General features: G+C 39.5%; 1 long non-coding RNA gene across 1 annotated transcript; it reads left to right on the top strand.

The window, feature by feature from the left end:
- Positions 1–56787: 56787 nt before the first annotated feature.
- On the top strand, positions 56788–108493 carry LOC128905574 (uncharacterized). Its single transcript, XR_008464906.1, has 4 exons — positions 56788–56871; positions 103510–103596; positions 106133–106296; positions 108390–108493. It is a non-coding gene; the product is annotated as an uncharacterized LOC128905574 (long non-coding RNA).
- Positions 108494–144179: the final 35686 nt, after the last annotated feature.

Here is a 144179-nt window from a genome sequence, read left to right as displayed (position 1 = left end):
AAGGATCAGAAAGACCCATTAATTACTGTGTCCTTAGCATTTTGAATCATTAACTGACAGGTCTTCTAGGCAAGCAGGAATAAACTACACATGGGCTAAGAAATTATACAGCAAAGTAGAATTCATCCTTGATATGAAGAAGCAGCCAAGTGTTATTATCTTCCATTTCTAACTCTTCCTTTATTTTTTCCCATTTGTTAACCTGTGTGTGTAGTTTAGAGGTTGTTCTCCTCCTTTCCCATCATCTGTCAGTTTAGGGGTTAGAACAGGGTCAAAGAGAGTCCTGTAAATCACACAGTTTTTATAACTTGAGTTTATAGTTTTCCCTTCTGTATTTGTTTTCTATGCAATTTCAGGACTGGCCAAGGATTAGTTAGTTTCTAGAGTGTGATGCATTTGGCACAGCATGGCTTAGGCTGGCTAGCTATTGCCTCTGCCTATTTCAGCTGCAATTTTTCGCAATGAACTACTGAGCTCTTACCAGGGTCCCTAAACTAGCAGAAATGCTCTGCAGAGAGAATAATAAAAGCATTGAATGCAGATTCTGAGCTAACTGAGAATCACAGGGTACAATCTGAAAGTAGTATTAAAAATGATAAATTGCCATGATCCCACAGCTAACAGACAGACAACAGTCCCTTCTATGAGCCAAGAAAAGCATAGGGATGGCCTAGTTACAGACACAGCATGAAGGCAGCAGACAAATTCTAATACTTTCTTATACTTTTTTTTCCTTGCAGGGCTTTAAGAAGATAAATATTTGTTTTAAGAAATTGCAAACAAGAAAAGTAATTGGAATTTGGCCAGTTTGGGCACTCATATCTAGCTATGGACCAAAATAGATGCATGGTTTCAGAACCTCAATTTGAAAGCAAAATGTCAAAATATCTCCGGAATCTCCATCCCAATCTAAAAGCAATGAACAAGGAGAGAAAACTGACAATAAAAAAATATGGGGCTCTGGTCCGGGTAAAACTATGCAAGGTCCACTCATTGAACTGTCAGAACTAGTGTGTCAGTGGCTGCGTGGTTATCATTATGTGCTCCGAGAATAATAAACACAATCTCCTAGTTCATCTTTTCTGTGACTCTCATCTCCCCTCAAAATGTTCTTGGAATCCACAATTCAAATGAAATCAGATTTCTTAAAGGGAGACAGGCTGCAAAGATATTAGCTCCTGGAAAAGATGTTTGAAATGTCCAATTAGGAAGAGCCTGGGAGCTCAACCTTTATTTGGCAGCAACGAGACAGACAGTTTGAATATCCCAAAGCATCTTCATAACTGCCAGTGAGCACAACCAGAGTACACAAAGCCATGGGAAACCAGAGCTCCGTTTGTTCCAGGGTTCCTGTGAAGGTTTGGGTGGCATAAAAAAGAGACAAATAGGCTGAAGCAAATATGTTTATTCCTCCTGGTCAGTCTGCTTTGGAAGTGGAAGGAAATGAGGTCTGTATGTCACACATCTGAGAGGACACAGTCATGCATTTTAATAATAGTTTTATTACAGAAACTTTAGAGGAGCTCAGAGGCCATTCCATTTGGCACTGTACAAATATATAGTCTAAGATATTCTCTGCTTGAAAGTGCTTGGAAAACAAATAAAATAGAGAGAAAGGGCAATATTAAATAGAGGGGAGAGGACGAGAGATGGAAAGGGGCAATGCTGCATTTAGTGCATTACTAAATGATGTTTGTTTTGTAGTGAAAATGGAGTAACTTAAAATATAGCCATTGTAACTAATTAACAGAGAGGAACTGAATCACATAGAGACTGTCAAAAATTGAAGAACAGAACCGCACAGAACTAGCAACTCACCCCCAAATACACAACTCTGGTTTTAAAAATAAATTTGCTAGCAAATGTGTATGTTTCAGTTAGGGATGTATGGTTTCTCTTAGTGCTCAGAGCCTGGATGAGTGTACAAGTTCATTAGAACTGCATGTGTATTCAGGTTAAGCTTTCAGAATTCATTACGTTCCTGCCACAATCACTAAATTCACTATAAAATTTTATTAAAATGGTTTGGAAGGATATGCCTACCTAACTGCAGAAGGCTGAAGAGTAAGGAAGACACACTTGTCTACACACCCAAAAACTGTATCATTCAACACACACCCTCACTGTTACCTTAAATATTACTATTCCATGCGCTAGCTTTAAAAAGAGAACATTTATGAAAGTGTGGCTTTTATTTTATGTCCTTCCACTCCAAAGCAATGCATAACCCACTAAAAAAAGAAAGGTATAAATTACCCTTTCAGGCAAAACTTCTACAAGGAAAAAATAAAGCAATAACACAGTGAGTTTTATTTTATTAGTCTGAAACCATAAGCACCAGCCAGGATATAGCATAGCAGCTGAACCAAAGATTTCAATTGCTTCTGCTGTTCGGTGATTCACTCAAAGTTTTTTCTCAGCAGCACAACTATGCTTCCCTGCAACGCCATCTTGATCATTTTACTTTATCCTCTTTCTAGCCCTTAATCAGGGTTGGCCTGACTAATCTAAGAAAATAACTTTAAAGATCAGTCTAAAAATGTTTCTATATTCTGGAGTATTGCATCCAGCTCTGGAGTCCTCATCACAAGAATGACATGGACCTGTGGGAACGGGTCCAGCAGAGGGCCACGAAGATGATCAGAGGGCTGGAGCACCTCTGCTGTGAGGACAGGCTGAGAGAGTTGGGGTTGTTCAGCCTGGAGAAGAGAAGGCTCCAGGGAGACCTTATAGCGGCCTCCCAGTACCTAAAGGGGGCTACAGGAAGGATGGGGAGGGACTCTGTATCAGGGAGTGTAATGATAGGACATGGGGCAACAGTTTCAAACTGAAAGAGGGGAGATTTAGATTGGATATTAGGAAGAAGGTCTTTACTGTGAGGGTGGTGAGACACTGGAACAGGTTGCCCAGGGAGGCTGTGGATACCCGATCCCTGGAGGTGTTCAAAGCCAGGCTGGAAGAGGCTTTGGGCAGCCTGGTCTAGTGGGAGGTGTCCCTGCCCATGGCAGGGGGTTGGAATGAGATGATCTGTAAGGTCCCTTCCAACTTGAACCATTCTATCATTCTATGATTCTGTTTTGGTTTTCACTCTGTAGCTTGCCAGAAGCCTGACCCTGCTTAAATGTAACTCCTCCTGAAAGAATGATACCCCCATACCTACAGCTGAGCTCTTTGCTTACTTGTTACCTGCAAAACATCTGGGTGGGTGGAGCAGAAAAGCTATAGTGACAAAAGTTTTTTGATTCCTTAAGTGTGGACAAAACAGTTCTCCTAAAAAGACTGAGTTTTCAGAAAGATTCAAGCCCTCACCTCACCTTAATCGCTTTGGCATCCTAGGTTGCACAGCCAAACACAGAAGTATCCAATCCTTTCTAGAAATCTGAAGAGACTTTGAGTTCTTTCCCTGGCAACCAGTTCTCTCCTCCTGCTTCAGTACATGCTGAAGGCACAGATGTAAGGCACAGTAGGACAGTGTTCTTCTTAACCCAAGCAAATTTTACCTGTATAATTCTGGATCAGTTAATATATTTGACTTTAAATTGCAGCAAGGCTAATTCACACATTCATTTCACTTCACAGCTCTCTCCTGAGACTCTAGTCATAGCTGTATATGATCTAGGGTCAGTCTTTTTTGCAGAAGTCTTAGTCTCAGGTGATTTTAAAAGGCGATGAGCAGATCTTAAAAAGCTGTCCAGCAAACATTTGGTAATTTTTTCCAAATTCTCAGCCGATGTAAACCGAGATGGTGCCATACATATGAAGGATTAAATTTACATCCACTGAGTGTCTAGCCCTTGTAATTTGCTCTTTGTTCCCTACTGTATAAAAGTTTCCCCGGGTGCACAATTCACAGGTTTATCTTTAGCTACAGATTGACCAACTAAAGGTCAGAAAAAGCCATCTCTGCAGCACCGCTCCAAAACATTAAGCACTTCCTGCTCATGCAGTCAACAGCTTACATACAGATATAAAAATATATGCATATATTTAATGAAACCTTAAAGACGGATATTCTAAAAATATGCCCTGTAACAGGTGAAAAATGTCTTTATGAAATTAATATCCTAAAGCTACGTTGCAGAGTGATTTAATTATAACTAATGTACTTTACACCTGGAAAAGTATGAATGATTTAAATGAGATAAGAATTGGATCTCTGAGAAACCGGAACCATCATCAGTTAATAGACTTCATTTCACTGAATTGAACTGAGCTTGAGTTAATTTGCAGTCCATTCACCGAAAACTATCATAGCTTGGCTGGATGGAAACACTTTTATCACAAGACATAATGCAGTGAAATTGTAGGATTAAGAGAAATAAGGTGAAGGAGAAAATTTGACATACACACTGGTATACATTCCAAGGAAAAAAAAAGGTTGCAACAGCAGCTTTACTGAATCAATATTTATAATGTCATAAAACACGAGGTCTCTATTAGGATTTCAGGCTTTACTGTGTTAGATACTATGCACAAATATTTCCAAAAGATGGTCAGTACCCTAGAAAGTTTACAAGTCTAATTTATGATAAAAACAACAGTTGGATAAAACAAACAAATCTAATGACTGCAATCTGTTTCATTTATCAAAAAAAAAAAAAAAGATAACTGAGAAGCAACTTGATTATGGTTCATAAATACCTCCAGAGGGAGGAAATAGAAGGTACTTAAGTAGTTCTCCATGTAGCAAAGAAAGGCATAACAAGGAGCAGTTGTTGTAAGTGAAATCCAAACAAATGCAAATGAGAAATCAGTCAGAAAATCATAGTAAAGATGATTAGCCAAAGAAACAAAGTATTGAGTGGAATGGTACGTTCTCCATCTTTTCAAGCTTCCCAGCTAAATCTGAAAGGCAATAACTAGACAAGGCTTCGCCATGCTTCACTTCGATCATTGCTACACAGATTTTTCCAGGTAGATGTGAGTTCATGGTATGCTCCAAGGCAGTTGGAAGCAGTGCCTCTGTATTGAAAGCCATTTTCCCAATTTAACATAGCACACCTCTCAAACTGTGACTGCAATGAGCTTGTATCTCTTTGCCAAAGACCATGTGGAGTCCTTGGTACAAGCGTAATGAGGTGGGATCTGACTATGTGCATTAAACAGGAGTCCAGACCAGGTGGTAGATGAAACAAAAAATCTACAAGGTAGCAATCAGATTAGCAGCAGTAACAAGGGTTATCAGCTACCCATTTGCAACCAACGTAAAACAAAGCCTAAAAGACGTGTTTTAGCTATTTCAGTCCTTGTGAACAGCTATATTTTTGTATTTTGAAGATAAACTTTCTGAAGGAAAGCTATGAGCTTGTAAACTCGCTTACATCTCAGTCTCTGATAAGTTTTAATTTTCTTCCAAATTCACAGGACTGAGCATCTTGCATGATTTCAAGAACACACCTTAACACAGCCATATCCTTACTCCCCTATTTTGACACTGGTGTAGTATAGTTGGCCTTAGTCTTGGTATATAGCATGAGACGTCCAAGCTGTCCATCAAAAGACCAGTGGTACCTTCTCTGTTCCATGAATTTTCTTCTCCTGTTGTTAGAAACACTTGTCCAGTTGTGCTGCTTAGAGGTACAGTGCATGGCAACATCACAGCATAACAATTTCTGGAAAAATGTGAAGATATTTCTTCCTTAAGGTTGTCCTTCTCTGACAACCTGGAAAATTCACACAGGCAGTTTTCAGTGCAGACTTTTCCTTTAGGGTTTACTTTTGTCCATTGTTTTCTTTGTGTTTCTAGACTATATTTGAGGTGGCTTACCAATTTTAAAACATCTGCACAAGGGTTTTAACTTTTGGAATTTACAGAGTGTATTTTCACCAAAAAAAAAAAAAACCAAACCCAAAAAAACCCAACAACACAAAAGCAAAACCAGAAAACCTCACAAAAACAAATCTGAAACAAAAAGGCAAATTCCTCCTGTAATTTAACAGGTTGAAGTTCTACAACTGATGTCACTGATGCCATATAGATAGGTAAAATACTTTCTCTATGCCTCACTTTATCTTTCGTTCCCCCTCTTTGGTCCTACCTTTCACATATCTTCCTTTCATATTCCATTCCACGTATTTGGGATTAACACTTGAAAGCTTATTCCTAAATGGTAATTGAAGATTATAACTTTTCTAAGAGATTCTTTCCTCCACTGTTAAGTTAAAATGTCACATTTTAGAACTTGAACTTTATTGGAAAAACGTGGGAAATTCACATAGAAAATTATTCCAAATCTGGCCAGATGTATGTCCCAAAATTTTTCATTTGGAAATTACAGAAAAAATAAATACCTGTATTTGAAAATGGTCATATTAAAAACAAACAAACAAACAAACAATGCTGTTACCATTTCTTACTTTGTATTAAGAAAGTGTAGTTATTAACAAAAAAAAATAAAACTAAACCTGAAAAAGTTTTTTCCCCTTTTTGAAAAAAAAAAAGATGGAAAAAATTGACTAAGTGGAATTTGGATTATTTTCCACACAGAATTACCTGATGCAGGCTTTTAGTATCAGCTGTGTCCAAAGATTTGTGGGTTTCAGCTGCATCATCCTGAAGGTACAATATTTTCTGTGGTGTGAAAGGGTCAGAGCTTTGAAAAAGGCAGAAATAAGGATAACTTGTGGGATGCAAATTTCAGGGCTATCTCTAAATCCCAATGCCTAGATTTCTTTCTCTTACTAGTGTAGTTTCATGGGAAGCTTTGTTGCTAAAGGCAAAAACTTTATCTCACACCCTTGAGAGTGAAGATGTAGAAGAGAATTACAGCTTTTAGTGCTGTCAGCAATTTTAACCTATGTCTATACTAGGAAATTAAATTGTGCCAATTTCCGTTCCCAGTAGGCAGTTTGCCAGAGGCCAACCTTTTTTACTCACATGGGCACAGGCCATGCACGTGCGGGTCCTGTGCATGCCTGAGTTACAGGTATAGCCTGCACTTAATTCCAGAAGGGAAAGGAAGTCTAAAGCCTGTAGTGGAGAGAGGAGGAGGAAGGATGCTTTTTAATTTAAATTGTTTCCTTTTCCCACTCTTTTCTCCCACCCCTTCCCATCTGTCCTCCAACAAAGACTTCCAGCAACTGTGTAGTTGACACTATTTCTAACACATTGGTTTCTGTGCAGAAAACAGTTTCATAAGTACCTTAACAGGTATCTCAAATAGCTCTGAGGGCTAATGTTTAATTTGCATCCATGATTTAATCTTAATCAATCAAAGAGAAGAGTACTGAACACAGATTTAGTGGGAGGATTGAAAGTCAATTGTAGTAAAACGTAGCGATAAACATCCCAGCCTAATCCTCTTCTCATTTGTCCAGGTGGAAGTCAGGAGCGACTCCACTCTAATGAACGTAGTCATACTGGAGTAAAACCGGTGTAAAGAAAAGTAGGCTCCTGCTGTATAAGCTGAAGCAATTTCAAACTTGGCAGTAAATTCTGATAAACATGCTACAGTGCAGCTGTATATTAAATAACCGATTTAGAACAAAAACAAGCTGCTAATGCCTACATTTTTCTTCAGACTAATAGGTGGCTGAAATACAGTATTTCTGAAATAAATGACAGGGAGTGTGAGGTTTTGAAACATGTTTTCTTCAGTTGCCTATAATAACGTAGAAAATGAAGGAAAAATTGCCTGAGATTCATAGAAAAGAATATGCTTTTATACAAAAGAGACATCAGACCCTGATATACATAGGGAATATATCTCTCTGCACTGAGATCCATAAAGGTGTTTAGATACCTATCACCAATTATACCACACCTAAAGCCCAAACTGGCGAAGAGGGGGAAGGAGGCTACAGGAGTGTGTGAGTAGGATACCAATGCCCTGAGCCGTAGCTTCATTTCACGAGGACACAAAGAAGCCAAGGAGCAGGGGAAAAGAGGTTTAGTCTATGCCTTTGGGTTAAAACCCCACAATAGCCAAAACACTGTGTGAAGAGGCCTTGATTGTGTTCCTAAGAAGCACATACCAAGAGCACAAACCAAGCTTTCAGTCTCTGAAGTTCTTTTTTATCTGAAAACAAAGGAAATCAAGATACATAAAAAATAAAGAACTTCACATTTCCCTTGTTAGACATGAAAAAGTGAAAGAATCACTCACAGAAAAAAATCTCTTTCCTCCCACATGTCTTTGGGGAATTGGTTCTTTTTTTTAAGTCTTGGTGTCAAGCTAAGACTTCCAAGGACCTATTGAACTACAATAAACTCTACACAGTCTTCTATGAAAACACTTTTCTGTTACCTCTGAGTTGTAGCCATGATTACACACTGGGAAGGTACAACATTCCTCCATGTGAAAATGTTCCACTTAGCCTCAAATGCAGCAGCCAGAACAAGACAAACACAAAACTTCCTTCTCTGCTCCTCCCCCATGGCCCATCAGTCAGAAGGGAGAACGAACATACCCTCCCAACAGAGCATTTTAATCATATTGTTAAAACAAGCTCCTCCAAGCTTCATCTCTTATCAGCATCTTAGCTCTGATGCTGGTAGTTTAATTTATGCAGAGGTTGACTTAAGACAGGTCCTACATCTCCCAGTGGCACATAAACTATTGATTAGAGTAGTCTTTTGAGACAAAGATCTTATATTACTTCCAATTAAGCCCCCAGGTCTTCCAGTTCCTGAAGAATACTGTAACTACTGGGCTGTTACGCAAAAGACAGCACAAATCTCAGGTTCTGGGTTTTAGGATTAACTTTCTAGAGACAATTAGTACCTCCAGAAGGTGATGGTTCATCTTAATTAAGAAGCAATCACTTATCTTCATTAAATATAAGAGGAGCCTTGGTTGTCTGAGTTTCTAACCTCAAGGAAACAATGCAGCAGTGCAAACTAAGTACTGTAGTAGGGCCTAATGGCCTTGATCAGCCTTGACTGGGCCCATCACCTACGCCATCTGCCTGTGGGACCAGGAATACTGTTTAAGCTTAGGCCTGGTCACCCAGTCTTTGTTTGGATTTTTCTATATTGTCGGTCCACCTCTTTGCAGCCTTCCCTCTTGCCCTGCCTTCTGCACGGACATTGGACCTACGCAGTAGGCAGCTCTGACTCCCGGGTAGGCCCCCGTGTGTGTTTCTTGTAACTCATTTCCAGTCCTGCCTTTGTCCCCATGTCTTGGATGTACCCTCGGACCTATGTTTTAGCCTTGTCTTCACTCCTGTTTCTGGCTCCATCTCCTTTCTCTCCTGACTGGGGTCCTTGGATGTATCCCAGACCTGGTGCACCACTTGCTGTGTCTGCTGCTGCTGCTGGACCCTGTTACCAGTTCCTGGCGAGATGCACCCCATGGGTGAGGGCATTCCATATTCTGGGGACAGCTTTGGCTCCCGGCTCCATGTCCTTGGGGGAGCAGCCAAACCTTCCTGCTCCCTGACCGGTGGATCTTCATCTAAGTGGTGTGCACACTCAGTACCCTGTGCTGAGTGTGGCAGGAACGTGAGCGCTGTGATCTGAGCAAGCTTAGAAAAATGGGCACTTAGGTGATTTGGGCATTTGAAGTTCCATATGGCCTTCGGTAGGTGCCTTGATCCTCATCTCCACCCAAAAGGTCGTGACTTAGTGTCAGATAACAGCTGGGTATTAGGCATCAAAAGAAAATAGCCCCTAAAAATAGAGGGGCTGGAGCAATCCAGTCTCAGCAATCTTTAGACCACGCTCTGACACACACGTTTTGTCTCTGTTGTATTTAGAGCACCTTTATTTTATTTTGCATTGTGTTTATGATGTTTATCTCCCTTCTGGATCATCATAGCATGACTTTCCACTCATTTTTCTGACAATCTCCTGTCAATTAGATTATAAACTCTTTTATGGAAGAATTCGTGTTATAGGTGTGTTGTCCAGCATTTACCATAATAAAGACTTGCTTTCACCCGGAGGTCTCTAAGCACTACTTTAAGAGGATATAATCATGCCAGCAGCAGTGATAATGTCTGTGTAAGTGTTGGTTTCAGTCTGACTAATGATTTTTGCAAGGACCTGGAGCACCTTTTCAGTTTTCTGTGCCTCATACTTCCACACTAGCAAGAGGGAAATCATATTTACAAGTGCCACAGGATAACACAAGATAATAAAGCTTTCTGAGCATCATCTATCACATACGCAATGTCTTCTAGAGAGAAAATATTCCTAGAAGTGTGATCCCTCAAATTACTTGTAGTTTTAGCATTTTGATGGAGAAATGCAGAGTTGCATTAGCTGTGTTTGTACAGATATTCATATTCACATATGAATCCACACCTATTTATGACTGGATTTTTCATTTTGAAGGGCAAGAGAAATCTGGTACAAGTGACAGAACCTGATCTTATCTCTTTTTCTCACAGCTGCTGGAGGAATTTGTAATGCAAAAGCCACAGGGTGAGGCAGGTTGGTATATTTGGGATTCAGCATTTCGTTTAAAGCCTTCTCCCGCAACTGCTGTAATGATATGGGTGAATGTTGATTTCTATTAAATACATCGCAAAAATGTACAGCATGTTCTGTCCCTGGGAAGATGCCACCGTGAAGAGATATTGCAGCTGAATTGCCAGAGAATTCAAGTGTGATGGGGAGGGGGAGGAGGAAGGAAGGAAGGCACAAAGAACAAAATGTCCCCACAGCCACCCACGAGGACAGGCTCCTAGTGAGATATGAATCAGCAACAGCCAAGGAAGCCCTGACGCCTAAAGGGGATTATGTAAGAATCTGAGATAAGTGGTGTCACTAGCACCTTTGGGTATCTCTCAGGCATTTAACTGTCATCTAACCTGGGAACAGACGCCCGGAGCTCTCCTCTAGTCTATGGAGAAAGCCAAGCAGCTGCTGAGGGTGATAACTTTAATATGGAGCCTAAGGCAGACGGGCTTGTAAATTAGGCATCTCAGGTAAATGCTCTTTGGGTGTGCTGAATGCAAGTCTTAAGCTTAAATCTGCTGTTTTAATGCCTTGCGGACCCTATTTACTACCCAGTCTCAGAGATCGTGGTCTTCTTGGGAAGGTACAATATCTTCCCGTTCCAGTATTCTGTTGCAAAGGATAGATGTCAGAAGAATAATGATAAGACATCATTACCATAATAAGACATTATAAGAATAATCATAAAACAACAAACTGTAAACTCTTCACTGAAAAGGTATGTCTCTGCGCTTTTACTGACCTTGACAAAATAGGGACTTCAGGTAGAACCTTGATACACAAGAATCAGCAATTTTGATTGCTGTCATCTACTCAGCAATGTCAGGAGGGATCAAACTGTGTTGTCACACATTGATATCTCTTAAGTCAGATGTTCAATGAGGTCTCCTTGGCTTATGAGTATGACCCTTTGTAGATCCTTTCTTCCTGCACTGGGGAGGTCTACAGTGATTTACCTGTGTTCAAGATTAAGTGCATGCAAAACTGATCACAACTAATAAATCACAATGGCTAGCACATATTTCTCAGAAGGGAATCATAATTTCTAAATTCAGCTGCTAATTTTGATGCTACATTAGGACTAAAGAGATCTAAGGTTACATGTGATTTGGGTGTCAGTACCATAGAAGCACAGCGAGAACAATTTTCAGTAGTACTTCAGTTGCAAAGTTACTTACGTTTTGTGATATTTAACATTCTCTTTGAGGGACATCAGGCAACAGCCCTGAGGATCTACAGATAGCCATACTGTGATTCCAGTTTGGTTCTAGGAACTACAGTCTTCTGAACTTTTCTCTGACCATGGACAGTATAGACTGGAATTGGAAGGAGAGGAACAGAAATTAAAAGCAAGAAGCGTCAGGTTAATATTATTGGAAGATCTGTGCTCAAATGTGGCACAACCATGTGACTTCACTAGGTGATTTCAAGCTATGTGGAGCTCAGCCACAAGTACAGCTTTAGTAATTTTGTAGAAAAAGAGAGAGTTAGAGGGTCTATCACCTCAGTGGTTAGTAGGTATAGGATCAAGGTCATAACCGTTGCACACTGAGGATTGCTGCCACTCACCATTTGAGGCAGCCAATATCTGCAATATTTTTGGTCCGTCTGTCAGTAGGCTCTTTAAGGAAATGAGCAAGATGATCCTTACAGAGAAGGTGAAAAAAAACAAAAGTTCTTATGCACATGGGAGAATTCGCTTATTTATCCAACAGATAAACATATGACAACAGTTGGTAAGGTACAGAAAAATTAGAGCAGCGAGAGGGAACAGGAAGACAATACACAGGTGGAAATGTCAGAGAAAGAAGTCTAAGAAAGTATCACTTCACACGGGCAATTCTATCTCATGTTGTACAAGGTGTGATATGAGCTTTTGCACAGGGCTCATTCATAAGCAATGCATGTTGCATCCTTATATCAGCTCAATGACCTGAAAATGGCTGATCTTTATACCCTTGAAATGATCTATCTCAAGGGCAGGGATTTCTCATTTATGATTGTCTATACTCACGCTCTTGTCAATGTGCAGAAAGGCTATACACAAATGAAGAGTGAGATGAAATCTTTAAACACAGTAGGGAAGACAGAATTTCTATTTTTTGATACTTTACTGTCAGAAAAAAAAATTATTATTATTATTTACTTTGACTCCAACACTTCAAAACTTTGAATGTATAATAAACTTCAATGCTTTATGTAGTTGTGTCCAAGACTCACAAAGGGATGGCAAGATGAAATGAGATTTTATTTTTTTTTAGTAAGCTTTCACTTTATCAGTGTGCATATTAGCATTTTAGTAGTCATCTTACTATGGATTTAAGAAGATATCTGGCATAAGTAAAAAAGTTATGTTTCCAGTTTTAATTTTATTCAACGTCTAATTGAAAATAGTATTAAGGCAATCAAAACCACCTGAAATGAGGAAAGATCTGTTGAAGTCATTAGGCTAAAAGTACCAAGATTTGTACAGACCCCTGGAAGCACTCATTTTCTGATCACTGCTCTAATTCCTAGCATATGACAGGTCAGACTGTAGCCTTTCTCAGTTTTCTGAAATCAGAGTGCTATCTATTTACAGAGAGCACTTTCCCCCCACTTCCCTTGTTATCTGTGTGCTCCTGGATCAACACCGAAGTTTCTTTGAAAGGGGAAGTTCAAAGCTACTTAGAAGATTGGACACCCATTCTATTTTAATTTTTAAATATATCACAACTATTCACTATGATTTCAGAAATCCACTGTAAATGTCCCCCCCACACACACCCTCCACCCTCCATTTCTTGCAGTTTGCTGTAAGCTGGTGTGTAAAGCTTCCAAAAGTTGTGGAACAGCCTATTTTGAGAGAACGTGTAAGCAGGAACACATTAATGGGTATCAGGTGCAGCTATGAATTTAATGAATGGTTTGTTGGAAATCACATTAAATAGCAACATCCGTCTGCAGATGAGCTCTGCAATGTCCTTATTTCAAGCCCAGGCAGATGGAGGATTTGCAACGCGCTTACTGTTTTCTGGTTCACGCAGCATTGCTTGCTTGTAAATACATTCACAATCATGCTTGAAAAGATTTGGAGCTTGACTCTCCAGCCTTTTATTTTTGCAGTTTCCTCTTCAAAGTAATGAGTGTAGGAAGAATGTAACAAGGTTCATCATGAGAATTAAACTGGTTTAGGATTTTGTCCTGCTCACAAAATCTCACAACTTTTTTTTTTTTTCCCCTCAAACAACTTTAGAGTGGAGAATAAGGGTGAAAGGGACACTGTAACGTTCTTTTTTAAATCGTCATTACTTTGTGATGTTAAAGTAAATTAAGAAGTTTCATATTTAGGAACCAAAAAGGGGAAATGACACATCAGATATCAAGACCAGTGACTTCCTAACATATGAAATCACATCATACAGCTCTTTCAGAATATCGCTCAAAATTAAATTTTAATGTTGATATTCAAAAATATCCCAATTTATTTCTATTTTCAGCCATTTCCAATCCAAATACGTCCTATAATATTTATATATGGCTGTCTGCAGGGGAAAGAAGAGGTGAAAACACTTTCCCAGGAAATTAGTTGTGTGGTATATGAGTAGATAGACCGGACTAGCAGGTACTACATTCTTCCCTTAGCCCTTCCCAAGCACATGAAAGGAGTTAATCCCTTGAGTTAATCCCTCATATACTGTGTGAACTCCAAGATATTTTTTTTCCTATAGTTCAAATAAAAAGGATAACATAAGAAATGGAAGAACATATTAAATATTGATTTTTGTCTCAAACATAAGGAAGTCCATTTTGGGAATGGGAACAAAAAGGACTGTTTATTAATGGTATCCTGATATTAAGTGATTTCTGGAAGTTTTCGGTCAGTAACTGGACCAAGTTTAACCTCCTGCATATACCTGTCCTGTCTCTTGCTCTAGACAGCATATAATTTAGGCCAAGTTTTTGAAGGACCATGTTACTGAGTTGGTGAGACAAGATTTCTCAGAGACATACAAAAGCAGTAGAAAGGTGAAAATGTTCATTGATAAGATTATACTGGTATAAACATCGAATGTAAAATACCTTTCATTAAAATTAAGTTTCAGGTATAAAAAATAGTCTTATTCTCAATCGCACTTCTACCATGTTAACATAGCTTCATAGACCTCAGAAGTACACCCAGTAGACAAATAACACAAATATATAACACTATGGAAGTCAATGGGTCTCTGATGACTCACATCAGTTGGAGCTGCAGTTCAGCTTGTTGTTTGCAGAAATTTCCAAACTTGGAAACTCTTTCTCACATTTCTAGCAAAGTCAAAATAAGTCTTTGTGAAATAACTGCAGCAAACAGTAAATGATGTATGAAATGAAATATCTCATCCATCCCATAGATGAAGAATGTGCAGAGGAAGCTTTGCTGCTTTCACCACGCAGTTTCAAACGAGTCCCTGATGCAGAACCATCATTTGCGCAGACTAATGGGAGGAAGGCGGTGATGTTGTCATTCTTATCTGCTGTCAGGTATGGCACTTCCATATAGAGAGATTCAGATTTTATCCTGTCCTTATTTTTCTAATAAATACTGTCCCATATTCCCTCAGTCAACTTCTGTTGAGTTCAACGAGAGCTGAGCCTGCAGTGTTGGGGATCTATTCATGTCTATCTAAATATTTTACATTATGTTAATTTTTTATCTGTAACAGATCTGATCTCTTAGCACACGTCTACACTACATAGTGAAGTGATACGTTAAAGATCCCTAAGCTTTTCATCAATAGACTGGCACATCTAGTGTGTTGACATACAAGTGCATTGGCTCAGGTCACAAAAGCAGTACTGATGTACCAACTTGGTGATGTGTCTGAGCTAATATCACTTGCAAGATATTGCTCATTCAGCATGAGCTCTGCACCACATTGTATTCACATCCTTCAGAAGGTCTGAAGTTCACCTAAATTCCTCCATTTTGAAGCTAGATAACTGGTTTATTCAGCTTACCTATGTTTTTTTCACGAGACAGGTCCAAATGGTTGTTCATCCCACTGAATATAAACATCCCTCTGAATAGCTTTTATGAGCTTAATCGGAGTAGAAAGAGCCTAGAGGACTGGTTTAAATCATCTCAGTCCAGTGAAGTCAGGTGTGGTGAACCCCACCTGAACAAATAATTCAATGGTCGTTGTAAAATTTCTGCTGTGTACAACCAGAAATGCTGCAAAAGTAAAATATGTTCACTTTGATTCTGAACCAGGGAAAAATGAGTTCCAATAAGTTCTGAAACTTAAAAAAAAAGCCACAGTGAGGCTGGGGAAGCTTCTGAAAAGGAGCATTTGTTTCCTGTCCCATTGGATTTCCAAAACTTTGCTAATTTTTAGTGGCCTGAAGATTTCATGCCCTAATGTGATGGGAAAATGAGCTTTGCAGTATGATTATGAGTTTGAAAACTTGAATCTGCAGTTTGACTTTTTCGTTAGCATCTCTGCTATGAAAACCATGTCTGACCCACACAGGATAGAAGTTTAACCAGGATCGTGTAACCTTATTCTGCCTATCTCAGTAAGCTTTTCTCACCATAATGTTATGGATGGGCAAGAATTAGACTCTCTGTGGTGACTGTGTGGGGACTGATTTCCAGTAACAGTCAAGCAGTCAGAAAAGCAGCTCATATTCAGAGTATTTGTATTTAAGCATCTCTAAAATTCACGCTGTTTTGATACATCACAACTCTAATTTCTTAGCCTCCTCTATTATTCATTTGATTGTGAAGGTCTGCTTGGCAGAGACATGGTAGGAAATTTAGCCATCAGGCTCGGGGTTCTTCTGAGTTCCAGTATGCTCTTCCTGAAGCTTTGTCAGAAACAGTTTGCTTGTCTCTGAAAGCAGGGTGATTTGATCACTCTTGGCAGTCACAGTTTCCCCCCCGTATTTTGTTTTGTTCCAAGAATGCCAAGAAAATGTTCTTTCTTTTAGAAAATAGTCTTCTCCCTGCTGAATTCACATTAAGATATCCTCAGAGGGCTTTACTGTCACCTTCTGTAGGTTAAAACAACGGGATGTCCCCCTTCCTCCCCCTAACTTTGAAGAACATCACACTGGGTTGCCTTTTAAAGCTTTTCAGCTACAGTCTGTTATCTACATGCAGTCAGCACCATGCCAAAGAGCAGCATCTAAGAACCTGAAAACTGCATTTGCTTTTTAGTAGAAGAGAATCAACATGTAGAGTTATTAGACATGCTCATACTCTACCAGTCTGTAGGGTATGTGAACGTGGCAGCTGCTGCTGTGATTTCTGTGCAGTGTAGACACATGCAAGCTAATGAGAAACTGCCTTGCTAAGGCAGAAGCAAGCATTTAGCCTGTCCATTCTCAAGTGTCACATGATTTTCTGTGCTGTTTGGTCCAGTCTGCTTGGGTCACAAGCCAGCTAATTCCAAAACCGTTCATACATATTTTACTAGATGACAGGTACAGCAGCACAGCTAAGATTCATGACACTGGGTAAGAAACAGAAGATTTCCATATCTCTCACGAATTAACTACCTCAAGAATATGTATCTATCTACTTCCACAAGGGATGGAGGTGTTGACAAGCTGATGCTGACATGAGCAGCATGTCATCTGGCCAGAGCCAGAGCTCCACAGAGGAGGCAGCATGAAGTTGAAGAGTTCAGATTAGCATGAGGGAAAAGTAGTGACACAGCATGAGCAAGAGAAGCATGTAGTTCTCCATCCTCAGGGCAGGCCTTTGCAAAAAGGAAACTTTTTTCCCACTCCCTGCCTGCCTTTAGGAGTTGTCAGGGGCTTTGACACACAACAAAGTTATTATATGTTGATCATTTACCAACTGCTCATGGTAAACAGGATGTGCTTTGACTTCACTTAAGCCTCTTTTACTGTGTGCTAAAAAGATATGAAATTGCCTTTGCCACCTTTGTGGAGTGAAGATCCATCTTATGGTATTTGGAGAGAAGTTTCTCTTTGGAATCCCTCATCTACTTTAGTAACTAAAACCAGACAATGAGATAGGTCACTATGAGCAGAGAACAGATGACCCTTGTCCTCCCATTCCTTGTCATAATCGTTTCCTGACCCAGCGGCCAGAGCATCGTTTTCCCAAACTTGTGTGCACTGGAAGACGTACTCATGGACACTGCTGTCAGCTCAAAGATGTCCTTGGAGCTCTAACTCTGGGTCAACATTTAATACCACCTGAAATACCTCCTCGAAAAGATAAGACAATAAAAGCAAGATTACTTCTAATGCTAAATACACCACAATAATGCACGATATTATCTATGTCATCCAGACACAGAAAGAGCACCTCTAAGACATGTGCTTTCTTATAACTCATGACAAAGGAGGGGAGAGGGGGAGTGAAGAAAGACAGAGGGAGGTTTTGTTTTGAATTGCCATTTTCAGATAAATTGTCGCTACAGTCAAAGCATTGATCCAGTTTGTCAGTGTTTAGATGCTACAGTAGAAGTCAGAGCAATCAAAAGTTTAAAAAAAAAAAGCAGGAGGTGGGGAAGAAGAAGAAAGTTAGAGCAATCAAAAGTTTAAAAAAAAAAAGCAGGAGGTGGGGAAGAAGAAGAAAGTTAGACTGAGTATTAATAAAAACAGAAGAAAACATTTAAAAAGGAGAGCTACAGTGAATGCCTAAGAGAAATGGTGGAAATCCCAAAGAATTCACTGTACAATTTTTTTTCTGGACAGAGAAGAAATTTTGGAGAGCAATTCTTCATTGTCAGGGAAATTAAATATATTTCCTACTATATCTTTCCTAACTCAACGTTTCTATGAATATGTGAGATAAGCGAATGGGGGAAAGCCGTTAGCTTCAGTGTTCTGTGGCAGAAAAGTAATGTTAATGCAATTCTGTTACTAAAGACTGAAGATTTTATTTAATTGTTTTTTCCTCCAGGTGACAAAAGCATTCTAGGTGACAACAGCCTGTGATAAAAACTGAGGAATTTGTAGAGAAATATAGCTATTCCGCTTTTGTTAACAGGTGTTCCCACTCCCAGCTTGAAGCATTAGGCTTCTGTGACTATAGCTAGGGGAATATCTGTGCAATTACTTTAGGAAATGTGCCTGCTTTTGCTAAGCAGCAGAGCAGGTTCATGTTTCTTTGCAACTTCACTGTGAACTTTAAGCTTCATGTTCATGTATGTCTGATTAAATACCTTCAAGGCTTTCCCCTTCTCCACTTAAGACTACATTCCTATTAAATCTGACATTTCACTGTTGTTTCAAAGAGGTTGAATATAGATGCTTTTATACATAACTTGAACCTTTGATATTTGCATCCAAGAATATTCAAGGAATATCACTGTAGAGTTACAGAAATATCCTATATAACAAACACCATATAAGAAAGAAATAAAGGCTTTTATTCTTTGAATAGGTCTTTGGCTTTTAATGCTACCTTTTTCTTGTTTACTTAGAAGATTTGCAAACATACCTCATTTCAGCAGAGATGGTAATTCAAAGGAACTGGTCACTCTTGACAGTAAAAGGATATTTTATGTAGTCCTCCATAGATCTCTTCTATCTCTACTCTGTCCCAAAGAGAAATAAACAAAATCATACAGGTCCAGCCACATGAATTTCAGTTCATCAGAAATGTTGGAAGGAAACTAATAGCTTATCAACTGGAAATGGCATAAAAACAGACAGAAAAAAAATAATACAATGTATTATCCAGTCAGCCACACTGAGAGCATAAATGAAAGATTAACAGTTCATATGTTTTTCATTGTGGTACATTGACACCTTTGACCAAAGGGAAGAAAAATATCCTTCTGCTAAAATTGAATAGCGATTTCTCAGTCAGGCAGCTGCACTAGATTCTTATGGGGGTTAGCAATCAGGGAGAGATCAAGACCTACATTTTCCTAGACTCTGCTATGCAATCACTTCCATAGTGCAAAATAAGTCTAAGGAAGCAATTACATGTCTAAATTCTTTTATGCACATGATCATAGGCTTTCTTTTTTAAAACAGTACTTCTGTGGAGCTATTGGTGTGGTTTTTCTAGGGAAAAAAAAAACTGTTGCATTTGAGATTTTGCACTAGATAATCATAGAATACATTTTGTGTTGCCTGTTTATAAATTTTATTTTAATTTAATAGATCTGGCTATTGATGTGGAGTATGCAGTTGAGTAGCATACCTTTTAAATGGCTTGGTGCCCAGATTCATTGCGGGCACTTCAGATGTTTTCTTCTTGTGGTTTTACAAGGGCAGGTATTGATATTGTAAAAGCAGAGTGTAAACAGGCTATATTGCGCTTGTCTAAACAGCAGGGTATGCTCCCGTGCATATAGGAGTAATTGTGCCCTCTTCCCTTTGCCAGCAATGATGCGTCAAACCTCTGCTGTGCACCCCCAGGGCTGCAGCACCAATGAACATTGCTCTAGAGAGGGGGACGCCCTGCGGGGACACTTTTGGGTCAGAGCTGATGGTACACTTTGCAACTGAGGTGGTCTAGAGACAATATGGGTGTAACAGACCCTTCACAATCATGAGGTACCAGACACAAGCCTGTTTTGGAGAACACCTGGATTCCTGTCCCTGCACTGCAACAGTGTCACTGTGTGCTTGCAATTATCAATTCATAGAATCACAGAATGTGTTGGGTTGGAAGGGACCTTAAAAATCATCTAGTTCCAACCCCGTTGCCATTTCTGTATTGCCCAGTAAATGTAGCACCAGGTTCTCCATTGAAGGTGGGAGGGAAGAATGGGCCAAAATTGTACAAAAGCCATTTTGTGATTCCAGATTCAGTCCACGAGCCTCTGCTTGAAAAGTCCTGCTGATTCTCACAGGCTATATCTAGGCAAGGATCTGGGAGCCCCTCCAGACTCTGGTGCCTCTACCTCTGCCCTGATGTCGTTATGACTCTGTGACAGACTGGAGCAATCACCCACACACCTTGTTTTAAACTAACAGGTGCCAAGTTTGGACACATGGAAGACAAGGACCCTGGACCATCCATGTTCCATCACATCCCAGAAACAAGGTTTTAACACGAGCAAAATCTTCCTTTATGAAAATCATCTAAGCCTAATAGAGTATTAATATATTTGCATCTAAGCATGAAATATCATATACTTTTCAAGTATACAGGTGTAACTATCTGTCAGTCACGACTATCCATAACTAATATTGATTTTGGGTACAGAAAAAAACTCTCTACAGCAATGTATAAGGTCACTTTATAAAAAAAAAAATCTCTGTGACCCTAACATCTCTGGCTGTATCTGCAGATTTGGGATTTTTGCATTTTCTACATAGTGATTCATTCCTCTGTAACGATATTCCTTTTGTGGAGTGTCAATATATAATTAGAGGTGTGTGTTGTATGCCACTGTGTCAGTTTTACTGCAAAACATGAAGGTTCAGAACCACTTCTGTAAACCAGTAAAGCTCCATCAAAATCAATAGAGCTGCAGTGATCTGATCTTCTTGTGCATCTTAATTTCATTATTTCTTCCTTTCATTTAAACCAAAGTACTATTTTCTGAACTCAGATAACTTGTTTTTCTTAAATTCACCCACCAAAATGCTAGTTTTTTATAGACATAAATAATTACAGAGACTAGCTATAGTTAACAATAGGAAGATTAAATATAGATTTTTATGCCATAATGCAAAAAAAGCAACTGATATGATATCCTGCTCTAATTAAAGTATGTTAATTATGGGAACAGATTTATTCAAATTACACTTTCTATGTGTAAGTGCAATACATACCAGATTTTAAAATATTTTTGCAAGCATGAAAGTAAGATAATTGAAATCCCTCACCTTATGTTTCAGCTACAGTTAGCAAATTCCCATTTTTTCATACCATACATGAAACACTATGTTACAAATAAAAAGGTAAGTGAAAAAGCTGAGCTACTGATTTTAATCTAGAAGGATGGTCTTAACGCTATGAAACCAATAGGAACAATGGGGGCTTGGTATCCCTGGCTGTTTTCCAATTTGGGAGATTTCCAAAGAAACTCTGAACTGAAAGAAAGCTTTAGCCATTTGCACTCCCTTGGTCACCATCTCTGCTTAAAGGCACTCTGCTGTGTGCATGTGCTAGATGATGTCATAAGGAAGTTGGGTAGTGAAAGTATCAAGACAGATAATTTTAGAGCCACGTCCCATTGCCATAGTTTGCCTGAAGTCATCCTTCCACAGATATCAATGGACTTAGAAACGTTCAGGTCTCAATTCAATTGCTTAAACACAGGCAGCTAGTGTCGTTTGAAATATGCTCGGGTGTCTGAGACATCCAAATAGTACTAGTCAATATGAACCCATGACTTTCAGGAGCGACAGCTGAATCTAGACTTGTGGGACTGCCTCAGGCATAGCAAATGGCACTAAGCGCCTCTGTGTGGACAACTGAATAGAGCCCCCAGGGCTGAATTCATTTTCCATAACTAGACTTACACAATGTTAAGATTCTACATCTGAGTTGGTCTCCTGTTGGACCTTTACAGACAGGAATAGGAACAGTACATTTGACTTATTTCAGAGGTCTACATAGGGATGAGGTGTTTTGTCCCCAGTCCCCTTCACTAGCTCTAAAAAGATCTCAGAAAACTCAGTTATTGTCACAGAATCACAGAATGGCAGGGGTTGGAAGGGACCTCTGGAGATCATCTAGTCCAACCCCCTGCCAGAGCAGGGTCACCTACAGCAGGTTGCACAGGAACACGTCCAGGCAGGTTTTGAATGTCTCCAGAGATGGAGACTCCACCACCTCTCTGGGCAGCCTGTGACAGTGCTCTGCCACCCTCAAAGGAAAGAAGTGCCTCCTCATGTTTAGGTGGATCTTCCTATGCTCAAGTTTGTGCCCACTACCTCTTGTCCTGTCGCTGGGCACCACTGAAAAGAGCCTGGCCCCATCCTCCTGACACCCACCCTTTAAGTATTTATAAGCGTTGATAAGATCACCCTTGTTGTCTTTTTTTCAGAGTGAAAAGACCCAAATCCCTCAGCCTTTCTTCATAAGAGAGGTGTTCCAGTCCCCTCATCATCTTGGTAGCTCTCTGCTGCACCCTCTCCAGCAGTTCCCTGTCCCTCTTGGACCGGGGAGCCCAGAACTGGACACAGTACTCCAGGTGCGGCCTCACCAGGGCAGAGTAGAGGGGGAGGATGACCTCCCTCGACCTGCTGGCCACACTCTTCACCGTAGATACCTTGGCTTGATGCAATGCTCTAAATGCAAACATTAAGGGTCATCTGCTATCCTGCTTGTATCTGAGTTGCCTAGTAGCTCATATTAGTGCTCACTTCATAACACTTCAACTGATTACCTTGCAGAATACCTTTGTGTGCTGCAGGTCTGCATGCTTGCATGATTAGCATCCAATAAGCCAATCCAATTACAAATCTAATTAAACCAAAGAGGAAGTTTATGGCAAATTCAGACCTTTGACTCCATCATTTTGACCACTATCTAGCCTGCCTACATGCTTTTCCTCTGATAATTAGTCACAGGCCACCTCAGTAGGAAGGTCCTTGTGGTTCCATTATTTCACACCTTCCTGTGTCTGGCTGAGAAGAAGAAAGGGCTATTGGTACTGTAAGATATTAATTTCAGGCAACAAGATGGTAACTGGAAGCTTTCCACTAACTTTAATGAAGTTTGGACTGGAATTATAAATAAATTCTCACCAAACACCTTCACTGAGAAAGTGACTTGCTGCAGTAAGTCACACAAGGCTGATCAATGGTTTCACGCTGCTGACGTGACCCTGTACGCCTTCACGTTTCTCAGTATGATGTAATCTCTTCACACTATCCCATGGCTATGGGGAATTTGACTGTGTTTTGATTTCCATTTGAGCTGAGTGTCTACACTTCTCTGAAGTATAAGTCCACTGTGGGTTGGCCTTGGCCAGCAGCCACACACCCACACAGCCACTTGTTCACTCTCCTCTCCCTCCTGCCTCCCCACAGGGTGGGGGAGAGATCAAGAACAGACGTGAGAAAAATTGTGGGTCGAGATAATGACAGTTTAGTAAGTGAAGGAAAGATTAAAAAAAAAAAAAAAAAAAGAAAAGAAAGAGAAAGTAAAGGAGAAAAAAAAAGTGATGCAAAAGCAATCATTCACCACCTCCCACCAGCAGACCCATGGCCAGCCACTCTCTGAGCAGCATCCACCTTGGAATCAAGTGCCCACCTCACACCCCTTCTTCCTCTACCCCAGTTTTTATTGCAGAGCATGATGTTATGTGGTATGGAATAGACCTTTGACCAGTTCAGGTCAGCTGCCCAAGCTGTGTCCCCTTCCCAACCTCTTGCATACCCCCAGCCTACTCACTGAGCGGGCAGAGTGGGAAAAAGAGAGAACCTTGCCATTATGCAAGCACTATTCTGCAATAGCCACACACTTGTGTACTATCAACATTGTTTTAGCCACAAATACAAAATGCAGCACCACACGAGCTGCTATAAAGAAAATTAGGTCCATCCTAGCCAGACCCAGTACAAGGTCTAATGTCATTGCCTTCTTGGGGGAAAGGCAAAATCAGGAGTACTGGAAAACAGCACGGTTTATCTTTGTGCTACCACCTACTGAGGGTTGGACAGAGTAAAGGGCTGAAGGGATGAGAGAAGTGGAGCAGTTCCAGAATCAGAGTGAACATCTCATGTATCTGTAGCTCCCAAAGTAATTCAGCTGTTGTTATTAAGAGCTAATTGTTGATTTGCTGCATGAATGGTATAAAATGGAAAAGCAGTCAGATATTATTCTTTGTCACTGCAGCTCAGAATCCCAAGGGCAGAATCAAGATTGCATTGGATTATTTTCATATTGTCAGTTTTTTTGGCCCTACCTAAGCAACAGCATGAGTTTCGCTTTAAAGGGAATACAGAAATAAACATATAGGGTTTACATATTAAAATGCACAAGCCTTTCACTGCGCAGTCTAAGCCTTTTATCAGGACACCAGAATTTTTCTGCTTGTTTTTTATCAGTTAAATCACTCCCCACTTTGATTACACATCCTTTCCCTCCTGCTCTAAATATACAGAGATCATCACTGCATTTTACTGAACATTTGCCAAGAGAACGTGCTGGGTTTTATGGGAGGTGTTGGAAATATCTCAAAATATAGGTTGTACAGAAGAACGCTCAGCTTTTAAATGGGTTTAGGATTTTTTTCTGCCTGAAAAGTGTCATATTGGTACACAAAATATCTTTCTGTGGCTGTTTGTGTGGAACAGACACCCAATTAGTAACAAGCTGGTGCTCAGTCCATCAGTTCTGTTTGGAAGATCCAACCTTGCTTTTTGGTTGGTTTTTTTTTTCAGTTGAAGAAGCTATTGTTATCACACCACACAAGCAATGATGGTGCCAACTGTCCCAAAAACTGTTTTGCTCGCAGCCTCACTGGCACTTATTTAATTATTGTTACATTTCATTTAAACTACATACCGTTAGAACATTTTAGTACTCTAAGCCAAAGAGAACACTTGAGAACAATTTTATCATTTATGAATAGAGGCTCGGAGAAGGAAGGGGCACCTGGATGCATTTCTCATTTATTATATAGTTAAGTTAATTATATTACTTAATAAGAAAGATTGTACATGGAAACATTGGATGCAGCCAGGAGGTTTTTATATAATAACCAGTTTTTCAAAATACATTGGCTGCATACTGATGCTCCTGCTTTTTCTTTTTTGGGCTGAGGAAATAACTGGAACTGTACATTGCTTTTCACAAGATTTAACTTCATCTTTGCTTGCATGATGACAGTAAGTCAGAGGCTGTAACCGGAATCTGGTGTGAGTGAGTTTGCCCAGTGTTTCTCGTTGTTATACAGACTGAAACAAAAATGCTGGATCCAGACATTTTTGTATTTTAGTGCATTTGAAATCCCCATCGCTGTGCGTGTTTCAACATGTGCTCATCTTTAGGGAATTTTGTGAGCTCAGTGGAGAAAATAAACCACAATTGTGTTTGTGGACAAGTAGCTGTTCATCTCAGCTGATTAAAAGCAATTCTCAGTGACAGCAGATGTTTGGTGGCAACTTTAAGACAACGCCAGCTCCTCCTGCCTGTCCCCAGACAGTATACATCATGCGGGAAGAACTCAAGGCTGACTTTGAGTGGGTCATCATGCCCACATAGCACTGTGCAATACTGGGAGGAGGTGTTAACTTGTTCCTTTAAAATGCTATGGGTGCATAAACAGGAGACGGTGGCTGAACCAATAAATCCCTCCTCTCAGGGTATCGTCAACGTGAGTACCACACTGACATGACAAGGTTTCACTGCATTTTGCACAAGCAAAGTCCCTATCAGGCTTCACTGAGTTCTTAGAACATGTCCCTTTTTCAAGCACCTCTCTATGATTGGGAGAAAGTTTCTATTTTGTCCTTTTTTTTAATTCCAAGTCACTCATGCATTTGTCACAAGACACATAGGCTGAAGCGCAATTACAGAGCAGAAAGAATGCCAACACATAGACCTGAAATATGGAAAGTGCTCCTTCTCTCCCTGATGAAGAAACAGCAGATGAGAAATAAACATATAAATGGAAAAAAAAATAAATTCTACCCAACTTAGTAATAAGAAAATAAAAGATTCATACATGAAAATTCAGTCCTCAGAAAATGTTAAAGTTTCACCAGGGATACACTTGGCCCAGGAGGAGTAACAAATTGTAATCCTTAGCGTGAAAAAATTATTCTTACCTTCATCTGAGGTATTGATGAAGTACAACTGAGAAAATAAGAACCAAAAGCAAAATATAAATCAATATTTAACAAATAAGACTACATTTGGTGACACCATTTATTACACTGTATTCCTACTATCCTTTAGTTTTTGTATGTATTTGTCTGCTTCTCTTCTAGATCTTTTATTGTCTACATTAAGGACACAAAGGAAGGAATGCTTACCTGTGTAAGGTTTTCTTTTGTGCTTCCCAAGCTGAATTCAGACTAGTGTTTTTCTGTAGTGTGCCTTGTTTTCCTTTCTGGTTTATTTTATGTGTGGGTCTTGTCTTAGTAAACGGAGCTCAGTGGTCACTTGAATTTTCATACTTCAGTTTATTAGAATGTGATCAAAAAGTTTGACATCATTTAGACAAGAAAGGTCATTCCCATGCCTTATATCTATTAATGAAGTATTGCAGAGCTCGAGAGAGATATAATTATGCTGTTCTGTGAGAGGTTTATGAAATTTCATTAGTGAAGACTTTTACCAGTTTTCAGGGCACTCAAAAAAAAAAAAAAGGTCAACTGATAACTTGTTTAAGACTAAAAAAAATTATACAGGCTTTTTAGGAGGAATGACAACTACAAGTTATAAAGCACATCAGCAACTCTAGAAAGAATTTACCATGAGCCTGGAAAAACAGAGACTGAAATGTGCACAGAGAAGATGTGCCATGCAAAATAGAATTAATCTGACCTCACAGTTTAAGTTATTTGAACATGTGAATAGCACAGGTTTTGTCATATGTCTTTGTGCCAGCCATCAGTATAACTAATGTGTGTCTCCACATCATGCTGCGCTGCCTCTCCCCACAGGACCGTGCTCCTGAATGGCGTTTAAAATAAAGCTAATGGTACGCCATGTTGATCCTGAGAGGAGCCTGAATTCAGGGGTGAGATTACCCCTTCTTGGCTGACAGAGATAAAATGCATGCAAGAAAGGATTCCTGAGATGTTTCGAAGTTAGTGACAGAGTCAAAAAGAATTGTGCCCAGCTTTTTCCCAGAAGAGTTGTCTTCTCCTATAATGTGACATTTAGTCTTTATGTGAATGCTAATGTGTCAGACTGCAGGAGATTGTACGAGCATTTTGTCCTCAAGGCAGAAATGACCCCCAATATTTCCCTAAGGTGATGTAATTAATTAAGGTATTGCTCTTCATCGGAAGAATCTCTCTGCGTTGTTTTGTATAATTATAGCTGGGTTCATATTTATCAGAAACCCCTTTAGAACAGCCACAAACAAGATCTGTTTTCCTAACCCCACTGTATCTCATTATGACAGTGGAGAGATCATACCTTGGCGGAAATCATGATCTTGAGGGATATAGGCCAGGCAAAAAGTAGACATGACCCTGAGCCTTAGAAAAGTGAACTTTCAGTTGTTTAATGAACTGATGGATGCATCCCCCTGGGAAACTGCCCTCAGGGATAAAGGAGAAGAGAGCTGGCACCTATTTAAAGACATTTTCCTTAAAGCGCAAGAACTCTTGATTCCATGTTCAAGAAATAGGGTAAGGAAGCAGGAAACCAGCCTAGCCAAGTAAGGAACTCCTGGTCAAACTGAAACACAAGAGGGAAATGCATAGGCAGTGGAAGCAGGGACATCCATTCTGGAAAGAATATGGGATGCTGCCTGCGAGTGTAAGGGTGGGATCAGGATAGATAAGGCTGGAGCTACATTTGGTAAGGGATCTGCAGAATAATAAGAAGGAATTCTACAGGTATGTTGATCAGAAAAGGAAGACAAAAGAAATTATACCCTTGGGATAAATGGGACAGGGGATCTGGTGACAACTAACAGGGAGAAGGATGAGGTACTCAACAAATTTTTTTCTTCAGTCTTCACTGGCAATTGCTCTTCCCACACCTCTCAAGTGCATGGACTTCAAGGCAGAGACTGGAAGAATGAAGTCCCACCCATCATAGGAGAAGATCAGGTTTGAGACCACCTGAGAAACCTGAAAATACATGTATCCATGAGATCCAATGAAATGCATCCCAGGGTCCTGAAGGAACTGGCATATGCAGTTGCCAAGCCACACTCCATCATATCTCAAAAGTCATGGCAATCAGGCGAAGTGACTGGAAAAAGGGAAATATCATGCCCATTTTTAAAAAGGGTCAAAAGGAGGACCTAAATGACCAGTCAGCCTTCACTCTGTGCCTGGTAAGATCATGGGACATATCCTCCTGGAAGTCATTTCAAGGCATATGGATAACAGGGAGGGGTTTAGGGACAGCCAATTTGGCTTCATCAAGGGTAAATCATGCTTGACTAATTTGATGGTCTTCCATGATGGAGTGACTGCTCTGGTGAGAATCAGAAAAGCTACAGATGTCATCTATCTGGACTTCTGTAAGGCCTTTGATATGATCCCCCACAACATTCTTGCTGCTAAAATAGACAGATATGGATTTGATGGATGTACTGTTAGGTGGATAAGGAATTGGGTGGATGGTCACAGTCAAAGAGTTACAGTCAGCAGTTCAATGTCCAGATGGATATCAGTGACGAGTGGTGTACCCCAAGGGTCCATAATGGGACTGGTACTGTTTAAAAACTTCATCAGTGACACAGACAGTGGGATTGAGTGGACTCTCAGCAGCTTTGCTGATAACACTAACCTGAGTGGTGCAGTTGACCTGCTTGGAAAGGGATGTCATCCAGAGGCACCTTGACAGGCTTGAGGAGGGTGCCCATGTGAACATCATGAAGTTCAGCAAGGCCAAGTGCAGGGTCCTGCAGCTGGTTTGGTGCAATCTCCAGTATCAGTTCAGGCTGAGTGATGAACTGATTGAAAACAACCCTGAAAAGAAGGATTTGGGGATATTGGTAGATATAAAGTTGGGCGTGAACTGGCACTGAGCCCAGAAGGGCCAACATTATCCTGAGCTGCATCAAAAGAAGCATGGCCAGCAGGTATAGGGAAGTTATTCTCTCCCTCCACTTTGCTCTGGTGCCACCCAACCTGCAGTACTGCATCCAGCCCTGGGGTCCCCCGCACAAGAATGACATGGTCCTGTTAGACCAGGTCCAGAAGAGGCCACAAAAATTATCAGAGGGCTGGAGCACCTCTCCTATGAAGACAGGCTGAGAGAGCTGGGGTTGTTCAGCCTGGAGAAGAGAAGGCTATATGGAAAACTTACTGAGGCCTCTCAATACTTAAACGAGTCTTACGAGAGAGAGACTTTTTCCAAGGTCTGTAGTGACAGATCAAGGAGCAAAAGTTTAAAATGAAAGAGGGTGGATTTAGATTAAATATAAGGAAGAAATTTTTTATGATGTGGGTGGTGAGACACTGCAACTCGTTGCCCAGAGAAGTTGTGCGTACTCTATCATTGAAATTGTTCAAGATCAAGTTGGATGGGGCTTTGAGCAACCTCCTATTGTGAAAGATATCCTTGTCCATGGCAGGAGAGTTAGGCTTGATGATCTTTGAAATCCCCTTCTAACCCAAACCATTCTATGATTCTATGACCATGCAGTTAACCATGCACTTTTTGTGCCTATCTTCCTTAGAGCTCTCATTCATAGATTTTGAGTTGTATATGAAACATTTCTTAGGGCACAATCTCTATGTTTTAGTATTTACACTTAATGCTGTGTCTGGAGGGCTGTCTCTGAATGAGGTTGGCAAATGACTCATTAACCCTTCTGGAGGATGTTGTATTTGGCCAACTTTGAATCACTGAGCTTACAAAGAAGAGTAAAATATTACAGCACTGAGTTAAGTCATCTTTAGGGCATCTCTTCAATACAAACAGATCCTCAGCTGACACAGCTGTTCCTGCTTTCTGACTGTTCTTACTAGGAAGGTTGGTCCTATTTATGAAGCAGTAACTTGGCATTTATGAGTCCTAGATTAAATTTCTCGTATCTCTGCAAGCTTTCTTTATGACCTTGGACAAACCTTTTAGGAAAAGATGTTTAAAGGTATTGAACACCTACAGCTGTAAAGATGTGTCTAGTGATTTGAATGGGACAGGGACATCTGAAAATGTCACAGAATATCAAGTATCTTATTTTCAAATCTTTTGTCTTTTCTTTTCTCAGTTGCTCATGAGTAGACAGGAGATAAGAACATTCTCCTGATTCATGGGATAAAAATCCATCAGGACTGTGATATGTTTTCTATATCTAGATAAGAAATATTAGATTGGAAAGTTTTAATACAGGTGTTAGATGGACAGAGGTGCACGTCATTCTTAGTATCAGATGAAAAATCACAGTATATATAGTAGTACTTATTTAATCGTAGTAGGACAACTTTGAAATCTCAAAGCTATGTATTTATCAAATAATATATAAAAAGAACGCTTCTGCTACTCTAAAAACACTATTTATGGCAGAAGTTCTCAAAAGCAGATGTATTCATATAGGTAAACATATATACTAAATAGCACATCATAAAATCATGGATACAGAAAATTGCAGCTAAAATTACACCAGGAAGGGGTAGTGGCATCTAGTAGCATAGGTCTAAGAACAAAACAACCAAATATAGATACAATATTCTGTTGCTACAAAAAGGTTATTTGCCTGATCAGATATTTCTGTCTGTAGTTCTTGCCTTGTCTTGGAGCATGCTGAAGCGACAGATCAATATTTTCTTCTACCAAAGACTACAAATCCTTGTGACAGTGAAATCCTTATTCAAGAGACAATCACAAATATGTTTTTGCTTAATTGGCTCTTATGCTGCTTGTGCAACTGCAGTGTGCCTTTGTAATCATTATCTTTCCATGAGCAGAACTGAGCAACACGTGTAAAGTTTAGTGAAAAAGGCTGTTTTGAAGAATAATAACGTATCAGAGCATCTGAACTTGAAAGTAATGCCCTTTGATGCAGAAAGAGTCATCTGTCTAAGTCTGTCTTAATCATAACTATCTCCATCCTTTCCATTTGTGCTAAGTGCCCAGCAGAAAGCATCTCTTCCACACACTGCAATTCTTTATGCAATTGTTGGTTTTGCTCTGTGATCAGTTGTTTTGCTGCTTAAGTGGCAGCTTAATACGTATGTTTTGACTACCCTTTGTGTATGTTTGTGCCTATGTGTTGTGTCTTTTAGTGAAAGTAAAATGAACCTCTCCTACAGACTGATGGGTCATCCTGCAAGGCGGTTCCTCACGAAAACAAGACTTGATGTTGGTCATTGATGGAGAATACAAGATAAGCAGGCAGGAAATTCAGAGGACAGTTCAATTATTAGCTTCTGCCTGTCTCAGAATATTGACTAAGTTGGACAAATTTGCTGATCTGATTGAAGCTACCCCAGAAAAAGACCCAACAAAAAAATTAGTTTTCTTTTGGATCAGTTAGTCAGTTAGTGATCTCACAAGAGTATTATCACCAGAGCTATATAAAATACAGGGCTGGTATGCTTGTGTCAGGAAGAGAGAGACCATGAATAGCCCTTTTGCAGTTATATATTGATTCTGCTGGCTGTAAAACCACAGAATTAGAGCAGACTTCACTTAATAAGCACAATTCTGTGCTGTCATTTAGTAAGCAGCAAAAGGACTAGGATGTTTTTTATTACAATGTACTCAAACATACATTTCTTGCATACAGGCATTTTAATCAGATTTCTCTTTAGAACTTGTTGGTATTCCAGCTATTATTATCATGCTTCATAAGCTATTCCCCATGGTTGCATTCTTGAATGGGGGCCACTGTAGATTAAAGGAAAAGCTCCCAAAAGGCAAGACATCCTACGTGATGGGTAGACTCACCTGATATTAGAACACATGGTTTGTCCTGGGCAGACACTGTTGCATTGTGATTTTACAAATTGCTTTCCCTTTCTTATATCTTAGGTTTGACAGCTGTAAAGCAGAAATAATTATATAGGCCTCTTCAGAAAGAGTATTCAGATTTGTGAGAAGAAATGTGCTCTTGGAGAAATGTGTATTACCAACAGTAACCCTTGCTGTGGGTTAATGGAAGCAAGACGACCTAGGGATAAGCTAGAGCTGAATCTCTTTTTTTCTGTACACCACTTCATTGTGCTTATCATTGATGAAATCTTGAAGAAAAGCATCATTTAGGTAACTAAAGTGCTTAATCCCATGCCCAACTTTAGGGATGTAAGAGATTCTACTGCCATTATTGACATTGTCTGCATGGTAGGGCTTGTCACATGTGTCAGCAAGGACTGATGATGAGTTGATAATAAAAAACTGTCTTTGAAATGGGTGGGAAATTTGTTTTGCATGGTTAGAAGTTAGTCGACAACAGTCTGCCCTGTATTGTGTTCCTTAAAAGAAATGTCAGTCTTAAAATTCCTTCTTGTATCTTCCAAGCTCCTATCACTGTTCACCACTGGACAAGTTGCCAATTCAGCTGAACACACAGGAAAGTTGAGCAACAAACAATAAAGCTAGCAGTATGTAAAGCAATTTGAGACAGTAATAAAGTTGCTGGGATTTGATGTAAATGGCACCAAGTTTGTAGCAGATGTTATGAAAGTCTGCTTACATCAGATGCATTAAATGCACAAGACCCTTGTCAGACAGCTATGTCAGTGTCAGAACAAAAGAACAATAAGGCAGTGGATTCTTCAAAAGTTTAAGATTATGAGATGAAATTACAGTGGATTTGATCTATTGAGCGTTCTATTGTGTATTTTTTAAGGTTAAATGCAGACTTTCTGATGAGTCCTGACATGTTTATTTCTTCCTCCTCCAGCACAACTAAAATAACCAATAAACAGAAAAGACTCTCCTGCAAAGATTGTGTTATTATTTTTCAACCAGGTTTTGAGTGCCTGGCTTTTTGATGGACAATTCATTATTTATTTTATGTGTGGTAATAAAAATAAGTAACCAACTAACTAACTAGATATTTGTCCCCTCACCCCCAATATCAACAGAGCTATAAGCACTGGTTTATTTGGAAAAATGTTCATGGCTTTTATCGGACACTTTTGGGTAAACTTTACAATGGTCACTGAAAGGATCCTGAAAAAAAGTTACATTGCTACAACATTATTTTGATGTTCCTACATTGCAATGACTGGAATTTCAGGTGAATCCTTATTTGGCTTTGTCAGCAGAGCATTTTATCTAGAATACCATCCTTCTATGGAATTAAAAACATATATATATATAATGGCTAATTCACTTTTCTTACTGCAATGATGGTATTTATATGATGACAACATGTGCAAGCTCTAAGGAGAACAGCCCTAGAAGGAAAAATCAAGCATTTGCCTCCACTTTACACACATAATGCCACATTTGCTGGAGTACTTCAAGATCTCCTGTATTATGTTTGTAGTATGCTTCATAAACTGCAGTAAAGACTAATGGTAAGCAGACTAGATTGCTATGGTCCAAAATTATTTTACATAATGGCATAAGGGGGATGATGACTCACAAAGAAGTGAGGTAGGGGTGGACTGGGTTGGCAAGCAAACCATGCAGTGTGACGTGGAATAGAGAGACCTTGAAAACAATAACAAGGTTATTGTTTCCAATAACTTTGAATATTCTCTTCAATAACAAAGAGACCTCACCCCAAGAACATGCACACCAATAATAAAGTGTCTACAGGACATTAATGTGGGAGAAACCCTCATACCTTTTGTACTGATTTGAAGTAAAACAGAACCAATTTTCTGTTTTGTGATTTTACTTTTTTAGCTGGGCCTCTTCTAACTGACTAAACTCTGAAATTAACAGCATATTGTTCAGAAACTGGTCACTTTCAGAGTGATAAGACCTTATTATACCAAGGAATGGTATGCAGAGAGGCTCTTGCTTATACTTATTGCTATAACCAAGGTCAGCTAACTTTGTTATTTGCCCCATTAAAGGGTTGGAAGCGGGAAAGCATAGAGGGGTGACACTTGTAGGGAGGAGCAGACAGGACAGGTGACCCAAAACTGACCAACAGGGTATTCCATCCCATCTGCATCACACTCAGTGGTGGCAGCATTGGGATATATACTGATATAAAAGCTAAAGGATCAAAAGGTCAAGTCCCTTTCTTCAATGGCCAACATCCGAGGAGAACTCTGTCTGTTTGTCTGCCTTTGATCCTGACCCGAGCATTCCTGGCTCCAGATCCAGAATTCAGCTTCTGTTCATCTCTGACTCCAGTCTGGGACTTTCCCTGTATCTGCTGGTGATGTGATTGTCATCCTGGGAGCTGGATACAGTTTTGTATGTATTGTATACTTTTTTTAATTATTATTTATTATTTCCTTTTTTATAATATTTTCATTAAAGTACTTTAGTTCTTTTTCTAAATTCGTAAATCTCCTTATCTCTTCCTCTCCTCTCTTTGGAGAGGTGGGGGGAGGGCCATCTGTCATTCTGATTGGCCAATCCAGCCAAAACCACAACACCTTTTCAAGGAAATCTCCACAACTCCCCATTGAAGTGCCTGTACACTATTTCACACAGTAAGGGAGATGGTCCATGTCATGGCATGGTCACTCTTGATTATCTTTACCGGTCATTATGATTAGGGAAGGTTCCTGAGGATTGGAAGAAAAATATCACTCCTGTCCTGAAGCAAGAGAGAGGATCTGGAGGGCACAAAAGGTTGTAATCAGCTGCAAAAAATTGAGCTGGAGGCCAGTTACTAGTGAGGTACCCCAGGGATTTGTACTGAAGCCAGTACTGTTTAAGACATTCATTAGAATGCATCCTCACCAAGTCTGCAGGTGATATAAAACTGGAAGGAGTGGCTGATGCACCAGAGGGTTGTGCTGCCATCCAGAGGAACCTGAACAGGCTGGAGAAATGGACTGACAGAAACCTCATGAAGCGCAACAAAGGTAAATGCAAAGTCCTGCCCCTGGGGAGGAATAACCCTCTGCACCAATACAAGTTGAGGACTAACCAGCTTGAAAGTAGCTTTGCAGAAAAGGACCTGGGGGTCCTGGTGAATACCAAGTTGCATGTAATTCAGCAGTGTGCCCTTGCAGCAATGAAGCCCATCCGCCTCGTGGACTGCATTTGGAAGAGCATTGCCAGTAAGTCATAGAATCGTAGAATGGTTTGGTTTGGAAGGAATCTCTAAAGATCATCTTGTCCAACCCCCCTGCCATGGACAGGGACTTCTTTCACTAGGTGAAGTTGCTCAAAGCCCAGTCCAACCTGACCTTGAACACTTCCAGTGATGGGGCATCCACTTCTTTGGGCAACATGTTCTAGTGTCTCACCACCCTCCTTCTTCCTTATAGCTAATCTGAATTTACCCTCTTTCAGTTTACAACTGCACTCAATCCAACTGTCTATGTTTAACATTAATATAATAAATAGTTTTGGTCCCAGTACAGACCAAAATCTGTGTATAGGGACACAACTCGTTACTGGTTTGCACTTGGACATTGAGCCATTGACTGTAATTCTTTGGATGCAGGCATCCAGTCAATTCATTATCCACCTAAGAGTCCATCCATCAAACCCTTATCTCTCTAATTTAGCTGCAAGAATGTTGTGTGGGACCGTACCAAAGGCTTTACAGGAGTCCAAGTAGATGACATCGGTACCTCTTCCCTTGACCACTGATGCAGTCACTCCTTTATGGAAGGCCACTAGATTAGTCAGGCACAGTTTGCCCTTGGTGAAGGTCAAGGGAGATGTTATTTTCCCCCTGCTTTAGTGAGACAGAGCTAGTGTGCTGTGTCCAGTGCTGGTGGCTGGACCAGACAATATCTAAAAGTCCCTTCCAACTTCAACTATTCTGTAAAGCCATGATTCTTTAATGGGATCTTTTATTGAAAATCAGCTTATATAAACATAATTTTATGTGGAAAACTATCCAAAGAATCCATGAAAACTGCATAATGATCAATTTCAACATAACAAGAACATGATTAGAAGACTGCTGATATGCTAGAGTTCTTTTGTAGAAACTCAAGTGATTAAGCAAAGATGATGTTGCAGGAACTTATGAAAAATGCAACACAAAGAGATCTTGGATACATCAGCAAGGCAAGAAAATAATATAAAAACTCACCAAGAAGAAGCAAGAAGGCAAAGGAAATAATACTGCTTTTACCTCAGGAAAATGCAAGTTAATAAACTTAAGGAAAAAGTGTTTAAAAAAAGGAGAGAAAACTTGATGAAATAATGATGTTTAAAAATCTGGAGTTGATAATAGATAAAAAATTAAATCATAATCATTGGCATGGGAAGTAATGTTGCAACTAAATAGAGAATAATGTGATTTTCTGTTGCTTACTCTGAGACCTTGCATTACAAAAGAAAGACAGCTGGTGAGATAATATCTGGTATGCTCATAGATACATGGATTTTGAGGTAATTTTTATCATTTAGTCTGATATCACTCAGTAAGAAACTTCTGAGTTCTGACATCCAATGTCTTGTGGTTCAGGTTTCTTCTTGAAAACTTCTTGGAAGTTCAAGTTTTAATATTATCCCAAACTTGTTGAGACATGAGAAAGAACCACCAGTTAGGAGGCTGTTCACGTGTTGTGTTTCTTCTCTTAGACTCTTTAGACTAAGAAAACAATGGCGTTAGCATCTGGAAAGAAGAGGTGGTGCCAAAAAGATGTGTTCCTGAAAAGAGGTGGGCGGAAAGAGAGACAGATCCAGAAAGTGAATGTCCTGGTTGGAGGAAACATCCTGAAAGTGGGAGGAGGTCTGGGAGATGGAGGAGATGTGTGTAGGTAAGTCCCTGAGGATGCCCAGGGACCTCTCCTAGTAGCATCTGTGACTGGTGACTCTGAGCAGAGGCACAGCTTGGACCAACACCTGGTCTGCCTGAGCATCATGGACCATCAGTGACCTTCTTGCAGGGGAGGGGAGTTAAGGCCTGGTGAGCACAGAGCTGCAGGGGAGAGTGCGTTACTATTTAAGTAGGGAAAGACTACTACATCCTTGCTACCAGTATCCAGAGACATTACAGGTTGTCGTTTACTCACTCTTGTCCATGACATGATACAGAGAAAAGGAGAAACTGGGCCCTCACATATGTTGAAGTGTTTGCAGGACAGATCTGAAAAAAACATCTTTGTCGACGGCAAGAAAATCTCAGAGTCCCTGTTAGATAGTGTAACATGTGGAGAACACCTCCCTAGTTTAAAATATTAATTATTACTATTATTACTATTAATATTATTATTATTACTGTTATTATTATATTTATCTAAAGATAAATGAAGAAGTCAAACATTTGAAGGAAATTTTCTGACTTATTATAGGATACATGACCACTCTAGTGTTAGGAAAAAACAAAACTAACTAAAAAAACCCAAGCCAACCCAAACCCCAAACAAATTTAATATAATTTATTTTGCATAAAAAGGATTTTTATGATAGGATACCCCTATTATTCCGTGATTCTGTGATTTCTTCTTGACTTCCATCAGTTACCAATGGAAACCCAAAACATGCTAATGGTCATTGTTTTAAACAAAAATTTTAAGAGATATGGATATATTAACAAAATTTAAAACCTCTGTAAGGATCAATAAAGGAAGGAGAAGATGCAGAGAAGATGCAGAGACTCCACGTATCTGCCAGGGACATTGACTTTGATTCCTGAGTACAAAAGTAATAGGTATTTTGTTTTTCAGAAGTGAGGTGTTTACTACATCAAATGTATAGAAAAATATCTGTCCTTCTTCAAAAGGCTATAGACTTCAAATATTAAGAACTAGCCTAAGCTTTTACTCAGTGAAAACATATACTGTAATGCTCCACTTAGCTCCCAACAGCAATTCAGTCTAATTTTGGAAGCTGCTTTTAACTGCTGGCTGTAAGATTGACCTCACATATTCTAAATTCCTGCAGAACTCCTGGAATTTATTTTTGCATGGCTTAAATCCACAAAGTTCTCCAACTGCAATCCCACAAGAGTTGTGTTTTTGTCCTCTGTATGTAGATGTAGACCTAGAAAGAAAGATTAATTCCCTAGGACTAGGATTCATCTTAATCATCTTTAGACATAGACTGTACAAGTACCTACATTTGAGTTAATTGTCTGGGCTCCCAGAGAAGAAAACCAGAAACTGTAGGCTTGCAGTTAATTTGATTTATGTTAGAGGTTTCCTTTAGTAATGAATCACAAACTATTTATTTATAGTCATTAAAATAAAGGGAACCTAGAAAAGCAAGTTGAAATATTGAATGTATGAAATATTTCTTGGTAACATATCAATACGAGCTTTATATTGTAGTGAGATGAGATTCATAAGCAAATGGGACAATATGGATCATTTTGATTGGAGAGTACAAGGAGTGACTTCAGTGTGCACCAAGGGGCTCGGAGCTCCAGTTAACTGAGGGCAACCTGGAGATAAAACCTTGTATCAATGTACACAGCTGAGCAATATACACCAGTGTACTCAAATCTCTCCTAGATCTAGTCCTTCTGACTTCGTTGTCCTTCTTTGCAAATTATTACAGTGCTTCTTGATTACTCATTGCTTGGAAACTGAGCTTCATAATTTCTGTTTTTTCATCTCAGGGATGTACAAACCTAAACTGGTCTCACTGTTCACTGAATCCTGTTATAAATTTTTCTCTCCACTCACCTCATTATCAGATGCAGTGCCAAACCCAATTTCCTTAATAAGCTGAATAGACTGAGCTCCTAAAGCTTTTCAACATAAAATATGATCCGTAGAGCATTTTGGTTGTCTTCCTGCCCTCTTCCTTCTTGCAAAAGTATTTTTCTGCATCCTTTACAAGTTAGAAGCACAGAACTGTTGGGGATCTCGACAGCATTGTATACAGAGACAAGGCAATTTTCTTATTTTTGTTTGACAGTCCTGCATTTTACACTTCTGATGATCATTTTAATATTTTCTGTTACAGAACTTCTCTGCTAGCATGTTGAGATGATATTCTATTGTTGAACAAAAGCGTTTTTTTTCTCTGACTTACTACTTTCCGCTGTAAGGTCCTTTATTAAGTAAGTTCAGCATGAATTTCCTGCTCTTCCACATGTTACTGAGCAGTTGATTATAGGGAAACAATTTTAAGATACTTTAGAATATCCTGTTGAAGAAGCACGTCATCTTCATTGTTTATCCCACATTTTTTTCTTGTCTTCAATATTTGCCTGTAAATATTTGGTACAATTATTGAGATTTTTACTATAAGCATTGTCAATTGGTGAGTTCATGGATGACTCCCCTTTAACAGCTGCTACAATAAGTGACTTCAATCCATTTGATGTTTTATTTGTTCTATAGAAAGTAAAATATTGTGTAGCATTTTCTCAAATGCCCTGCAGAAATTCAAGTGTGCTGCATCAGTATGTTTATCTTGATCAGATGGATGAATAATATCAGCACAGAATGGGAAGAGACATTCCATGTCATTGAAAACAGTTTTATTTTATCACAAATAATGTTATTCAATATATTTTATAGACTGCTCTAAAGAAAAACAAGTATGTTTGCCTGACAACTACAATTAACCTGGTGTATCACAACTTCATTATTGTTATGATTAAAAGCCTCCTCTTAAATTCTAGTCTGAGTTTATTAATTATAATAACACTTTCCTGTCCCACAATTGCCCTTTATCTTAAATAGTTCTGTCATGTTGATATTCAGACCCAGATATATTGCTATTCAGTTCCAGACATATTTCTAAACAGAATACTCTTTTTTTTTTCCTTTTTTTCTCTTGCCAGGTTAAACTAATCCAGTTGTCTTACTCTTTGCTAGTAAAACAGTCTCATTGTTCTTGGATTTTCATATAAATTATTTTCAGCAGTTATACTATTATCAGGAAAATGACAGGTTTATTTGATGGGCCACATGGAGTGCCATTAATCATGGGGTTTGCTCCTTTGAGTATTGGATAACCATTTTATCGTTACACTGTTTTCTATGGGATTGAAGTCAGGCTGAGCAGTCTTCAGTTTTAGCAAGATCTATCTGTCCTACTTAAAAACATAAACTAGACTGGTGGTCCTTACAGTCAAGAAGTCTCACGACCTCAAGTATTTTTATTTATTTATTTATTTATTTTAATACTGTTTCTTGTTCAGGAAGCTCCTCAAAATAGATCTTATAAGAAATAAATTTCTTGATTTGAAAATGTTGAGTTTTAGCAAACCCTACTTATAAGCACCTTTATTACAAATGCTATGTTTTCTGTTTTATTCACAGCATCATGCAAAGTAAAAATATGTACTAAACATTTTTGCTTGTTGTGCATTCTTATCTCTTACATTTCCATTCAAATGTAACAGTGGATGCACGCATTACTTAGGAGCTCACCTTCATTGTAATATGCCTACTTACTGGGCCATGACCTATGATTTTTACTGGGCCATTTAAACTTCAGTGATTGTTTTGCTTTTTTTATCAGCTGCCTGCATTAAATTTTCTATTTGAATTCATTATGTTGAAGTGGTTCTTTTTCCGTGTCGTACTGCATATTAAACTGGAATAGTCATTTTCACCTCTTTTAATGAAGACTTTTTTCATGTAATGAAAGATTCTCTGTGTTTATGAAATCATGGTTTCTTGTGAATCCAATAAAATGTCCTTGAAGAATTTACAATATCCATTAACACTTTCTTCTTCAAATTTATCACTTCATATAAAATATCATTAATTATAGGGGTGAAATTTATCACTTAACATAAAATATCAATAGTATTAGGATGTTAATATTAATACAATCTCTTGAATTCAGAGAAAAACTTGCCAGTGCCTGTTGTAAGGGATTATAATTGATGAGCAAATCCTAAGTGTTCCATAAGCTTAATGATGTCTAAAAGTCCAGATTGTTTTTGTGGATGCAGAAGCCTTTTCTTCTTCCCCAATGTAGCCATAGCTGATATAGATGACTAATCTCACTAGTTTCCCCCAGCGGCTGAAGCCTCTCCGGTTCCTCTTGTAATTTCAGAGTCAGCTCTCTAATTTGTCTGTGTTCCCAGTGGTTATCATTTCTTCTTAAAAAGGGCTTCGTGGATTTGCTGCTAAGACCTGTAACTATTTACTTTAAACTCACTGCTTTCTTGAATGTGCAATTTTATCCGTATTGCAAAACCCTTTCTGACAAGATACTTCCTTTTGAAAAGCCATATCTCTGCAAGAGAAGGACTTCATAATAGTAAGGCAGGATGTTGCTGCAGAATGTAGTTAGTATACGATCATGGTTCAGTGAAGTCTAAGAGATTGTCAACACAGTAAGAGGGGAACAGAAAGGAAACAGCCTTTTCTGCAGGAACAGCCCGGTTCATATGTTTTAGGAAAAAACACCAGGTGCTAAAACATTTCTATGATGTGAATCAAAATATATGTTGAATGTACAAAATGACACCTAGAAGGTATGCTTTTTCCTTACCAACCTGTTACAAGAAAAATACTTTCTTGTTATATGAAAATGCTTAAGATGATGAATGGGGGAAAAAATCACTGTTCTTTACAGTGATGAAATTGCATGGTATCACTAGTGTTGGAAGGGACTCTGGAGGTCAACGGATCCAACCCCCTGCTCAAGCAGGGCCAACTACAACCAGTTGCCCTGGGCTGTGTCCAGACAGTTTTTTAATTTCTCCAAGGATGGAGATGCCACAGCCTCCCTGGACAACCTGTGCCAGTGCTCAGTCATCTTCACAGTAAAAAAGTGTTTCCTGATGTTCAAAGGGATGCTCCCATGTTTCGTTTGTGCCCATTGCCTCTTGTGCTGTCAGTGGGCACCACTAAAAAGAGCCTGGCTCTTTGCATCCTCCCTTTATATTTATACACATTAGTAAGATTCCCCCTGTGCCTTCTCTTCTTTAGGCTCAATGGTACCAACTCTCTCAGCATCTCCTCAAAGGAGAGATGCTCCAGTTCCTTCATCACCTTTGTGCCTTCATTTAATTGTCTCCAGTACGTCTATGTCTGTCTTGTACCGTGGAGTCCTCAACTGGACTCAGGGCTTCTGACGGGTCTTAACAGTTCCTTGACTTGCTGGCTACGCTTTTCCTAATGCAGCCCAGGAGGCTGTTGGGTGCTTTTGTTGCAAGGGCACATTGCTGGATCATGTGAAACTTGCTGTCCAGCAGGACCTCCTGTACCTTTTCTGCAAAGTAGCTTTCCAGCTGGGTCAGCCCTCAGCCGGTGTTGCTGTACAGGGTTATTCCTCCCCAGGTGCAGGACTTGGGTTTTCCATTTGTTGGAGGAGGAATACAGAGATCTTGTTAGGTTATACAGAGAGAAAATTAGGAAGGCAAAAGCCCAGCTGGAGCTCAACTCGGCCACTAACATTAAGGACAACAAAAAAAGCTTTTATAAATACATCAACAACAAGAAAGCCAGGGAGAATCTCCATCCCTTACCGGATGCAGGGGGAAAGTTGCAACCAAGGACGAGGAGAAGGCTGAGATACTTAACGCCTTCTTTGCCTCCATCTTCAATAGTCACACCAGCTGTCCTCAGGGTGCTCAGCCTCCTGAGCTGGAAGATAAGGATGGAGAGCAGAACAACCCACCCATAATCCAGGAGGAAGTAGTCAATGATCTGCTTCTGCACCTAGACGCACATGAGTCTATGGGGCCGGATGGGATTCACCCAAGAGTACTCAGGGAGCTGGTGGGAGAGCTCACCAAGCCTCTCTCCATCATTTATCAACAATCTTGGTCAACAGGGCAGGTGCCAGATGACTGGAGGGTGGCTAATGTGACGCCCATCTACAAGAAGGGTCGGAAGGAGGATCCGGGGAACTACAGGCCTGTCAGCCTGACCTCGGTAGCGGGAAAGATCATGGGGAGGATCATCTTGAGTGAGCTCTCACGGCAAGTGCAGGGCAGCCAAGGGATCAGGGCCAGCCAGCAGGGGTTTAGGAAGGGGAGGTCCTGCTTAACCAACCTGATCTCTTTCTATGACCATGTGACCCGCCTTCTGGATGTGGGGAGGGCTGTGGATGTTGTCTATCTGGACTTTGGGAAGGCCTTTGACACCGTCCCCCACAGCATTCTCCTGGAGAAGCTGGCGAATCATGGCATAGACAAGTGTACTCTTCACTGGGTTAAAAACTGGCTGGATGGCCGTGCCCAGAGAGTTGTGATTAATGGGGTGAAATCCTCTTGGTGGCCAGTCACCAGTGGTGTCCCTCAGGCCTCAGTTTTGGGGCCAGATTGGTTTCATATCCTTATCAATGGTCTGGATGAGGGGATTGAGTGCACCCTCAGTAAGTTTGCAGACGACACCAAACTAGGTGGGAGTGTTGATCTGCTTGAGGGTAGGAAGGCTCTACAGAGGGATGTGGACAGGCTGGATCGATGGGCCAAGGCCAACTGTATGAGGTTTAATAAGGCCAAGTGCCGGATCCTGCATTTTAGTCACAATAACCCCAAGCAGCGCTAAAGGCTTGGGGAAGAGTGGCTGGAAAGCTGCCCGGCAGAAAAGGACCTGGGGGTGCTGGGGGACGGCCAGCTTAACATGAGCCAGCAGTGTGCCCAGGTGGCCAAGAAGGCCAACAGCATTCTGGCTTGTATCAGGAATAGCGTGGCCAGCAGGAGTAGGGAAGTGATCGTGCCTCTGTACTCGGCACTGGTGAGGCCTCACCTCGAGTACTGTGTTCAGTTCTGGGCCCCTCTGTACAAGAGGGACATTGGAGTGCTGGAGCGTGTCCAGAGGAGAGCTACCAGGCTGGTGAGGGGTCTGGAGACCAGGTCATATGAGGAGAGGCTGAGGGAGCTGGGCATGTTTAGCTTGGAGAAGAGGAGGCTGAGGGGAGACCTCATTGCCCTCTACAACTACCTGAAAGCAGGTTGGAGAGAGGTGGGTGTTGGCCTCTTCTCCCAAGTGAATAATGACAGGACCAGAGGAAATGGTCTGAAGTTGCGGCAGGGGAGGTTTAGATTAGATATTAGGAAGAATGACTTTACTGAAAGAGTGGTCAGGCACTGGAACAGCCTGCCCAGGGAGGTGGTTGAGTCACCATCCCTAGAGGTATTTAAGAAACGTGTAGATGTGGCACGTCAGGGCATGCTCTGAAGGACAGAGATTGTAGGTTGTTTGGTTGTACTTGATGATCTTAAGGGTCCTTTCCAGCCATGAAATTCTGTGATTCTGTGATTCTGTTGAACTTTATGATGTTCCCACCAGCCCAATTCTCCATCCTGTTGAGGTACTGCCGAATGGCAGCACAACCACTGTTTGTGAATTGGCTGGTCTGAATTAGGAAGGGAGGAATTTCAGTCCATAGCCAGTAAGACCATGTGACTCCCATGCATATTTCAGCTCTGGAATTTTCCTTCGTCCAGTAATTTCATATTCAGACACTGAAACTAAAATGTTCTTATGAAAGGCTTCCATTTGACAAGTTTGTTTTCTGATATTTAACAGCTCACATTATGGCTTCCAGACATTCTGCATTCTTTCCTTTTTAGGTAATGCGTACATCCCTGCTTAGTGCCTAGGTGTAGAATGAAAGACATCTGTGCTGCTAGTTATGATAAGACAACTAATGGCAAAAATATACATCACTGCTTTGGTCTCTAGAGAAATTTCTAGAGTTAAGGTCATAAGTCAAGAAAAGCATTAGCTCCTCAAAGGAGGCATCAAGGAAGTGTGGGGAGAACTTGAAGGAATATCATCATAATTCCTCCATCTGGCTACAAACACTCTGTCATTTGCTGTCCTAATAAGGAACACGGTGATTAAATATGGCTCAGCACTCAGGCTAGTTGTGATTTTTTAATTAAAAGAAAAACAAATTGTTTTGATTTTTTATCACAGGAAAAAGATGTATTGTCAACCCTTGTGCACAGACGCAATTCCATTCAAATTCTGACTAAGCTTCTTAGCAGAGAACAAAACCCAGTGTGGCCTGGTTTAGGCTTTTCTTCAGAAGTACAGAAACACCTGCAATCAACTGCATTTGCTAATGGATGGTATTTAATGCAGCAATACTTTGGGCTTATTTTTGCTAGTTTTGAAAGTACCTATACACTGTCATATTGGTAGGTCCTTTAAATATAGTAGTTTGTGTAGTACGGACCTGACTGAGTCAGATCCGGGGAAGAAGGAAAAGTGTCAGCTGTTGAGGAGTGGTTGAGGACTCTGTTAGTCTGCATATTGGCAAAATGTCTCTTTCACTGCAAGAACTAACTCCTTATTTCCTGTTTTTCTTGTTTTCTATTTTTCTTCCTTAAAAAGCTGCTACAGACCATTTTCAGGGAGAAGGATACTATGCTAGAATGGACTTTTGGGGTCCACACTCTTCCTTACAGACACGTTTGAAGCAAAAAAAGTAACAGCAGTGCACAAAGTCAGACAGTCAAGCAGATAACTGAAGCGTAGCGTTTGTTCATGACTGTGTCAGAGCATCACGCCTGATACGAATGGTCTGTTTTGGTGCCAAATCCCATTGAAATCATAGAACATCCTCTGTTAATTATGCATCCTCTGAAATTACCTTATTTTACTTCGTATTTATTACCTCACATAAGACTTTGTTAATAACCAACAAAAGTACAAATAACTGATTTTAACTCCAGTAATTCCTTTTTCCCCCAGTGATTATATGCCAAACCTACCACAGGTTAGTGGTACTCAGAAGTTCTTATCACCTCAAGAGTGTCTGATGGTCTACCTGAAATAAGTTTGTGGATCAGCTCTACTACCTATATTTCATTCACAGTCATGCTGTTTTTCCAAGCATGAAGTCTGAGCATGAGTGTAGTTCGGACTCAGTCTTCCCTTATCTATACCAGAATCTTTCGCCATACTGTCAGGGAAATGTGCAAGCAACAACATACCCTGCCTAGCCTGAGACAGCTCTTAAGAAGCCCTATATTAATTCATTAAACAGCAAAAAAAAATATGCATATTTAAAGAGAGAAAGGGAGGGGAGAAGAGAGAAGACTGTCAATACTAAAATATGTCCATTCATCCTATGGCAGTACTCTGAAATGTTTTTCGCATTGGTTGCTGTACCCAGTTAATCCTGTTAACTGTAAATGATGAGTCAAGTTGACAGCTTGGTCCCTATTTATGCTCATATTTTCTTTATGCTCAAAGTTTAAATAAATGTAATTTGATGTGGATGAATAAACCCCTCAGGCTTTTTACTGAAACAGCTCAGGAAGAGGCTATTTTAAATGGAAATAAAAGAATGCAAAACCAGAATTACCTGAGAGCAAAATAGCAGAGCAATTCTAAAATCTTGCGTAACCTACCTAGTGAAGTAGGTTTCACTCTTTGCCAAGTAAAGAGTGAAAATGGAAAAAAATACCTTTATAATTGATGAATCCACTGTATAATAACTACAGCTTGGTCAGCATCACAAACTATATGGGCAGGAAAATACAAATATTTCTTTAACAGGGCATAACATTTGTTAGAGAAGATGAAGAAGCAACGATGGAGAAACTCCTTATTAGACAGACTTAACATGAGATATCAACAAATTTACCTTCCACTACTGGATGATCTACACGGCATCCTCAAACCAAGACAGCAACTACTCTGATCATCAGTGTAATATGTCTTAACTCATCAGTTTATACTCAAGATATGCTAAAACATCCTCTAAAACTTTCCTCTCCTCATGACAGGACAATAGGCAATGGGTACAGACTGAAACACAAAAAAATCCATTTAAACAGAAGAAAAAACACTTTCTTCTTCCCCTACTCTGCCACCATGAGGGCGACTGAGTACCAGAAAAGATTTGCCAGAGAGGTTCTTGAGTCTCCATCCTTGGAGGGATTAAAAACCCAACTGGATATGGCCCTGAGCAACCTGTTCTAGTTGACAATCCTTTGAAGAGGGGTTTGGACTAGGTGATCTCCAGAGGTGCCTTCCCACCTCAGATAGTCTGTGAATGTGTGAAGAAGCTTCAGTAACAACTTCTTTATAGGATGGAGTGAACACACACACAGATATAAATATGTGTCTCCATTGACAGCCCAGCTTTGCCAAATTCTTTGAATAATCAGTCAAGAGACAATGCAGAAACCAAACAAGTCTTTAGAAAACTAATTTATATAATTATTACTGAAGCGAATCTTAGGATTTAAAGCTGGAATCAGGAAACCCACAGGAGAAGTGCTGCGCAAGTCATATTTTATTCAGAAAGCTGGTGAGACAAGGCATATTGCCAGATGAAGTCCTATCAAGAAACAATTAAATGATATGAGAATCAGTGATCTCAGCACACAAGTGATCCAGCTTTTCTTGTGCAGTTTGTAACTTTTAGAGAAAAGGGAAGAAAAGGATTGGTTCTGCACACAGCTCCTCCCAGCCATGAAAGGCCGCTCAGATGAAAGCACAGGCATTATAGGTCACCCAGCAGTGGGTAGGAGGTTTGTGTCATAGGGTGTTGCAACCAGAATATGAACGGAGAATGTAAACCTAAGTATAGAGTTCAGCTCCTGTAAGTCTTGTTTGCTACTTATTGGCTGAAGTGCCAACAGAGTTGCATTTCTCAAGTGACCTGTGTTTGGATGATTTCAAAAGTGGCATTTGGGACAAGACCCGAGTCTCTGCCCTGCCTATGACTATGCCTCCCAGGAATCAATAAGAGGAGTCTGGGCTAGCACTGAGCCACTGGGCTGGGCTTTGACCTTCTTCCCCGGCACTGATATGAAACAGGATCTGTGAGCATCATTGTGTATGAGCAATATGGATGGAGGAAAGTCAGGATAGGTCTGACAGCACAGACACAACTGCCCTGGGCTGAATTCTTGAAAGTGGGATTTGGAAATGCATTGGCGGGTGAGAGAGCGAAGAGGGCTGAGGGACACTGAAAATTGAGGACATAATCTTTCATGCTGTCAGAAAGGTTACAGAGGGCTCCATGACTCCGGGAGGATCCAGTTCTTTCCAGATGTATGGTATCTGATAAATTACTCAAGACTGTAGAGACACCGGTGCAGACCAGGGAGGTTTCTGTTAGCACAGAGTGATACAATTTTTGTCAGACTGACATTCATTCTCTCTTGCTTCCCCCTTGTCTCAGCCGAGAACCATATTTCAACAGCAAGCAGAAAACTTAGAGGAAAAAGAAATAAGGAAAGAAATAGAAAGCTTTCACAGAATCATTCTCAGCAGATGTTAGCATCTTAGGGGTATTCACGGAGGTTCACATACTCACAAAACTTCCAGCTGAAAGACAGATGACACCTAGTCTAATAAGCACTGATCCCTAAACAGGCATTCATTGATTTTAATCTTGTTAAATCATGTTTTCGTTACTCAAAGACAAAAAGAAGGAAAGAAATCCAAAACACAACTCAACAATAACCAAATTCCCCAAGAGATTAAATCAACAGTTTTACTGACTTCTCAGGCTAGAGAACAGGAGTTTAAAAGAATTTAAAGGATAAGTAATGAAAGCTGTTGTGTTTTACAACCTGGTAACATAACAGAAATAAGTAGCTGCAGAGAAAGCAGATTTTTAAAGGCAAAACATGGAGAAAACCTTGAAACAGGAGTAAGAAAAGATATTCCAGTGAGATCCAAGCTCTCGTGAAACCCATTTGCTCATAAAATAATATGATGCTGTATTTATTTTTGGAGCATGATTATGAGTTTCTTTGTAAGGCTGAAATTGCCATCTGTACTCCAACCACTAAGTCTCCAGTCAAATAGTGGTTTCAACTCTTTTCAGAGAGAACCCTATGGACCAGGACAGCTGTGCAGTCCAAAAGCAGAAATCAGTCTCAGCTCTGAGTCCCAGTTCCTGCTATGTGCCAAACATCAGATCTAAACCAGGTGCCCAAATATTCACGGGTTGGGGTCTTTTTTCCCTTTCTTTTACTAAGTGGTAAAAGTGTTTTCAGATTGCACAGAAAGTGTACTTGCTCTGTGGCAAACAGTCGCTTACAGAAAGAAGTTCAGAGCTTGGCGGAGATGTAAGGTTGCATCCTGCTCCCAGTCTTAGCAGTGATTTAAGGAGTAGTTCAGAGCAAACCTATATTTCTGTTTCCCCCAGTTATAGAATCATAGCATCATAAATGTGCTTAGGGCTTTAAGCCATCTAAAGTGACATCATTCCTATCATCAAGGGATGGCAACCAAATATCACTGGAATTAATACCACTTACTATCCTTGCTTTGGGTAGTGAAACTTAATCCACTAACACTTCTAAAATGCTTCAAGTTCCTCTGATGAAAGCCAGCATCAGAATGTAAAGCATCAGCCTTGGAAGTGACAGCAGAGTGCACTCTGGAAGGAAGAATAACAATAAGATCATTGGGTTAAACTCTCCAAACTCAGAGGAATTTTCACTTGTTCCTCACAGCATTTCTTTCCCAAGAGCATGTCTCGGTAGCAGCTCTAATCCTGACAATAAGCAGTACTGACTTCAGATGAACACCAGTGCATCGTAAGGTCTCCCCCTTTTGATCCTGAGCTGGAGGGACGGTATTGTACTGAACTTATTTGCTCAGAAATTACTCTGTTACTTATATGTCTCTCCATTTCTGCGGCAGTGTCCACTGACGTTTCAGAAGAGGCGGCTGGTCTCTTCTCCTGGAGCCAGTTAGTCAGTTCTTGGGTATTACAAAGGGAATGTCTGCTGCTGCACGTGGCTTTGGCCTTAAAAATACCAAGGATTTCACTGAAGATTCCTCACTGTCTCTTTGAATAGTTCGACTGCCAATATTTTCAGGACAGGTCTGCTGACCTTTTACTTTTAGACATTTAGCATATGCCGTGTTGGAAATAATCTCCTGGAAAAAAGCCCTCCAGACAACTGGCCAAGACTTTGCTCAGCTGATCTGTTTGTCCCCGTCTCAGCTAGTATGACTGTGTCAGGTGCATGCAGTATGACTACACCCTGGATTAAACACTGTGTAATTTCACCCTAAGGTCTGGCCCAAAGAACACACCTTCTAGCAGAAGGCTTGGAGCATTGATTCAGACAGAGCAAAAATAAACAGAAAACCCCATGCTGAGAGGAGTTATTCCTTGTGCTGACCATGGAACGCATATATGCCTTTGAAAAGATGCTGCATGTGGCTGTAAGGTTATAGAATATAAAGTCATGGCATTTCTCTAGTCCTGTGACTGATGCTGAGCACAGAGCGTTTTCCTCCACAGCCCACCAAATAGTCAGGTGTTTATAGTGCTACCTTGTGCAGTTTATAAAAGTCTTGTTATGGTCATAGAGAAGTTCATCAAGAGTAAAAAAAAAAAGAAACAAAAATGTTATCAGCACACAAGCATGGCTATTCCATAGTGTCCTTTTGGAATATTTAACCTAGCAAGCCCAGCAAGTAAAAAGCTACACGAAGTCAAAATTTGTCTGTTCTAGGTGAGAGTGTCACTCCAGTGAGTCCTGTGTTTGAAATGAGACCTTATCTTGTTAGGGTGAGCGGAGAAATGTCCTTCTGTTTGGCTCTCACATGAGAGTCAGCTGCTTGTGTACATTTAGAGATCTACTGTGTCTCACCTGAGAAGTGCAGTAAGTTGTTTTGCTAGTTTGCAGCTCCCATATTATTCCCAGAGCCTTGTTCCCTGCATTTCTTTTTGTTTGTGCTTGCTCAGAGAACAGGGATTGTCTGAGAATACACACCTCAGTGACCTAAGTAGAAATCATCTGCCAGTGAAGGGTGATAATCATCCACCAATAAAATAAATATCCAATCCTTTTCTTCCCCCTCCTTCCTTCCATTTTTCCTCTCAAGTGAGCAGCTCAGTCACTCCCAGAGCACAGTAATAGAAGGAATGAAAGACACAGGAATTACATCTGCATTTACGGGGGGCGGATTTTCACCTGGCTAAGATGTGGCATAAGCACTTGCAACTTGTAACGGGCAATCGATTTGATTTGTAAATGCACAAATAGCTGCCATTTTACTGCAGAATTGGCAGGGAAAAGACTTACCCCAGTCCTGGCTGTTTCTCTTGTCTTTGCTGAAAGTGAAATTACTGCTTTCCTTCGCCTCAAGAGTTGTCAGGAGACAGGCAGAATTGTCTAACATCTTCAGACAGGGAAAGTAATGCTATCTGCCGCACACATCCAACTGCCTTTATATATGTATTCTATGTTAAAATTGCTCTGTCAAACCTTGTCTTTTGGTCAAATGGCCATTTCAGTAATGTAGATTTTTATTAAACAAAGGTAGTCTGGGTAGGATAGGATAGGGTAGGATAGGATAGAATAGAATAGAATAGAATAGAATAGAATAGAATAGAATAGAATAGAATAGAATAGTTCCATTGGAAGGGACCTACATTTTCAGTGGTCAAGGTCTGCCATTCTTCTTTCTGAGCTTCACTATGTCTCTTGTCATGACCACTGTCAGGCACTGTCTGTGGCCCACCTTTTTCTTCAGGATTAGGTTTTGATTTTGTGGTATTTCCACACTCCTCCTGTGAATACGTGCAGAGGAATGACAAAGCACAAGGTGACACCACAAGCCACGAATTCAGTTTCAGAAAAAATATCACAAGATCACTGCTTGATGTTTTAAAAATGTTTAATCTGAATCCTAGTGGTACGTTTATGCTTGCCACGCAGCAACAGGAAAATGAGGAAGAGTGCACAGACACGGAAGGATCCCAAAAATTGTGGTTATTTACTATGTGTAAGCACTTTCTGCTTACAGTCTGTTCTGCAAATACATTGCTGTAATCTGCAGTAAGAGGCACTGACACACATTAGATGGTTTCCAGAGCTTTTAACGGATAAGTCCTTTACCCTTAGTGTCAGAGAGCAGGGAAAGTGGGCTGCTCTGAAGGGGAAGGTGAGCCATGAGCTGGAGGTGACAGCCAAGCAGGCAGGGCAGTGTCCTTGCAGATATGGGGTACAGTCCCACAGTACCCAAACCAGAAGAGCAAGAGGAGGTCTGGACAGCACAGAGCAATGGTCACCACATTAGTCCTACTGATGGGTCAGGTCTGAGCTCAAGACAGTAAGTCAGGATCTGCACAGTGCAAGGCATGGACATACCTGCCATGTAGCTCAGGAACAGACAGGCAAGGGCTGGAGCTCAAATGCACCTTCTGAACAAGGCAGAGAGTGCAAGCATGGGTGAAAGCTTGGGATAAGGCTTCCCATAGGGCTTTCTCACAGCTTATCTGTTTTCAACCAAAGTTTTCTCCAGGGTTACACAGCTTCATTGTAAGAAGAATGACCCTGAACTCACACAGCTAAATTCCTAGGCTGGAAGGGAGGAGAAAGAGTTTGCAGAGGTGGATTATAGGAGACGTTTTCAGTCTGGCCAGAGCAATCAGAGCCTGCTGGTTCACTCAGGGCCCTGACACTCAGTGTTCCACCTCTGACCTCTGAAAACCAATGTTAACACTATCCTCAATTTACTAGACCATGAATCTTCCTTACAGCATTAAAAACAGACCATAAAGCAAGTAACAGGAAGCTATATCTTAACATAGCCATTAGGGGCTGAAACAGCTGCTGCACTGAATACCTGAGACATCTGCAGGAACTGGCAGATGTGACAGAGGGCTTGCAGAAACCCTGCAGCAGCAGGCCAAGCATGGTGCGATAACACATTTAAAATGACGCTAGAGACTTAAGTTTAGGCAGCTGAATCAAGCATTTTATCAGGATCATCAAGACTATTTTACCTTTGTCTAATTAGATGCTAACTTTTGCTTGCATGGGAACTGCCTGCAGATTGGCACGCATAAGGCTTCCTGTGAAGGGGAAAGGTATGTCTTTTAAAAATGTGATGTGTTAAGCAAGCTGTTAGGGATAATTGTAAATGGTAATGTCTCTGACACTTATATGACCCATTAGCTCATCTGGCAGAATAAAACCCTAATGTCAAATTGTGCATGTGCTATTAAGAAAGCTTTTTTTCCATGGTCCCTGGGCTCAATGCCCCATAGTGAAAAAGAATAATAAATTGGTATGCTACAACTGGGGATGTGCACAGGGGTTGTTGAGTTTTGATATAAAGAGCTATCTATGCATCAGTGGCATTGTTCCCCTTAATTATTACTACAGCCCCTGCTGATTTAGATACCTAGAACACCAGTGATAAAATCCATTACCTTATTTAATAACAGACTGACAGATGATCAGAAGAAACAAATAGTAATGAAGACCTCTAAAGGAAATTCATCTGGCTGAGCATGAAACTAGTTTCCAATGAATGTTAGAATGATGAATGTAAAGTTGTTTTGTTTGAAGGAGAGTCTGAGATGCCAATTTGCGGAGGAAAAAACATGTCTTATTCCTCAACGCTGCAACAGATCTGGATCAAATAACTCCGTAAACATCCTCCTCCACCTCCTTTTTTTCTGCACACATTTATACATGAGCAATGAGCAAGGAAGTCTGAACATTTTCGTGGAGAAAATTTAAACACAGTCCCCATTTCCTTTAACTTGCACATCCGTGTTTGGCAGGTGTATGTCTCATTAAGTCTCCCTGAAACCAGCATCAGTGCATCAGGGAACTACTCTTCCTGCTCATTATATACTTACAGCAAGCTCTACTGGTACGGATTTGTGTGTTTGTCACATCTTGTAAACACTGATGTAAATACCTATAAGGTTTTTGCTTACGCTGTACAGACAGAAATTAAGGTGATATTTGAATCAGTAAGGGACAACATATTTTCAATAAATTGAAAAATGTTTAAAAGATTGGGTAGAAATTTGTTGCTTCTTCCTCCCTTTCCTGTCAGTGTCCCTGCTTTCCCTCTCACACATATAATCATTATCACAGTCCATAAAACAAGACGGATTTTTAGGGAAATGAGAGCATACAGAGCAGACAAATACTGAATTAATGCCTCAGAAATCAAAATGTTTTAAAATAACAAAAAATCAGAATACTTAAAAACGTCAAACAAATAATACAAGCCAGAAAAAGGTCTACACAGCCATCAACTATCTTCTGACATTTGCTAATGTTGGAGGTTGTCAAGTCCAATATTGTGGATAGAGTTATATATATATATATATATATATATACTTTTTTTCAAATGGCATGTATTGTTATGAAACTAAAGCCGTAGTTAGAGGATCATTTGTTTCAGCAGCTCAAATCCCTTCTCTTTACCTCTCCCCTTGCCATTTGATCTACTTGCTGGCATCTCAATCTCCTTTCAGTATGTGCATGCAGATGTGCACATCCCAATGCAGGACGTATGAACCTAGTTGGAAGACTCATTCAAGTTAGGAGTCAACTTATTTGTCTGCAGAGTTATTTGGCTAGGTGTGTTTTAGATCCTGGTCACAATATAGATGAGGATAAAGAGTGGGTACATACAGCAGAGAGAAGAATGAGTGTTAAAGAGTAGATCTAGTGATCTGGCATCATGGTTGCCAAACATAATCCTTCTTGAATGAGTACTTAATAGAGAAGTAGTCAGAAACTTCACTCCAATTTTCTTAAATTATTTTTCATTTATTTAAGGACACTGGCTTTCACACAGACAACATTGGTTGTAAATTCAGTGCATCTCACTTTCTTTTTTGGAGTTAATGAACACAGAAACAAGTAAAACTTCTACTTCAATGTTTTTAAACTGATACTCAAGAGGGTTGGTGAGTTAAATACTATTTAGGTAACTACAATCTCACATTCTCTGATCAGGCAGTGGAGGTGGCTTAAGAAGTTACTATCCCTTAGCTACTTTTTAATTGCCTTCCTGCTATGGATTATCACAGGAATTAGCAGAGCTGGTACATTATGACATGAACTTATATTTTAGCTACATCATTTCATGGAATAGTGTCTATATTCTAAGTATCCTCAGCATCTCTGAAAATCTGATTACTAACTTCTATCCCTCCATTTGAGCACTTAATTCCTGCATTCACAGCTGGAGAAAAAAGATTACTGTGTATCTATTGGGCACTCCAAACTTTAAAATTTTTTAATGTTATTTAGTGTTCTTTCCGGCAAAGTTCAAAATAGCTGCCCTTGTTAAATAAAATATCTCTGCCTCCCTCCTGCTTACATGAATGTTCCTGCAGTGTTATGTACTCTTTAAACACAAAAAGCGACACTTGTCTGGGAGAGAAGAACCCCTCTGGTCCCTGCACTCTTGGAGGTGTATGTGCTGTTTATTAGACCTCCAGGGGAAGGCCACACAAGAGATGCTGTCTCCCAAATTATCTGCTCCAGAAAGAGAAAGAGGGAGAGGAGTAAATGAGGCAAGGAAGTGTCCCTTGCACAAACTCTCACAGGAAGCTTGTGTCGCAGACCAAGAATCTTTAGCCTCATCTCCACCGAAGACACCAGTCAATGATGTTTTAAAGTGCTTGCAGCCCACAAGTCTGTCACCTTTTTCATTAAGATTGGGACAATGATGGGATAATGCAGGTGCCAGCGCTGGGGCAGAAACTGCTGAGAAGGGATCTGGCTGCTGCTTTTTTAGCTCATAGAGATCTCTTAATCCTCCGTGGCATTCTCACTCACCAGAGGTGTGATGGTGGCCAGCAGGATATAATTCTTGATGATTTTCTCTGAATAACCTTTCCACGGGTCAGCCTTAGCAGAGATAAGACTGTCTCTCTAGAGAGAGACAACCACTGATATATTGGGATACTTAGCAAACGTGCTGTCTGAAGCGCCTGTCACTGACAGCAGTGGAACAACACTGGTGCAGAGCTGCTCAAATTATCTCAGGTTCAAAATGATTTTTCAGTGCTATCCACTTCGCTGTTTTTTTCTCAAGAGGCTTTTCAAATGTCATATCATCCCAACTCTTTAGCACAATAGTCTTTATGTTAAAACTAGCTATAAAAATCAGCAAGCTCAACTGGGGAAAGCAGGATGTGCATATTTCACAGGGGGGCGATACAAAATGAGGAGCAGTCGGTTACACTCTTCTTGTTGTGGCAGTGAGAGGCTATTATTTACTTTTGAGAATGGAGTCACACTAAATGACAAAAGTGTCTTCAAGGGGAAAAAAAAAAAAGGCTTGCATTTCTACTGGCTATTTAAATGAAGACAATGTGTAGTATGACATTCTGCCTTTACTCCTTATCCATGCAGGGGTTTGTATTATATCAGACGTCTCAGACTGACTAGATCAGCATATCCTAACAAACTAAATCTTAAGGCTAGATGCAATAAAGAAATAAAGATCACAGAACATAGGACCTCCATAGCCTAGGTGCCTCTGGGTCTCTGGACCTGCCTGGAGAGCATTGTGCCAGTCAGCCTGGGTCTTTGTGCAGGGAGATTTTTAGGAGCCTCAAAATGACAACCCAAAGAGTCAGGCCTTGACAAGAGAGCAGCTTGGAGCAAGACAATTGGAAACACTGATGCCACAGATTATTTTTAATGGATATTTTCCTCTCTCAAAGTCATAAAACTCATTTATTCCAAAACCAATATCTCAAACCGAAGCAAAGCTAATGCAGGATTGTCCTCCTGAGGGCCAATGTCTCCTTCTGCTTTTCCAGAATAAGAGATTTCATCGTCTTGCTTCATGGCTTGAACAGTCATTTGGGATGTGTGGAGGGATGAAATTCAGTGGCATTTTTAGCCTGAAAGGGTCTCAAACCCTACACTCACATGACCCCAGAGAATGCCTTAACCATCAAGTAATTTGTACCTCATTTCTGTCACTGATGCTGAATGGAAAGCACTTGGGAGTGCCACATTATTTGAAATAACACAGAGCATAAGATGGTCAACGCTTGTATTAGGGCCCTCTGGGACCGAGTTACTAATTAATAAGTGAAGTTTAAAGAAAAAAAAATCATGTGCAAGTTTAAACCTGTTCACATCAGCATACTGCCCTGTGAAGTTGCCCTATAAGTCACACAGTTCCTGTTTTTTGATGATCATCCTGAGCTCCCTCACTGCTACATTCCAGTGAAAAGCCTCCTCAGGAAGACAGGACCAATCTTCACAGGCATGTCCTGGTTTGAGGTAAAACAGAACCAATTTTCTGTTCAGTAATTTTACTTTTTAGCTAAGCCTCTTCTAACTCTCTGAATCAAAACCATTCGGTGACCCGATCTCTGTGCTATTGGGTATAAATAAGTCAGCTTTTGTAAGGCCACTGATCCTGGGAAAGCTAGAAGATCCACTCCTGTTGTGTTGCCTGCTAAACATCTTTTAAAACCACAGGAGAATGAGGTATTTATTTTTGCCTGTGGACTGTAGCATGGTTTTGTATACCAAAGCAGTGGGTAGTTTGTAGTGTGAGCATTCTCTAGAAAAATAAGAAAACAAAGAATAACGCTTTGAGTCCTTGGTTTGCATCATTGATGTTTGAATGTGAAACTGTGGCATTTTTTATTTTAATGTCTAAGTTCCAATCACTGATAGTGAGGACAGCGCTTCATCCATGGGGAATTATGCCATTGATTTACATGAGAGTTCTCCTAAACTTTATGCTGAGCTGTATATTTTTTTACTCCATAAATACATTTATGTCTTTTTCTTCAAAGCTAGAATTTAATCCAAAGGGAAAACAAAACCTTTTACCATGATAATTTCTTTTAAGAAAAGTTGTCTTCCTGGGCCTATTCAAATGATCACAGAATAAGAGATTGTCTGGCAGAATATAAAATCACATAAATTGTTATGCCTGGATAGGGACTTTTTATTTACTACAGGATGAAAAAGTAAGAACCAAGGCCTCAGAATGAACTGGGGAAAAGTAACTTTTCTTCCTTTCAATATACACATCCTCGATTGTTTTTTCTCTTTATTGATGATCAAATGTTCCAAGAATATCATGGGATGATTTGATAGGATATGCTTGGATACATCTGGGTTATAAAATATATCCACCAAAAGATACGTCTGTCTGTATTAGTAAGCATAATTCCACTTGGATGAATTTTCGTATGATGTGTAAATCTGTTGTAAATAGATAGAACACTGACATTCCTAGAGGGGATCCAGTTTTTCCAAGTTAGGCAAATGTACTTTCCTTTCTGCATTTGTTTACATTCATGCAGATACCTCAGTGAAGTGTTTTCTTACTGAATATTGAAATTCTGCAATTCCTCACAGTTAACAAGGCAGACTGCAAGGATATATGTGAATCAGCTGGTGGTAAAATAATGCCTCTCCTGTTCATTTAAAAAATTGATTTTCCCCTAATGTTGTTCCATCAGCTTCTACCATGAATAAATTATTATATGACAAAGTGCAGTCTTCTTGTTCCTCTTCTTTTTATTCCTAATTGGTCATTAATACAGAAACAATTTCTGTATGGAACAGTTTTTGGCATTTTAATTGTAAGAGCAGAAGAGACATTAAAAATTATCAGGTGTCTCCCCCAGATCCTTGGTCTTTAGAGGAAATAAAGTGATGTTTAACATCATCTCCTTCCAAGGTCCACAGAAGTTGGACGCACTCAACATTTCACATGGGCAGGGTCTTATGCTCCAAAGAAATAAATAAAAAAGCAAAAGAAAAGATCCCCGCATGTGTACCTTGTCTTCTGTTCATACTTAGGTCATGAGCAACAAAAGATTCCTGGTCACTTTTCAGAAAGGGAGATGAATTGTAGTTATTTTTCAGAGAAATGTAAGAATGCAGTGGTTGAATAAAATAAAGAGTGGTGACACCAGCATTCTCTCTCAAAGTTTATTAATATTAACTATGGTAATGATTGTTTCCATATATTCCATATATATTCCATAGACTTTCCAGCTCTGGAAAAATCAGCTGTGTGGTAGTAGGAGTACATTTCAGCTCTTTTTTCCTGTGAAGAATCACCACAGTCCTATGGATTATGAAATTATTATGGGCAGCAGGGAAAACTGGGACCTAATTTTTCTTTGCTGATTGACGTCAACACCACAAATGGAAGTTAAATAGCTAGGCTGATATTGATCCACAAAGAGGGAGGTTGGAAAGTGTAAGAGAAGCAAAATCTCATCTGTTTCATTAAAATAGTGCAATACTGACCTACCCCTCAAAAAATTGGGCAAGAGAAGTCAGTATCAGTGTACAGTCATTTTACCATAAGAACTGGTATTTCCACATTCCAGCATGCAACACCTTCAAAAAGATTTTTTCCTTATCATTTTATTCATACTCTAATAAGGAAAAAACCCTCTTTAAAGTGTGAATAACTATCAGTGTGGCATTTAATCTCTCCTTTTTATCATAGGAGACATGATTCGGGGTGTTCTGTGCCAGGAGATAAGTCCCCTGCATTTTGTTTTTGGCTGTTATTGTCAAAAACCTGTGATTTCTTTACACACATTTAGTAATTTAATCAGTGTTTTTTTCTGGTTTCATTTTCTCCCACTACTGAACGGAACTTCTTTGCTTCAGATATTAGAGAATTGCAGGCTGTAGCTAAGCAAGTTTACTTCCATTTAAAAGAATCTCATTATAATGTAGGCTATAAGAGGTCAGATAGTCCAGACAGATAGCCTCTTATTGCCTCCTGCCCTAGCACTGCACTTCTAAGAAGAGTTCCATTCTGTTTTCTTTACAGTTTACAGGTAGATGAAGACAAACCACAAGATCATAGAACGAATCATAGAATGTGTTGGGTTGGAAGGGACATTTAAAGGTCATCTAGTCCAAAGATCTTCACTTAGCTTTCTCTTTCCGAAGAGAACACAACAATTCCCCCCCTTTTCAGACTCCCCTCATGTCACTTATATTTCTTTTCTAGTCTGATGTTCATCCACAGTGCATGTATATTACTTTACATCCAAACTTTGATATGGAGTAAAATAAGTTTTTATTTTCCATTGCAGCTCCATGGATGAGGTATAAATTTTACTAGGAGTCTTCAAATGGGCATTTTCTAACATAAGCATCAGCTTTTTTTTTTTTTTTTTCCAAAAGAACAGGGGGAGTTGACTGTTTCAACACTTCCTAAAAAAAATGTTATTTTGACTTCACAATATTAGTTTAAAAAGCAAAATGCTCGCATAAACTATTACATGACCTTTTATCATAATTTAAAACTCTCTTATGAAAGACAAAGGGCTAACAGTTGAAACAATGTGATAATGTATTTTTGACATAAATATTAGAAACATTTTGGAAAAAAATTCAAAAATATATGGAACAAAAAATATACAGTCTTCTAATTAGGGACATGATGATTTGTTTCTTCGGACTATTCTCTGTCATATTTATCACCAGACCAATTACAAGGAAGTGTTATTTAGACAAAACTACCAAAGAAAATATTCAGTAGTTCACTATGCGTATTTCTGAAAGAAAAGTTGGGGGTGGGGAGAAATCTCTGGTTTAGAGTTGGTTTCTAATGATTAAATAAAAAAAACCAAACAAACAGTTCCCAAAGTCTCACCATTTGGGGATGTGACTATGAATAAGCAGTTGAAAAGTTATAGCTATTCCTATTGTTTAAAATATATATTTTCACCTAAAATTTGCTGGTTGTGATGTCTGCAAACAGTATTCAAACTGTTCTATACTGGTACTTCTATACATGAGCTTCAAGCAACTCACTAGCCAATTTAACCTTCTTGGTATTAAAATTTACAGCTGCTACAAGCTAAATCCTGCACCCCCTTTAATAGTCTGCATCGCTGCAACTTTGTGCTGGGGACTAGGGAAATTATTTACTTCCCTTAGGACCTCAGTTCCCAGTCTGTACACTGGAGATGAAAGCACCTTGTAACCCCTTTCTGTCACAGACCTTCTCTGTTTTCTTCACAGTTACAGGAACAACTGAGCTACAAATTGCTGGAAGCTGGGAAGTTATCCCACGAACTGAGTCATTTTATTCTTTTCATGATATTACCTTTGTTCTCTAAGGTTTTGTTTCAGGCCATTGTCAGCAATGGTATATAGTATTAAATGGTCTGACACAATACAGCTACTCTCAACTTCTTATAATCCCAAATCACTGCCAACAGCAATGCAGTTTGGATTAGACTCTGGGTTTAAAAGCTTTGGGGGAAAGAAATGTGAAGAAAATAATAGGAGTCTTCTATTTGTACTGCCAATGACAACCATTATATAACTACATAAAATTATCATTCATTATCAGTTTCTTGGCAGAAGTACACAAAGAACAGAATTATCCGAGACTTACTTTGGATTTTCTGAGAGAAAAATTATATCTTCATTTCACTAATTTGGTTTGTAGGCATCTTTAAGTTTTCATGCTGCTTAAACAGATAAAAGGCTAGCTGTATATTTATTCATTCATTTATTTTTTTTTAAAACAGAGCCTGTTTTCATCTTTCGTTTCCTTGTACATGGAGAACACTGCTATAGAAAAAAATACTTTAAGCCATATTTAATACTTGGAACAATTAATCACATGAAATAATATTATCTTGAGAGAGGCAAGTGACTTTATTCAAAATGTTTCTGCCATTCAGCCTGTATTAGAGAGAATGCACAGGGCATTAGTGATAATGACAGGTCTGCTGCAAAAGCCATACATTATCAAGATGAGAGTGTCCCCTTAGATAAGTGGTGAGTGATTAGTATTTTATTGGCCCTTTGTCAACTTCAATTATGTTTTTTGAAAATTCTGTTTCGAAAGCAATGTTCGCAATGTTGGATTTAAGCAGCTAAGTATTAATTAGGTATTTAAATCCAATATAAACAGATATCCGTACATCAAACATCCTTAGTGTTGCAATTATCAGTTTCAGAAATATTCAGATATTGGTAGTCTTCTGTGACAGAAGTTAATTCCTCTAATAAAATAAGTCACCAGTAAAAGATGCTGTTATGATGCATGTGCTGAGATTAGCTAGAAACTCCCTAGCAGTAAACCATTATTATTTACCAGTATGGATTTTGAGGACAAGCTTTTCAAAGCCACTTAGGGACTGAGTATACCCAATTCTCATTAATTTTATAGGTGATTGGGTATCTAAATCCCTTTGGAAAGCTGAATAGATCATTTTCTGAAAGTCCAACAGGCATCTATGTCTGGATATTTCCTTTTGGGACCATAATTCGTATGGGCCCTAGACACTTGAAGAATGATTTTTCCCATTAACTTTTGATGCAAAAAGTCAGGACTTGACACTCATGCAATATGTATATGAAGCTAAAATGGAAACTTTGATCTAACAAGTCATGTGGTACGAACAAAGATAGAAAGGGAGCAAGGAAAAGACAGGAAAGGATTTTCCTTTCTGGAATATATTTTACTTCAGGGCAGAGAATCTATTACAGGGCAAAATGACCCCTGATCATTAACACAAAAGCCATAAAATTACTAGTAAAGTCTAACTTTGTTAATTTTTCAGTTTTTCTCTCAGAACTCCACAATAAATCCACAAATTCTTAAAAATTTCTTACAAAAGTGTTCCTAAGAAGTTTTTCTACCTCAGAAGGGGGAGTTTTCTCACTTTATCAGGAGATATCCTGGTATGAGTGAAAACTAAGAGTTGTAATTCTAAGAGACATTTCTAGCAGATCTGCTATGTTTGGCTACTGTTAGTGGTAGCAGTAGGCTAAATGCAGACAGAATACTATATGCAAGAAAAATAGTGTTTTCTTAGTATTTTTTTCTGGAATTTCTGTGTTTGTATTTCCTATGGTTTTGGAATAAAGCAATGCTCATTTCAGTGGAGCAGGTGATTAATGAGAAGTGAGTGAATAGTCTATTACCAGAAGTAGAGGTTAGAATCGTAGAACCATAGAATGGTTTGGTTTGCAAGGAACCTTAAAGATTATCTAGTTCCAACCCCGCTGCCATGGGCAGGGACACCTCCCATTAGACCAGGTTGCTCGAAGCCCCATCCAGCCTGGCCTTGAACACCTCCAGGGATGGGGCAGCCACAGCTTCTCTGGGCAACCTGGGACAGTGCCTCACCACCCTCACAGTAAAGAATTTCTTCCTAATATCACGGAATCACGGAATCATGGAATCTTCAGAGTTGGAAGGGACCTCTAGAGATCATCTAGTCCAACTCCCCTGCTAGAGCAGGATTGCCTAAACCACATCCCTCAGGGCTGCATCCAGGCGGGTCTTGAAAATCTCCAGAGAAGGGGACTCCACAACCTCCCTGGGCAGCCTGTTCCAGTGCTCTGTCACCCTCACCGTAAAGAAGTTTTTCCGTGTATTTGAACAGAACTTCCTATGTTCTAGCTTGTGCCCATTGCCCCTTGTCCTGTCACTGGGAACCACTGAAAAGAGCCTGGCTCCGTCCTCCTTAAACCCACCCTTTAGATACTTGTAAACATTAATCAGGTCCCCCCTCAACCTTCTCTTCTCCAGGCTAAAGAGTCCCAGCTATTTCAGCCTTTCCTTATAAGGGAGGTGCTCCAGTCCCATAATCATCTTGGTTGCCTATCTAATCTAAATTTATTCTCTTTCAGTTTAAAACTGTTACCCCTCATCCTATCGCTCCACTCCCTCATGAAGAGTCCCTCCCCATCTCTCCTATAGGCTCCCTTTAGATACTGGAAGGCTGCAATAAGGTCTCCCTGGAGCCTTCTCTTCTCCAGGGTGAACAACCCCAACTCTCTCAGCCTGTTTTCATAGGAGAGGTGCTCCAGCCCTCTGATCATCTTCGTGGCCCTCCTCTGTGGGGGATTCAATAATTGACTATTATATGCTTGAAAATAATAAGATGATTTTATAAAGTCATCAAAGGTTATCAAAAGATTATTTTATAAAAGCATTAACATTAAAAATAATAAAGGGAGGGGTTTTCAATCATTTGTGGGCATTCTGGGAAACCTGTAAGCTTTTTCTCAATTATCTGGAATGTTTTGGTTTTGTTTTTGTTTTTTCCTAAATCTCATACAATTATTTGTTCATAGGAGCTAGTGCTTCATGTAAATCCCTCAGTGGTGACATGCGAGGAGCTGTCAGTGTCCTGGCTATAGCCTAAGCCCTACCCAGAAGCTGTCACTTGGCCAGCAAAGTATTGTCCATAGCAGATGACTTAATGAAGGAACATTTGCCTCAATCAAGTAAGGATCAAACAACTTGTCTTTCTGCCTGTCCAATCTTGTTTCCCTGAAGGTATCCATTCTCCAAGACCACTCTCATGAGATTTCTGATTTGACACCCTGCCTAACCCCCCAATGACATATCTGTGTTTTTCCCATCATATTTAGCTCTGCATCCGTCCCAGATCCCATGTGAACTCGTAGAAAAAACAGATTAATTTCTGAAGGAATCTGGTCCTTTGACTCCAGTTTGTGCAGCAATAGGAAAAAAGAGAAAGGCTTCTCTTTTTCTCTCTTTCCCCACCCCCAATCGGACTGTAAGCACTTTGGGGCAAAGACTGTTTCTTTGTTCTGTATTTACAGGGAGATTCACACCTCTACGGTGCATTGAGCTTCTGCACAATTCTTTGCTCAGGGCAGGGTATAAAGTGCTACTCTAACCCCAGCTTCTGCACAATTCTTTGCTCAGGGCAGGGTATAAAGTGCTACTCTAACCAACGGCATGCAGTGGCTTTGTATCTGCAACACATCACATCAGTATGCACACGTTTCTAATTAACATCTAATTTTGGATTAATTTCTGATTCCCTCCTCTGAGCTTTTGTAATGAGATTGTGAGTTACATTGGCAGAAGGTTTATACTTAAAATGTATCTATATGGTGGAACCTTCTAGGTAGTTAACTGACAATAGGATTAAAAAAATAGCCAAAACAAACAAGCAAAAAACCCTAAAACCTCCCTATTTTTCAGACATCTGGAGTCTTACTTTTTTTAATTTCCACAGCTATAATCAAGGAAAGAATCTAAATACTTTCAGTTCCCAGCCTTGCCTCTCTTTCCATGCATTAACAAGCTGGGTGTTATTATTACGTTGTTCTTATTTTCCTTTAGTATCAAGAGCATTATGCTGATGCGTAAAAGTGGACAATTTTACTAAATAAAATGCCTGCAGTTCAAAAATTTATCTTCTTAAGTAATTGCTTCTAAATTATTTGGTAAACCCCAGTGCTGTTGGGGATAATATGTACTATAAATATAGAATGAATGCAAAAGTTAGACACTAGATGAGATGTTCTTATTTACCCACCCATATGCAGGAATGCATTATTGGAAGTGTGGCAGTAAAATTGGTATTCTTTACACATCTTGGTACAGATTTTTTCAAAAGGTCCAAATCCTGAAAGTTACCTTTTCCACATGCACATATTTTGTTTAAAAAGAGATATAGGGCTAAAGTATCCTGATGGGATCTTGACAAAATAAATGAATAAACACCTAAAGGCTTCATTAGTAGAAGGATTTTAATGGATGGAGGAACCTAAACTTTCAACAAAGGCACACAAATCTAAACTTGACTTCTTATCGGTGAAAGTTAATATCAGCAGTTAAACTTCAAGGTCCATCCTTAATAACATCCTTTCATCCCATTCACCTTGAACCTACACTTACCAAAAACACAGTAAGGTAGAAATCCTCAGCTTTTTCCTAGTTACCGGGGAGAGATTCCTTCAGAAAACACTGCAGACCTTCTGTTGACTGAATCGTCCCACAGAGACACTTACTGAGTGCTGTGGAAGCCTGAAGTGTGAATAGATTCCTGTCTTATTGGCCAGAGGGAAGTGTTCAATATTGCCTAGGTGAAATCCACGTTTAGAATCTTAGGTTTTCTCCAGTAAAGTCCTACGACTGCTAGCTTCAGTGACTAGAATATCTGTCTGAGATACCAGAGTCTTCCAGATCTGTGGTTTGCTGGAGCAACCAGTGGAGGTCAGATGGAATATCCAACGACACTTGACATCGAAACTTGCCATTGTCACATGTTCCTTTGTGGCAGATGCACCTGCCCTGACAAAGTCCTAACAAAGACTTAACAAAGACATGACAAAAGCCACGAGAACTTCCAACCACAGCTCTTGTACCTAACAAAGACCCAACAAAAGCCTGTGAAAACTTCTCACCACAGCTCTTGTCACACACAAAGAGTGGTGGTGAGCATGTATGCATTTTGGTTGAAAGGTGAGGAAGTTGCGGCTCTCAGCCAATAAGAGCTGGCACGACCACAAATCAGATACGATTAGGGTATAAATGGAGCCCCACCAGCCAACAAAATCTGAGTTTGCCTTCTTGGAAGCAGGAGGTCTGCAGTTGGGGACTCTCCCCATGGGCTGGGACGCTACCTATGGTCCAACTCTTGTGCAGGTTGAGAGCCCTCATCTTATAGGTGAGTGATTGTGCACATTTTTGAATCACCATTTCTAAAGCTTAAGAACTCTTAAGTTGGTCACGCCGTATTAATTCCTCGTACATTCTGAACCTGTGGTTTAATAATGTTGTCAGAGTGTTCAGCAATTTTGATATACCTCGTTTACAGTTGGTTCTCTGCTAAACAATTTCAGGTTAGAATAGAGTTTATTTTGAGTTTATCACCTGTCTAAATTTGATTTTGTGAGCCTCCATGTCACCCTTCCACTTTTTAGGCAGCTGAATGTTGGCTAGGTTTTTTTGTGCTAGTATTGAATATGTACGGTATTCTGATTCGCCAACACAGATGAAAGAGCCATTTCAGACAGTGAAGGTTTCTAGATAGAGGAGACACAACACAAGATGTGTGGGTGTATGGGATATACATAAACCCAGCCAGCATGGGTTTAGGAATGGGAGGTCCTGCTTAACCAACCTGATCTCTTTCCATGACCATGTGACCCGCCTTCTGGATGCGGGGAAGGCTGTGGATGTTGTCTATCTGGACTTTGGGAAGGCCTTTGACACCATCCCCCACAGCATTCTCCTGGAGAAGCTGGAGAATCATGGCATAGACAAGTGTACTCTCCGCTGGGTTAAAAACTGGCTGGATGGCCGTGCCCAGAGAGTTGTGATTAATGGGGTGAAATCCTTTTGGTGGCTGGTCACCAGTGGTGTCCCTCAGGCCTCAGTTTTGGGGCCAGATTGGTTTAATATCTTTATCAATGGTCTGGACGAGGGGATTGAGTGCACCCTCAGTAAGTTTGCAGATGACACCAAACTAGGTGGGAGTGTTGATCTGCTTGAGGGTAGGAAGGCTCTACAGAGGGACGTGGACAGGCTGGATCAATGGGCCAAGGCCAACTGTATGAGGTTTAATAAGGCCAAGTGCTGGGTCCTGCATTTTGGTGACAACAACCCCAAGCAATGCTACAGGCTTGGGGAAGAGTGGCTGGAAAGCTGCCCAGCAGAAAAGGACCTGGGGGTGCTGGTGGACGGCCAGCTTAACATGAGCCAGCAGTGTGCCCAGGTGGCCAAGAAGGCCAACAGCATTCTGGCTTGTATCAGGAATAGCGTGGCCAGCAGGAGTAGGGAAGTGATCGTGCCTCTGTACTCGGCACTGGTGAGGCCTCGCCTCGAGTGCTGTGTTCAGTTCTGCGCCCCTCTGTACAAGAGGGACATTGAAGTGCTGGAGCGTGTCCAGAGGAGAGCTACCAGGCTGCTGAGGGGTCTGGAGACCAGGTCATATGAGGAGAGGCTGAGGAAGCTGGGCATGTTTAGCTTGGAGAAGAGGAGGCTGAGGGGAGACCTCATTGCCCTCTACAACCACCTGAAAGGAGGCTGGAGAGAGGTGGGTGTTGGCCTCTTCTCCCAAGTGAATAATGACCGGACCAGAGGAAATGGTCTGAAGTTGCAGCAGGGGAGGTTTAGATTAGATATTAGGAAGAATGACTTCACTGAAAGAGTGGTCAGGCACTGGAACAGCCTGCCCAGGGAGGTGGTTGAGTCACCATCCCTAGAGGTATTTAAGAAATGGGTAGATTTGGCACTTCAGGGCATGCTCTAGTGACAGAGATTGTAGGTTGTTTTGTGTGTGTGTGTATGGTTGGACTTGATGATCTCAAAGTTCCCTTCCAAGCATGAAGATTCTATGATTCTAAGTTACTGAATCCAGACTGCCACAGCTCCATGCCCTGAGGTGCAAACAATGGCAGGACAGAACATGTGTTCCCAGTAGGCACTCACACACAGAGCACACTGTCAGCTCATGTCCAGCTTTTCATTCATCAGTACCCCCAAGTCCTTCTGGGATTCCAGTTGCTGCTATAGTTCCCCCCTGTATGCACAGCAAAACACACAGACACACACACATACGCGTGCACACACACACACATGGGTCTCTCAGTTCATCCCCCTAAAAGGTACAGTCTCTCCAGGAGCTGTCCTGGCCCCCTAGGTCTGTCAGGTCGCCAGGTCCTCCAGACACATACAGGTTATCCTGAGACACACGCACTCCCTTGGCTCCCAGGTCTGCCTTGATACTCATCAGAGCTCACACCCTTCCTCACACCTCCGCACTCATTCCTGGTGCTGCTCCATGAACACACAGGTGCCATGAGAGCAACATGGATGGAGACACTGAGAGACACCAGTGTGCAGGGTGTCCGTGCCCAGTTGCTGGCAGTGGGGCTGCCCGGCCGCCTGTGGGGGGAGTGGCTGGGCCTGCCCGGTGCCGGACACAGCTGGTCCCAGCTGGATCCCACCGCAGCACACAGCTGAGCCCCTCAGCCATAAAACATATAAAACAATAAAACTACCAGGCATGGTCAGACAAACGTACTGACAAGCCGCTTGTTTACACCTGACACTTTCACCCCTTTATCCCTTGGTTTTACCATGCTTGTCAGATCACCTAGGCCTATCCATTTCCATACCTTTGCTTCCTGCCCTAAACCCACATAATACGACATGGACAATCCCAGGATGCCCCTCCCCTGTATCCCATAACGCGTCCCATGACCCTGGGCAGTGGACCCACTTAGTCAGTGATGTTACCCAAAGCACTGCTCCTGTTGCCTCATCATGTGGGTGCCACCCCTGACCCATGGGACTGGAGCTCCCCTGGGACAGCACTGTCAGGGGCCAGGGCAGGGACTCATGTTTCTGACTCGAGTAGAATCATAGAATCGTCTAGGTTGGAATGGACCTTTCAGATCATCTAGTCCAACCAGCAACTTAATACTGACAAAAACCATTACTGAACCATGTCCCTAAGCAACACATCTACCTATCTTTTAAATACCTCCAGGGATGATGATTCCACCACTTCCCTGGGCAGCCTGTTCCAATGCTTGATAACCCTTTCGATGAAGAAAGTTTTCATGATATCCAATCTAAACCTCCCTTGGGGCAACTTGAGGCCATTTCCTGTTGTCCTATTGCTGATTACTTGGGAGAAGAGACCAAACCCCAACTCACTACAGCCTCCTTTCAGGTAGTTGTAGAGAGCGATAAGGTCTCCCCTCAGCCTCATTTTCTCCAAACTAAACAATCCCAGCTCCCTCAGCCACTCCTCATAAGACTTGTTCTTTATGGGGAGTAAGACTTGTTCTCTATGGGGAGTAATGGGGCTCTTCTGCCTTCCTTGTGTTTCTGAGCTCCTCTGTATGTATGGAGACAAGCTTCATATCACATAACCAGACAGTGTTAAGCAGCCTGGCTTCTCACTCCAAACCTCTAAGGCATTTACAGCTCAGACATCCTTCTGTCTTGCTCACGGACCTCAACCTCATAGTAACTGTCAGAGCATTCCTAGGAGATTAGACTCTGTGAAAGGCATAGGGGCAGTAAGCACCTTTATAAGTACCTCTGAGAGCACTGTCTCTGTGTTGTGGAAGAGGGGAGAGGAAAGAGGCAGAAGAGATAACTTTGAAGCATGAAGAAATTTGCACCCAAGCATCCCAGAAGAGTATTCAAACAGCCTGTATATAGAATATCAGAAGACACTGGAAGCTAGGGAATCCCATTCCCTCCTCTTGGAGCTCTTCTATTTTAAATAAATCTTTGATGGAAATTCAAAGATTTTGTCTTTATGTATTTTATGAAGGACTATGAGGATATCTATTCTAAGCTTTTAAGTATCTGCAATCCTCTGTGTAGATCTTCTGTAGTTTCCAAACTACAGAATGCTATTGAATGCCACAGTGCAACTCCAGAATGTGGGTGTATTTCCATAGCTATTGTATATTCTTTGAATATAAAAGTAACTTCATCTTCTTGGTAGATCCAGTGACATAGAGTCACAAAGGGCTGAAAGGAAATGCCACACAGCAGGCCAAGGACCATAACTGAGACTGGAGCTGAGGTCTTTGATGTCATTGGTAAAGGTCTAGTTACAAGTTCATTATGCCCTTGAGATATGCTTTTAAACGGCACCTCTGATCCTGTTTCGACTACTGTCTGCCTTTGTTTTTTGGTTGTGTTTTTTTTTCTCCTGAGTGCCTCAAATTCTTTGTTTTTCCTTCTCACTGTCAAGCAATTAATTGTAAACTCTGCACAAATACATATTGTAGGGCTGGATTACAGTGGAGATAGAGGAACTGTCTGCCATAGCTTGCTTTTTGGAAAGGCAGATTTATTATAGATATAAAACTGCTTTGCAACTTTAACAGAAGGTCATTTAGAAGGAAAGCTGAAGTGATTAATTATTACACAGTAGACAGTTAAATATTTATTAAATACAGGGGATGAACACTGTAGTGAACCAACTACTGTGCACATGAATTGAGTTTATTACAATTATGGCAATAACTGCATGCTCAAATTGAGCTAGGCAACTTGCAAGTATTTAAGATGCCTGTTCCCAAGAGAGTTTGAAGCTTTATATAAGATATTAAAGCACAGGTAACCCCACTTAAATAGTAGACTAAACAGTCTTGGCAGAAAGGACCACTTCTTCCTGCATTGAACACATTTGAGCTGATGATATCAGAACATACAATCAGAGCATTTATTTGCATATATGTGTAAGATAAAACAAAAAAATTGTCTGGAATGACCTCAGCCATACAGTTAAGAAAGGGCATGAACATCTTCCTCAGTGGTAGAAAAATTTTCACCAAAGATACATCTTTGACATCTACCTCTTCATCCTAAAAGCCTGTAAACACTTTTTAGATCTTTATAGTCCAAAGGAAACAAACTCACAGATTACTGAATTCTAAAAGTCACTGGTGTGAAAGAAGGACTGGCTTAATAGCACTGCACAATCTTCTCCCACTTTTTTAACTCCCGTTAAGCCTTTCCCAGAGATACTTGCTACTAGTCCCGCTTTCTTGAGGGACTAAGTCTAGCTACAGCTCCATATGTTGTACAAGTAATGGTTATACTCTTCCCTCAAGCTGTCTATCAGCTGACATAATTATCTCAGCCCGGAGATTTTATCCTGAGTTTGTTCTTGGACTTGAGAATTGCTCTTCCTTCTTGTGACCTGAAGAAGATTCTGTGAAACCCTTGTGCTCTTCTAAGACTGCCCACCCTTACTGAGTGGACTGATGTAATTAAAAATAGCACTTCCTCCTACAAACTTTGCCTCTTTTACATCTCGTGTACCACCAATACAACTACTGTAAATGATAAAACTAATCAATGCAAAACCTTGAAGGAATGATGCATCTCAGGCACATACAAATCTCAGCCAAAATATCTTTCCTAGCTTGAGCGTGAAGGAGTAACTCACAACAGAAGGGGTATCAGAGAAAATGAGGGCTAGGAAGAAACATAGGCATCTAGCGCCACTAGGGATGCCCGAAAGTATCTAAGATTTCCACACATAACCAGCAAAATGACACAGAGTTTATGATCTGTCTGAATAGTCATCTGCAGGCTATGGTGAGATCTGAGACAGCCCTGGTTTTCAGTTTTTATCTAACTGAAATGTTGTCTCATGACTGAATGGTGTTACACCATTACATAGATGTTGCTTGCATACTCTTGAGGTTGCCTGTTTTGGAGAGATAAAAGGTTTGGTGTGAATCCTTCTCATTTGGAATGACAAGACTCCAGTGAAGGATCATTTATGCGGTATGAGACTGGGAAAGAGATGGAAATGACTGCGGGTAAAGGGAAGAAAGAACACAAGCAGTCCAGCACTAGGAAGAACAAAGATAAATGGACATAACGTGCACAGGGAAACCAGTGAAGGAAAGCTCAAATGGCGGGAGTAGAAAATCAGTTGATGTTGTTGACAGTTGGAATTGCTCAGTGATTTTTTTTAGAATCCCAAGCCCTTAACCTTTTCCAACTACTGAAAAGTAAGTGCTTTGGTAAGTAAGAATAACTGCACAGTTACTGTTAGGATGTAGTTTAAGTAGTCTTGACAGTAAAAGAAAAGGGGGTGGGGGAAAGTGTAGCTTTTAAAAAATAAAGTCATCTTCATTTTGATTCAAAGACTTCTTCAGAAAAAAAAAAAAGGTTTAAAATGTATTCCATGTATTAAGAGTGTTTCTATGCTCCAAGAGGCTTTCCTTTGGGTACTGTAAGATGGTTTATTATCCATTATCTGTAACACAAAGATAATGAAAGTGGTTCTATTGTACTGTATGTGAAACCCACAGGAATACCAGTATTTGACAGTCATGATATATCTCAGTTAGTTTCTAATGTGTAAAGCCATCACAAATCATAGAGAAGACAGTCTGTTGGTTAAATAAGTCTACAAAGTAAGATGATAGAGTTCTTCATTTATCTTCATTGAAACAGCTTTGACTGCTGTGTAGTTGATAAAATAAATCTAGTCCTATTCAGAATCTCTCGCCTCTGCCCATTGTAAGCAAGCAGTTTCTATTCTACTGTATTAATTCTTATGCAGCCCTCATCACCCGCAATATTGGAGTATCTTCCATTAGCACATTAAGTAAGTGACTAAGTGACTAACATGTGTCAACTGTAGCTCATTTTCTTGCTCTTCCTGTCCCAGGGGAGATAATTGTGTATGCAGTGAAGTGTTTTGATTGGAAAGTTTTTTTCTTTTTTTCTTCTTCTTTTCTACGTGTTCAAAAAAGAGATAGCAGGTCAAAGAAATACAATAGGAGATGGAGACATTCATTATGATTGTCTGCTTTTAAGGGAGCTCATTGTACTATTGAAGAATACTCCCATGAAATTCCATGAACTTCACATTTGCATAGAAAGTTCAGTGGTGCCAACAGACCAGAGTTGTTGATCACAGTCTCACAGCCTCTGTTTTCTAAAAGGGCCTGTTTCTCTCCAATGGCTACAAAGACACTTGAAGCACATGCACAAATATACGATGCAAATTTAAGGTTAGACAAGATAAATATATCCTCTCTCCCTTGAGGACCATAAATAAGGCTCAAGATTCTGACTTTGACTTGCTGTTTAATGACAAGCAGTGATAAAAACAGACAATTACATTTGTTATGTCTCCCGGACACGCCAGATCCAATGCAGATGGTATCTGCTGTTAATGATTTCATTCCAAGCTATATTTCATGGCTTTACCCCAGCCAAGAAGTGCGAAAATCATGAATATCACAGTCATTGCTAGAGTAGTGTTAATTCTCTTTGGGCAGTTGATGACAAACAGAAGGCATCACTCGGAGGTATGGGTTGGTAAGAGTCTAAAATCAGCAAGGAATGCAGAAAGAGTAATAAACTATAGAATGTGTTGCCCAAAGTTATTATAAAGATATGTATTCTTGAGCCAACAGCTGCTTCTTAGTAGCAACCTTTTAAAGTGCTTTTCTTTGGTCATCAGCATCATCACTGACCTTTTTGGCCTTAATTTCAAAGACCTGTTTTTCATCTCAGACCTGGACTTGTTTTCCAAGTGTTGTGCAATGCGTACTGAAGTGTTGTAGACATATATGTGGTGAAAGGTTGCTGATGTGAGTCTATATTATTTTATGGCTGCATTTAAATGCCATACAGGATCAGAGAGGTGGTTGATCTTTGGTACCATTTTCCATCACATTCTTTGGATGTACCTCAATATTAAAACATTCTTTTGGAAATATGACAGATGTGTCAAATGCCTCAGGGAGGTCTAAGAAAAGAAAGTCTTTCTGTTATTCATCCCTGATGGTAACAAACCATCTACCATGCCACCAAGACTTTTCATTTGCTGGTCTGAAACTGGATTATATGAAATCTAGGACATTAGGTGTAATTTTGTAAGCTTGAGATTGACCTTGGACTTGCTCTTGTGTGAAATTCCAGTAAAAAAAGGGATTTGATTTTGGCAGAGAAACTAAGTCTTTCCTGAATAGAGTTTTTCTTGAATACAATTATCCATGTCCTAGTCACTTGTTTTCAGGGAGACTTTGAATGGTATTTTTTAAAGAGGATATAGACTTTAACAAAACACACAAAAAACCCCCAAAACAAAACAACAAATGCAATGATAAATTCTTATGGAAGAGAGAGGGGAAAGAAAATAAGAGTGCTATCAGAGTGAGACTGTGACTTGTGAGGAACCAGTTGCTTAAAGTCAAGTTACTCTATTGATCTCCTCTCCCACCTTTAGCATCATTGTGATTTCTTTAGTGTGTCAATGCAGAAGATTACATTAACTACTCAGGTTTCAATAACAAGGATGAAAAATCCGCTTATTCCTGAAATGGAAATTACAGATAAGAGTAAATAGTCGGATTTCCATTTAGGCTAGTGTAGCAGCAGCATAAAACACTTTTTTTTTTTTTTTTCTTTTGTACAATCTAGTAGAGTCCTGCTACAAAACAGCAATGCACTGACTGTCTGGAAAGAAAACAGGAAGGACTTTAAAAGGTCTGAGACAACAGACATAACTAGCTGCTTAGTGGACAAAAAAAAAGGTAAATGGGTGCTAAACTTTTTCAGGATATGTTTTTTCCTTGCATAAATTAGCATGACCCTCTTGTTCCTATTGTTTTGTATCAGATACAAGAAGTATGGTCATGAAAGCTGGCATATCCATTTAAAAACTAGCAAGGGAATACTTGTCAGCCCTGGGAAATCCCAGTGATTACATTTTGCTGAAAGTCATATAATGATGCTGGGGATGGCACAAGGACAAAATATATGAAGTCCCTTAAATTTTCTTTGTCTTTCAGAAATTTTCTGAGGAAAGAAAGTAATTGCAGTTCCGAAAACCTCCTATCAGGCTAGATTAGTTCAGGCCTTACCCTTGAGTTTGTCTAAAGCTAACAGAGTACAGAGACCTTGGGGTCCCCACTGTGGTCATGTGTAAGACCAAGAGTTAAATGGTCCCATGAACAACAGAAAGAGGTCATGAAACTCTGAAGAGAAATGAATCTCTAGCATGTGGCTATTGCCCAGTGCATCATATTTTGAGAAGAAATAAGACAGACAACTTAAGCATAGGTTGCATTTATAGCGGGGCAAAGGGGTAAAGACAGTTAAATTTCCCTTCCTTCCTTTTTGCAACTCTGATGCCTGTGGTGCAAGTCTGTCAGACTTTGAAAGCCAGCTGAAGCTGGACTGAATTCAGGATTTTGTGGTAGAAGGGGAGGGAGGACCAGCACATGGCTGCTAACATCCCTGGTTAAACTGGTGTCACTTTTCCTCTTGAATGAACATGGAAGAAAATGTCCTGTAGCGGAGATAAACATCACATGTAATTCTTAAATCTCTTTTATCAAAATAAAATCTCAAGGACTGTGGTTTACCTAGCTGTATCGCCAGTGCTCCTTCTGCTGGAGACTGATTGCTTAGTTACAGAAATAAGATTCTACTTCAAAACAGAGCTGAGAAATAAAAAAAAATTACAACACAGAACAGCACTTTCATCAAGGAGCAACGAGTGCCACTTGCATACATCTGAGTCAAGGATACACTGTGACTTTAAATTAATCTTCGGCAAAACTGCGAGGAAAGTAGAATCAATCTACTTTTCTCAATAAAATTTAAGGACTGTGACCAATCCTTCAGTGCGCTTTGTAGCACCTAGTCCTATGAGGTGTGGATCATCCAGAGTTCTTCAATTTGTACTTATGCTTCTGAAATATATTATTAATAACAAACAAGAAACATTCTTAAATTAGCATTTTACAATGCATGTGAGCTGTAGTGGAATTTGCTACAGCAAATTATTGAGATGATATTTCTGTAAGTAAATGTAAAGTGTAAAACGTTTGCCCACAGATAATTACTGCCCTTATTCATCAATTAATTGATTCTAAACCCAGAATGGACTATAATGACAAAAGGGCTACTGATGTAATTTACAGAGGAAAAAAGAAAAGGCTGAAACTTATTTGTCTGATCATCTCCATCTAATACCATTGGATAAAGAAAATTTACTGTATTATTTTGCTGCTCTGCCCCTAGGGGATTGGATTTCCCCATTAGTCGGAGAGAAAGAAGAGATAAAAAAGACCTCAAGTCTGATTTTTCATCCTTTCATCTTTCCTTGGCAGTGAGTCTTGGCAGTGGAAAGACCAATAGATTTAGGAAAAGTTTATAGTGTTTCTGGAGAGACGCAACCTCCAAAATAAACAAAAAAGTGAACAAAACCCTAACCCTCCCATGCTTTACTATTGTGTTGGAGGAATAAGAGGCAAAATGAAAGAAATAATTGAAAAAAAAAAATTCTCAGGGAATTCTTCATGCATCTTCAGCTGACATGGAACATTTTGAAATTTCTTGACAAAAATCTGGCAACAAATTCGGTCTGATGAAACTCAGCATGTACAATATGTAGTGGGCCACTCAGGACACGCAGACCTACCAGCTCTGATGCTTTTCTTCATGGTTTCCATCACTGTAGATATTTAGGAGGCATCTGTCAGGATTAGTTTGGATAGAGCTGATCCTACCTGGGTGCATGATGTTTTGAGATCCAACCCAGCACCTGGGAGCTGCAAGTGACGGCTGCTCCACGAAGTGGGATGGTATGGAAGATGGAGTGACCCCAGCACAGGCAATGCCCTCACTGAGCAGGGCTGTGCTGATATAAATGTTAACATTTTTATAAGGCCTAATCAAGGAAAGGAGAACTAACAAGTGATGAGCTTCCTAACGTGAGAGTGGGTCCCTTATAAATTGCTCCTGTTGCAGATTCTGATCCGAAGGGATGTTTGTGATGTTAAATGTTAAAAGAAAAAAAAAAAAAAGAAAAAAAGAAAGAAAAAAAAAGGAAAGAAAAGCAAACGGTTAAATAAGAAACCTAAAGAATAGGTATATGAAGTGCCCATGCCCAGGCTGCCGGGCGGCCTGTGTGTGGAGCGGCCGGGGCTGCCCCGTGCCGGACACAGCCGGTCCCAGCCGGTCCCAGCCGGCTCCAAGGGCCCCAGCGCAGGACACAGCTGAGCCCCTCAGCCAAGCTGGGGGCGCCGGGGGGAAAAGAGGTTTGCGAAAGGGCCGAAGGCGGCCCAGGCAGAGGAGGAGGAAGGCAAGGAGGGAGCAGCAGCAGAGGGAGCCCCAGGGCGGAGGAGGAGGAGGGCAGGAGGTGCTGCAGGCCCGGAGCAGGGATCCCCTGCAGCCCTGCAGAGACCCCGCTGGAGCAGAGACCCCCCCTGCAGGCCGGGGAGGGCCCCAGGCCGCAGCGGGGGGATATTTCCTGCAGGAGCTGCGGCCGTGGAGAGCCCAGGCGGGAGCAGGTTGTCCCTGAAGGACTGCAGCCCGGGGCAGGGCCCGCGCTGGAGCAGGGAGAGGGCTGAGGAGGGAGGAGCGGCCCCGAGGGGCTGGCACGGACGGACCCACACCCCCAGCCCCAGCCCTGCGCCCCTCGGGGTGGGGAGAGGGGTCGGGAGGGAAGGGGGGAAGCTGGGAACGGGAGAGGGGAAATTTGTTTTAATGTTTATCTGGGACTATTTAATTGGCAATAAATGAAAATAATTTTACTTCAAAATAATAGAAGTATCGCTTTTTGCCAAGGAGGGCACAACCAATGGAAACCTTTTTCTTGACACATATACTTAACTCTTGGCTTTTTCCTATAGTAGTTAATAATTTATAATTTTTCTTTTAGAAGGAGACTTGGTGGCTGTTGATCTGTTTAGAAGAGTTTATCACAAGATACTTTACTGATAATATTGATATCTAAGCATGCTTTCATCTTTTTCATGGGATTTATCTTCAGAAGAAAATAACTAGTTTTGGCTACTGCTTACAGTCTCTGTGTGTTTCACTATTAAGAGGATCAAGGAGCTTTGGATCCTCAGGTGTGCAGCAGACCAGAATAAACTTCTGTAGCTTCAGAGGGCATCCACTCACTCACTAGCCAGAGCTACCGCCACCTGGGTTGGTTTCTTATCTCATCTGCTTCCAGACTCCGGCAGACTATGAATGGACACATCATGGACATATTACAATTTATTCATTGTAATATCAAGCCAGTATCATGCCTTGTAAAGGAGGCCAGGGAGTGTTTTCTAAGTTTTTTGAGGTCCAGCTGTCTTGTAGCTTAAATTCAAAAGGTCTGGTTTGCGATTCACCTTTACAAACATTTAATCCCTTCGTTATACCTCATTTCATATATCCTCCTGTTGCTTATCATCTTCTGTCATGCATCAGTCATGTCCCTTTTAATTGTCAGTTTTTACCTACAGAATGAGCTTGTGTACAACTTTAAGTCATTTGCAGCCTTCTCTGTTCATTTCATGTTGTGTATTTTGAAATGCTATATTTAGCTATTTCCTGGTTTTCGTATTATCCTCCAGAAAGTACCAGAGGTGTCTTACGTAGATCTTCATTAGTCCTTTGATGAATTGCAATCATCCTACTCATCAGTCTAGTACCAGCTGCTCATCAGTTAAACTGCTGAATTTTGCTGATGTTGACATTAGCATCTGCAATTCTTTTAAAATCAACAGTTGCCCTGGAAGTCAGTCCCAAAGAAATGTATTTTAAAATTAGGCATACAGTGTAAGCTTGACTTGTTCTATAACTGATTTAAATGGGTACCCCAAGGGAGCCATTTAATGTAAGATGAATGTTGCTTTCAAAAGAGAACCACCCTTCAGACTGTGGACTATGGAGGGAGCCTAGATGATTATCTTAGATTTGACTTTTAGATGGCTTAAGTTAGGTAATATAAATCCCAACCTGCATGCCTGGAGTTTATTGGTATTTAATCAACAGATCTTATTTGTATGCAGCTTTATATTTTTAAACAAATGTAATCTAGTTAATGACAATAAGCTGAGACAACAAAAGGAAATATTACAGTTGTAGTGCTAGCTCTAATGAAATCAATGGAAATTTGCACTAACGTCTCTACCTACAAGTAAGACTTTGCCTTTGGTTCTAACTCCTGTTACAGAGGTATTGATTGCACATATGAGGACTGGACTTTTCTTGTGGGCATCTCTAAATACAGTGTTACCGAGATATTTAAATACTTCTAAGGATTGGGAATTTACCTGTTATCCTAATTCAACAGTTAAATAATGAGAAAAAAGAATTTTCTTACCTTGAGACATGGTAACATACAACTGTTAGACACTATAATAAGAGAACGGGGTGTGCATACCTAAAAAAAAAGCTAAACCAAACCACCAATAACAACAACAAAAAAGGCAACAAAAGCAATCTTTCATATAGATTGTTTTGAGCCATTGACAGCTCTTAGCAAATTGCTATCTACCCTAACCTTTTTTTTAGTCACTTTGTTCACCACATTACATGATGTTTACAGCCCATTAAGATAAGCCGTGTTCATTGACCACTTTCCTCTCTGTAAATAAGTCATTGAAACTTATTTTAGTTGGAAAACTAAATTGTTATAAGTTAAGGTTATTGAAGAATATGCAACAATAATTTAGCAGTATAGTCAAAATTGTGGAATGGCCGTCTTGTCTACTTGGAATGTTAATCGACACATTTAAGCATAAAAATTGGTCTAGGTCTAGGCACAGCCTGACCTCCCTGGGGCAATGTGGGATTTTCTACAATTCCCACTTTGAGAGATCCTGAAACAAGTATTTCATTGGGAAGAAGGTTAGGAGGTCAGTCAACCACCTCGTCTCAGGTCAGTTTATTGCCTTTAACCAGTCCATTGTCTCATCCATGCTGAGACAACTACAAGCATCTGGTAAGGAAGACAAGCTGAGGAGTGCCTGGGCCACCCTAGGGACTAATGATGTAAGTGCACTGGGTGTGCACACATGATAGTCCATAATTATAACTATAAAGGAAACTTAAGATTCATACTTATAACCAAAATTGCATAGCTCTTGCCATAGTGCTATTTTTGTAGATTGTATTTGAAGGCCAGAAGAATGGGACTGCAAATGGCTTTTTGCTTTACTGATAGTTCATAGTCTGTATTCAGATATAATTTCTTGTTCAAAGGTGGAAGAAAGATTATTTTTTAGTTAGTACCTCCTCTGGCTTATACGACAGACTTGCTAAAATGAGTTGAAAAATTATTTGCAAACTGATTAGTTGGGAAGGTGACCCTCAGTTTTAATTCATTAATTAAAAAAAAAAAAAAAAAGAAAAAAAAGTAAAATGTCGACTGTCATTTCTCTCCCTTTTAATTAAATTTCTGAAAACCTTTTAACAGATGATTTTCATTTTTTTTTCTGCCTTGGCCTCTTACCAGCAGTGCTAGGTTCTATACAATATGCTTTTAGTGCCCAACTGAATACTAACAGAGTTCATAGTCATTGTCTACAGCTGGAACTAGCTTAGTATATTATCAGTCATTAAAAAATTCTAAGGTGCAGTATCAGCTTTCAAGTACAGTGGACACTGTTTAAGACCGGATTAAACAATCTGTTTTCATTAGCTAAGCATAGAATGTATTAAAAAGATATAATAATTAGTATGCAGAATTTGGCAGTTATATGCAATGTAAAATAAGAGTTGTTTTGTTGATGTCAGTAGAGCTAAACGAGTAGCAAATGAAAACTGTACCCAAAAGAAGGGGGAATATCTTCCAAATGGTGAAAAAAGTAGTTATATTTTTGTCTGAAAATTAAGAATAAGAACAAGTGTTCAAACTTAATGAGAAATGTAGAAATAACAAGGCAGAGAGTTCTCTGTTTCCATTGCAACAGATATTCGATTTGAACTTGATCTTCTTGAAATCAGTGGAAGCACACTCAACACTTGCCACTTAGAAGATTGGGTTCTCGGTAATTTATATAGACAAACTCTCTGACTGCAGCTCAAAAGAGCACTAAATAAAATGACTAAGTTGAGATCTACTCATAAAACATTTATGTGCATGTATGGTGGGTTGACCCTGACTGGATGCCAGGTGCCCACCGAGCTGCTCTACCACTCCTCCTCCTCAACTGGACAGGGGGAGAACATTATGATGAAAGTCTGGTGGGTTGATATAAGGACAGGGAGAGATCGCTCACCAGTTACTGTCACAGGCAAAATGGACTCCACTTGGGGAAATTAATTTAATTTATTACCTATCAAATCTGAGTAGGATAATGAGAAATAAAACTGAATGTTAACAACACCTTCACGCCACCTCTGCCTTCTTCCCGGGCTCAACTTCACTCAGTTCATCACACATTGTGTCTGCCACTGGTTTCTCCTCAATCTCTTCCCCTGCTCCAGCATGGGGTCCCTCCCACAGGATACAGTCCTCCACAAAATTCTCCAGTGTGGCTTCTTCCCACAGACTGCAGTTATTCACGAACTGCTCTAGCATGGGCCCTTTCCATGGGGAACAGTCCTTCAGGAACAGACTGCTCCAGTGTCGGTCCCCCATGGGGTTACAGCCTCCTTTGGGTGCATCCACCTGCTCAGGCATGGGGTCTGCCACAGGCTGAAGGTGGCTATCTGCTCCACTGTTAATCTTCATGGGCTGCAGGAGGACAGCCTGCCTCACCGTGGTCTTCACCATGGGCTGCAGGGGAATCTTCTTTCTAACACCTAGAGCACCTTGTCCTTCTTCACTGACCTGGGTGTCTGCAGAGTTGTTTCTTTCACATATTCTCACTGCTCCTTTCCAGTTGCTGTTGTGCAGCAGGTTGTGGGGTTTTTTTCCCTTTCTTAAATACAGAATCATAGAATCATAGGGTTGGAAGGAACCTTTGGAGATCATCTAGTCCAACCCCCCTGCCAGAGCAGGGTCACCTACAGCAGGTTGCACAGGAACGTGTCCAGGTGGGTTTGGAATGTCTCCAGAGACGGAGACTCCCCCACCTCTCTGGGCAGCCTGTGCCAGGGCTCTGCCACCCTCAAAGGAAAGAAGTTCCTCGTCATGTTTAGGTGGATCTTCCTATGCTCAAGTTTGTACCCATTACCTCTTGTCCTGTCGCTGGGCACCACTGAAAAGAGCCTGGCCCCATCCTCCTGACACCCACCCTTTAAGTATTTATAAGTGTTGATAAGGTCCCCCTTCAACTGCCTTTTTTCCAGACTGAAGAGACCCAAATCCCTCAGCCTTTCTTCATAAGAGAGGTGTTCCAGTACCCTAATCATCTTGGCAGCCCTTTGCTGTCCCCTCTCCAGCAGTTCCCTGTCCTTCTTGAACCGAGGAGCCCAGAACTGGACACAGCACTCCAGATGCGGCCTCACCAAGGCAGAGAAGAGGGGGAGGACGACCTCCCTCCACCTGCTGGCCACACTCTTCTTGATGCACCCCAGGATGCCATTGGCCTTTTTGGCCACAAGGGCACATTGCTGGCTCATGGTCATCCTGTTGTCCACCAGGACTCCCAGGTCTCTTTCCACTGAGCTGCTCTCCAGCAGATCAGCCCCCAAACAATACGTTGAGGGCAAATATGGGCAAATTATTATCACAGAGGTGCTGCCACCGTCACTGATGGGGTCAGCATTGGCCAGTGGCAGGTCTGTCTTGGAGCTGGCTCGAATTGTCTCTATCAGATATGGGGGAAGCTTCTGGCATCTTCTCGCAGAAGCCACCCCTGTAGATCCCCCGCTACCAAAACCTTGTGACACAAACCCAACACAGCATGTTTCATTTGAAATGCTTGCTTGGGTTATTTGAATTTTCTTCTTTAAATAAATATACACTATACGCTTTAACACATTGCTGCATAAGGATGATACGCTAACTTTAAATCTAAGACTATGCTAGATCATGCAAGCCATACCTGAATGAGTAAATAAATGTACGCCATTGCAAATAACTTTTTTGAATACTCCCAGGATATAGGCTCAGATACACTTACTTTAGCTTTTGCATTGGAAATGCTGCAGTCCAGATTCTAGAAGAACAAAGTAACAATTTTCCCAGAATAAGAGGAGACGTTTAGAGCCATGGTTATTACTTTATCCCTCTGACATTTATAGATGAAAGAGTAAAAAAAGATTAATGCAGTTGCTGGTTTTTTTCCAGGTGATAGGCCTTTTCCAAAAAACAACTGGCTGCTGTGATCAACATGTTTTCGTCAAAATATCTCTGACTTATTTGGTGAAATGTCACAACAATAAAGCATTTGTCCTCTGCAAGCTCGTCTGAGATTTTTAAAAATGACTGAAAACACCAGGCTCTTCAGCTGTAGCCAAACTACCCCACCTTATAGATGTTGTTTCAAGAATTTAACACTTCCTGGCTTTTGGTTGGAAACCTGATATTTTCTAGAATCACTAAGTTGAATTGATGCTGCCGAAGCTACAAGACTCAGCACAAGGCAAAATTGGATTGCTGACAACAGAAAACTGGGAGGAATGTTTTGTTCACCAGATGGTTGTGCTGCCATTCAGAAGGACCTCGACAGGCTGGAGATATGGCCCGACAGAACGCTTGTGAAGTTCAAGAAAGGGTCCTGCACCAAAGGAATAACCCCATGTACCAGTACAGGCTGGGGACCAGACCTGCAGAGAAGGAGCTGGTGGTCCTAGTGGACACCAACTGGACACACGAGCCAGCAGTGTGCCCTTGCCGCAAAGAAGGTCAACAGCCTCTCAGTGTGCGTTAGGCAGAACATTGACAGAAAGTCAAACCACCTAAGCTGGTTCTGTAGCACCATAAATGGACTTCAACGCATGCTTTTAAATATCCAGATATTTATCTCTGCACCGTACAGTCAATACAAAGCAACCATCAACAGAAATAAATAAGTAATATTAGTAAACAGTTTTAGATGTAAATCTTTGAATAATTTCACTGAGAAGTACCTGTTTATCCCCAAGACACACACGCTTGTTCCAGTGAGTTCTATCTCTACAGAATTTATTCAACAAGAAAGTGGGTTATCTTAGATACAGAACTGCAAAACTGCAATTAATAAGCTGCCACAATCTAATGTCCACATGGTACTGCATTGGACCTTATAGGCATACTAGTCTGGGCTGTCCTGAATCATGTTCGCTGAAATCTATGCATCATTACACAAATATTTAATTTCCCAGTGATAAATCCCTAAATTAGTTGCAAATTGGCGTTTTGAGATATCCTTATTTCCTGTGGGTATTTCCATTTTAAATGGAAGAAGACATTTTGAAAGAAAAAAAAAAAAAGACAGCAGTCTAAAGGCATAGTCTTCTGGTTCACCGGTGGCTGTGTTTGTACAAGATCCAAGTTCCCAGGTCCTTGGCTTTCCTTTGTTGATGCCTTGGTTTCTGATGAACATAAACTCAGCACAAACCAGGAGAGGGCCACTGCCTTCTTTGGATAAGCAATCCACACATACATCTAAGAGGTGACAAAAAATCTAGCATTGACCTGTAACACCAGGTCACTTTGCCAACTGCCTACTGTGGATTTGGGGATTTCACTGATTTTTGAAAATACCAATTTACGTTTATCCAAGATCACATGGATCTCAAGGACTGTGACTTCCAGATCCTCAGTACATGTTCTTCATTTCGGTTACCCCAGTTTTCCTTTTAAAATGTCTGCATTCTGCTTTTGCCATCTCTATTGTCTCCTGTTCGTATCTCCTGAACTCTGTTAGGAGAGGGAAGTGAGATGAGTCCAGAATATTTAAAAGGTTAAAGTCTCTGTTTGTAAGTCCATTAAGAGTTTATAGTTTTTAAACAGACTGTACTGGCCATTAAAATTCTGATGCCTTTGCCTGACAAAGATTGTAATGAGAACAGAAAATGGCATTAAATGGAATCCATTCTGAAGATGATTGCAAAAGATACAATTCTAACTCATTCTCGTTCTCATTATAGCTTTGTGTTGGTATAATTGTGAGTGTTACTCGGATACCTGAAATACTTGGAGAGAATTTTATTGTGATTGTAAAAAGGAGCTACTTAATTTGATTTAAAATTGGAATTGTAGTTGCCTACTTTTGCTGTACTGCAAATGGCACAGGAGCAGCTGACACTGATTTTGTGTAGGCCTGCAGGAATATTTTTCTCTTGCTTAAGCCCAGCTACTGACATTCAAGACATCTATATATGGTTTTAAGACTCAATTTGCTGATCATCCACAAGGCTGACATGTCAGCTGCTCCAGTCTTGTAGTTTCGGGTGAAACCAGACTGGATAAAATCCTACATTTTTAGATTGTATTGAAACATGTCCTTGTCTTTGTGTGGATGATCTTGAGGACACTGCCTTGGTATTTTCTCCCAGGTAGGGTTATGTTTTTTTTTTCTTTCTGGTGATGAGAAGTGAAAAATACCAGCTTCAGATTAATCCTAGAAAGATTTCCTGCCTAGGATTCTAGGAAGCCTCAATTCAAAATAGTGGATCAGGCTAATGTGTAAGCATAGAGTTGTCTGTTGGGAATGCTCAGGCAGCTCCTTGAGACAATGAGTTTAAGCAAAAGAGTAGAGATGATCTGCGGCTGTATGGAAGTTCATACAGTTCATTCATTCCTGAGAACTTTAAAAGCAAGGAAGCCATGCCATACAGGGTACCATTTGCTAAAACATCAGTGGAAATTCATGGAAATTTGCTCTGCAAGTGCTGAAGCACAGTAGATTTACATCTTTATTTAGTGATGTTCATGGAGAAAAGTCCTCAGTTACTCTGCCTACAAAATTAACGTATATCTATCTTTTACAGTGATTTTAAGAGATTATCTGTTACCAAAAAACCTGAGGAATTAGTGAAGTGGACTGTTTAGAGTTCGGACCTGTAGTTAAGGAGTAGTCATTTGCTCTTTTGTCTATTATTAGGTAACACACAGGTAATATTTTCAAGCGTGCCCAAAGGTTTTAGGAGCCTGGCTTCCAGATTCAAAAATCAAAGGCTTTGGAAAAGAAAATTTATCTTTAATTATGTACCAGATGCAGATTTCATTACCTCTAAGAGGAATATAATCAACAGCCAAAAATATGCAATACAAATTAAGTCCCTTCATTTAATTACCGCTAGCAGGAACAGTAGAATAAGGAAACTGAAAGCAGAGATCAAGGGATGGCATTGTATTTTGGTGAAGAAGAGGTTTGGAATCATGGTCTCACCTCTTGCCCTTATGTGGTCTAATGGCAGTTCAGTTGAACCAGAAATTCAATGTGATGGCTGTATTATTCTGCTTCAGGTATCATTTACCCTTTAAGAAGTCAGATGCAAACCAGAGTACTAGGAAAGGAACTAGTGGGTTTCTCAGACATCTAGCAAAAACTCTGAGGAGTTTGGCAGAAAAGTCCACTATTTTATAAAATTTCTAAGAATGAAGGAAAATAGACTTCATATTTAATAGCACTTAAAGAATTGTTTCTTTTTCAATTATGTTCTGTTTGGTTTGTTTGTATGTTTGTTTTTTTTAAGGAAATAATGTAAATGCTTCTAGATGTGGGTCTGTTTTGAGACTACATTTGAGTAAGTAAAATATTAGCAAGTCTCATCATCACTTTTTCCCAGGTTTCATGCACAGCTATTTGCCTGAGGGATATTCCACAAAGAAAGAAAGTTTGAAAGCGCAAATAACCTTAGACTTTTAATTTCATTTTAGTCACCTCTCAGATCAACAGAAGCTCATAATCAAGGAGAAATTTTAAGTGTCCTGCAGAATGAATAATTTTCTAAAATCCTCCAGCTTCAAATATGCCAAATGCTTTGTCTTCAACATTTTTTATCTCATAGTAGGTGGGTTTCTAGTTGGTTTTTTTGTTGTTGTTTTTGTTGTTGATGTCTGGTTTTTTGTTTGGGTTTTTTTTTTGGGTTTTTTTTGTTGTTTTTTTTTTTCCAGAAATGCAAGGAAGAGGAGAGAGAAAAGACATAGATTGACTCAAATTCCCTAAAACAAAAACTTGTGCACAGTGTACTCCAAAATTGACAACAGTGGACAGTCTCCAAAACTAATAAAGATTTTTTTTTCTATTTGCAAAAATAAAATATGAGTTCTCCTCCTCAAATCAGCTGTTTCTTGTTGATCGCACAGCTCAAGGCTTATGATGAACAGCCACTAAAGGTGCTAAGAAGACCTCTGTCTTAGTACAGGTCCAAAACATTGTTAATATTGCATAAGAATAAGAGCCAAATCTTTCAAACTGTCTTTAATTCTTTTTACTCCAGTGTGTTATTGATGAATCCCAGTATCATCTTTTACTGAGTGGCTATGTACTAAACTTGCTGCAAGAACAAATGAATGCCATGAAAGTTCTTGTAAGACAGTTAGAGAGACCAGTTAGCAACTGGCAAACGTAGCATCCTCTGAAGGAAAGAAAATGTCATGAAATTATTACAAGCAGCAGAAAAATGTGGAAGAATCAAAGCTGACAATCAACTGAGGAGAAAAAAAAGGTTTTAGCTTTCAGCATCACATTTGTCATGTGTTCTTATCAAAGTATAAAACTTAATCAACCAAAGTCATCCAAGGTAGAATACCTAGAGATTTCAATCATGTTGCTCCCTTGTTGCAGCCTTGATAATTTCCGTAATACCGAACCAGATGGTTGGGGAAAAAAAGAAAAAAAGACGACGTTGTCAAAGGCAGAAGCTTTGCTTGTAACAAAGAAAACCACTTCTCATGGAGAACAGTTACAATTAAGTCTAATAATAGACACAGACTCTTCCCACTGGGTCCCAGAAGCCAAAGGAGACATGGATGTTATTTATATGTCACAGCACATGTCTGTCTAAGTGGATGCCACTGGCTAAAATTGGTTAGTGAAACTTGTTTATCTCTGCTTAAGAAAATATTTTGCCACTGTATAATGGTGTGCATATGTCTACATATAATACGTATACAATGGTGACTGTAGGTAGAAAGCCTGCCTTATCATACAGTCTGAGAAGAAAAAAGAAAGTTGTGGACTGTAACAGTAATCTGAGGCCCATATTCTTTTTGAATTCATTAAGAATAAATATTTCATATAGATAGAATCGGTACCAAAGCTAAGAGAAAGATAGGTCAGCCGAGAAACCATTGACCTGTTTTGTGCAATACATGCTGTTTTTGCAACTCTGTCTATGCATTTGCATGTGCACATGTATCTTTGTGTGTAAACACGCATTTGTGTGTATTACTTCCCCAGAAATCAATATCATGACATGTTTTTGCTTAAACTTCTGTTTTGTAATATGGATTCTTACAAAGGGAGATTCATGGCCTGCTAATGTAGTGCAAATTGTCTTACAAGATTCTTAGCAGTGGTCAATATGTTTACTGTTTTAGAGAATAAAGCATTACCCTTGAGAGATATGGCTCATATTCTAAACAACAAAGAAATGTTTAGTGAACAGAAAGCAGGGAATACAAATAGAGCGTACTCTGAACATATTAATTTTAAATGATGTGGCCACATTCTTCACCACTTTTTCACAGCATTTTTTTCCTTAACATAGTGGAATTGCTTCTGATTTATGTCATGTAAATAATAGGAGAATCTATGCTGCCATTTAAATATGCTTCATTGGAAAACAATGAAAACAATTCTAAAGGCATGCATTTTTGAACAGCATAAGTAGTTCAACTGCACAAGCAAGATATCTATATTGATCCAAACAAAGTCTCTTTAGACTTACTGGGAGAAAATAGAAATAGAGAAAACCAACTTGTTTTCTTCTTGTCTAAGTTCACTGAATTTTTACTACTTCTGTCACCTTTTTATTCTCTTTAACATCTAGGCAAAGTGAGTGCAATTAGGTGTAAGAAGCTTTTCTTTTTTTTTGTATTAACATGATCTTGCAAGATTGCGTGGCTTGTCTGGACTTGTCTTAGCCTGTGCTAATTTTAGCTTCTTTTACTTGTGACAATAGCCATCAAGTAAGTGTCATCTAAATTAGTTTAAGCTTTAGTTTAGCCTTGTGGAATTGTATGGTGTACTGCTTAGTCTTCATGGATAAGTAATAAAGTAATTATGCCAAGCAGGGTGAACTATCTTATGACCCAAGAACAAAAATGTAGGTTTTAGGTGAGGGCAGGTATGAGATGATGCAAGAAGTACTAGGACTTTACAAAGAAATCAGAGTGGCCAGATACTGGTGACTAAAGGTATAAAATAAAAACCAAAAACCAAATGTGAGTCAGGTGAAAGAGGTTTCAGAGATAGTAATAGAAAAACAAGTATACTGTGGCACTAGAAACAAGTGAAGTACTGGGTAAGTCACTGCAAGAATGAAAGAGAATATCCTTCTAGAGAGGGACTGAGGCTGATGACCTTCAGAGACAAGTGAACATCAGACAGGTGAGCATAACACCACAGAAGAACGTATAGATCCTAGAAAGTTTTTGTTTGTCAGTCTTACCTGTGTTATTAACTAAAAGTGTTAGTATCATCGTAACTGGACTGTAATAACTGTTATGCTTTGATTATATTGCCTCAATTTTAATTGTAGTAACTATAAATTCTTGGATATGTATGTAAGGTGTGTTTCCTTTGATCCAGAAGAAGAATTTAAGTTTAATATTTTATACATGTGAATGACTCAGATACACGTGACTGAAGCCTAGTTATTCCAAACATAAGATCTCATATGCTTGGCCGTACCAGAAATGTGACCAAGATCCTCCCTCTCTAGAAGAGGCTGATAGTGGCTGGTTAAGGAAGAAGTAGAGGACATGGGGAGCTAGGGAACAACTCCTGCCCCTGGCTGCCATCCCACTCATTATCCTGAAATTTAGGAAATTCCCGCACCAAATAAGTTGAATAGCTTCTAATGAACTAGTCCTCCATGAATTTGTCTAAGCCCTTTCTGAAGTAGTATCGTGTCTTTTGGAAATAGCTACCACAATTCAATTATGCATTTGATTAAAAAGTTAAATAAACAAAATAACCCACTACTACTTTCTTTTCAATGCATAGAGTTCTTCCTTCTTTATGTCAATGTAACCGACAGTATATCTCACACTGTATATTTTTTTAAATATTCATCTTCTGAGCTATGCTTTGTGGTTATAAACATGATGTTATTATTTGCGTTTCACTGAGAGTTAATGATTGATATAGGAGTGATATTAATTTAGACTGCTTAGAAATATATTTAAAAAATAATAAAAAAGAAATTCTTACATTGCAAAGCCACTCTTATGTTTTGTTACTGCCAGCTGAACCCATCTGCTTTTTTCTTGGGACTTCAAGGAGTGTAGGCTGTACTCCAACTTAAACAGAAAACAGGACAACATGGCTTATACATTACATGCTACTACTTTGTGACCTGTTAAGCCTAATTAAATATGAGATGGTTTCTAGATTGCAACTTAATCTCCTTACACAGTTTACACTCAAAATTCTATGGAAAGTCATCTCTTTTCATTATTAAGACATAAAATTGAAACTACAAATTCATTTCTTAAATTCACACTTAGAACAGCTTTCCAAACATGTCCCTCTATCAAAGCACTGAATATTAACAAAGAAATGATTTTTGATTATGAACATATTTTTGAGTCTGAACAACCTACCTTTGGCAGTATGACAAAGACGTCCCCAATAGCTTTTTTTTTATGGCTTTCATCCCAGGTGAACTCAATTGATACCAAGGGATTTATAACAGGTATAATAGACAGGTGTCAGCATTTCCTAATTCATTTCCTTGACCTAATATAAAGACATAATCATAATCTTGGGTCTTCTTGCAAGAAAGTTTCCCCATTCCCATTAGTACTGAAGCAAATATTAGCAAAGTTTAGGCTGTCATTCACCCTGGAGAAAAATTTGCATTCGTTTGGCAGCCCTTCTCTTTGTTCTTAATGAGTGCATACTTCATCCCTGAGTACTTGAGTATGTCTTTGACAAAGGAGTATAAAAATACAGCAGTGTAAGTACTTTTAGAATAGTTCAGGTTTCTTCCTTTTTGGGATTTCTTCATTTTCAAATCAGTATGTGAGTGACTGCCTTCTACTGCAGTAGACCCAAGTATACATAAAGGATTTTCCTGCTAGCAGGGATTTACTTGATAGTTTGGCTCTGGCAAACAGAAGCTTCAGATCCCACATTCAGAAATGCTTTCTGTAGCTGTGTGCAGCTGACTGGCATCCCCAGTACCTGTGTATACATGGCCACAAACCATAATAATTGACTCTCTCTGCTCTGTTGGTTTAATTACCAGGAAGAGTTTGCTTATAAAACGAGTAGTCAGGTTTTATACCTTATTAACTTTGTTACATTACAGTGTCAGTGTTGCGCAACTCCAGTTAATGTGTCGTCTGTCTTTTGTGACCTCTCTGACTTTTTTCCACTCCTCCCAGTATTTATTAATTTGGTCAACAATGTGGACAGAAGATTGCAGGGGATGTACCGTGGTTGGCCGAAGATGACAGCAAAGAGCTCTGGATAATCTAGAAATACAATATAAGAACTGGAAGACCAGCTGGGGCAGCAGATATTGCAAATTCAGAGCATCTCCTGAGGACTGGAGATGCTCAGAGAGGACCTGAGTAATCTTAGTCAGTCACTGAGCCACAGGATGATGCAATTAAAAATAATTTACTTCTGCATGTAAAACACATTCATATGGATGAAAGGAGCATAATGCAGAGGTCTTTGACTCAGTAGAAACCTTGGAAAGTCCATACAACTCTGCACAGTGTTTATGATTTTACCCAGTTGGACTTAGAAGCAGCCTAACTGTGTTTGCTGTGAATGGTGTCCTAGCTTATAAATTCTCTCTGTTGGCAGAGATACAATAGCACACAAATACAGCAAAGAATATCTTTGTGCTGCTTTTCATTTTCCCACCTTTCTGGTGCAGATAAGTATGCAGAATTAACTGCTCCTTGTATAAACCCAACAATGCTTTCCAAGGCAGAGCATCAGAAGGCTACAAAGGCACAGCACTTCTTCAAGAACATTATTCCCCTTTTCTTCCTATCCCAATCTTTGGTCAAAGGTTAATGATTTTAAAATTATTCCTGTTTCACTTGGCCTTGCTCTTACTAAAAGCTTATGAAAACAGCATTCTTGATGTGAAAATGAGCTGTACGTGTCCTATCCAGAGCCTTGGGATCATCGAGTCCAACTGTCAACCCCACTCTACAAAGTTCTCCCCTACACCATATCCCCTAACACCACATCTAAACGACTCTTAAACACATTCAGGGATGGTGACTCCACCACCTCCCTGGGCAGCCTATTCCAGTGTCTGACCACTCTTTCCGTGAAGAATTGTTTCCTAATGTCCAGCCTAAACCTACCCTGCTGCAGCTTGAACCCATTCCCTCTTGTTCTATCACTAATGACCTGTGAGAAGAGACCTGCATCAACTTCTCCACAATGTCCTTTCAAGTAGTTGTAGAGAGTGATGAGGTCTCCCCTCAGCCTCCTCTTCCTCAAACTAAACAGTCCCAGCTCCTTCAATCGCTCCTCATCAGATTTATTCTCCAGGCCCTTCACCAGCTTCATTGCCCTCCTCTGCACTCGCTCCAGCACCTCGAAATCTCTCTCGTATTGAGGTGCCCAGAACTGGACACAAGACTCAAGGTGTGGCCTCACCAGTGCTGAGTACAGGGGGACAATCACCTCCCTCCTTCTGCTGGTCACACTATGTCTAAGACAAGCCAGGATGCCATTGGCCCTCTTGGCCACCTGGGCACACTGCTGGCTCATGTTCAGCCACTTGTCAATTAGAACCCCCAGGTCCTTTTCTGCCAGGCAGCTCTCCAGCCACACTTCCCCAAGCCTGTAGCGCTGCATGGGGTTGTTGTGGCCCAAGTGCAGGACCCGGCACTTGGCCTTGTTGAAGCACATTCCATTAGCATTTGGCCCATCGGTCCAATCTATCCAAGTCTCTCTGTAGAGCCTCCCTATCCTCATGCAGATCAACACTCCCTCTTAACTTGATGCCATCTGCAAACTTGCTGATGATACACTCTATGTCCTTATCAAGGTCATCAATAAAGACGTTAAACAGAAATGGTCCCAACACTGAGCCCTGAGGAACACCACTTGTGACCGGCCGCCAGCTGGATTTAACTCCATTGACCACCACTCTTTGGGACCGCCCATCCAGCCAGTGCTTGATCCAGCAGAACGTATGCTTATCCAGCCCGTGGGCCGCCAGTTTTTCCATGAGAATTCTATGGGGAACAGTGTCAAATGCTTTTTGAAAGTCTAGGTAGATAATATCCTTTCCCTCATCCAATAATCGGGTCATCTTGTCATAGAAGGAGATCAGGTTCGTCAGGCAGGATCTGCCTTTCCTAAACCCATGGTGACTAGGCCTGATCCCCTGCTTGTCCATTATATGAGTTGTAATGGCACTCAAGATGATCTGCTCCATGACCTTCCCTGCTACCGAGGTCAGACTGACAGGCCTATGGTTTCCCAGATCCTCCTTTCTGCCTTTTTTGTAGATGGGTGCTACATTTCCTACCCTCCAGTCATAGAATCACAGAATTGCTGAGGTTGGAAGGGACCTTTAAGATCATCAAGTCCAACCTTTAACCTACCCTGACAAAAGCCACTTCTATACCATGTCCCTAAGTACCGTATCTACCCTTTTTTTAAACACCTCCAGGGATGGTGAATCCACCACCTCCCTGGGCAGCCTATTCCAATGTTTAATAACCCTTTCAGTGAAAAAATGTTTCCTAATATCCAATCTAAACCTCCCCTGACACAACTTGAACCCGTTTCCTCTCATCCTATCACTTGTCACCAGGGAGAGGAGGTCAGCCCCCATCTCTCTGCAACCTCCTTTCAGGTAGTTGTAGAGGGTGATAAGGTCTCCCCTCAGCCTCCTCTTCTCCAGACTAAACAACCCCAGCTCCCTCAGTCGTTCTTCATAAGGTTTGTTGGGGTCCATTGGGACCTCCCCAGTTAGCCATGACTTCAGGTAGATAATGGAAAGTGGCTTGGCGAGCACGTCTGCCAACTCTTTCAGCACTCTTGGATGTAACCCATCCAGTCATGGCATGACCATTATTAATGGTTATGCCCAGCTGCCCTGTTATGAACTGAAACCAGAATTTAATCAATGTGGATTTTAAGAACGATTGTGTACCAGATCTTATGTCATGAGTCATCAGAGTTCCCCTGTGATATACTCTGATATCTATTATTGGTCCTTACTGGTCTGTAGCAATGTCTGAAATTCCTGAGGCAGTTCATGACAGGAACATACTACCATGCATGGTGTCCAACACCATTTGTACATGTTAGCATTATCTCTTGAGGTTGACTGAGCTGTTCCCTGAAAACAAACTAAAAAGCCCTGAATATTATATGATCAGAGTGGATTGCTTGAATCATCTTATATAACTGAGTTCAGTTACATAGCAAAACAAGTCTTCTCTGAGACTACAAACATAAGCAGTATCAATATGATTTTATTCAGAAAATATCCAGGATTTGGTGAAAGTCTCCTGTGTTGAACCCAGCGTTCCCTGTGTATAGATGTGCAGCAACTGACTTGAATGTCTTCGACTTTCTTGCAAGATCTATTGACTTGAATCAATCTAAAATTCATCTTTACTGAGGGTGTGTTCCTGTCTCTGGTAACCAGTATTCTTGCATCCTTGACACTGCTTAGCTATACATAGTCACTTCTCTAGGTTTCAAAAAGGAAATAATTGCTCCAAGATAAAGTGAGGATGAATTAATGGAAACTTTCACCAAGGACGTTTCGCCATCCTTAGATGGCAGCTACCGTATTATGGAAAAACGTGTACCTGCACATCTCATGATGTACTGAGAAACAGATGCTTCGGTAAACTTCACCATTTGGAAATATTTTAGTCATACTAAAAAAGTGCCAGTAAAATTCATTGTCTGTTTTTAATTATTACACAATAATGTAGGATCAGGATTTCAACTAACAGTTACCCTGATAATTTGAGGAACGTCCTACTCGTTAGCCATAGCTGTATGTTCAGTGAGCAGAGGTACTGCAGTTCCTCATAACAAGGGATTAGATGATAAACCTGTCATTCTAGTGTCTTACCTGAAGCACTGGACAATACCACGTAACTGATGACTGTTACAGCAACTCAGTCTCACAGTGAAGTAGGTTCATTACATTACAGGTCACATGCATTAAATCAGACAGAAAGGGAAAAGCTCCTGCCCACACAGAAATATTAGACTCACCACTGCATCACATAGACACACTCCTTGTCAGCCCAAGCTGCTCACTGCAAGAGTCATCATTTCCCCACAGGTATCACCTGATGACTAATGCAACAATTAACAATCTGTCACATCACATGCACTTGGCAGCAGCTTCTCTTAGCACTGTATTGCCAGGATTTTAGGCAATTTTTGATGAGGCTAATAATGGTTTAAAATATAACTACATTCAGCAACAAGATACCATTTCAAAATAGTATGTAAAAACGGGAATGCTGTAAAGAAGAGATGGGAGGCAATCATTCAGCTGTATTTTGGTATTGGGGACTTATTCTGAGAAAAGCAGAAATGGCTTAGGGTGGTAACTGTTCGGGTTTTTTTGGCTTTGAGGAGAGAAAATGTAGATGAAGATGATCCTCCAATAGGAGAAGAATGAGTAAAATACAAATGTCGATCAATTTTCTCCATTGCAAAAAACCCAAAAAAACCCAAACAACAAATAGATAAATTTGAAGACAGAGATGTTTGGGACTGCAGTTTATGAATATTTCTTTGGTAGGAGAAGCTTTGTCTTCAGCAGTCTTTGAAATCAGTTTAGATTAGCAAATCAGAGATGTTGTAAGTGTGGTTGGCCCCGGTGTTACAAAGTACAGGACAGACAAAGACTGAGACTTTTTGTCCTCTAATGGATCATCTATGCTGTTAATGAAAAAAGTGTTTCTTAAAATAAAGTGGATTCTATGGCCTCCCCAGCAAAATACCTTTAAATTGTGTTATGTGCCGTCTGTGTTTTCAACACCAGTAAGTAAAAACTTATTGATTTAATTATTTGTCCTTCTTCTTTGACTGACTGCAGGGGTACTCAGTGTGCTGGCTTTCGTGGTGTGGAAATTTCATATTTTCAATCAGGACTACCACACGATTTCACAGTGAGATTTCACAGTGTGAATGAAAAAGGCACCACATAACAAGTGTTTTTCGCTTCCAAACTGCACTAGGCTCAACACAGAAGTTTAAGGTAACTTTGTCTGAAGCCCTCCAGAATCAGACTTGGACCTCCTAAAGGTCCACTACCATTCCTTTTGGCAATCAGAGTTTCAATTCTCATGGAAGGTCTGTCCTGCACTAAAGAGATAATGAGCACTAAATTTATTGGTATGTCCATTTGGCACTTCCGTGTTCCCTTCCTCCCTCTGCAAGAAAAGTCAGCAGGATTTTTAGCCTACTAGAGACTAGTGCGTAACTGTTTACTAAGAAAGACTTTTCAACAAATTGTTTTCTTGCTGCTTGTTTTTTTTTTCCACTCACCAGAAAATGCTGATTTATCCCAAGGAAAACTTTACTGGGAATGTATTGTCTCGATTACGTTTGGCAATTTCCTGAGGCTAAAGTTGGAAATCTGGGTCAGAGGAATCCCTCTCCATTGTTGAATAGCCCAAATCCCTATGGAATATACACAGCCCAAGTCCTTTGTTCCTCTTTTACCTCATTCAAGACCTGTTCAGTGCAGGTGGAACATAAATTTATCCATTAGAAGTTATCATATGAATAAGTGGAAAATGATTTTGTTTTTTCTTATCTCCCCCCCACACCCCCCCATAACAAATGTTATTGGCAGGTTTGTTTGTTTGGGGTTTTTTGTGTTTACAGTAACGGATTAGTCTGTATTCTGAATCATGTAAAAACAAGTGCTTAATCTTAAGTTAGTAAATATACTGGATAAGAAAAGGGATATGTTGTTACTTGTTCATACTAATTTGCAAGTTCATAAATCTTACATTTTTTTGCTGAATTGCTAACAGTTGGGTGGGTGGGGGTGGGTGGTATGTTAGGGAAGAGAATAAGTACAAAGATTTAAATAAATGGTGAGGATAGAAACATCCGATGTTCTTTTAGCAAGATGCACCTGAAAGAAATTCATCTGACTGTGAGAAAATTAAGGAAACACCTGCATTCCTTTATGGTGCGGCTGGCAAGAATGAGTAGTGAACCTCAAAAGGCTCAGTTGTTAAGCTGAGACAAATCTCCTAAAGGCTATGGAAAATTCTGCCTTGAGTTATACTCATGCAGTCTGACTGACTTCACTAAGTTTGAATGAAGGTACTCTTAGACCTTTCAGAGTTACAGGATGCTCACGTGGACTTTATTTCCCTCAGATTGCACTCTATTCCTTCACACTTGCTGGGAACACTGAGACCATAACAGAGGATTGAAATAGCAATACTTCAGCATTCTCTTATATCTTTTCTGTCAATGCTCAGAAACAGGATTCGGGACTAGTAGGAAAGAAATATCTGATCTATGTACCTCATTTTTCAGACAGCTCAAATAATACGCCTCCTGCCTCTCCCACTTGTGTATGTTAGTAATTCAGGAGAAAGAGAAGAGCAGAGTGGCCCTAAAAGTCTATGGGAGTCTGAAAACAAAGGATATTAGAAGGAGAATACTGAGCCTTTAGAACTTCAAAATATTTCTAATTCAAATCCGGTACTGAAATTGTACTGAGGCCAGCTGTATGAGGTTCAACAAGGCCAAATGTCAGGTCCTGCACTTGGGTCACGACAACCCCATGCAGCCTTACAAGCTTGAGGAGGAGTGGCTGAAGAGCTGCCTGGTGGAAAAGGACCTGGGGGTGTTGGTCAGCTGCAGGCTGAATATGAGCCAGCGGTGTGCCCAGGTGGCCAAGGAGGTCAATAGCATCCTGGCCTGTATCAGGAGCAGTGTGGTGAGTAGGACTAGGGAAGTGATTGTCCCCCTGTACTTGGCACTGGTGAGGTCGCATCTCAAGTATTGTGTCTAGTTTTGGGCCCCCTCACCACAAAAAAGACATTGAGGTGTTGGAGCGGGTCCAGAGAAGGGCAATGAAGCTGGTAATGGGTCTGGAGAAGAACTCTTATGAGGAGCAGCTGAGGGAGCTGGGGTTGTTCAGCCTGGAGAAAAGGAGGCTGAGGGGAGACCTTCTCACTCTCTACAACTACCTGAAAGGAGGATGTAGAGAGGTGGGGGTTGGTCTCTTCTCCCAAGTAACAGGGGATAGGACAAGATGTTTAGATTGGATATTAGGAAAAATTTCTTCACTGAAAGGGTTATCAAACATTAGAACAGGCTGCCCAGGGAAGTGATGGAGTCACCATCCCTGGAGATATTTAAAAGACGTGTAGATGTGGTGCTGAGGGACATGGTTTAGCAGTGGACTTGGCAGTGCTAGGTTAATGGTTGGACTCAGTGATCTTAAAGACGTTTTCCAATCTGAATGATTCCATGACTCTATAAATTTGTGTATAAAGGGAGGGATTTTTTTTTTTTTTATGCACTTTATTCGTACTCTTCAGACTTCATAATTTCTCATCTTCAAACTATATTGCCATCCAAACTGATAGCTATTTGGAACACTTTGGAATGTATTAGTAGCTGCTACAGTATATTTACAAATTAAACTAATCTTTAGTAATAATAGCGCTTATCAGGAATAATCTGATGGATTTGAAATATTTATCTGCTCTTCACCCCTCTCTTCTTGTATTAGCATAGTAATCTGCCTTTCCAGTTCAAATGCAGCCTTTGTAGCACTACTTTGCAGTATGTTTCTGATGTTTTCTGCCCTTGTCTGTGTAATTCATGTTTGAAATGCAACAAAAGATTCTGGAGAACAAGAGAACTACATAAATCCTTCCTTAAATCCTTCAATCTTTAGATTAAAAAAAAATCCCTGCATTAATGTTTGTAAATCCAGTAATGGGACCAGGTCCAATCATTTATGGCTACATTTGCCATTCACTTCTCTGCTAACATGAAGATTAAAGAAAGGATTAATTTCCCGCCCAAAGAGCCACTGTTTAGCTACATGAGATGTCTGTAGCCAAAGTGTGCTTTGATCACTGGATGTTCCAAAATGTAAAAATACAGGAAAGAAAGAAAGAAAGATCAAAATGGTCGTTTCTGATATACCTTCTTTGAAACAAAGATTTAAACCATGTTAAATGCACCCATATGTTTATTCCATGGATTTTTAACAGGTGAGCTGCCGTGGCATTCTGTACGGCCCCAGAAGACTTGCCGAACTACTCTTCCTGACCCTGTCTTGTTGAAGTTAAAAAATATGAAGGCACCAGCTCTGGCGTCTTTATGCTGAGGGTAATTTGACAGTGTTACTGGAGGTGAGCTGCTTCTCCTAGGCGCTGACCCAGGGTAGCAAAATGGCAGCCTGATCTGGCAGATAAACAAGTCTGTGACAAATAGCACTGACATCCTTGTCAAAAGAAAAGACATGACTCAGACCCGGTATCTATAGGCAGACCAGTGCTAGCTTTCAGTGACAAACGGTTTTAGTCTGACAGCGTGTTTCACTGCTTGAACTTTCATCTATCAAAACAAGAGACAGAAGCATGGGGACACAGACGAGCAGAAAGGAGCAGGAGAGAAAGCCACAGACACAGACAGGCCGCCTGGCCTGCGCTCTTGTAACAGTACGTAGATTTTTTTCCCAGTCCTTTATTACCATTATCATTCCCTGGTGAATAGGTTACTTCTCCGATTTTTTTTTAAAGTTAAAAAAATAAACCAAAAAGGGTTTAATTGCATTACATGCATTACTCTGCATTAGAAAACAAGAATAAAACACTTGATTTTTTTTAATTTAATCTCTCTCCACACAGGACATTAAGTCTCAGTCACCCATGGACAGAGCCTAACAGTATTAGACTAATGGAAAATTTATGTGTGGTTAAAGAGTAACTTCCAGCCAGTTATCCATGCTGGCTTTGAAGGCATCAGCAGGTAGAGAATTAACAACAGGCAGTTCATTCTGGCTGTAAATCACCTTTCTGCCTTAACAGTTGAGATCTGGATTTCTGTTTTCGATTCGTCTGCCTCCAAATTTCAGCCATGAATTCTTTCCAAGTTTTTCTGTGGTAGATAAAAAAAATAAAATACAAACCAGTGGACTGTTGTACTGCATGTCCATGTCAAAGTGTTGGGATGGGGACCCTTCGGGGGCCGCTGTGAGGAGAGGCCGGGGCTGCCCCATCCCGGACACGGCGGTCCCAGCCAGTTCCAATGGCCAGGAGCCATTATCTGTATCAACCAGCATCATCTCAGTAGTTTTTTCATAAAACGTAGATTCTAGAAGGCTGTTTTTTACCGACATTAATTACATTCCTGTCTTTTAATTGTCCATAACATGAAACTTGAGTGATAGTTCTCCTTGCTTTAACAGGCTTACAGTCACCAAGTCAGTGCACATACTCTTTTTTTTTTTTTTTTTTTTGAATACTGGGCAAATGTTTGTATTCTCCAAGCTCTTCTAATGTTCTATTATTATATTCCTTAATAAATATCTAACTCTATAGCCAGAGATCTGCTCAACAAACTCCCTAATTCCTTGGGCCTGATTTTGGAGGCCTCCTGTTTTAATGAAGACCGATAGTGACTTCTTCGATTACCAGTAATTCAAAATTACCTATGTGGTGCAAAGAAAGGTTTTTTTTCCCAAATATAGAAGAAAACTTATGGGTTTTCTGAACAGTTACTTATAATATCACCTGTAACTTCTAGACTTATCCTCAGAACTTGTTTCTCTATGCATAGTCTTCCTCATTGTTTCTTTGAGCCATTAATTTTCCTTTATGTGTTTGTCTTTTCTTATCATATTTTACTTTTAATAGCTTCTAATTTATATTGATTGTTATCTGTGTCCCTTTTCGTCCTTTTGATAGATATTAATTTTTTTTTTCCAATTATTGCTTTCATTTTTGCACTAAGACGGGTTAAGTGCTAGACAAAAACTTTCTTCTTTACAAATATGGAATCATTACTTCTCAAGTAAACAGCAGAATAATCTCAGAAATTCTTTTCATAAAGCTCCATTTTTCAAAGACACTGTTGCTTCCTTTTTCATTTTTTGTCTTCCATTTCCCGTTTAATTCTCCTTGGCTTGGAAACTGAGCTGGTCTGAAACGCCATATATAATTCACAAAGAAAAGCTAATCACCAGCTTGAAGCTGGTGGTTTCCTAGGAAGTGATGTTCAGGACCATCTTACAATCAATGAAATGAAATAAAAGTGGTTGGGACTATCTTTTATCTGTTTATATTAAATATAAGCAGGTTATAATCACCAGTCTCTAAGCAACAGCCAGATACTAATCCAGCAATTAATTCATCTTTATCCATATAATGAGGTCCAAAATAGCACTAGCTTGTGTTAAGCATGACGCCTCTAGTGTGAGGGAAAAAAAATAGAAAAGAACCCACCCATATATGCATGTATTCATGTACCCTAATGACTAACTACTGCCTGTGTGAGACCTTTAATATGTCTCCAAAATTGAAATCCTCCTTAGTAACACAATTTCTATTTCTTTTACATACAGATATTAAAAAGTAAATCGTCTGTTCTCTGCTTTAATTTAGGAATCTTAAATAGACTTTGTTTCCATTCTTCGTTATTTAGACCTTTGGTCCTTTAACATTGAGGTCCTTGGATCTATCAACACTAAAACTGCTTTTTTTCTCCTCTTCACCCACACTTTTCACTTGTTCAACCCTCTCTGTCCTTGCTAAACACATTATAAGCAAAGCTGGCAATTCCAGTCATGTAATTAGCCGAACATCAACGTTACAGTGACTCCAGTTATACCTCTCTTTTCTCAGAAGTGTGACAGTCAATCCGGTCCCCAGTTTTGTACCACAGATATATAAGCAACTAGAGAAAAGTGGGAAACTTTGTTCCACTGTGTTTCTTAAAGTTATTTAGTCTGCATCATATAGATTTTAATTTTTATGCAATTTTAATCTAAATTCAATGTGTTCACTCCTGAGTATTCTAGCTATGCTCCAAGTAAGAGAAAGTTTTCATACATGCCTTTCTTCAAGATGTAGGCTGTCCCATACACACTATGCATTAACTATGGTGCCAAAAGGCTCTTACCATTGCTTGTTCATTGGTCCGGTTGAACAATCAGCATAAACTGGCAACCAACAGCTCTTAAGAGGCCCACCTTCAACGAAACTAGACTTCCACAATAATATAAAAAAGGAATGTTTAGTCTTAAGTACCTATGGCTAGCTATCAGTTGGTTCCATGAGGACATCATAAATACCCTATGGCATCTTAAATGGCAATAGACATGGTCAGTCAAACACATTGCATCCAAGAAAGAGTCAATATAAGACTTTTACATTTAGGTGACTGTTTACACAGTACTACTTCTAATCACCAGTTGTTGGCTTATTTACTATTTTTTTTCTCCCCACCCCCATCCTCCAATGATTATAAAAATTCTTAATAGTATATTGCATAGTATATAGTATATATATATATACTTTTTATTAGTAGTACATTATTTCTTAACAATACCACCAAAACTAATATAAGAATATACTGAGAAGATATTCATATTGTCTGAAACTTTTACTTACTGTTAAGCTGCTGATAGTATTCATGTGGAAGACAGCTGCCTTTTCCTTGATATAGCTGTGACATAAGAAAAGGCTGTAATTGTTGACCGCTCATTACTGCTCAGCAGGTCTACATCCCTCCAAAATCTACAGACTAGTTTAAGTGCTCACTAATTCATCGGTAAAATTACCAGTTTTGTTGAGACTAACAAACCATTGCAGTTAACCTAGGTCATTTCACCTGAATTTAATCAGGTACTGCTCATCAAAGTTTTTGAAGGATAAGTGAAGGGGTTGATAATATGCAGGGAAAAGGTAGCGAAGAAGGGGCAAAGACAGTAATCCCTTTTAGCCTAACATCCTGAAGTGAATGTCTGTCAAGGGCTTCAGTTACCAGGAAACAAGCTGCAAACTTTACATGTAATCCCCACACAGACTACACTGGAATTTACAAACCACCACCTAACAAAAAAAAGAGAAATGTGCCAAATTAGCACAGCTGCAAGCTCCTTTGCTCCTATTAAAGGTAGCAGATCCCTTTCAACACTCTTGTTTCTTCTTCCTGTTTCTTCAAAACCTTCAGCTAGACTTTAAACTTACCTTGCAAACTCATTAGGATGGAGCAATGGTAAACGGCCAAAAACAATCAGGGGAGTCTCAGAAGAGTGTTCTGGTTTTCATCCCATATGGTATTGAACCACTGGCTTCAGTGTGTGCTGCCACCATTACAGATTCTATATTTTTGCTTTAGACACACATTGCCAGTTCTCTTTGTGTTCTGTTCTGGATATTATGGGCACTTTAATGCTTTTTACTGATAATATTCGGATCTGTCTCAAATCAGAAAGAGGTAGAAGATTCATGATCAGAGTATAAAATTTTCAGAGTATAAAATTTTTTTTGGCCTATTGTTACAAATCCCAAGCAATTTGGGCAGTTAATTCTCATTGTCAAAAGTGGAATTTACTGAATCTTAAATCTCCAAAGCCGCAATTATTTAAACTAGTCTTAGGCAACTGAAAATTAGGTATCTAACTGAATCAACTATATTGGCTCCCTCTGCAGTTAATGAAGATATACTCCAGAGGGCAAGTAATTCAATTTATCTTATATATTTTAGAATAGAAAGAGTCATCCTACAGAGGTATCCACCCCCAGTGACTATAGAGGAATCCGAGCTGTCCATGTTAGATATATCACCTTTAAATAGATACAATGAACCCAAACTTCGGTTGCCTTGCAGATCACCCGAGATAATCCTCATGAACAAACCTGGTGGCAAAAATTGCTTAGGAGAGAATCTATTCTGGAAGGTAAAGCGACATATCAGGTGAGTTTAACAGTGATAGACAGCTCTGGGCTGTCATCAGCACTCAAAATAGATATCTCCAGGAAAGATTAAAAAGAAATAAATACAATTTAGTGTACTATCTCACTCTCTGTTAGGGTGAATGCAACTTTATTTAAACATTGTTAGAAATGCATCTTAATGTTGGCCACACCAATGGGGTTTTTCTTCAATGATTTTTTATTAAAATTTTATTTTTTAGGGAAAGTAGCTAACTGAAATAAGCACAAGGACATGTTGAGCAGTTCTAATAAAATATATCCCCATACAGAACTACACGCCTCTTTAGAATATTAAACTACTTCTATTTTTTATTCACTATTTAAACTGACACGGAGATTTGTGGGTATTCAAGGCCCAGAGACTATAAAAGGACGTTCATAGAGATGTAGGATAGAAGGGATTGGTTTGTTTGTTGTTTGTTTACTTTTTCAATTTAAAATATATTTTTGAGCTAACTTGACCTTCATCACCTACTAGGTGCATGAATTGCTTACCTATGTTTGAAAATACTTCAGTTCCATCTTAGCCACTTCATTTATGTGCAGAGATTTAACACTGCTCTCAGTAGTTCTTTCTTTTGTCAGGTTTTGATTAACAACATACAAAGGTCTCTGAAAATTCCAGTTCCTCGTGTGTAATTGAATGAACTCTAAGGTCTTTTAGAAATGTGTCATAAATTACTAGATTCTAAGCATTTTGGAAAATGAAACCTTATGTACATTTCACACGTTATACTTTTTTTTAAATTAAGCAAATTTTATAGCTTAATGTGTTAGACCAAAATTTCAGACTCTTTGTAAACACTAAAAATTACTGAGTAGTTATTCAATATTAAGGACTAATCACTTTAATTTAGTGTGACATGAATTCAGGTATCTTTTCCTGAAATAAAATATGTGAAACCTGTTTTCCTCCCTGTAAATTCCAATTCCCAAAATGTCAGTTATTAACTCATGGTGCTTTTGTTCACTGTTCAAACTGTTCCTGTACTTACAAGAGTTTTTAAACTTACTGTGATTCAGTTAGAGGGCAGGTGTGTCCTGGTTAAATGTTTTAAATTTATGTTTTAAATTTATGTTTTAAATCATATTTTCAAAAGTCTCTACTTTCTCTGCTCTTTGAAAAAGGTAGCAACATAACTGCCTATCAGTTCAGATTCTTCTGAAAGTCAGGGAAACATGTTTTCAGTCTTCTGTGTGAATCCACAGTTTCACCTGCAGTTGCTTCTACACATGTGGCTATTAGGGAACTGTGAAATGGTGCTACAACAAGAGAATGACTAGATTTTAGTGAAACCTCTGCAACATACCTGGAAAAAAAGAAAATTCTCTGATTTAGTGTTTGAATCAGATCTGAAAATCACAATCAGCTGATTATTATTTAATAGTTCCAGAACCACAAAGAATTAAGAATAGGACTCATGTGACCGACATCTGACTCATCTGTTTACATCTGTACTGTAGACATCTAATTAGCTACCTAGCCACCACATCTGAATCTAGCTCCACTGGAAAGTGAAGAAAAATGGGCGTTTTTAGGGAGCAAGCCAACTACCCTGCTCTAATTGTCCATTACACAATGAAATAGAACAAATGTTTGAAGTGCCAATTTTCTTCCTTGACTATATTATAAATTTAGATAATAAGCTTAGACACGCATCTCTACACTGTCAATTCTTGCAGCTGATTCCCCTTCAGTGAGTAGGATTTATTCCATTAGTTTCAAGCTCTTAGTTTTAGATAGGTTTCACAACAATTTGGCAGAATTGTGCTCTCTCTGTTCTCAGCAGAGAGGAACAAATGTTTGGCTTTTTCGTGGGTTCTTAACTTTTTGCCTATTTAAATCTACAGAGAATGAATCCCACCTCTAGTGTCGATATGAAAGCTATTCAGATTCAACCAACGTTTGTATTCAAACTCTAAGTATGAACCTGAAATGCAAAGAAAATTTTAAGGAGGTGGATCTAAGCAAAGAAAGCATCATAATGAATTATATTGACCAAATTATTTGAATATAGGGATTTATTTGGGGCTTTATTAAAATAGCTACTCTATAATCCATCTGATGAAAAATAGGATTAACAGATCACTACAAAAATTGACAAAGTTACATTGATTTATATTGTCCGTGTCATATGACAGGAAATATCTAAAATAGACAAATAAATGATTGGGGATTTAAAATGGATTGCATGGCAGAATTTTTCCCTCTGTCACAAAGCCTGTGAATATTTTTATTATGCTGATCAGTATCTGACAATTATCTCCTATTTATTGTATTTAACTGTCCTTTGAGTTATACCTTTTGTGTCTTTCCCTGAATAGATCCTGTTTAATTCATGACATGTAAATGAGGTTTATAGGCTTGGAGTTTCATTGCTCTTTTTAGCTAGTCAATAGAGATACACCTCGAGAAGCAAATCAAATATAAAGTTAATCTGATTTTTGGAGACTTCTTTCTCTACAGTGACAGGAAAACAATGACACCCACTAAGATTCTACCTTTTGTTTTTCAGTCAACTGCCTCCAGTTCAGAGGGACTAAATTCAGCCTTTGTGTCTGCCATAACAGTAGTTCCAGTTTGGACGCTCAATATACCTCTGTTGTCATCTTAACAGCACAGAACAGAATGAATCTGCTCTGTTCACAGGCAGTTCACATGAACTGTCACCTTTTAAAGGTATTCTTTCATCTGATGCTGCTCCACTTTAAGACTGAGATTGGTAGGCTTGTTTTTCAGTCGTGTACAGCTCCATTTTCTGCTGACTTCTTTTGGAGTTGAATGCGCTCTGGTCATACTATTAGGGACTGTTATATGGTATCACTCAAGCCAAAATGGAATAGCTGGGCTCAAAAATAGGGAAGTTTATTTTCCAGTGACTGAGTTTACCCTTCTTATTAAAAGAACTGAGTAGTAACATATTTCTTTTTCACATAAATGATAAATGCTTGAATTCACTAATCCTTGCAGTTGTGCTTAGAGGCCATCTGGTGGAAGATGTTTCTTACAGAAGAACAAATTATTTCATAGTTTATGATTTTTTTCTTGTATGGTGTGAATAAAATATATATATATATATAATGCAGAGATTTAAGTGCCAGACACTGAAAATTAAAGTATTCTTTCATCTGATTTGCTTGGAAATGAGATGAAGTCCCTTTGGGGGAAGGAAGAGAGAAAAACACTCTGAAGTAGTCAGCCATTATATATTTTCTTTTGTAAATAAATGTAAAAAAATAAATTATCATTAAAAAGCAAGCAGAAAGTAGTCAGGGAGTAGTTAATTATCACTATGAATCTCAGACTTTTATTCAATTATTCACAATTCATGATAATAAAATTATGCACTGTTCTACTGTAACTCCTTAACCATACATATTCAACAAAAATGCTAAGATCAGGAAAAGCGATGAAGAACAGAGCATTACAATTAGTGAAATGGTATTTGAGCACCAGAGCAGTGTGAGAAACAGTAATACCAGTGGTCTCTGTATCACAGAAACACAAGAACAAAGGCTGAATCTGAAGATGTCGTCTCAGATTCTATCTGGTGTGCTGAGACACACATTGTTTGTAGACATCTTTGATTTATTCTTTGTAACTCTTGTTATGGAAATATTGTTCCAGGGACTGGAATATTGTTCCAGGGCCTGCACCTGGTCATAGAAAATGTTGTTTTTCTTGTTTGCAAAGAAAAGTAAGTATCCCTCATCTTAACGGACACAATTGTTTTCACCTGGGTGGGTGTTTCTTTTTCTATTCCCACAGGATATAGACAAAAATTAATTATCATCTTGCCAATATGAAAACTCTTTTCATATTGGAAAATGTTCCACTTATCTCTTATTTAGTAATTTCTTTTGTAGATTTAGTAAACTCAGTCTTTTCAATCTCTTTTTAATGGACTGAATGGCTACACTGAAGGGAGAATTTGAGAAACTATCGCCCTATAATTATTTGTTCTTCTAAGGATGTTGTCATATGGACATGTGGAAAGAGGACCTATTTACAGCCTAATCCAGTTTATTCTTAGCAAAGGAAGAGAAACAGAAGTGAGAAAAACTATGTTGGGATACGAAATGGAACAACCACCATAAGAAACATTTTTAGGAATATAAAGGTTTTTACCTGCTCTAAAACGAAATAAGCCTACAGGACTTCAATTGATGAAAATAAACTATACACTAAGACAGGCTTTTCAGGAAAGAAGTTATTCATTGTGTTTCACTTTTTTTCCCCCCAGATGCCTGGGATTTAGTGTAGCAACTTAACACGTCCTTCTAAATGTAATTGTCAGCAGAATTAGACATTGCTTTGCCTAGATTCCCTCGACCATATATATCCAGGTACATTGACCTCACCACGGACAACAGCAATCTGAGGGGTTTGGACCTACGTCTGTGAGTGACCTTGGCTCCTGTAGAGCCTCTACCTAGTTCCCGTCAATGATACCACAAACACCCTGGGTCTCCATCAGTCTAAGTTGTCTGAAGGAGACATTTGGCTTCTTGGTCAGAGTTCGTCTCTTGAGCAGGCATGTTTTTCAGTTGGGGAAGAGATGCTGAGCCACAGCTGGAACCTTGCTGAACCACATTTCTTCTCACAGCAGTATTATGCTATCATGGTGCATTTCTCTTTTCTTTCTTTTTTCTTTTCCTTTTTCTTTTTTCTTTTTTTTTTTAATGAACAAACAAATAAAGAACAGCCTTAGACAACAGTGATGCTCCTCTTATGTATTCACTTGCTTGTCTTTTTGGATTTCTTTGATGCAGACTCATGCAGGGAGAAGGAGATCCAGGTTCAAATTCAGCGTGAGCAAATTACCCTCAAGATCGTACCTTAGCCACCAGATGTTAAGATGAGGGTAAGAGAAGGGTCCTGATAAAGTTGCTCGCTGTGCAAAAAGAGGTGTAGATTCTTTTGGAATGAAGGACTACGTCATTAGGAGCATGGCTCCTCCACCTTCCAGATGGACACTTATATTTCCCTGACCTTTTTAAACCTTTTCTCTAGTTACAGTTAAATAGAAATGTTGGTTCTCTGACTCGGGTGAGTGCTCTAACCTTTATGAGTTTGGTTTTTTTTGTTTGTTTGTTTGTTTTTTTTTTGGTTGGTTGGTTGGTTTTTTGTTTGGTTTGGTTTGGTTTGGTTTTTGGAGGTTTGGGGTGGGTTTGTTTTTTTCATGAAAAAGGGGGATAGTTTGTGTTACCATTAGCTTCTGGTCTATATATACATCAAAAGTTAAACCCTGTCTGGAAATATCCTGAAATACAATGCATACATGCATATCTTTCAGTTGTCATATTTTGCAAATGGATGGAGTAACATTTTAAAATATAGCACTGCAGAGTTTTAGACACTGTCAGATAACATCCTGCTGTTAACCTGTGGGCATGTTGTGAGTTTTCCCACTGCACATACTATATTGTTTTCAACCTTGTTTGCCAGGACCTAATTTTCCTGTACACTATTTTCCTATACAATTCCTATACATTCCTATATATTTTCCTATACACTTCCTATACAGGAGACACTGTCTGCTATACACAGTAAAGAGACAGACTAGATTTTGAGTCCATCTGTAAGTAAAAATGGTTCTGCAGTTTATCAATGTAAACTAAATTTTTGGTTCTTTACTTATGCTAATAACAAAGGTTTCACTAACTTCACTGGATATGAAATTAAGCCTTCACTGCCCTAGAGTAATGAAATCAATGTTTCCTTCGTCATGAACATGTCTGATTGAATTAATTAGAAATAGCTTGCTTTGGGATTTGATCTGGGTTCTCTTTCATGTTTTTAATTAATTACTTGCAATCTGATCCTCTTTCTCTAGTTTTAGGGGTTTTTTAATTGATTTGTGTTCAACTAATGTCCATCAAAGTATAAACTTCAGTTTGCTCGTACTACATGTGTCTTTTCTATATGCTGTTTTAAATATTCTTTCTTGTTTGAGAATTTACTTTGATTTTTTTTTTTGTTCTTGCATAGTTTTATTTATACGGTTTATATTCTTTTAAACTACAGATTATTTTCACAATTTTTGCTGTATCTATCTGGTCATTTTACCAATTCAAGATGCACTGCTTAAGAGAGAAGACTGATTAAGGACATAGGTTTGTTTGTTTGTTTTGCTAGGTTTTTTTCTGTTTCACGATGGAATGAGTAAGAAAGTATTAATGAGAAAATAAGTATCAAATGATGAATGACTCACTTTCTGTCATGATATTTTAGATGAATAACCACTTGTTCTAAAACTCCGCAATATTTCTCAGCTTCCTGAAACTTCACATGAGTACTCAGCAGGTGCCTGGGAAACAAAGTTTGTTTGTTGGTTTGGGATCTTTTGAAGCTAGTTCTAACATAAAGGAGATATTCCATTTTTGTGCAAATCAGCTCATAAAACTCTTAATTGCACTAATGAAGTTAACGCAAAAAGTGATTTGTTTTCCATAACATGCTAGTAATTACATCAGCTGAAGTGAATGAGGAGGTTTTAATTTTGTTTTACTAGAGAACAAAGGTTTTGCTTCTGTGGTCATGTAGCTGCTAGGTACCAAGGTGGGGGACACTATGGAAAATGCAACCTCAGACAGATTATGACAGATACGATCATAATGAATGGGAGAAAGGACAGGGCTGAAATAGAAATAGTATCCATTACCCTAGTAATGTGTTCTAAAATTACTAAGTGCCAGACTGAGCCTAATATGCTATGAAACATACTAATGACCAATGAGTACATAAGTCTAAGTGAATTAGGAAGTCCACCTAAATCAAATAAATCTCATAACTTAGTATTCAGAGATTATTTTTAAACTTAATTTGAAGGATAATAAGGGCTGCTCAGGGAAGATTTTATCACTGTGAATCCATGGCCATAGGTGACTTGCAATTCCCTGTAATAATTAAAGACAAATTTCCTTTGGATTTCTAATAACTGCTTGAAGTACTTCGTAGTTTGCCTTCACTTATAATTTCCATCATATGCAATGAGAATACAGTGGTAGGACAATTACAGCACACTGATGAACACAGGTTATGGATTTCACTATTTAGTTAGAAATTATTTGCAGTTAGCTAGTAGAATTATTTGGAAACATGCTTCAAAAAAAATAATGAATTATTAAGAGAAAAGAATCGAGACAAAAATATCAGATTTTGATGTGTTTTTATATTTCAGTGGCCTTTGGTTCCAACCAGTATATCAAAAGGAAGTGTTGAAGATTCAAATTAACCTTAGAGCTTTGTGGTTCATCCCTTTCATGCACGTACTTTAGAATGTTACCAGTATGGAAAGTAACTGCCGGTTCTAGAGATAGTACGTCATATCCTCAAGTGGTTTAAGTTAGAGTATTTACAGTAGCCTGAAAAGCTATGCCATTTAATACCAATGGAGTGTTTCGTGGCAAGTTTCCATAAGCTGATTTCTCAGTTTCGCAAAGGCTATTCAATTCTCTGATGATGATCTCTGGTGAAGACTAGCTACCAAATTCTGCTCTCTCTGTTAAGACAGTGGTTAACAAAATCTCTGCCGTTAAACAGTAATAATACAAACATGCATATACACACATCTGCACACACTGAGAAGTCCTTCATTGATACAATAACATATGGGGTTTGTTTCTTATTTGGGATAGGGGTGGTTTGCCATGAAAGATAGCTAACATTGGATGTTCTGCTGTTGCAGCTCACCACAGCACCTTGGTTGGACAACTGGCACCTTGAAACAGTATAAGAACCTGTTACTGACAGATGCCACCATCATCTGAATCAAATTCCTGGAGTCTGCTGTTCTTTTCTCTGATATATTACATTCTGAAAGTCATCTTTCCTTCATTTCCCACATCTTGTTTCTCTTTCTTCTTTGCTTGAAAGACTGAAATTGCTCATTATCTGCTATAAATTGGCTTCAAATGAGTTATCTCAATTTATACCAGCTGGACCAAAGCAGTGAATGGCTATAAAATGCTGTTCTGTTTTATGATAGAGTTGGCTTGGATTTAACCTATTATTTTTATTTCACTGGCAGGTTTTCTTTCTCTCCATCATATTGCAATAAAAGTATTTAGTAAATAAATATATTAAGCTATAATATTTCTCCTTAACTTAAAACCCCATATATTTAATGTACCAAGTTCGTATCAGCTAGGCTGGGTAAAATATTTTTGAAAAGCCATCAAAGCAAGGAATGTGCAGTGTTAGGTTATGTGATAAAGTTCATATGCAAACCCACAGAGGAGCTCGGAGACAGCAGGAGAGGGTGATCAAGTAATACCTGCCTGCAGCTACTCCCAGGCCCACCCCAGTGGCCGTCAGCCCATCAAAGGCCCATCTGCAGAAGCCCAGAGGAGCACTGGAGCACAATGGCAGAGGAAAACTCAAATTAAGGACTCAGAGGAAGGGACAACCTATCAGGGTCCCTCACAGGGCTATCCCAGGAGACCCTCAGACCTGCTCTCCAGGTGTGAAATCCATCACGATGAGTCAATGCTAGAGCACCCTTTGGACTGAGGGGGTTTGCTGCCTGAAGGTATGAGGTGTTATGGGTTGCAGAGGAAGAGCATTTTGGGATTGTAGACGATTTATGGGATCAAAGGCAGGGAAAGAGGCAACTGCAAGCTGTGGTACGACATTACAGCCTGGTTCAGCTATGGACACATTGCACGGTTAAATAATAGGCATGTTAGTTCTGGAGCTCATTTGCTATTGATGTAACTCTGTAATCAAGTTATCTGGGCTATTAACTTGGTCATAATCCTAAAAAGGCCGTACAGTTTCTTAAAATTGTTTTGGCTGTATTCAAATACAAAATCCTCTTGGATCACTTTGAGTTTTCTGGTAGGTTTGACTCAGATTGGTTTCTATTTCGTCTAGATACGTTCACCTATTTCTACCTGTTTGCTTTTGTTTTAAAATCTCCAAAGCTCCTTTGATGAAGGAGATGCCCGTCAGTTTGAATCGGGATCAGAATGGATCTCTTTAAAAAAAGAACAAATCTGTCAGTGAAGAACAGGTGGGAACAGCATTTTCTAGCACTTCAGTTTAGATTTTCCCCACAGTACTAAGCAATGTCTCTCAATAATTTAGCTAGCATTTAACTATAATATTGTTAACTGATTGAAGTAATTATAGTGCTTTCTTAATATCTCAACTCTCTAGTGCGCAATTTAGAGAGTCACTGAATTGTATAAAATACACAAAGGACTTTTAACTAAAGTTTTGAGTTCTTTCAAATGCTGATTTGAAATAAGAGTATATAAAAAATCATAATAGGATCTACTTTCTAAATTCAGTCAAGAAATGGGACTACAGGTTGTCCAGATGCATACAAATACAGCAGGAGAATACACACAACAAATTAGAACTTCAGATTGTACACCACAGAACAGCGTCAGTGCATCATGTGGATTTATACCCTCCAGAAATATATATATATATATGTATATATAAAAGGCCATTGCAACAGATATAGAACAAGGACCTATCTGTTTGTTCCAGAAGTATTCTCTACAACTGTACCTAAAAAATTTGATGAACTGTAGCACTGCTCTAATTAAAATGTCTGCAGTGACATCTAACTAAAGCTGATCTTATGTGAAATCAGATTCCCTCCTTTAAAGTTATAGGGTTCAATGGCCTCGGAAAAATACAGGATAAGCATTTAGAGGTTCTGTTGAAAAATATTTTGGATATTCTGCTTCTCTTGCAATTTTCTTTTTTTTTTTTTCTCATGACATTCCAAAAATAGTATTTTCCTAACTAGTCCTAACACTAAAATCTAAGGAATATCTGATTTTTAATTATTAAATTATTGTATGGGTTTCTGTGCAAGCAGTGATGAGGTTTTATTATTCTCATCACTTTTCCATTATTTCATTGAATATTTAACCAGCTGTCAGATTATAGAAATTACATAAACTGACTTCCTACTTATTATTGATTAATTTAAGAGCTTACTTTGTTAAACTTTTATATCATGTTCAGTTTAGCTTTAAAAGTATGGTTCACATAATAATACTAAAGAAAAAAAAAACCTTTTTTCTGTCAGTATATTTCTTTCGAAGAACTTAAGTGAACTGCTTCGTTTACAAAATGTTGTGTTCCCAGCTATGCTCACCAAAAATACATATAAATATATAATATGTATATATATACAGAGAGAGAGAGGCATGCACATATATTTAAAATGGAATCATGGAAAAAAAAAATAATTCAATGTATTTGATTAATATTTTATCCTGACCTGTTTTTCTTACAGAGAAATAATGGTAGAAGGTTAAATCAACAGGGTTGCTGGTAAAAGGAAACTGGAGCAATATCTGTAGATGAGCAATCCTGCCACAAGCACTTCAAAGTGAAGAGGGCAATAATAAAGCTATTATTTGAAGACTTGAACTCCAGACTGTCATTAATTTGTACAACACTTTTGCCATGCAAACAAAATTTGAGTATATTCATACACAGATATGCGTATGTGTGTGAACTCCTTCATAATTCCTGTAGAAAAGGAGTCTAGGATTTCCTAATAAATAATTTTTATCCATCCCAATTACTATTTCACATCAGCATGCAGAATGGCTGGATTTTTTTTTTTCCCCATCAATAATTATCCTGATCCTAAGTATGGATTTTAAGAAAAATCCTGGTAGTAGGAAGGTTTCATGCAAACGCATTGTGCATTAGTCCCAAAGAATTTGTTTCTGTTTATAAACCCAAAATGCAGTGTGTACATATCAGCTAATAGAGCACATCACCTTTTTTACCATTTTTCATCTGTGGAGTTATTTATACTTGGAGAAGAAAAGGCAAAGATGATGGATGAAACTAATAACAATTACAGTAATGATTTCTCTTTGTCTTTTCTTTCTTCTTCTTCTTTCTCCTTCTCATTCCTATTCACTCTCCCTTCTTCCCCCCTCCATTCTTTCCTTTTCTTCTTTCTGAAATGCAAAAAAAAAGAGGGGAAAAAAAGAATTGGGGGTGGGGGAGGGGAAGGGGCAGAACAGAAAAGGAAATCATTGTTAGATAAATTTTATTTCCATAAAAAACACAAAATTCGCACTTCTTGCCTTGGTTCAGGATGAAAAATAAATCCCTCAACCACTAAAATACCAAAATTTCATGTAAAACTAAAACCATATTTTCAGTCACCTTTATTTATTGACATGGTTGTAGCTATGCAACGGGTCCTGCACTTGGGCCACAACAACCCCATGCATCGCTACAGGCTTGGGGAAGTGTGGCTGGAGAGCTGCCTGGCAGAAAAGGACCTGGGGGTTCTAATTGACAAGTGGCTGAAGATGAGCCAGCAGTGTGCCCAGGTGGCCAAGAGGGCCAATGGCATCCTGGCTTGTCTTAGACATAGTGTGACCAGCAGAAGGAGGGAGGTGATTGTCCCCCTGTACTCAGCACTGGTGAGGCCACACCTTGAGTCTTGTGTCCAGTTCTGGGCACCTCAATACGAGAGAGATATCGAGGTGCTGGAGCGAGTGCAGAGGAGGGCAACGAAGCTGGTGAAGGGCCTGGAGAATAAATCTGATGAGGAGCGATTGAAGGAGCTGGGACTGTTTAGTTTGAGGAAGAGGAGGCTGAGGGGAGACCTCATCACTCTCTACAACTACTTGAAAGGACATTGTGGAGAAGTTGATGCAGGTCTCTTCTCACAGGTAATTAGCGATAGAACAAGAGGGAATGGGTTCAAGCTGCAGCAGGGTAGGTTTAGGCTGGACATTAGGAAACAATTTTTCACAGAAAGAGTGGTCAGACACTGGAACAGGCTGCCCAGGGAGGTGGTGGAATGTGTTTAAGACACACATCCCTGAATGTCTTTAAGAGTCGTTTAGATGTGGTGTTAGGGGATATGGTGTAGGGGAGATCTTTGTAGAGTGGAGTTGATGGTTGGACTCAATGATCCCAAGGCTCTTTTCCAACCTAAATGGTTCTATGATTCTATTTGAGCTGGTGGTTTTATTACATTTTAATTCTACTCTTGAAGCTTTAGCTGTTCGATTTTTTTTTAACCATAATCAATCTGAATATTGAGATCTCATAAATCAGATTGTTTTAATAATTTACCTGGGTGGGAGGGTGTTTGGATGGATCCTATTGTGATTGAAATGTTGGATTTGGGTTTAGGACAATGACTAAATGTTCAAAGACCTCTTTTTTTGTCCCATCTTGTATGGATATAATTGAGAAATTTAAAAGAAAAATAAAATAAATTTTAACACCAGCAGCTAGCAGAAAGATTCACTTTTCCTGTATCATCACAGGGAGTTCAATTTGTTGATCCAACTTACCAGGTTAACATAAAATTCAAATTATGGTTCTAGTTTCCGTATGAATCAGCTAACCATAAACTGTATTTTTCCCTCCTGAGGAGCAGAACACTTAATGGAATGCAACAGTCATGTCAATTTTGACCATATTTCAGAGTACATTGTAGGTTTTTGTCATGATAGTGTTCTGTTTGTCCATATTCTGTATTTGCGTAACACAGTTACCTCTTTTAAGGTAGAACCAGCTGAGAATACTTTTGATGTCTCATTTCTCCTCTGATTTGTTTTTCTCTCCATGTTTCTTTCTTCCTTGATCTCAGGAGAAGCATCTATTCAAACTTTAATTCAATCCCTTACTTCCCCTCTGCTCAAGTACTGGTGAGGCCATACCTGCAGTTCTGTACCTTTTTCTGGGCTCTCCTGTAGAAGAGAGACATGGACATAGTGGAGAGTCTAGTGAAGGGCCACAAAGATGATGAAGGGACAGGAGCATCTCTCCTATGAAGAAATGCTGAAAGAGCTGGTGGGACTGCTCAGCCTAGAGAAAAGAAGGCTCAGGGGGATCTTATTAATGTGTATAAGTACCTAAAGGGAGGGTACAAAGAGAACGGAGCCCAGCTCTTTTCAGTGCTGCCCAGTGACAGGACCAGAGGCAATGGGCACAAACTGAAATATAGGAGGTTCCCTTGAACATCAGAAAATGCTTTTTTACTATGAGGGTAAAAAGCACAGTCACAGGTTTCCCAGAGAGGCTGTGGCATCACCATCCTTGGAGATATTAAAAAATTGTCTAGACATGGTCTCAGTCAATCAGGTCTGGGTGGCTCTGCTTGAGTATGGGGGTTGGACCAGATGACCACCACAGGTCCCTTCCAACTTCTGTATGAACAACCGTTATTCTGAATGAACAAACATTCTCTTTTTTCCAAAACTGGATGGTCTTATTTCTATGTCTTCATGTACTGTCTTAGTAAGGAATACATGATAAATTTTCTAGAATTATAATTCTCAAGGTAGCGTAGTTTCCCCTGGAATACTTTAAAAAATAAAAACTAGGGGAGAATGAATGAAAAATAAAATATATCAGAATAACTAGTTTTTGAGATTAGCAAATTTCAGCTTTTCAAAAAATATTATAGAGGCTGACTAAATATTTGAAAATAAACATTAACTTTTGGGTGGATCCTAAAAAACCCTGTCTGCAATGTGATTTAATTATGTTTTCACCTGCTCACAAAAATGTCTTTTGCAGCCTTTCCCAAATTTATTTTCTTCCCCCTTCATTTCCACACTTTTCTGAGCTATTTGCACAACATTCCTTTGCTCTCAAAGATTAGACCAGGCTGCTTAAAAAAAATAAAACCACAACAAAAGCAAAAAACATCAAAAAAAACCCCAAACCACCAACCCCTAAACTTTTAGGGTTTTTTTTTTGTTGATTTTCCTTGTTTCTTTTAATGATCTTGCATAGTTGAAGGTGACATCTGTAGAATCTACGGTATTTTTAAATTAAATATTCTTTTTATTTATAACATGAAGCTGTGAGTCCACCACAGCTTTCTATTTAATAAGAGTATCTCCTTCCTTTTCAAAAAAGTTAACATTTAGTGGGAATTCACAAAGACATTGCAGTCAATAAAAATTGTGATTGGTAAAATTTGGTTAATTTTGGTTAATTTTTTACAATTAAGGAAGTTTTGTTGAAAGATCAGATTTAAAGTGAGTTTTCAAAATAAGTATCCACCCATAATGTGACAACACACTAATTTCAAAATGTTAGAATGATGGCAAATGTCACTAGATTTATATACTCCTGCCAGCAAGACTAAGAGCTGGATTAATGTTGATGTCTGAACCATGCATGCACACTGAATGCTGGTCCATGAAGAAGAGGATTCAGTCAATTCACAGAAGGGGTTAAACTGGCTGGAAGCAGGAGTGCCAGAGGAAGGAGGACTCCCTGTAGGGAAGTGAAGTTTCTCTTGGTGATGACAGTAATAGTTGAAGCATTGCCTTGTAGCTATCCTGGACTTTGAGCACTCAGGACCCACCACTGGGGAGCAGAGCTGGGCTGAGGGGTGGACCTAAGGCTGAGCAGAGACATCCCATGCAACTGCTCATGGGGTCGGTGCTGGTGCAAGGACATATAAGGAATCAACTCATAACATATCTTTGCAGAATCCTTGTAGAAATGCTTATGGTGGTAGCACTATGCTCAATGTTCTAATGTTCTTTTTTTTTTTTTTCTTAATATTTAAGCACAAGCTTGTGTTTAAGTCACCTCAAGGGGTACCGTAAAAATTCCCAAGCGACCTACAGGTAAATGTTTTAATATTCCAACTCATACTTCTTACCTATGCTCACTTTTTTTTGAAGACAAAAGGAAAAGTAGCAAAACTACAAGTTCTGCTGTTCTCTTGTTTTGCACATGCTACAAAATAGAAATACAGAGCAGAATGAAATACGGTGCTTTAGAACTCCTGTGAATCTTCCCAAATATTGTCCTGAAGGCAAGACTTCAAGGCCATGATGCGTGCCACCTCTGCTTGGCACTTCCTGAGTTAATTGGACACACAGAGCATGAGTTTGCATTTACCTTTTGGTATTTGTTCCTCAAAAGGAACTGGGAAACAATTTGAGGTGAAGAAATCTTACACTTATGTACAGCAATAGCTACCCCATGCATGGTACTCTGTATAAAAAAAACAGTCTTGGAAGCAAATGTGTGAATGGTTTTGCTCAAATTATATCTGGAGAGTTGGATTTGGCCCTGCTTCTGTTATATAAAAGCAGGGCTGGCCAGTACACAACAGTATTATTGCATCTCCTACACTTCTGATTATACCAGTATCTATGATATCAGTTACTGTCAAGTGCAACTAATATGAATATTTTGCTTAATATTCAGTTCACAAGAAAGTTAATGTGCCATTTTACTGAGTCTATTGATCTACACAATGATATTATGCTCTGGTGAGATCTGATTAGTGCAGGAAAGTGCAGGGACAAGGGGATGGATGGATACCAGAGGGGATGCAGTTTCTCAGGGAGCTTAAGGTGTGAGAGTGGCATGTATGGGATACTATTTGTACTAACACAGTAGAGACAAAGTAGTGTAAACCAACAGTCAGCTAGGAATACAAATTGCTATTAAATACAGACAGGCGTCACAGTTTGAACTCATTTTACACAGTTTTCTAGAGCATTGCAATGTGCTCTCTGTTACTGTCACACGCCCCGGTCAGCTAGACACAGTGGTACAGTCTCACCTTCAAAATGGTGTTCAAACCTAGCAGGCTCACTTCACCTGATTTAAGTATCCAGAAATTGGCAGCTAATCCTAAACTTGCTGCCTAAGCTTCCTTCTATAGTCAGTAGAGAAGAAGTATTTTCTGAAAAAACACATTTCAGATAGATGTCATGAACCACTTTCTGAAGGAAGTTCTCACACTCTCTACTGATTATGTATAGAAACTAGATTTGCCACCTAATTTAGAGATGGCTAAAAAGAGATAAGATGAATTCCATGCATTTGAACTGTATCAGTCCTGCGTAATTAACCTGAATTAGAAGAGGACTGTCAGTTTACAGCGTATCTTCGAATATCCCTTATTCCATCATGTCTAAGGGTCAGATGACTCCACAGGGGAGGCAGCTTGTTTAGGAATTGGTTACACTATCCTGTGGCAGACAAATGCATGAGCATTATGCTTTTTGCTTTATTGCTTTATTGGCATTGTATAATGATCTTTATTTGGAGGTCCAAAACATCAAAAAGGTGGGTTTTGGCTATCTCTGAATTTTGAAATTTTCTCCTTAGAATATGATATATGAACATGCTGGGTAAATTATTCTCTTTTTATTTCCATAAACAGTTAAAAAGAAATAAATACAGAGGCAGCTGCTTATTTGGGATTGAAGACAATTTTGAATTACATCTTCCGCTCAGTGCTGGGTGCCAAACGTCTTTCCACGTCCTGGCTCATTGTTTAAGATTCTGAACATCTGGCCCAAAATTCAGCCAGACCTTTCCCTGGGGATTGCAATGAAAAGGAGTGATAACCTTCCAGTCTTACGCCTCTCATTTCCATACCTCCTACTTTCTTTCTGTTAAGAAATCGTCGTCTCAATTGGTTTTTTCCTTCTTTGCCCTCTTACTTTGAACTACATAAACACTAAACACAAAACAATAGCTTATAAACAATTCATCTCTATATCCCACCTGGATCCTCATTTGTTTGTCCTCTTGTTTCCTATGGCACATTTATTTTGGGAAAATAGGTCATCTGTGGATTAGACTTCTCTCCATGCTGCATAGACTCATAGCAGAATCCTCCGAAGCATCATTTGCTTTTAACATTTCCATTCCTTTCCTGTGCCACGTAGATAATCTGATGCATGGCAAGCCTGAGACCAGATCTTCAAAAGTGTGTCCAAAGTTAAATTAAAAGATGAAGACTGAGGTAGTTCCTGCATTGGTAAAAAAGACCAGAGTCCCTGACCTTGATGGCTTGCAATACCAAAAGGTCTACTCCAACCTTTTCTACTTGGATCTAAACAGATCCATACTGCAGAAAATGACCATAATCAGATGGGAAGGGAGAAAGCAGAGGTTCATAATCGAACTTTCTATTGTGACTCCTTTTTCTTTCTTTCTTTCTTTCTTATGTAGTTTCCATTCACTATCCACCTAACTTTCTGCAAACCCTACACCTTTTTACAGATTGCAATTACTGTTCATCTTTCTAATGTAACATTGTCTTAAATTATTGACATCATAGTGTTTCAGTTCAACAGCTACAGTGTCTATCTCCTCTGTTTCTAAACCCTGAAGAGGTTGAACCTGTATCATAAACCAGGCAAAAAATACAACTCAAACATGGACTTACCATAAAAAAAGATCTGTCAGTGAGAACTCGCCTTGTCATGTTGCCTTTCTCCTTCTTCCACCACATGAATTCCTGTCTTGTCCAAACCCTTGAGTATAGAAGAACTTAGCACAGATACACCAGCTAAGGACAGTAGGCAGTAGTGGGTACTCAGAAAAATATGCAAGAATTGGGCATGCATACAGTGATACTTTCTCACAATTATGTTTTCAAGTTACAGCACCCTTTGGCTTAGTGGCTTTCTCAGACAAAGAATTTCTGTAAATTTATGTAAATCTTTCTGAAGCTGTGGCCCATGGAGAGGAGGCTGTGTAGGAGCAGGTCTTCTGGAATGATCTGAGGCACCACTGGAGGACCCACACTGGAGCAGTCTGTTCCTGAAGGACTGCATGCCATTGAAAGGACCCATGCTTGGAGCAGCTCTTGAAGAGCAGCAGCCCTTGGGAAATACCCACACTGGAGCAGTTCGCGAAGGACAATATCATGAAGGCACATGGAGGACAGGCAGGTGATTCAAGACAGCCAGCATGGCTTCACCAAGGGCAAATCCTGCCTCACTAACCTAGTGGCCTTCTGTGATGGAGTGACTACGTCAATGGACAAGGGAAGAGCTATGAATGTCATCTACCTGGACTTCTGTAAGGCCTTTGACAAGGTCCCCCTCAACGTCCTTCTTTCTAAATTGGAGAGATATGGATTTGATGGTTGGAATGTTCTGTGGATGAGGAATTGGTTGGATGGTCACATCCAGAGGGTGAACAGCTCAATATCCAGAGGGAAATCAATGACAAGGGGTGTTCCTCAGGGGCCTGTATTGGGACAAGTAGTGTTTAATATCTTCATTAATGACATAGACAGTGGAATCCAGTGCACCCTCTGCAAGTTTATGGATGACACCAAGCTGAGTGGTGCAGCTGACCTGCCCGAGGGATGGGATGCCATCCAGAGGGACCTGGACAAGCTTGAGAAGTGGTACCCTATGAACTTCATGAGGTTCAACAAGACCAAGTGCAGGGCCCTGCACCTGGGTCGGGGCAACCCCCAGTATCAATACAGGCTGGGGGATGAAGGGATTGAGAGCAGCCCTGCCAAGAAGGTCTTGGTGGTGTTGGTGGGTGAGAAGCTCAACATGAACTGGCAATGTGCGCTCACAGGCCAGAAGACAAACAGTATCCTGGGCTGCATCAAAAATAGTGTGTCCAGCAGCTTGAGGGAGGAGATTCTGCCCCTCCACTCCACTCTTGCAAGTCCTCCCCTAGAGTACTGCATCCAGCTCTGGAGCCCTCAGCACAGGAAAGACATGGACCTGTTGGAGCAGGTCCAGAGGAGGGCCACAAAAATGGGAATGGAACAGCTCTCCTATAAGGACAGGCTGAGAGAGTTGGGATTGAGAGAGGCTAGAGAGAGGAAAAAAATCTTTTACAATGAGGGTGGTGAAACATTGGCACAGGTTGCTCAGAGAGGTGATAGATGCCCCATCTCTGGAATCATCCAAGGTGAGGTTTACAGGGCTCTGAGCAACCTGATCTAGTTGAAGATGTCCCTGCTCATTGCAGGGGGATTGGACTAGATGCTCTTTAAAGGTCCTTTCCAACCCAAACTATTCTATTGTTGTATGATTCTAAGAAGCATAACCTTATGTAAAGGTTACCTTAAGTAAAACCTTAACTAGAAACTCTAATGGAGGTGTTTATTTCAGACTGAAAAATTCAAGATATTGGGCTCCCAGACTTGTTCTTTGCTTCCTAGAACAGAATTCTCTTTCTTTCTGAGCTTATGAAGAAATTTCATAGCTTACAAAGCCATAATCATCCACTTAAAAAAATTAAAACAGAAAGGAAGAAAACCTGCCTAATGAATATAAATGCGAAAGACGTTGGATTGCCAGATCAGTGAATTTGCTATTTCAGTATGTACATCTCTCCAGGCACCCTGTCTTACAGAGAAATTAATTCACTCCTTGTTCACTCTTTGGATAATCTATTGGTCTAATGCAGTTGACTGCATTTCAAGGTAAACGTAGTTGATAACATCCTGCAAACACTAGAAGATACTGTCTTGCTTTCCTTTTCTGCATGCAGGATCAAGTCTTAAACACTTGATTTCTTTCGAGAACCTCCTCCTCATAAAGCAATATGCTTCTAAAGCTGAAGTATGGCTTTTCTAAATACATGATCACTGTACCTTGACATGTATCATCTCTTAGACGTCAGAATAAACTTAGCCACAGCAACACCAAGTTTCTTGGCATCAGCAGGAACAAACACAGGTCAAGGTTGTGAATTTTTTAACAACAAAAACACTTGAACATTTTTCAGGGGCTGTCTTCAATATTTATAATATATGCAGATTACCAGCTCTGGCATACTTTTCTCTCTTATACAGGTTTTCTGTAATACGTTCATATCTGATTTCAAAATAATAACAATAAAATATTCCAGAAAGATATTACTCATACGGAGATATCAAAGCTAACTTCCCTTGTTCCCCTTGCCTTACGATATGTGTATTTGCTCATTCTCTGCCCAGTTCTCCTATACACTTGAATGGAAATGATTATTTTCTAGATTTATTAGTGTTTTACAAGTCATTTCCTTTTCTTTTTTTTTCTTTTTGTAGCTGACGTGCCATCACAGCCACTCTTCATCTGGTCCATCAGTCAGTTCCTGAGGCAATGAACAACCGCCAGGTTGTATTTGGCAAGTGGAAGTTGTGAGCTCACACAACAGCGTGGAACCCAAGCAGAAACTTCCTCTCACTGAACTGTATGAAAAGGGCACAGATTTCCAAATGAGTCACATCAACACATTTGAGCCTCTAGATCAGATCTTTAGCTGAAGGGCCAAGTAATCAAGATGTCTAAATCACCATCACAGAGGTTAATCCATGACACAGACAAGACAACGTAGTTTCAGTGAACTCACTGTGATGGATCACCAAGTTCCTCCTCCTGATTTAGCTGTATTGACATAAATAAATTATACCCAGACTCCCTCAGGTAAATCCATCTGTTGACAGGCATTTTCAAGAGTAAATTATTCCAGGCACCATTGATGTGACTACATTTACAAATAGTATCTTTTTAATTAATCTAATCCTGATTGTTGTGGGTTTTGGGACAAAAGACAAGACAAAGTGAGCAAAACAAAAAAATGCAAGCAAAAGACAAGAAAATGATTTTGTATTTACATTCAACATTCTAGCTTCAAATTGCAATTCTCCTATGACAGAACTTACAGTTCACCTCCCCAAATTGAAAGTTTCCCAGATGTTAAGAGTTACATCCACACAGGTGGCAAGAATCACTTCAATTTTGGCAGGGCTATACGCCACTGAACTGACAAGGATCCAGAAACTAGGTTTTCCCTTTTAAAATCCTTGAGGGATTCAGTAATTTAGAAATATTTTGATAGTGTCTGAAACTGACTCTGAAAGGACAGATTGTATGAAAAGAGTGTCATCTGCTCTCTTTTTCAATTTTTTGGTCTCTATGAAGACAGCAAAACCACCCACATATTTTTCTAACACCTGAGTGGTTACAGCACTCTGATTTAATTCCAGCCTCATCTGAAAGGATTTCAGATTTGAAATTCTCCATTGCCAGGAATATATCCTAAGCACTGGCTTATACATTTTCCAAAGACAGAGCACACTTCAGCCCTTCAGTTTCTGCTCTGTTATTCTGCAGAAAATAATTTGGACATGGTGGAGAGAAGACAGAAATAAAGAAAAATCCTCTAAGTGATTAAAATAGTTAGTTGAATATGGAAAGTCTAATGGTTTAACTCATACACCCAGAACTCATTTTAGCTTGCTCTTTTTTTTTTTTATTTAAAGTCTTCATTCATTTCTAAAGTAACAAAGATTACAACTATCTGTCAGTTTGTTACATTTTAAGCTCTGCTGTTAACATCAGCCAAATACTTTTAATGAAAAATAACATCTGAGTAAAGGGAAGAGAAAAAAATTCATGTGCCCTCTTGAAAGAAAAAAAAAATAAATGGAGTTATCTTAGATTTCTTTGGTTTTGGCCTCTTTTTACATGGTAAGCACATACTGGCTAAAGAACTAAGCCACATACATACAGCTTTGAAAGAGCTCTGCAATGAGTGCTGTTTCTTTCCTTACAGGAGAAAGGAGGATGTGGGAGGGAAGCAAGAGTACTATTTCATTTAGAGAACATCCTGGTAAGTGATGGTGTTAAAATGCTAATCTAAAAATAGAGGCCGGAAGCTCGTAGAAAAACAGACCTGATGTGTTTAGGTGATCTACCAAATAATTATTTATGTTCTATGAAGTGAATGAGTAATATAAGCTAGAGAAGCTGTTTGCAGGAGAGAAGTCAGAGTGTTTTTTCCTCTGCTTGAAACTGAGCCACCTGGATACAGAGTCAAGGCATATTCCTTTTCTCAATGTCTCATTCTGGTTGTTGTTTTTTTTTCTTTACAGAAAACATAAATTAAACAGGAGGGTAATAAAACCCTGTTCTTCCTTATGTCTCACAGCAGACTGCTTTACAGACTGCTAGCAAAAACATGCTTCAGGAAAGGAATGATACCGTTTTGAATCTCTGAAGTGAACAAAATGTTGGTCTGCTTCATCTCAGGATAGTGTTCCAAGTACCTGCCTATTGCATGAAAAGAAAATTGCTTTTTTTAATGTGGTCTTTGCTATATTTTGGATGGACTACAATACAGTAGTTTTGATGTGGAGGCTTTTGGATGAGACACAAATGGAGTGATTCAGTCTGAGTGTCTAAATTTGTGTATCTATCTGTAAAGACACTAGGTGTATCTGAACTCCATTTCAGTCAGTGAATATCGTGCCAGTACAGTGAAGGTTGAAAATCCATTCCGATATCGGGCTAGCATGGGCTCGATTCTCTTATCAGAAGGTAGGCATCTTGTGGCATTTAACGTGCCCTCAGAAATCTGCAACATCTGCACAGGATTCACAGATCCGACACAGGACATTCAAGAGACCCATATCCTTCTGGATCAGACTTTGGGGAACAGATAAGTGGCATAGGGCATCTCAAATGGCGTTAGACACATGTTTAGTATACGAATCATGTCCCATATGTCTGCCTTTGGGTGATCTGAGTAGCTCACTATGCTCTATTGATGGCAGTCAGTAGTACAGTAGGCAGACATGGGCAGACAGATCAGCCATTCAGCTGCTTAAAGATCTGCATCCAGTACCTTATAAGATATTATATATATCCTGGATGGCCTTCAGCTGCTGTTGCAGAAGGACATAATTCTTCTGGAAGTACTGAACGTTACCTTCCAGCTCAATCTAAATGTCTTAAATACCCAAAGGTACCTTTAGCAAGACATGAATGAAACACATGCATGCTCCAGTGGCACAGATTGTAGGGGTGTTTTTTTTGTTGTTTTTCTTTTTTTGTGTGTGTGTATGGTTGGACTTGATGATCTCAAAGGTCCTTTCCGACCATGAAGATTCTATGATTCTATGATTCCTACATTTAGGCAATTGAACTGAGGATCTACGCTGAAACTGAGTCACCTCTTGTTTCAGGAGCTTGAGTGGGCTAAGAACAGAAAATCTTAAATTTCTCTTAGAAACAGAATGTTCTGCAAGAACCTTGAAATGAGAATACAAAGGAAGAAACAAACAAATGATTAAATAACTCCAGCATTAGGTAAGGATTAGAACAATTGTAAGCGTTGTACAATTTTAAGAAAAGTACAGTTTTAAGGATCATAATTTTGTACTTGGTTATCTAATTTTTAATTGTAAATTCTCTGAAACAGGCTGTTATTACACCTGAATATTACCTAGCATGATGTTGCTCTCAGATGCAGGCTCTCTGTTTTGTCATAATAGAAACAATGGATAGCAATAACAAATGTACAAACTGATAGAGAACATAGCCCACTACCTAATAATTAACTTGTATATATAAATGATCCACATGGTTTCCATGCCAAAAGCTCATATATTAGAGTTTAAAATATATTGTCCTAGTTGTGCCAACAAATTCCCAAACCTGAGGCCGTTTTCTTTGAAGAGATATCTTTCTCAGCCAGAATTCAAGATACATGTCTGCACACGTTTCAGTTTCCAGGTTTAGGTATAGTCTCTGTTGGAAAAGAGAGACCCATCTCTTCAAAGGACACAACTCTATTGTTTTGGAGACGTACCTTGTCACAGTGCTAGCCATGGTCTGATCATAAATATTTATGCTTTCAGCAAATGCTTTCAGCTGTGCCAATAAACACTGCTGGTTTGTCTTATTTTACAATATTTCATGAGTAGTATGCAACAACTGGACTGTGCTGTCACAGGTAACACAATCCTCTTCAGCAGCGTTGGCTCGGAATTCAGAGCCATGGAAAGCTCAAAAAAAAAAAAAAAAACCACCCCTTAACCACCTGTGACATTCATGGCATTATCTGTGTCTTTTGTCAGCTTCTCACGCTGTAATTTGTCACACTTGGCAATTTCTCATGTCGCATCCAGCACATCCTTATCCCCTGTTTGGTAAACTTACCTCAGGTCAGGACCTAGTCAGCAGCCTAAGCATTTGCCTGCAGCCTGAACAAAGAAGTAATCACATCTGAGGCTACAGGTACTGACCATCTTCAGAATGGATATCCTTTTTATTGCCTTCAAATTCTGGGTTGGTGCATACGAGACATAAATGAGGTAAAAGTGTTTAGCTTTTCCTAAAGCGGTATGGATGGAACTCAGCAACTTTTATATCCGCACTATGGGGTGTGTGAACATAAAACCCGTTACAGAGCTTTAATGCATTTTGCCAACAGCAGCAGTTACTACAGGTGCCTTATAACTTGTAGATGAGTCACATTCTTGCAAATTGCTAGAATTGTAGGAATGTACTTAATTCAATGCTCATCTCATACTTTTTATATATTTGCTTGAGTTAGAACATTCTGTCTTCAGCTATTATAGCATGGATTTTGCTTGCAGAATCTTAGGAAGCAATGTACAATTTGTGCAGATACTAGAAAAAAAGAAAAAATCCTCTAACACATAGGATTATTCTACTGAAGTATCTGTCTGGATCATATAGCTTCCAAAACATTGTTCTTTGGATATTACAGTATATTGTTTGTTCCTAAGAAATTCCCAAGTTATTTGTCTTGTCCTCAGAATCTAAGGCTTGGAAAGACAATTTACAGTTCACCTTTTATATTACAAACATTACAAATAGATTGTTTTGATTAAACTTAAGATTCTAAAGCATAAAATGTCCTTCATTTAGAAATAAGAAACATTTACAGTATAGTTCTGGACAGTCAATGTTATCTTTTCTTTTTTCTTTTTTTTTTTTTCTGTCTCAACTTTCTTGAAGGGCGTATTTGCATAACAGTTCAGATTGCGCATTCATCCAATGAAGATAGGTTTCAGTCAGGTTGGAGATGCACATAGTGACACCAGAAATCTCTACACATCTTAGAGAAATATTAGTCAGACAGATTTATTTCTTCACTTTTAAAATTTCATTGATATTTATTACAGTGTGTAATGACTGAATTATATGGTTGATTGTTTCCAGGTATTAGTGCAATATGAATATATTAGTAGTCACTTTCTTACTGCAATGAAGTACAAAAGCAGATGATATAAACCAGATTGAAATGGTGCAATATGTATTTACAACATCCTATAAATTAACACCCAGCAAGTATGGAAAATATAGACTCGTATGTAGTGCTTCTTAACCTTGCTTTAACAATCGTGAAGGGCAGTTCTGCCCTAGCTTTTCAGTGACAGACAAAATACGTCAGGTTCACTAATAGGCAGATTTGTTTCTGTGCTCATAAAAAGCTTTGTGTTGATAGATTAGGAACTTTATATTGTATCCTTGCTCCGGTCGATAACACTCATTTGATCAATTTACCATTGAAATTAAATGGTCTGGATAGAAGAGAAAAAAAAAGTAAGTGCAAAAGAAATGTATGTTACAGTGGAAAGAAGATCCCTTACCAAGTCTTTGAAAGTGTGAAATATACTGACTTCTTTTAGGAGGTTTCTTATCACTTTTTATGCTTTAAAACAAGAAAGTTCAAAGAATTACTTTTGTGACAGCACAAAAAAAAAGTTGAGCTGTTAAATTATGAATAGAGATGGAAAAACTAATAGCATTAATTGACCTCTAATTTGATGTCTCTATCTACCAATGGGACCACGGCTACAATGAATCAGTCAGAACCACCATGATGTTTTTATGATCTTGTCTTTAAGTGTAATGAGTTGCACATTTTTGAAGAGGAATTTTGTGACATTTTTTCACAAGACAAATATGGATTAATCTGTCCCTATAAAACTCACATCAAAGTATTTTACACTCTTACTTCCTGTGAAAAGGTTGTTTTTTTGTTGTTTTTTTGTGTGGTTTTTTTTAACAGTTTTTGAAATTGCCGTTTTGTAACACTGTCAAATATCCTCTTGGTATATTGGAAGACATGTGGAACAGATCTTTTTTATCTGCCTTTTCGGGATCATTCTTTATTTTACCTTACTCCTACTCCTACTCCTACTCCTACTCTTACTCTTACTCTTACTCTTACTGTCTGCCTCATGGGTCCTTTGCCTTAATTTGTCCTTAATTTCGTAAGCAATTCCAGACTTTTCAGGACCTTCATTCCCAGAAATGTCTAGGTCAGTTTTAGTTACTCTTCTCTTCTGAAGTCCCACTAATTCTGGAATACAGCTTAAAGATTTGCTTCCTTTAGTTACCTGTATCAGAACACTCTGAAAAAAAGGGGGCTATTGAGCATCTGAACTATTCTTTTAGCAACATGTCTGCTGGTAACATGAAATTTACCTAAGTGAAAAGGAAATAAATGCTGAATTTGCAAATTCAGGTGGGTGGAGTGAGCTCGATTGTCTAGTAAATGAGACACATTAAAACCAAAAATGATTATTTATCACATACACTATAAGACAACTACTTTACTATAAGACAACTACTTTACTATAAAACAACTCATCCATCTAGTAGAAAGCAATACAAGCTTATTTACATATGAGGGAGCGTTCATCACTAAAAGAAGTACTGTGTCCAGTTCTGGAGTCCTCAGCACAAGAAGGACATGGACCTGTGGGAACGGGTCCAGCAGAGGGCCACGAAGATGATCAGGGGGCTGGAGCACCTCTGCTGTGAGGACAGGCTGAGAGAGTTGGGGTTGTTCAGCCTGGAGAAGAGAAGGCTCCAGGGAGACCTTATAGCAGCCTTCCAGTACCTAAAGGGGGCCTACAGGAAGATGGGGAGGGACTCTTTATCAGGGAGTGTAATGATAGGACATGGGGCAACAGTTTCAAACTGAAAGAGGGGAGATTTAGATTGGATATTAGGAAGAAGGTCTTTACTGTGAGGGTGGTGAGACACTGGAACAGGTTGCCCAGGGAGGCTGTGGATGCCCCATCCCTGGAGGTGTTCAAGGCCAGGGTGGATGGGGCTTTGAGCAGCCTGGTCTAGTGGGAGGTGTCCTTGCCCAGGGCAGGGGGGGTTGGAGCTAGATGATCTTTGAGATTCCTTCCAACCCGAACCATTCTATGGTTCTGGGAAGTTGCTTGAAAAAGGATACAGGGATTATAACTAAGAAAAAAGTGACGTATGTTTTTTTGAATGCTGAGTAATCCAATGTATGCAGATTTCTGTGTTATTGCTTATTTATAATATTAGATCTGAAAAGGAGTGTGTGGTGGATTAGCCTTGGCTAAACGTGAAACTCTCACCCAGCCGCTCTCTCACTCCCCTTCCTCCACAGGACAGGGTGAGAAAATAGGATGGAATAGCTTGTGGATCAAGATAAAGACAAGGTCATCACTTACCAATTGTCATCACAGGCAAAAAAGACTTGACTTGGGGAAATTAATTGCATTTATCACTAATCAAAATAGATTTGACTAGTGAGAAAAAAAACCCCAAAATTAAAAAAAGAAAAACAACTCCCCCATCCCTTTACCCATTCCCAGCTTCCCCCCTTCCTTCCCAGCCCTTCTCCCCACCCCGAGGGGCGCAGGGCTGGGGATGGGGGTGTGGGTCTGTCCATGCCAGCCCCTCGGGGATGCGCCTCCCTCCTCACCCCTCTCCCTGCTCCAGCTCCTGCAGGAAATATCCCCCACTGCAGCCTGGGGCAGCCTGTGTTTACATGAAAAAGGGGATGACTTTCTGAAATACTTCCTTTAACCAAGCTCAAGTTATAGGGCCAGGGGGTGAAATATATGCAATAGAAGAGTACCTTTTTGCTTTAAAGACTCTGAATCATCTTTCAGTTAGAAAAACTATTTCAGCAAAATTATATTTTTTAGGAAAAACATTTATTTTTTTCTCAAAAATGACTGATTTATTCAAACGCAAACAACCAAATTAAAACTGAAAAATGTAGCTGTGACTGGTATTTGAATTAGCTCTCAAAGGAAGTCAGTATCTTTGTCCTTCACCATAAATAGCCTCAGTTAATCTAATTTGCTTTTAGAGTTTCAAAAGAGGTTTTTAGTTGACAGTCTATTCTTTTTTGTTCTTCTTGAACTTTTCTGCTTTTCATTGCTTTCTAAGACCCACAGACCCCGTCAGATCACCTTATATGCTGGAGCTGTATTGCTATTATGCTAGTTTAGGCGATTATTGATGTTTTTTAACAGCACCTTCAGAAATAAATGTATCGCCAACAGCTGTATGAAAGTGGCTGTGCTGAGGCTGGCCTGTGACATCAATCTGCCATAAGGTCCCAGCCCGTGTATGTGAACAACACGGCTCTCAGGTTTTAACATAAATAGACTCTTCTGCCACTGGACTTATGAGTCTGTCTTCCCACAGCAGTTAATCACTTAATGTAGAAAAACACGGTAACAGCTGGTGTCATAATACTGTGAAGTGATGTAAGAAATGTGATCGCCTCCTCCAGCTGTTCCAGCCCAGGTCCTTGCTGCCCAGTCGCTGGAGCCCAGCCTGGTGCCCAGGACCCGGGGTCTTTGCTCAGGCTGAGGGATGTTGTGCCACTTTCCCACTTACATGTTCAACCAGTAACGAAGCAGAGCGTGTGTCCCAGAGACAAACACACAGACATGGACACGCAGACACAGAGGACACGGACACAGCCGATCACACAGATTGCAACCGACAAGGCTCTGCTTTCAGCAGCACCTACTCACATAGAGCATAATCAGAGACAGCTGAGTCCCCTCCTCCTCTTGCGCTGGCAGAGACTGAAGGTGGCACACACACACCACGGTCTCTAAGTTCATAAGCACACACATATTTGCAGATCCCTTGAAAATCAGCCCCTCTGTTTGCCCCACACCCCTGCCTGGATCACAGAATTCCTCACCCACCCTGTGGGTCCCCTGTTTGCCAGCTGGTCCATCTTGATGCTCGCTGCAAACATACACACACCCAGTTGTCCCTCAGGCACTCCACACTTGTGGGTCCTCCTGTGCTTACCAGCATGGATGCTCCACCTGCCTGATACCGTGTCCCAGACCCGAGGTTCCCCTACTTGCCAGATGGTCCAGCTTGAACTTTGCTGGCGAATACACACATCGCCCAACCACACCAGGAATGAGGATGATACAGACACTCACCCCACCCCAGCAGCTGGCACCAGCCACACAGGTGCCTGCTCCAGACACTCCTCCCATATACTCTTGCAAATACCTTAAGTGCTTTAATAGTGGTTTTTCTCCTATGTCAAACTGACAAAGGGGAATCAGCATTTTGTTGGTCTAGGGACAGCTCATACCCATAATGAAATGATATTCCCAGCCTTCACAGTGCAACAGTTTAATATGGTAAAAAGAGACAAAATAAAGATCTCCAGGGAATAGATTAGAGTAATCCAAGGTAACAATACTTTTATTAAATTTGCTACAATAAACAGTGATTGTAGTCCATCAGCTTTCTAAATGAAGCCAAGTGTATCAGTAACAGGGAACATTAAAAAATAATTCGTATCTCTACTCTTCCTATGTAAGGCTTATTTAATCATGGAACTAAAGCAAAAGAACAAGGAGCATGCTTTTTGAAATAAAGGAGGAATCAATCATTCTTTGAACTCAATGAGTCTATACATTTGTTGTTCTATTTTGTTGGTAACATCTCAATCATTTTCCAGTTTTATTTGAACCCAAAAAATACTGTCTTCCCTCAATATCTCTGATAGACCATACTGAAGCCTTATGATAACTTAATTGCTTGATTGTATTGCTATTTACATCACAGACCAACTATGAACCTTGTATTTGGACTTTGTCTAATTAACAATTCACTGATAATAATCAGTGGTTTCAGTTAGATGTCTGAGCTTCTCTGTAAACACACATTACAAGATTTTATTAATCTTAAGGAGCTGATAATATAAGCACACTTTGACCTGAAGTACAGAATTTCATTCTCATCTACTGCTCATGTAAACACTGAAGAGAACTTTGAATGATCATCTTCCCAAAAGAGAAATTGAAGGCAAGTCACGTAATTACCTCATGCTTTCATCTTGGATTATGTCAAGAAAACCCTTGTAAGATACTCCACTACATTTCATGTAGGCCTAACTTAAATTGTACGATGCAAAAGACGCCAATAGTTATAATATTCAATTATCAGGAATACGTATAAGCTGTGACAGTGACAGACATTAAAGACATTGCAGTAGAAAGCCATTGGCAGTGGTTGATTAACTCTTAAAAAAGCTGTTGGAATAATTAATTGGTTTCCATTCTCCATATAATTAGTGGGTAAATTGTCAGTACCCAGATGCATATCAAATAATATATGAATCTCTCATTAAAAAGGCTTAAAGTTCATTTCTTTCCTACCAAAAGGGAAACTCCTTTAATTTAAATGTACAAATGTCTCTCCCCAAACATCAGCAGACAGCCAAACCTAAACAAAACCATTTGTGAAATTTGAAACACATCTGAACATCCCTCTCTCCAGTACTACTTACATTTATTCACATTCTGCCTTTTACTTTTCTTTGTCTTTCCTCTCTAATCCAGTCTTCCCTGAATTTAATGGCAAAGGTTTCATAGATGTCAATGGCATTGGTGTACCAGATTAAACGTGCCTTGGAAACTTGCTACGTAAAGATAGAAACTGATCCTACCTCTACTTCAGCTGTGTTTTGAAAATGTGTAAAACGACTATAAGGGAAGGAACTATTCATTCATCCTTTTCGTAATCTCTTCCTACACCCTGTTTCATAAAATTCTCTGAATGATATAATTCAGCTACATATCCAATTGGTGAACTCCTTATCAAGAGGTTTATGAGAAGTAATGGGTTTATTTTGCCTAACCTTAAATGTCTGCAATCTAGGGACTACATCTGAACTAATGAATATAGGTACCCTTTACAGTTAGGCGTTTTTAAACTTAAAGTCAACTGCTTATTTTAAGCATGTGCTTATTAATAACTAGACTTTTATTTTAAATTTTTCTATGTCTTAATTTTTTCTAATGACAGTGTAAATAACTCAGTTGAAAAAGTATACAAGAATTGTTTAAAAATACTGCCATATTTATGAATATTCTGATATCTTAAGATCCTTACTTATATATAAATGTATGTAAATAAAAATGAAACATACACAGTAATTTACAAATATATGCACACACATTTTTCATAAGGTGTTAAAAAATTCTACTACTGAAGAAAAGAAGAAGTTGGTATAGAAAATTGTATTTGAGGTTTGAGAAGTTCTGGTATAATCGATCAGGATATATTGTCCAACATTTCAAATGCGGTATAGCTATTTATATGGTGGTATGACAGATCCGGTTCTGATCAGGACTTCCTTAACTATTACCATTTCTTCAACTTCATTTCATTTTTTAGAAAAACAAAATACATTCTGTTGCTCTTTGTTTTGTTTATGGCACATTCAAGCAAAATCAGAACTGGCATCACTAGATGAGTAATCAAACAGGTGGCATCCAAACTAGTTTTTTATGTGTGCCCAGAGAAGACATGATGCAGCTGGCAGATTATTTTGCATGCCAAGTAAGTCTGATAAAGAATAGCAGTCCTTTCAAAACAAAAACAAAAAACCCAAACAGATGAAAAAAAAAAAAAAAGACCAATTTTTGAAAACAGAGGTGTCTTTGTTGTTGGAAATTACAAGAAGCCTGTTCCTCTCGGCAAAGCTTTTTGAATATTGCTCGTGAGAAATAGTCCAGTTCCTGTCTTGGCAAGTCTACCTCTGTGAACATTTCGGAACTGCAGGATTTTATGGCTTAGAGCACTCTCCGCTGCCTTTTAGGCGTCATTATGTCTACCTGAATTTCCAGAGTAACTCAGCCAACAATAAAGAATAGAGAAATATTGTATGTGATCTTAACAGAAACAAATGCATAGGGTAGAACAACGCTTAAGTGGAAGATCTGTAGTCAAATGTGTTTGAAAGGAAAACAGCCCATCTTCAATCCATTTTCAGAATTATGATCCCAATCCCTTGAAGAAATATGATAATAACTTTTGTCTTTTTATAAATTTTCTAGGTGCACCAGAGATCAAAGTGACATCATTACAGGAAGGAAAATTCCTGTCCTGTACTTAATATTTTCTCTGATGTTATACATAAAAAAAGATACGTTATCATGGGATCAATCTTTCTCCACAATCCATTACTGTAACAAAAGGCATCCCAGAAGTGTCGTGAAGAATGAAAAAAAATCACACCTTTGGTTTGAGATCTCTGAGGATTTGGTTAGAATTGAAATGCAAATACCTCCACAATGAACAAATTGAAAATAACATTAAAATGGCATCTCTTCTGAGCTTTATCTTACTTTTAAAATTTATGAATAACATGGCTAAAAATTCAGATTGTCAAAAATATAAAATCAAAAGATTTTCACAGTTCAAAGGAAAACTATAAATATATAAATATATACACATTTTTTAACTTTTAAAAGTATAACTCTAAAAATAAAAATGTTACTTGTAACTTACTTCTCAACTTTTAATTTACCTCAATGTGATTTTGAGCCACTTTGTAATTGGAATGTTAGTAATTGTACTTTATTTTTATGGTCACAAATTATTTTACTTCAAAATAAAGACCACTATATTAACAATTTATTTAACGATTTAATAATACAGTATTTAATAAAGAATTCTAGTTCCTAAGGAAATGTGCTCTTTTTCAGTTAATACATTTTCTTTTACTATTTTATATAGTAGACTTACCTACATTTTTTATCTTTTTTTAACTTATGAAGAAGAAAAGCACTGTCAGTAAGAAATACTCTTATCTTATATATAGTCCAAACAGCTTAGGTACCCACAAGGGCTCTGAAAAACGAGGTGTTAAAATGATCTACTAAATGTATAAAATCAAAGAAAAAAAAAAACCCAGGGCTTCTTTGTCAAATTCTGCTGTTATAAACTTATGTTTTGTTGGATTCATAGACCGTGGAAAGCAGATGTAAAAGTTCTGATTTAAAGCTGACTAAAAATTTAAGGATCTTCTGTAACACGGATGGTGTTTCTAAGGTCATTTTGGTAGGTGCTCTTATCTTCAGTCTTCAAACCTCACCTTATCGTACCCTTAGGTTACTTTTCTCAAAAGACTGTTAGTCAAATTCTGCTACCAAAAGTAAAGATTTTCTTTCAGAGAATATGATGGCATCCCATGAGTGCAATAACAGTCCCAGCTGAGATCCCAGGGACTACAGAAACAGTTATCCTTTGTAACTCAGGAGAAAAAAGGTCTTCATATCTGGATGGCTGTTCTCTGCATTTCCTTTGCACAATTATGAATAATCCAGTAATGTACAAAGCAATGGGCAACCAGACTTGATATTTGATGCATTCCTTTAAACCATATTTTCTAAATATAGACTGAACTTTTCACAGAACCTGTATTTCAATACTGAAATACAACCATTTGCATGGAATATTTGTTATTGGCACATCAGCCATCTATCTGAAAATAGCATCATTATAGCAAAGACTGTAGGTGATATTAGGAAAAGTAAATGTTATCAAAGACATAATTAACTTATACTTTCTGTTTGTTCTGTAAAGAGCACTGTCAACTGTTGAAATAACCAGGGGCAAGGAGAAGAACTGATCAAGAACTCAAACACTGAACACTTTATTTAATACAGAAACTGATATCCACAACACATCTAATAACACATATTCTTTTATTTTGCTTTCTCTTCGTTCTTGCAAATTATTTTTGTGCAGAACCTCACATTCCACATGATATTTATTGTTCAATATCCTTAAACATCACACTGAGTGTCTTTAAATCTAAGGGAACACGAGCAACTTGCTTCTTCCTTTGTTGGTACTATGGAGGTAAAAGGTTTGCCTGGGTGGATTTGGCTGACACCCTATTATATTAATTTGAAGTTGTTTAAGAGTTTCTTTTCTTTCCATTGCTTAGTGGGTGGTTCTTTAGCCCTGTGAATTTGTGATGTTTTGTCCTTCTTTGGGCAGTACAACAAAAGCTTTTAGAAGCATCTTTTGAAGATGGCTTAGGTGCCTTTATATTGAATACTTGAACAGATCAATGCTAATTTACATGAGCTAAAGATCTGTTTCATTTTTGGTCCATATTATATGCATTGTCTAATTACATTATTAATACATATTTATGATTCTTATCCATGTGATATATCACTTTTCTGTGAGGATTCATACCACTGAAGGCACAGCTGTAATTGTTTTAGTGGCTTGTAGATCATCCAGCCATATTAGTCACTATAAAAATGAGTAGGTTTTGGTGTCCAAATCTGCTTGTAAGTTAGCAAGATAAGAAAAGAAGAAAGAAAAAAAAAAGGGGGGTAGGTTTGTTCTTTTTTTTTTTTTTCTTTACCCAAACAAATTAAAGGACAGAGCAACAAAATGGACCTACTGAAAAATGGAGTGCAAATCACTTGGACCCTACATTTGCACAGATCCTACCTATCCTTAACCTTCACATACTTTTCAACCACGTGTAGATTCATAACACCAGTACGGAATAATGCAGAAATCTCATTTACATATTATAGCAAGACTAGGGATGGCAGCCACAAGGCCTACCACACGTGAACTGAGGATCTATTAGATATGGCCTAGGGTTCACCTCTTGAAATTTCATGCTTACAAACATCACAGATGTATGGGATCACAACTAAGAACTAGGAATGGAGAGTAGAAACATTTTCACCTAACTTCTGCCATCTGAAAATTAGATGCCTTGTTCAGACATAACATCTGGTCTTCCCCTACAGGTATGAAACCCAGCCCCATTAGAAGATAGTCCCCCTGTGCACGTGACGGCTTTCTCCAATATCTGTGGAGTTTAGTTTGATAGCTTAGCTTATATATCTAAGTTGTAAGTGACTACAGTGAGATGAAGTGAATCCCATCCCAAAAGTGGGAAGAGAGACATGGGCTCCTTAAACCAGGCCTTACCTGTAACTGACTGTGTGCACTTTTCTAGTCTTTCAGAGAAACCAAAAACAGATTTATGTAAGTAAGTCACCTGTTTTGCTTTGTCCTGTGGGGCATCAAGATGTTCAGATACAGCTTAGAGAAGGTTAAGAAAACTACCACTGTGATAGTACACAGTACATGATTGGCCCAGAAAATGTGGCCAAGAAGTCAACTGTGGATGAAGAATTTTTTTTAGCGGGTATTCTATAAATGTCTCAGGATCAGATCAAAATTTCCAGTGTGCCTATTTACCTCCAGTGTGACATACAGAAATGATGATCTTCCTTTCTTGCCTTCAAGCAGATGCGATTTTCTGTTGTATCTTATTTCCACTTCAGTTTTTTTCAATATGTTCACGTTTCTGTATCCTTTATGATTTGAACACTAGAGATTTCCTTAAGAGCAGAAGAACCTTAGTTATTTGGTGACACATTCAGAGCTTAGGTACACCTATATAAACTCAAACTAAACCACCGACATCAGCAGGGTTGCTCTGAGAGTAACCTGATGTCACTGTGAGGTGTACTGGTGCTCTATATGTAATTACGAGAACACAGTTTGAACGGTTGGATTGCAGTTGCTTTTATGAGGAACAAATACATCTTGTTCTTTTTACTTAAGCAGTGTAATAAAAATAGGATTATTAGAACTGTGTCAAGTTGTTATGACAACCTGAATTTGGGCCCTGAAAAATTGTGTCTGGTTTCACTCTAGTATTACTAAAAGCTTTCCAGCTGAGGAATGCTGCTTGAATTCTAGGTAGGTGAAGCCTCTGGAAAGTAGCTGGTGTTGTCAAACAGTGTAGCAGTCATGGTGACTGAAAATAGTAGAGACTCGCTGCTCTGCTAAACAACAGTAGGAGAAATGGTCAACACAAGTTCAGCTTCTGCACTGGCTGAGTGATATATGAGGTCACAGCCCTGCTGGAGGTGGCTAGTCAAATGAGCTATTAGGATCTTCTAGTCCTTCCTCCCTAAAATCCAGCCTTCCTCCCTCCTGACAAGTTCCAGGGAAAGTTACTGCCCTTCCTCAACTTCATACTTTCCCATCCCCCCTCAACAGTTTTTTGCTCCAGGCTGAACATCAGAAGATGGTATGAGGGGCCTGGAAGTTCTAGTAACCCCACCAAATAGGAAGAAGAGGTGAAGAGACAATCCTTTTTATTTCTTTTCCTTGTCCATGCTAACGGTTTCTGCCATGTCTTAGTAAGCAAAAAGCCAACTTCTATATAACCCTGTTTGTACTAGGAAGACTTCTTTTTTCCCTGCAGTGTAATAGACAAGTAGTCAGAGAGCAGGAGGACCCATATTTGGATCCTCCCACCTGAGGGGAGACCTTATCGCTCTCTACAACTACCTGAAAGGAGATTGTAGAGAGGTGGGGGTCGGTCTCTTCCCCCAAGTAACAGGTAATAGGACAAGATGAAATGGCGTCAAGTTGTGCCAGGGGAGGTTTAGACTGGATATTTGGAAAAACTGAACATCTGTACATTATAAGTGGAGATGATTGCACAGAAACACATTCCTTGTAGTTACTGTACCTGTGGAATCCATGGGACACCATGGGCAATTTACTGTGCTTCTGCTCAATGCAGCACAGTAAATTGTTTTCAGCGTACACTGAAGTTGTTTCCCATATGAATCACCAAGGGTCTTTGCTGGTCTCCAAACTGTGTTCTGAGGGGGCTGTCATCAGCACCTCATATTTACCAGAATAGAGATGCTATCAGCTCTTGTTGCTGTTTTTTTTTCTGTCACTTATAGAATGAGTAATGTTTTCATTGCTACATATAGATACCTGTTTGTATCAATACACATATATATGTGTAAATATGCATGTGTATGCATAGGACCTGCTGGAAAGCAGCTCTGCAGAGAGGGACCTGTGAGTCCTGGTGGACGACAAGTTTACCATGAGCCAGCAACATGCCCTTGCTGCCAAGAAGGACAGTGGTCTCCTGGGGTACATTAAAAAGAATGTGGCCAGCAGGTTGAGGGAGGTCATCCTCCCCCTCTACTCTGCACTGCTGAGGCCATATCTGGAGTACTGTGTCCAGTTCTGAGCTCCCTGGTTCAAGAAGTACAGCAAACTACTGGAGAGAGTCCAGCAGAGGGCTACAAAGATGATCAAGGGACTGGAGCATGACTCTTGTGAGGAAAGGCTGAGAGATGTGGGTCTTTTTGGCCTGGAGAAAAAAAGATTGAGAGGGGATCTAATCAATTCTTATCAATATCTAAAGGGCGGGTGCCCTTTAGATAGACTCTTTTGTGTCAAGAGACACAAACTGGAACAGAGGAAATTCCATCTCAACATGAAGAAAAACTTCTTTACTTGGAAAGTGGCAGAGCACTGGAACAGGCTGTTGCGTGAAACAGGGCCAAGTGGTTTTGGCAGAAGATAAACCCCCTTGCGTTCTAACACTCCTCACCGAGGTGGGAGGCTAGGTGCGGCTAGGTTTAAATTCTGAGTGATGCCCAATTCAGCACTATCAGTCCAATCGCGTTTAATATGTATTAAACTACTACGATTTGGATACACTAATAGTGGACTGCACCTTCAGTCTAGTCGTGCTCCTGAACTAGCACGGCCTCTCTGTAGTTTTGGTCGCGTTCAGTGAGAAAGCGAAACGACTAGCTACTTAAACAGTGCAGTTTATTTAAACAACAGATATACAGGTTCTTTAGGATTGCCGGTGATAAATACACTGTCTGCAAAGCACGTGCAAATAAAGATATTGCTAAGTATACAAACGCGCGACAAAATTATAAACGATACAGCCTGGCTATAAATGTAGGGTAGAGATTCTCTAGAGAAATTTCTAAGTCCCCGAGAAAGCGCTCGGAGTAATCGAAGTCTTACCCAAAGGCGTCCCTATGGGGGGGAAGAAAGGCTCAGCCCGTCGACTGATCCCGGAAATCAGCGGTGGAATTCTTCGCGATGGTGTCTTCCCTGACATCCCCTCTCTCTTGGGCTATTTTTATATTATTTTTTTATCTTCAAAGTGGAGTTTGAGTGACTTTAGTCATACGTACTTTTATTATGATTAATGTATTCAAGGAGGAGTGTTCACACCTCGGGGGCGGATAGCCTCCGGGATGGAGGTGTGTTTTGGTACATTGTGGTGAGCAAAGTTCGCACAAAAGGACAGCATTTCATCAACATTTGATGAAATGTTGGCTCGGGTAGCGTGTAGGCCGCTTATCAGTTCCGTAGTATCATCTCGTCCCCATATCTGCTATTCGTCACAAGGGAAGGCCACGGAACAAGCGTGTTCCGTTCCATCCCTCGTGTAGTTTCGCAAACAACCTTGTACAGGGAATCACAGATGTTGCATTCTTCGTGTGCTAGCTGCGGCTGTATTCTACCTCAGAAGCCTCTTGATTTTATGACTTTCCTTAATGTGTGAACAATGCTGTATTTTTGTATTCTTGGCCAATTTAGTAATTATTCCACATAATCCACCCCGTGACTACAGTCACTCAAGCTCCACGATAATCAATACTGATGGGGAATATCACATGTCCTCTTATGGCGAGGGATATCAAATGCAAATACTTCTTGTGGGGTGATTAAGCGAGTTAAGCATTTCATCATAATCCAAAGTCTAACATACAAAACAATTGTCAAAGCAAAGCACAATACAGTGAGTACTAGTAGAACAACAACAGGATGGAGCATCTTGTTAAAAAGTCCTGTAGCTGTTGGTGACCATCCAAAGAGGGTGTCCCACCATTCATGTCCTCCGTCTCTCCTGACCCTTTCCAGTACATAGTGTATTTCTTCAACATCATGATGGACAGTAATCAGAGTTCTTTGTCCATTTTCTTGGGCCTCTTTCAACAATCGCTTCAATTCATCGTGTTGTAGCAACTTCTTCACTAGTGAGAGATTCATTCCGATAGGGGTAGGCAGCAAATCTCGAATCAATGTGTAATTAGATTGTAGCAATTGAAAAGACGTAACAGGAGCTGAATAACTGAAGTCACATCCAATGATGTTAGTAAAGTTACAAACACAAAGATTTGAGTTATTACTTATATCTACTGCTATGTCATCTACGAATACAAAAGTACAGGGAGACCTCATGCAAACACACCCTTTCCCAATATATACAAGCACAGTTTCTGGGGTTTCATCAGGTTGTATCTCAAAATGACAAACATTCTGGTTGGTGTCAAGACAAATGTCTTGTGCCTTGAGAGTATTACTCTCACAAATGAATCCTTGTTGATCTCGTGAAATGCATGCTTCAACATCAACAGTTTGCCATTTATTCTCGTTTTGTTGTGCCCACACTCTGTGCTCTACCGGATGGAGTATAGCTCCACGGTGATTCAACCCCAGTGCGATGATTGGGTATATGGTGTATACTGAGGCATTGCGTATCGATAAGACAAAAGCTGTGGCTTTGCTCTCAGTGGGATCATAGGTGAAATTAACCAGATACCACCAGGATTGAAATCTTCTCTCAAACTCAATTGCATTATCCCATATTACTTTTCGAATTTCGGTGGGCAAGGTGCCTTCTTCACCTTCCCTTATAATTGCGGCTGTCATAGATTGCATCCACAGTTGGGCTTGGATACAACTAAGGGCCAAGGAAACATTGTTTTGGGTTGTACCAAGTGCATTTGTGATCAGCTGATGGTCTTTTTCACCTGTTTCTTCCCACTGAGGCAATATATTCGATAAAAGCCATTGGTGATTTCCCAATGCTGATAGAGAGGAGTGTAGAGGATGTTTTAATTTGTCTAGATCACTAGTAGTTGTGACTAGTTTGTTTGCAAGTATCTCAGCATCTATACTATTTAGGACTCCCAGTCCTGTTCCTAAGATACCAATCACATCTCTCTTCAGTTGTTGTGAGGTGGCAATAGTTCGTCGGCCTAACCATGCTGACCATCCTGCATAAGATGTACTCAGGAATGGTGAGCAGGTGGGTTTGATCGCAGAGATATTAATCTGCATTGACAATTCTACTCGTTTGAGGGAATATGTTGGGTTAAACAGTATTTGTTGTTGACCTATGTGTTTAATGGCATAAGGGCCAATGTTAACGGTGTAAGGAGTTAGACTAATGGAGGGCTGAGTAGCTACACCCTTGAAAGTTTGTGGGGGTGTAGGTTTTGGGTTCATTTCAACAGGTTCAGATGTATTTGAGTCAATCATAAATTCAAATAACAATTCCGTGCCCCTGTAGCCCCAAATACAATATACTATGATAGGTTTGATAAAGGTGAAGTTGTGCCAGCAGTCTGAGTTTGGCTCTATAATTTTGTAACAATCAGTGTTATATTTGTCCGGTTTAGTAGAGTCTACATGGATGGTTTCAATTACAGTTGGTCTATGGTGAGCAGACCCATTGATTACTCGGCAGCTAATTTGTATTTTCTTTCCTGGGGCGGCTTCAAGCTTAGCCATTTGGAGTGAATCTTTCCAACTCCATTTATCTCTGGAATATACTTCACTTCCTTGTATAACCAGAGTGGAGAGATTTAAATCCCTTATGTTTTCTAGTGTCTCAGTGCTTGCAGTGTATCGTGACAGTGCATTATCCCAAAGCTCATCATCAAGGGGCAGATTCTTAAGTCCGCTCAATAAGGTGTCATTGTCGGGGGTTTCAGATAGTGGCAGTGGAACCAGACTAGTCTGTGGAGTTGAGTCAGGTTCGACTATATCTATGCTTTGATCTATCTCATGTTTTGAAAACACCTCATTTTCATGTAGGACTACAGTGGCCAGGCTCAATTTTCCTTTTCCTGTTCCTGCCATCGCATTGTGTTTTACATAAGCTTGAGACCACGGCCATTCTGGGTCTCTTTGACTACAAACAACAGGGAGTAAAAAGATAAAACTGAATAGCATCAATTCCATCTGCCAATTCGTCATTCTAAAATTTAGGCCTCCAGATGGCCATACATAACAAAAATAATATTATTGCCAGGATCAATGTCAGGATTCCCT

The sequence above is a fragment of the Rissa tridactyla genome, chromosome 2, assembly GCF_028500815.1.
Source record: "Rissa tridactyla isolate bRisTri1 chromosome 2, bRisTri1.patW.cur.20221130, whole genome shotgun sequence".
In the NCBI taxonomy this organism is placed as follows: domain Eukaryota; kingdom Metazoa; phylum Chordata; class Aves; order Charadriiformes; family Laridae; genus Rissa; species Rissa tridactyla.
This window is presented reverse-complemented; position numbering and strand designations above follow the sequence as displayed.